The sequence below is a fragment of the Apus apus genome, chromosome 3 (assembly GCF_020740795.1).
Source record: "Apus apus isolate bApuApu2 chromosome 3, bApuApu2.pri.cur, whole genome shotgun sequence".
Taxonomy (NCBI): domain Eukaryota; kingdom Metazoa; phylum Chordata; class Aves; order Apodiformes; family Apodidae; genus Apus; species Apus apus.
The window spans coordinates 54,867,781-54,972,513 of record NC_067284.1 but is presented as its reverse complement, the minus strand read 5'-3'; the positions used below and the strand labels follow the sequence as shown (position 1 = coordinate 54,972,513).

The 104,733-nt window shown below is 42.8% G+C and overlaps 2 protein-coding genes and 1 long non-coding RNA gene across 3 annotated transcripts; all 3 read left to right on the top strand.

Moving 5' to 3' along the window:
* The first annotated feature begins 1,388 nt into the window (after window positions 1-1,388).
* CRLS1 (cardiolipin synthase 1) lies at window positions 1,389-6,370 on the top strand. Its single transcript, XM_051615754.1, has 7 exons — window positions 1,389-1,907; window positions 2,205-2,342; window positions 2,911-3,040; window positions 3,513-3,598; window positions 4,038-4,106; window positions 4,426-4,517; window positions 6,055-6,370. Exons 1-7 carry the CDS (start codon window positions 1,536-1,538, stop codon window positions 6,140-6,142), a joined length of 975 nt encoding a protein of 324 aa, XP_051471714.1. The 5' UTR covers window positions 1,389-1,535; the 3' UTR covers window positions 6,143-6,370.
* Window positions 6,371-7,898: 1,528 nt separating this feature from the next.
* Window positions 7,899-91,487, top strand: COMMD1 (copper metabolism domain containing 1). Its single transcript, XM_051615757.1, has 3 exons — window positions 7,899-8,100; window positions 34,332-34,613; window positions 91,352-91,487. Exons 1-3 carry the CDS (start codon window positions 7,909-7,911, stop codon window positions 91,457-91,459), a joined length of 582 nt encoding a protein of 193 aa, XP_051471717.1. The 5' UTR covers window positions 7,899-7,908; the 3' UTR covers window positions 91,460-91,487.
* Window positions 91,488-92,916: 1,429 nt separating this feature from the next.
* LOC127382813 (uncharacterized) lies at window positions 92,917-102,380 on the top strand. Its single transcript, XR_007889058.1, has 3 exons — window positions 92,917-93,362; window positions 100,201-100,329; window positions 102,231-102,380. It is a non-coding gene; the product is annotated as an uncharacterized LOC127382813 (long non-coding RNA).
* The last annotated feature ends 2,353 nt before the right edge of the window (window positions 102,381-104,733 follow it).

Here is a 104,733-nt window from a genome sequence, read left to right as displayed (position 1 = left end):
CATCTGTCCCCGAGTGTTAGTTAGCATTTAGGCAGCATAGGAGACACATCTTGCAAACTGGGAGTTAATCCTACATGACAAGGCAACCTGCTGTGTCAGCAAAGGGGAAGTAGGTGTTAGACATTTATATGAGGTTTGGGGTTTTTTTTTTTTTGTTTTCCACATGTAAGAAATCTGTGTGTTCTCATAGTTCCAACTTCCACAGTATAACTGGGGCATAAGAGTTAGAGGACAACACTGGAATTTCAGAAGAGGGGTTCCAGCTTTCCTCTGGAATTCTGGGGCCTGTGTTTAGAACCACAGCATGGCAGAAGTGGGAAGGGACATGTCCACCCTGCTCAAGGAGCACCACCTCTGGCCCTGGTACCCAGGTCCATGTCCACTTGGGTTTTGAGTATCTCTGCAGCTGGAGCATCTATTCTCTGCCTGCAGAGGCACTTCCCAGTCAGGAGTTATCCTCACCTGGCTGTAGGACTTTGCACTTTCCCCTGTTGAACATCCTGAGGTCCCCATCAGCCCAATTATCCTGCTTCGTGAGGTCCCGCTGAAAGGCAGCATGACCCTGGTCTTTCAACCTCCCACCCTGCTTTTATAGCACCTGGGAACTTGCTGCTGGTGCACCTTGTCCCAGACAGAAAACGCCAACTAGCTCTGATTTGTTGTGGTAAAGGAATGAATAAAGTATCAAGGGCCTACATATTTTAGCTAATCTTTCAAACATCCATGAAAGAGGTAGAGTTAGATATTCTATGCGTGATCAGTTATTTGGTTCTTGGCTTTGTTGTGGGGTTTTTTTTAAGCCTCCCTCTTTTTTGCCAGCTATTGATTGCTGTCACCAAAGCTGACTGAACACCTGGGGGGTCAAGCTTCAGCTGCGAGATAAACCGGTGTCGGAAATACCAAAAATAACAATGCTTTAGTGTTAGGTGGGTAGGAGCAAGCCTCAGAAGGAAATAAACGATTGCACTTGGAGAAGTCACCTCTCCTTTCCCCTCGAGCTGAAGTAAACGTGGACGAGGGACGGTGAAGAGTAAGCACCAAGAACAAGAGACTCCTTAGGTTCTTTGAGAAGTCACGGTAAAACAAACTCTCACGTCCCTCCGTCAAGGGAGGGAGCAAAAAGCGAAGCCGCTCCGCCGCGAGGAGGAGGGCGGCGAGGCCGGGCAGCCGCCCGCCATGGACGCGGCCGCCCGGGGTCTCCCGGGGCAGGGCGCCGGCAGGGAGGCCCGAAACGGGCGGAAACGCGGCGTTCTTTCCCCGCCTTTCTCCTCTCAGCGGGGACGTGTTTTTCCCTCGGCCGCCGCGCCCGGCAGCCTGCCGTAAAGCGCGCGGCTCGGGGGGCCGCCGTAAAGCGCCGCAAAAAGCCGCACGTCCCCCTTCCCCCTCGCCGCCCAGGCGCCGCCCGCGGCCCGTCCCCTGTCCTCCCGCCCCGCCAGGCTGCCGGGGCGCCGGATGGCGGCGGGAGGCCGCCCGCTCCCGCGGGCAGGGCCGCAGCGCGCGTAGGCCCCGCGGGCGGGCAGCCGCCACCCCGCACCATGCTGGCGGCCGCTTGGCTGAGCAGGGGCCTCTGGGGGCTCCTCCGCGGCGCGGGGCGGAGGCGGGCGGGCGGCGGCGCCAGGCCTCTGGCCGGCCGGGCCGGGCCGGCGGCGGCGGCGGTGTCTGCGGGGCGCGGCGGCGGGGCGGGCGGGCGCCGCCATGGCAACGGCGGCGGGTCCTGCCTGGCGGCGGCTCTGGCGGCTCCGGCGCCCGCCCTGCGGCAGCGCCAGCAACGGCTGCTGCGCGCGGCCGGCCCGGGCTGGCGGCTGCTGAGCGGCGGGGCCGGGCCGCGGCGGGCGGGGAGCGCCGGGGAGCGGCCGCCCCAGCAGCCCCCGCCGGAGCGGCGGGCGGCCGGGCGCTACGCCGAGCTGGTAGGTGACCCGCCGGGCGTGTTGTCCGGGAGCGCGGCAGCGGCGGCGGCGGAGCTGCTCGCCGGGGAGCGGGTGTCACGCCCGGGTTTCCCGGCGAACGGGGGCTTGTTGGGCCTGTCGGTGGCGGCGTGTTTTCCTTTGCGTGCCTTGCGCAAGCGGCAGGCTGCTCCCGAGACGTGGCAAGGCTGTCTGGCCAGCTCGACTTTTTAAGTGGGTGCTTTGCCTTGAATCCTCCTGCTACGTGCCGAGTAGGGGCTTGCCTTCCTGGCGTGACGTTTCTGCTTTCTTGCTTTACAGTATGAAAACCCCTGGACGATCCCCAACATACTGTCAATGGCAAGGATGGGTTTGGCGCCGGTTTTGGGCTATTTGATTGTTGAAGAAAACTTCGATGTTGCACTTGGTGTCTTTGTTTTGGCTGGCGTAACGGATTTGGTATGTTTACATCGGTTAGGAAATCCTTTGGGGGTAGTGTGGGTTATGGTGATCCCGTTAACGTGCTGGAATTTGGATGCCAACACAGAGTGGAAATGCCTGAACAGATGAGTTTTTGTGTTTTCCTAGAAACGGTATATACATGCTTGGCCACATTGAGAAGGGAGCTCGCAGGTAGCTGAAGGGGGGACTCGGTGTTGGTGGAGCAAATGGGATATCAGGATAATGCCATGGGTAGGCATTATCCAGGATCACAGAATCGTGGGAGTTGGAAAGGACCCCTAGAGGTCATCTGGCGGCTTGTTACCGTCTGCAGGTGCACCCATCATAACAATAATCCTGTGAAATTTAGAGCACCAATTGTGTTCCAAAATCTGGAATGTAATGTGGAAAAAAAAGGTATAATACAAATTATCGTATCATTGTAAGGTGGGAGGCTTCACACTTCATCTTAGTTAAACTAGGTGTATTATGTGAAGTCATTCATGGAATATCTCTAATAGTAACAGAAACCTAAGAACAAAAATAGCTCGTATAACAGAGAAACCTTGAACTTTGTTTTTCCTAGTTGGATGGATTTATTGCACGAAACTGGGCTAATCAGAAATCAGCTTTGGGAAGTGCTCTTGATCCTCTGGCTGATAAAATTCTCATCAGTGTGCTCTATGTGAGCCTAACTTGTGCAAATCTTATTCCAGGTGAGGACACGTTGTTACTTGCATGTACTGTATAACGTATATAAACTTAATTGTATGTATTCTAGTATTTCCTGTGTTTCTGGAAGGAAAACTATGTATAGCTGGGAACTCTTTCTTTGTCACTTGCGCTTTGCTATTTGTTCCTATTAAACACTTAAAAACCAGCAGACCCCATGAAAAACTGCCCCCAGCAGACCTCATGAAAAGCATCTGTTGCCGTGTACAAAAGCAACTAGCATATACTGCTATTTTCGAATTAACGAACGAGTTAGTAGCTGTATCAGAAACTTTCACATAAACTGGATTGTCCAGATTAAATTCTTTCAGAAGTCATGTTAAAAATCTTCAGTCATACATAAAACTTGTTCAGAGAGTGGTTGAGAGTGATTCGTATTTTGTGCTCTTCTGGTTTTGTTTTGGTTTTAATCATGGACATGATTTTTCACTAGATCCTGTTGGCTTGGTTTTTCAGTTCCACTTACTTCCATGATTATTCTGAGGGATGTAGCGCTCATTGCTGCTGTTTTTTATGTGCGGTACAAAACTCTTTCTCCACCGGTAAGTGCAGAACGTTAAACAAAATCATATAAACATGTAATCATCTTATTTTGGTTCTGTATTTTTACATGTACAAAAGATGAATAAGCCGTTAACAAAGTTGTTAAATTTGCTGTTAACAAAGTTGTAACCAAGAGATTTTAATCTTGAGACTTGGTGGTTGCTCAAAACTTGGGTGGGTAGGCTAAGATGTAATGTTGTGCTTGTTCTTTTGCCAGATAGATTTGCAAGCAGAACAGTATCACCTAAAATAGTTTTCATAGAGGTGTGTCAGAGCTACTGATAACTTTTTTATGTGCATGAAGTATCATAAATCGTGTAAGAGCAGTAACAGTGTAATTCTTCAGTGCTACAATTGACTTCTCTTCTTCAAACAGGTATATCAAGTTGAATATGCTATAATTGCCTTTTTTTTGTCTTCTCTTTTCTACCACAACAGAGAACCCTCAGTAGGTATTTTAACCCCTGTTACGCTACTGCCCAACTAAAACCAACATTCATTAGCAAGGTAAGAGAAGTAACTTTTTACGAAAGGTAACTTGGGGTGGTGTCTTGTTTGGAGGGAGGGGGCTGTTTACTACTACTGCTGAGTGCAGTTTCACAGTAGTGCCAACTACTTCAGAGGCAACTTAAATACTGAGAGACCTTTCCACTCTGTGTTCTGTCAGAGCACATGCGAATTTCAAGTGTGTAAGATACTTCATTAAAAGAGGTCTTTCAATATTTTTTTCTGCATATAGACTTGAACCAGTAATAAAAGTGTATATTGGAATTCCTTGCATAGCACGTCTTCATTTTTGTGACATTTCCTGTTTTGCCTTTATCAGATGAATACAGCGGTTCAACTGATTTTGGTGGCAGCTTCTTTAGCAGCACCTGTCTTCAATTATGTGGACAGCATATATCTGCAGACATTATGGTAACTTATCTCTAAACTTTTTTTCAGATACTTGAATGTACCCCTAAAGAGAGATTAATGTGGTTGTGTGGAACAAAAATCTGTGCCCAGACTATGTAATAAACCCATACAGCTGAATTTTTACACATTTATTCTTCACTGGCACAGTAACTAGGTATTTGTTGGTACTTCATTTACTATACAAGCAAAAAGTAGTAAAATGAAAGTAGTTAAGATCCAGGAATGATAGCTAATAAACAAGTCTTCAGAATAGACATGGTGCACACAGGTGAAGAGTAAATCCAGGTTAATAGAGTGTGAAGAAAGGCTGTAGGTTCATTACTTATTCATACTGTAAGTGTCCTTGAAAAATGAATCCTGATACCAGTAAAAATAAATGGGAAGTGTTTTCTTATTTTTGCTTTATATTGTACCTGCTATCTTGAAATCTAGGTTTCTGAAGCCTCTTTGAAAAGCACCTGAAGAAATCCAGTGATTCCTGCTAGACTATAGGAAGGAAGGGAGGGATTGAATGAAAACAGGCATACAGGAGTGTACCTTCTTAAATAATGGCTGTTCCTTTCACTGCTATCGTTGGAGATCTGAACTGTGTCTGGATCTGAACTGTAGCTGAGGGCAGGTGTTACAAGTGCAGTTATTTCTCCTGAACAGTTAGGTAAGCATTTAGAACAAAGAGGCTGAATAGCAGATAGCAGAGTTACTTAGTAACTTAGTTTAAAATAGTGGAAAATCCACTATTACTTGTCTTTTAGAAAAAAAAAAAACCACAAAACTTTTCAGGAACTAGGAATGTTGATCTTAATAGTCAGTGTGGTTTTTCATCCTGTTGGAAAGCCAAATTTGTAACTGTGTCTGTGAAAGATGCTTCCCTTGATGCTTGTCTGGGACTCTATGAGAGGGGTTACCATGTTGTGAGGAATTGGTAAGTGCTGGGTATTGCTTACCAGGGTCCTCTGTAAACAGTCTTCAGAATTACCCAGATGAGTCTGGCAGTGCGTCCAGGGAGAGCAGCTGCAGTAGAGGGGCAGGACTGTTGCAGCAATGCACGCCTGCACAGTGTCAGCCTTTGACACAGAGGAGCACTGCTCATTTGGAAATATATATGGTTGTTACCCAACTTCTGGGAAAGGAACAGAAGAGGCTGAAGCCAAAACATGGGCTTTAGCTTTGGAACTTGGTGAAATGCACTTTCATGCTACCAAGGCACAGTATCTCTAATCAGTCAGTTCTCATGCTGGTGAGTTGTATTGGCTACAAATACTGAATCTTTTGTCTTCCCTTCTCTGAAACAAGTGATAACATGGTTAAAAGTTCAGCCTAGTATGCAGTTAAACAGAAGTATGCAACTGAGCACTGGATGTCAGTTTCTTTGTTATCTCACTTAGCACTGAACTTCAGCTTATAAAGCGTAAACTGCATTTCTGTAGGACGTAGTCTGTGACTGTGCGTGGAAAAAAGCAGGGAAAACTCTTAAAAAACCCACTTCTAACGATTGTACTTAGACTCAAAGGACTTACAGGAACTGTTTTCCCCCAAGGTGCATCACAGCTTTCACAACGGTCACATCTGCGTACAGCTATTACCACTATGGCCGAAAGACGGTTCAGGTGATAAATAACAAATGAAGTATTCCTGCCAGGTCTCAGCAGTGGGATGTGCTGTGCTGCCAAAGATGGTTGTAAAGCAACTCACTTTTGGATCAAGAACTCTTGTTTTTCCGCTGAAAACATAGCGTCACAATGAAATGAAGTTTGAACATGTACTGTGTATATATAGAGACTTCTCAATGTATTTTTAATTTGTTTAAAAATGAGGTTGTTTACAATAACAAATAAATAATATTCTTAAAGACACAGGTTACTGGTTGCTGCCATGTGCATTCTGAATAGCTGTATACTGTTTTTTGAAGCCAGAATATGCACTTTTCACCAGCTTTTTGTGCCATCTTCATGCAAAGCACTAAGGTAGACTGAAATCTGAGAAGAAGCAATTATGAGAACAAATTTGTACCTCAACCTAGGTCAGTAAACCAGCATTGCTCCTTAGGACTTAATGACATACGTCAGATGGCAGCAGAAGAAATCAAGTCATCAAGGAACAGTATCTTCAGAAATTTCAACTGGAGCAGTAGAATTTTACTTTATATTCTGTGGTGATACGGATAAGCCATGAAGAGTTACTACCCGACTCCCTTTTCTTCTAAAATGCAGGCTGCCATGAACCTCACTCATCAGAGAAGAGTTTTGAGTCTCAGAAGGGTCAGCTGTGCAGTGACGAGTCTGTACCCACATGGAGATCTTCATACTATATATTCATGTTTAGTGATTGAAAGAAACTCTCCTGTATCTCCAGATTCTTTAAAGCTTCTAAATATGCTGTTTACCGTGGAAGAAGAAGGACATTTTAAATGTTGTCCAAATGAATGGAGAGACTTAATTCTTCCTGTGCCTCTAGTTTCAAGAGGTGTATGCTCTGATCTCCCTCAGGCAAGGACAACTTGCAGGTGGTCTTTGCCTGTTCTCTACTTAGAATAAAATGCAGAATGAAGCACCAGGTAGAACAGATCATATTGATCATAAATTTATGTTTTATATTTCCAAGCAACAGGTGACTTCTTGTATGTAATAAAAAGGTGCAACTGTGAAGGGCTTAAATAATTGAAATGGGGGTGCTATGTGGTACCGCTACATTATTATAAAAAGAACATTTACTGTAGACGTCTCTTGAGAGCACACAGTCTCTTTTGTGACTGCTTATATACACAAAGCATTTTAATATTTTTATATTAAAACTTACGTGGAATGGTGCACAGAAAAAACCCTTGATTTGTATTGGTACCCATTTCTTAACTGTCCTCGTGTTTTGTGGTCTACCCTGCATAGCCCAGTGAAGGCATAGAGAGCAAAGCCTATGGAATTTTCTTTAAAGTGTCTGATTATTTAGTAAAATAGAGTACTTTTTCTTGAAGAAACAGGTTAGAAGGCAGGAATTGTACCCAGTCAGGTCATTCCTGTTTGGTTTTGGTGAATGGGATGGGGTTTTGGTCGGGTTTTTTTTGTTTTATTTCAATCACGGCTACCTGTGAAGCATTGTATGAAAGGGCCGGGGCCCGGAGGAGCGCTGGGCAGCGAAGGCTCCGTCTCGGGGCGTGTCATTAGTCCTGCCTGTGCTGATAATAAGTTAAACGTGCGGTTCCCCGGTGGTGCCTGCTGAAATGTGTTAAATAAAACTGGCCGGGACGAGAGAGCCCCGGCTTTCCCCACGCGCGGCTTCGCTGCTCGGTAGCTCCGCTTCGGGCGCCGAGTGAGAGCTGTCCCTGCGCGGCCGCCGTACGGGCCGCCGCGGGTGGGCGGGGCCGGCGGCGTCTCCCCCCGCCCCCCCGCCCCGCACGATGGCGGCCCCGGAGCCGCCGCCGCCGCTGGAGGGCTCGAAGCCGCTGGGCGGGCTCCTCAGCGGCATCGCCCAGGCCGCCTACTACGGCAACGCGGGCATCACGGAGGAGCTGCTGCGCGGGCAGCTCTACCCGGAGGCGGCGCCGGAGGAGTTCCGCGCCCTGCGCGCCAAGATGAGCGGCCTCCTCCAGGTACCGGGGGCTTCCCTTGGCGGGAGCCGCTGATCTCACCGGCCTCGGAGCGTGTGGCGCGCCAGGACGAGCCTCTTCCTCCCCGGGGCTGTGGGTGCTGCCGCGGGGTGAAACCGGCCCCCTCGGCCCGGGGCGGAGGGGCAGCCGGGGCGGGGCTGGCAAGGCCCCGAGCACGGCCCGGCCCTGCCCGCGGGCGGGCAGAGCAGCCCCGGCCCCCTTTGCCTTCGTCCCGCTGCGCGGGGAAGGGCCGTGGCGGCGGGGAGCCGGGGCCCGGCGGGGGTCGGGCCTTCCTCCTTCGGCGGCTCCTGGGGAGCGGGAGCCCGTCGGGCCGGGAGGCCTCGGGGGGTGGAAGACGATCCTTGCGTTTCACGCTCGTGGACCGCTGCTTTAAGAGCTTTCTGCGGAAAGCTGCTGTGTAAAACACGGTTTTGTTACGGGCAGACTGCGTTTCGGGAAGAGCGTCACCCGCGCTGAAGCACGCTGTTTTAAACAGCAGTCAGGTTTTTTGCTCTGTGTGTAAGAGAGGAGAGGAGGCGTTTTTCTCCAGAACGGCTTCCTTCTGCCGTCCGCTTAGAGCGAAGAGCGCGGCGTGGTTCCCGGCAGCACGGGGAGCCTCCAGGCGGGAAATGCTTGGGCGGCCGCTGCCACCCGGGGGTTACATCTGCTGCTGTTTTGCGGGCTTCATACGCTTGATCGGAAGGTGCTTGGTACGCCCGTGTCAGGAAAAAAAAAAAAATCTACATAGTTTTGTCTGAATCATTTTTCATGCCCAAGCCGCCGTGTTTAGCAGTGAGCTTTACATGTTGTCTTTTCCCCTTTCTGTAGTGTCCTTTTTACGTTTAAGTAAAGCTCCGAATGTTTCCTTGCTGTCCTTTCCCTGTCACTGCGTGTTGTTTTTACTGCATGCTGTTTGTGTTGCTGTAGATAAGTTCTTCTCAAAGCGTTATCCTTTAAGTTGCTGTCCTCTAAACAATACTTAAAATTACTTTGTGTTAGTCTGTATGATGAGAAGGATGTCAGAAAGCTTAAAAGGAACTGGCTTTGCATCCTTTCATCTGTGTTCTTACTTGCTACAAGGTCAAAAGTAAGTGTGTATGTTCTTTTAAAAAGAAAAATTAATGTAAAACGTTTTGGTGTTGTTTTTTTTTTTAATCCTTATATCACTGCTTCTGTATCAGGAGTCAGGATGTTAGAGCAGACATGCATGTTAGCCCGGCAGATGAACAGTTAACTGCTGCTTTAAATGACCGAATTGTTAAGTGCAGTGTCACCAGACTTCGGCAGAGAACTGAGCTTGGTCTCTCTTAATTACCCTGTGCCCACATAAGGAACCGCACATGTGGAGCACAGCGCTTCAGTTTGATGTTTCTTCATCGTTGCTCGTGCCTGAGGACAGCTGCCTGGGTGGGCAGAACATCTGCCACATGTCCTGCAGGATGCAGTATGCCAGTTAGGAAGTACATTATTGCCAAAACTGGGGGGGGGAGGTGGGGGGAATGGGTCAGTCTTGCCCCATTCTTACCTTTTGACAATTGTGGTACTCTCTGGACTGCTCTGTGAGCTGACACTTCTCTCTTGAGTAACTCAAAGGGAGGAAGAAGAAGAGAATTACTGCAAAGTTCCTGAGTTTGAATTGTCTCATGGAAAGATCTGATGAAGGTCAGAGGTGGTTAAAGAAAACAGTTGGGACTGCATAGCTAGCAGTGAATGGGAGTGGGAAGCAAGATGTGCTCTTTCTTCTGTAGCCAGCTATTTTGCTTGCATACTGAAGTAAACTCAAATCAGTGGCTGTTGGTATACTGAGCTAGAGTTTCTCAGAACTGGACACACTGCATGTTCTCTGTTCCATCTCTTGAGGTGTCACTGTTTGACTCAGGACCAACAACAACACTCTTGATCCTCTCCCACCCAGGTAGGAAAGGAGAGAGAGAAAAAGAGAGAGGCTTGGCTGGATTGACAACTGGACTACACAGCTTTAATTAAACACTAATGATGTAAGAAAATACATATGATTATATACAAATGTGTTCAGGAAATGTACAAAGCCCCTGTTGCCTCTCCCCACCCCCAGCAACTCCCGCAGCATCTCCTTAGCTGCAAACAGTCCTGAAAAATTCCAGAGCTGCTGGAGAGAGAGCAGAGTGATGAGGGTCAGGAGGTGCACAGCCCAAGGGTTGACAGTGATGGATGGACGGAGTCCTCCCTGGATGCCAGCTATGGATGGAAGAGAAGGGAAGAAGAAGCAGGAAGGAAGTTGTCTTCTGTGATTTCTGACCTTCCTCTGAGCTTACGTAGCTACATGGAGTGGAATATCTCTGGCCAGTTTTGCTGTCTGTCTAACTCAGCCTCCTATGGGGGGGTCACAGATCTCCCCATAGTGTCTGAGCCGGCAGAGTGAAGGTGCGACCTTGGAGACCCAGCAGTTAGAAAAACATTCCACTGTTATTAGTCTTAGTTGGAACACTCTGCTACTAGTTAAAAGAAAGCCCGCTGAAGGAAAAAAAATCAGTAAAAAGGAAAATTGACTTCATCCTGGCTCAAACCAGGACATGAGGTAATGGTGACCTGTGTTACCAGGGCTCAGGAACCAAAGCCCATTGAGTATCAGTGTCTGAATCCATGGCTAAAATCCAGGATGTCTGGAGTTCTACCTGACAGTCTCAGCATCACTGAAAGAAAAACCCAACAACTTTCTGCTGTATTATATTGTTTTTGAAAAATATACTCCCTACATAACTTTTTTTTTCCCCCCCCTGCTGTGTATTCTGGCTGATATTCACTGCTGATTTTTCAGGTTGACAGTGATGAAATTATCACAAGAAATGTAAGGGCAATGAAGAGTGACTTCAGGGCCCTAGGACGGCTAGTTAGGGGGTCTGGTGCGCAAGTAGTGTTTGCCTCCGTCCCTCCTGCAAGATTGGGTGGGGAGGTATATAGGAAGAGTTTCCAGGTCAATGAATGGCTAAGAGATTGGTGTCAAAGACAGGGTTTTGGTTTTTTTGATCATGGGATGCTATATGAGATACCTGGCCTGATGGTGGCAGGTGGGATGCACCTGTCCCAGAGGGGGAAGAGGCTTTTGGGGAAGGACTTAGCAGGGCTCATTGAGAGAGCTTTAAACTAGATGTGAAGGGGGAAGGGGAGAAAACTGGGTTTGTTAGGGACAAGCACAAGAGGAACGTACCAGGGCCTGAAGGCAGATGGTCTAAGGAAGATTTAGTCCCACCAGTGGGCTCTGTTTGTTTCCTGAAATGCCTGTATGCTAATGCACGCAGCATGGGGAATAAGCAGGAAGAGTTAGAGGTCTGTGTACGGGCTAAGGGTTATGATCTGGTAGCAATAACAGAGACATGGTGGGACAGCTCACATGACTGGAATGTGGCCATGGATGGTTATGTACTTTTTAGGAAAGATAGGGCGGGGAAGCGAGGTGGTGGAGTTGCTCTTTATGTGAGAGAGCAACTAGAATGTATTGAGTTTTGTGCAGGGACTGATGAGGGGCAACTTGAAAGTCTGTGGGTAAGAATTAAGGGGCAGGCTGGTGTGGGTGATACAGTTGTGGCGGTCTACTACAGACCTCCTGACCAAGGCAAGGAGGTTGATGAGGCTTTCTACAGGCAGCTGACAGTAGCCTCACAACTGCAGTCCCTAGTCCTCATGGGAGATTTTAACTACCCCGATATCTGCTGGAAGACTCACACAGCCAGCCTTTCACAGTCTAGGAGGTTCCTCCAGTGCATTGATGATCCCTTCTTAATGCAAATGGTGGATAAGCCGACTAGAAGAGGAGCGCTGCTGGATCTTGTATTAACCAACAAGGAGGGCCTTGTTGAAGCAGTGGTGGTCAGTGGCAGCCTTGGCTGCAGTGATCACGAGATGGTGGAGTTCAGGATCCTGTGTGGAAGGAACAGAATACCCAGTAGGACCAGAACCCTGGACTTCCACAGGGCGAACTTTGGCCTCCTCAATCAACTGGGAAATCCCATGGGACAGGGTGCTGGAAGATAAAGGGGCTCATGATAGCTGGTCAACATTCAAGGACCACTTCTTGCAAGCACAGGATCAGAGCATCCCAAGGGTTAGGAAATCTAGTAAGGGAGCTAGGAGACCAGCATGGTTAAAAAAGGAACTACTGGGCAAACTTAAGTGGAAAAGGAAAATCTACAGATCGTGGAAGGAGGGGCTGGTCACTTGGGAGGAATATAGGACTGTTGTCAGAGAATGTAGGGAGGCAATTAGGAAAGCTAAGGCCTCCTTGGAACTTAACCTTGCAAGTCAGGTTAAGGATAATAGAAAGAGCTTTTTCAAATACATAGCTAACAAAACTAACACTAGAGGCAATATTGGCCCACTGAGGAATGAGGTGGGAGCCCTGGTGACAGAGGATATAAAGAAGGCAGAGGTGCTGAACACCTTCTTTGCCTCTGTCTTTACTCCTGCAGGATTTCCCCATGAGCCCCAGATTCATATAGCCCCAGAAGTAGTCAAGATAGGTGAGGACATAGTAGATGAGGATTGGGTTAGGGATCAGTTGAGTAATCTGGACATCCATAAATCGATGGGTCCAGATGGAATGCATCCAAGGGTGCTGAGGGAGCTGGCGGAGGTCATTGCTAGGCCACTCTCCATCATCTTCAGTAAGTCATGGGTAACAGGAGAGGTGCCTGAGGACTGGAGGATAGCAAATGTCACTCCAGTCTACAAGAAGGGCAAGAAGGAGGACCCGGGTAACTATAGACCGGTCAGCCTCACCTCCATCCCTGGAAAGGTGATGGAACAACTTATTCTTGTCTCTATCTCTAGGCATATCAAGGACATGGGGCTCATCAAGAGCAGTCAGCATGGTTTTATCAAGGGTAAATCATGTTTGACTAACCTCATAGCCTTCTATGAGGAAATTACTAGGTGGATAGATGATGGTAGAGCGGTAGATGTGGTTTATCTTGATTTCAGTAAGGCATTTGACACCGTCTCCCACAGCATCCTTGTAGATAAGTTGATCAGGTATGGGTTTGGTGATCAGGTAGTGAGATGGATTAGGAACTGGTTGATGGGAAGAAGTCAGAGAGTTGTAGTCAATGGGGCAGAATCTGGTTGGAGGTGTGTGACTAGTGGAGTCCCTCAGGGGTCAGTACTGGGACCGGTGTTGTTCAACATCTTCATCAACGACCTGGATGAGGGTATAGAATGTACCCTCAGCAAGTTTGCTGATGACACCAAGCTGGGAGGAGTGGCTGACACACCAGAAGGCTGTGCTGCCATTCAGAGAGACTTAGACAGGCTGGAGAGTTGGGCGGGGAGAAACATGATGAAATTCAACAAGGGGAAGTGTAGAGTTTTGCATTTGGGGAAGAACAACACGATGTCCCAGTATAGGTTGGGGGCTGACCTGCTGGAGAGTAGTGTAGGTGAAAGAGACCTGGGGGTCCTGGTAGACAGGAGGATGACCATGAGCCAGCAATGTGCCCTTGTGGCTAAGAAGGCCAATGGCATCCTGGGGTGCATTAGAAAGGGTGTGGTTAGTCGGTCAAGAGAGGTTCTCCTCCCCCTCTATTCTGCCTTGGTGAGGCCGCATCTGGAGTATTGTGTCCAGTTCTGGGCCCCTCAGTTCAAGAAGGACAGGGAACTGCTTGAAAGAGTCCAGCGCAGAGCCACAAGGATGATTAAGGGAGTGGAACATCTCCCTTATGAGGAAAGGTTGAGGGAGCTGGGTCTCTTTAGCTTGGAGAAGAGGAGGCTGAGGGGTGACCTCATCAATGTTTACAAATATTTAAGGGGTGAGTGTCAGGGAGATGGAGTTAGGCTCTTCTCAGTGATTGCCAGTGATAGGACAAGGGGTAATGGGTGTAAATTGGAGCATAGGAGGTTCAAGGTGAATATCCGAAAAAATTTTTTTACTGTAAGAGTGACAGAGCACTGGAACAGGCTGCCCAGGGAGGTTGTGGGGTCTCCTTCACTGGACACATTCAAAACCCGCCTGGATGCGTTCCTATGTGATGTACTCTAGGTGACCCTGCTCTGGCAGGGGGGGTTGGACTAGATGATCTTTCGAGGTCCCTTCCAACCCCTATGATTCTATGATTCTATGATATTTCAACACTTTTTTTGTAGATTCCTGTTCAATTCTTGATTTGCTTTTCAGTTTTATTTTTGAAATTAGTTTCCTTTATAAATCTGTGTAAGCCAAATTTTATTGTGCTACCTATTCTCCCCCATTCTGGTAGTCATTTTTCAGACCTCATGATTATACCCTCTTTCTTTTTTTAAAAATCTGTTTTTCTTGTTGCTTCTTGTTACCTCTGAGAGATGTGTCAGATAATTGACAAACACAAGTAGTATTTTTCTACTTATTTCAGTGCAGTACTGGAGTAGAGTAACTTCAGATAAATGATAACCTTATATAAATAATCAGTTTGCAGAAACAGGTAGCTCTTTAGCCATCACTGAAATGTGACAGCTGTTCAGCCAATAAAGTGTATTTGATTGCAGAAGACAAATCAGTGCCGCATCTAGAGGAGGTAGCTAGAGGAACTTAGGTAGACAGATGTAGTTCATAGATTTGGAATTTGGTGAGGATGCTGGCACTTACTTTCTGCTTTTATGGAGTCCATTGTTTCTTTAATGATAAAATTCAGATGATGACCTGAAAACCCTGAAATTGATACTGTCAGTTCAGTCATAAAGACTGATTCCTGCAGGACTTGAGACTCTGGTTTTGTCTGTGTTCTTTTTGTTTGGTTTGGGTTTTGAGTTTTTGTTACTTTCTTCAAAAAAACATCTCTTATTCTAGGACTATTGAGATGTCACATTCTGGACATAATGTTAATTCAGGCTCCAGAGAGCACAGTTGATTAAAAATATTGGATACTTATAAATTGTTTTAACATATGCATGTAGCTTAGAAGGATGGAAATATGTTGGGGAGAGGATATCACATTCCTCATGTGCTGCTTTAAGAACCAAAACTGGTAAGAACTCTGGTCTTCAAGGTCACACCTTCCAATGTAAATTAGAATCTCGCTGTTATTAGGTATGTCTCATGGTCTTCATGGCCACCACTCTTCTCCTCTTACAATGCAATTTCTGGGAAATAACTGAAGTTTATACAGTTCAACACTTCAAAGTTGAAGTTTTGAGCTAAGCAATGATCAGACTGCTTTGTAGATACACTACTTCATGTCAAGTATGCATGAATGTTGGGGTGCCTTAAAGGAAGCAACACTGAAGCCCTCTGTTTACTTTCAGGATTTCTGTTCCAGAGCATCCTAAAAAATCCCTTGGCTTTCTGGTAATTTTGAGGCCCTTCTCTTTCACACCTCCCAATGTGGGGAGGAAAGGTTATTAGAATTGTGCTTTGGAAGTAGGGGGGCTTAAACTTAACTTTCCTTCCATTTAAAAATCCATTGTCCTAGCTGTTGTTTATGGTACTGCCTTTTCCATTCTCACAGCTAGCCTACAAATCTCTGCCTCTTGCCTAATCTGACTTGTCTGAAGCCGTCACATAGAGATATGATGTGAGCTGCTTCCTTTTGTTTGAACAGTGGGGCAGGGGGAGGGTGGGGGGAAAGTAGTCTTGTCCCTACAGGTTTCTTAACTAAATCTTTTAGCAGCTGAGAACTCTTAAGACACACTATGTACGTACTTCATAGAGTTGCCTGAAATATTTTTAATATCTCTGAATTTAAAATGGGGTTTTTTTGTGTTACATCATATTTGCTGATAACTGCAAACTTCAGAAGTGTTGCTCTGTGCTTATAACCTCTTGGTCTTTGGCCACATATCTTCATAGAATCATAGAATGGTTTAAGTTGCAAGGGACTTTAAGATCATCTAGTTCCAACACCCTGGTTGGTCAGGTACACCTCCCACTGGACCAGGTTGCTCAAAACCCCATCCAACCTGGCCTGGAACACTTCCAGGGATGGGGCTTCCACAACTTCCCTGGGCAACCTGTGCCAGTGTCTCACTACCCTCACACTAAAGAATTTCCTCCTAATGTCTAACCTAAATCTCTCCTCCTCTGGTTTTAATCCATTAGCCCCTCGTCCTATCACTGCACACCCTTGTAAAAAGCCCCTCCCCAGCTTTCCTGTAGTCCCTTCTGGCACTGGAAGGCCACTGTGAGGTCTCTCCTGAGCCTTCTCTTCTTCAGGCTCAACAGCTCCAACTCTCTCATCCTGTCATCATAGGAGAAGTTCTCCAGCCATCTGGTCATCTTCATGTCTTTCTTCTGGACTTTCTCCCAGAGCTCAGTGACCCTCTTATGTTGGGAGCTCCAGAGCTGGACACGGTACTCCAGGTGGAGTCTCACGAGAGCAGAGTAGAGGGGGAGAATCACCTCCCTTGACCTGCTGGCCATCCTTCATTTGATGCAACCCAGGACACTGTTGACTTTCTGGGCTGCAAGGGCACCTTGTTGGCTCATGTTGAGCTTCTCATCCACCACCACCCCAAGTCCTTCTCCTCTGGACTGTTTTCGATCCATTCACCTCCCAGCCTGTATTTGTGCATGGGATTGCCCAGACCCAGTTGCAGAATCTTGGATGCTGGTGTTTCCTTAGTACTTGAAGGAGGAAGTTCCACTTGAAGATCTGTGTTGTCCCTTCCTTGTCAATTGTCATGTGAATTTCTAAAACAGATTTGTTCCAGTCTTGATATTTAATTAATTGAGAAAAATCTGCATTATTAAAATGGTAACAGGAATGTTTGTGTTATCTTTTTGTTGTTTGATTTTTATTATTGTTCCCTTCCTCCTGCTGGAGGAAGAAGGGGAGCAAACACAGTAGCAACAGAAAGTGAGAGTACTTATTGATGCAGCCATTACCCTTGTGTGCAGTGATCTGCATCTGAAGTTCAGAAGAAGATGGGTAACTTTTATATCTCCATTGATATAATACCTAGTCACACCAAATACATTCTTTTGGGAGGTGACCGTACTGTACTGTTTACTTTCAAATACCTCATATAGAAGCTCAGGTCCTTTGTAGGGTCAGTGTGGAAAAGATTAGATGTCTTACAGTATCTTCTTCCCTATACTTTATAGGGAATGCAAGCACCTAAATCGGATGGGGTGAGTAATGCCTCATTTCTGTCTCTTGAGGATTTTTTTTCTTTGACACCCATATTGATGGTTAGAAACAGAGAGGTGCATTGCCCATGTGACTTTCAATTGCTGTAGTACTTCATGTCCTTTAAGTAGTAATCAGATCTGTACCATAAATCAACCGCTTGCTTGTATTAGAGTGGAATATTAATAAGGTGAAGGAATTTCCTGTACCCTCCTGCATTCCACCTGTGGAAAGTGTGGAGATGAATAAGGGCCATAAAAGAGTATCTTTGCTGTATTTACTGCAGCAATAAACATGTAACTGTTTCTTTTTCCCTGGTTTATTATGTATAGAGTAGTCCTGGGTTTGTGTTTATTTAAGATACCCTGATGCTGTACTTCTTAGAGCTGTTTATTTTCCTGCCCATAGATCTGCTTAATGTGTGTTAATCGTCAGCCCTCTTTCTAAAATGCTGAACTTATTTCATAGAGAAATCATTTTACCTTACTATGTTTGCCTCTAGTGAAATTTACTTCTTTAAAAAAAAAAAAAAATCTTATTTCATGTGTGGAATATCTGGGAAGGTAGAACAGAGCCCTAGGAAGGCTAGTCTTGGAGTACTGTACCCTTTTAGTGTTCTGTTGTCAGTTTTTTTTAACTCCTCCTTTCATACTTCTCAGCTTCCTAACCCATAAGACTTCAGAACATTGAGAAACTGGGATGATCAGCTTTTGCAATTTCTCACCCCCAGCTTTTTTTTTTTCTTTATTTGTTTTCAAGGACTTCTTAATCCTGATTAAAATACTATATTTGTCTCCTCCTTACGTAAGTTTAATTTACTGTATTAATTCCTCTGGTAATACAAGTTACATTATAGCTTGAGTAATTCCATCCTTTTCCTTTTGGTGGCAGTAGGCTATTGGAGTTACTGAACATGAAGATTTGTTGATGTGTTGGAAGTGTCCTGGTTCACTCCTCTGCTGCAGAACAAACTGTATGTTGGCTAAATAAAAATCTTGTCTTGAGGAATCTAAATATTTTATTACATTTGATTTATAAGTATTTATTTTCACAAGCACTGAGGGTGTTACCATCTGTAGTAAATATGTTGGTATGTCATTGGTAAAATACTCAACATACTCTACGTAAGTAATTTGTGAGAACCAAGAGCTTGATATCCAACATATAAGATACACCCAAACTGTATTCAGTAGCCCTCTCTCATTGGTTGTTTTCTGCCAGATTTTTTACTGACTGTCGTATTTCATTTCAGTCGTTCAGCCAGGAGGCTGATGATACTGTTGTTATTTGGCTCTGCTGTGCCACTGGCATGGACAGTGCATCTAAATCCCATCTTGCAGCTGTTTCTGTACTGTGAAACATCCAGCTGTTTTTAGTGATTACTTTTCTTCATGCCTTTGGAGAGTATCTCTTGAATAAGAAACCTTTTGATCAAAATCTGATCTTATGCGGGGCAAAACGCGGTGCAACTAGTGGATAAAATGACTTGGTGCATAAAATGCTCTGGAGAAGCACCAGCAAACTGTGGGTGATTTGGAGGGTGATAAGTGCCATTACCATGTGTTATCCTTAAAGACTGACACTCTCACTAGGGACCACAGTCCTTTCCCTGTGAAGTTACTATTGTTACCTAGACAGGAGATCTTAAAGCATTACTGCCCCTGCTTGAGAAGGAAGTGACTTGCTCTTAATAAATCAGATCTGCCCTTAGATGAAAAGTAAGAGCAGAAAAAGTAGGGTCCCCTCTGTTGTGGAGTATAAAGGCCTTTGCATCTTCTTCAGCAGGATTTCTGCTGGCAGCCACTGGTGGGAAATAAATGACTTGCATTTTCTAATAAGGGAAGAGAATTGTCATTCTTTGATCTCCCCTGGATACTTCATGATTCCTCAAGTATGTGGGCGAGTCATAAACTCTTGAGCAGTTTGCAGCTGTCCAAGCTTCTGCAAGGCTGAGAGGCAGAACAGCCTCAGTCTGATACCAAGGTAAAAGAATTTTGCAAGAGCTAATAGGAGAGATGCTTGCTTTCTGCCATTTAGACTTGCAGTTTTGCCTGCGTCTACTTACTAAAAAGGTCACTCAGAGAGCACGCTGATTCTTCCCAATTCAGGTAAAATGAAGCAAGTTGCTGGTAAAGCAGTATCAATGAGTACCGTGTCTATGTGGGGCGCATTCTACCCAAATATGTGTCCTACCTTTTAGCCCAGTGACTGTGCTTGTTATGAATACTTCTATTTGTTATTTTGCTGGGCAAAAACATACTAACAATAACTTTGCACAGAATTTTGGGAGGGAGGGAATGTCTACAGTGTTATAATTGGACATAGATGAGAAAATTATTATTATCTAAACTGATGTTTGCCTGGAACAACTAAATAACAATCCTAGCCTTTTTTTAATTTAGCAAAACATTCCTATTATATGGCTCGTTAGTCTTAACAGAGCTCAGTTGCCACCTCTGCAGTGTCTAGTGTTGCAGCATACATTTTCTCTTCTCAGAATACAAACCTACAGTTACTGCTTCTTTTTTTTGCCCTATTTCAGCATCATTTTAGAAAATTGAATGCTTACTTGAATTGCCACCTGTTGTATTGCGGTGCTGAAAATGCTCATGAATACTGCCCCAAAGCATTCATAACAGTGCTTCCAATAGGAGTTATTTTAGATTTTAGGTATGTGTATGCACAGTCAGCTTAAATAAGCACTGGTGCAGCTGGCAGTTGTAGAAATAACATAAAGCAGAGGGGAAGAATTCTTCAAAGGAATCAACTGGAGAGGAAGGTTGGCTGCAGGATGTTACCTGGTTGAAGAACATTGACAGGAGCAGTAAGATCAGTGCTTCACTGCCTGGAGCAGCAATTTATTTCTTGTGTGTGTCAGCTAGAAGGAACAATGTACCTGCTTCATTCTGGGTTTTTTAATACTCTTTTTTTTTTTTTCTTTTTCAATCCAGTCGCAAAACTTCGCATTTGTGTTGTTAAAGCCTTTCATATCTGCAATACTGTTTTGATTGCTCTTGTAATTATTGAAGAGGTGTGTGGAAGTGGTGTTATTGCTGGTAGCTGTGGGATGTAGAGGTGATGGTATTCTGCGCTGTGAGCAGTTCCTGTACTAATTGGGCTGCTGTTTAAACAATGGGGTACAAGCAGGGAATTCTCAAGTCCACATTACAAACCTCATAGTCTTCCTACTGCTGTGCAACTACAAGTTAAAATCCTGAAGGCAAGCAGAAACAGGAAGGATCCCACCATTATAATGTCATTCATTTAATTAGTAGCATTTTTTATAACTCAAGCGTGAGACAGAGGTGAAAGGTCATTACGTAACGAGGCAAATCCAAAACTCATTCATTTGAGATTATCAACATGCAGTGAAAATGGTTTACCTTACGTTTAATGGTTTATTTGACCTTTTCCTTTTGTGTCATATTAGTTTTTATATTCTTATCTATGGAAAAATGGTAAATTAAAATAAATTGGCAGACCTGCGTCATTGATCTCTAATAGGTGTGGTAAGCACTGTATTGCCCAAATGAGAAGCAAGTCTCTCTCTCTTTCTCTGTTTTTCCTCAATTACAGTGTTGATTATATCTCTGCAGGTAGAGATCTTGTTGTATTGTCCCAGCTGTGGAGGTGGGGGCTGCCCTGTCTGTCATGTTTAGAGCAGGCAGGTCAGTGCCAGCTCTTCATGTTTATAATGACTCTGCGTTAAGTATTAGTTTTATAATGCCCTACTGAAAATCTGCTAATTGTGAGTTAATAGACTTCCAGAACAGCATGCTGCTGAGAAAGTTGAATTCTTTGGCAGATGTGATGCTTTGTATCCTGTTGACTTTCCTTTTCCCATCCAATTGTATGGTTCAGTTTGTTGCATTTGTGGAACTTTTGCCAGTAAGTAGTATTTTCATCATTAATAACACCAGCAAGCTTTGAATGCACTCTTTCTTTTTTTTATTTCTCAGAAGAACAACTCCACAACAGATATGATTAACATAAGTGACATATATATGTGCGTGATTAACATATTTTGTGTGTACATACATATGCCGGTGTATGCACGCACACATGCACAGAAAGGCAAGTATTTTGATTATTCTGAAATTCATTGGTCCAGTCTGATCCCAGCAGTGTTTCTCTTGACCCTAACAAGAGGCTGTTCTGATTGAAGACTGGAGAGTTGGATCTTGCCTTGGAAGTTCATTACCACAAATTAAATGCTTCTACTATACTTAATTAGTATTCATCAAACACATACTGCATGGAGTATATTTGAAAAGGGAAGAAGACTCCCTTAGGCTTCACTTGTAGTTTCATGCCTTTATTTCAGTAACACTGCTGCTCCATTGACTATTCCCTGAAGTGTGGGGGAGAAGCTGAAGACAGTAATGAAGTTCACTGCCATCATCTCAACACTGGTGATTTTCTAGACTAGTATGAGTTGTCTTTCCTCTTTAAATGTGGCTTATGAAAAAGGGAGAACTTGAGTTGTCTCTTCTTCAATTTAATGCATAAAGAAGGACTAAAAGGAAAGGCAAGGCTGTACACTGAAATTATATATTCTTTATTGTGTGGTACTTTTAAAATTGCATCTGTTCAACTGGCTGGGGGACTGCTTGAAAGAGTCCAGCGCAGAGCCACAAAGATGATGAAGGGAGTGGAACATCTCCCTGATGAGGAAAGGCTGAGGGAGCTGGGTCTCCTTAGCTTGGAGAAGAGGAGACTGAGGGGTGACCTCATCCATGTTTACAAATATGTAAAGGGTGAGTGTCAGGACGATGGAGCCAGGCTTTTTTTAGTGATGTCCAGTGATAGGACAAGGGCCAATGGGTGCAAACCGGAGCATAGGAGGTTCCACGTAAAGATCAGAAAAATCTTTCCTGTGAGAGTGACAGAGCACTGGAACAGGCTGCCCAGAGAGGTTGTGGAGTCTCCTTCACTGGAGACATTCAAAACCTGCCTGGACACGTTCCTGTGTGATGTGCTCTGGGTGATCCTGCTCTGGCAGGGGGGTTGGACTGGATGATCTTTCGAGGTCCCTCCCAACCCCTAGGATTCTGTGATTCTGTGGTGTGAAGGAAGATCAGTGATTGCTTGCTTCAAGGAAATACTGATGCTGGCAACAGAGTACAGTCTTATTCCGGCCTTGCCCGTCTCATATGAGGCTGCCACACAGCTGAGCAGATAATAGACTTATTTCTTTCTTCAAATATACATATATTTATTTAATTGCAAACAAAGATTAATCCTATTAGGAAAAAAAGACTGGTTAATGGATCCTTTACACTGGGGTGAGCATCACCTCCTCTACTAATAGATACATCCTCATTTCACAGAAAGTTCAGAGCAAGAGGAGAGCAACAGAAGGAGCTCTTGATGCACTGAATAACCACCACCCTATCAAAGATGCAGAGCTGTGATATTCACTTGAGCCACTGAAGTTCACAGCTAGTATATGAAATGTGGATAACACAAGTCAACCTTTTTACAAGGTGAACATCTGAAATTTTCCATTCCTGGTAACTTAGCAGCTACAGTCTTGGTATGATGTACGTTAGTTTTTCTATGGTACTAATTTGTAGTAACTGGATGGACTATATCCAACAACTTGTTAAAAAAAAAAAAAGGTGGATAATATAAAAAACTTAAAATGGTCAAAGTGCTGTGTGGCTATAAGTATTTCATTTTGCAGCTTCTACTCTCTGGATTCCTTTCAGTCTGGTGACCAAGTATGATGGAATCTTAAACTCTTCAAGATGTTTGGATGACATTTGACATTGGTTCTTGCAACAGTTTATTTAATAAACAGGTGCTACAATTGCTACATGAAATCTTCTGTTCATTGCTGGTTTAGTCATTGAGGCCAGTGGGACAGAAGTTGTTAGGTAAGAACTTCTGGCAACTTGCTTTGCAGTCAGAATGGCAGGTCTGGTTCCCTGTGAGTCCCTCTGGGTAGGAAGGGTTGGCAGCAACTTACTAAGAGGCCTCCAAGTTCTTCCCTAGAGTATCACTGGATGAACTGAGTGACTTTCTTTAAAGGCAGAGCCTAAAATAGCCCCTTTTTAAAATTTGCTCATCATTATGAATATATGTTTGTACACAGTAATGTAAATTTTTTTTAAAGGGATTTAGTATATGGAATAAGTCAGAACTGACTGGTAAATGGGAAGCCTCCACTGTGAAGGATCAGGAGTTCATTATTGGGAAAACCAAACTGGTTTCTTATTTTGAGGCATTTTTGTTATGTATTCTGAACATCTGAAGCTAAAGTACAGTATGTTTTCTGTTGTACCCAGTAGTCTTACAAATGATACAAGGAAACCAAATAATTCTGTACTTGTTTTAGCCACCCGGTGATTTAAAATTGGAATGTTTGAACAAAGCAAGCAGGATTTACCTTTCACATTGTTTACAATGCGCTAGCACCTGTTTATAGCTGATAGTCCAAGATCTAATTCAGAGTACTCGGTCTCTTACAAAGTTGGTAGGTGTATATTTTTATAGCAAGCCTGTAACTCCCTCCTTCTCAGCTTCCCATGGAGTTTGATACCTGTTCTCCTTGAGGACTGTGTGTTTCACTTCTAAAGGTAACATTGATCTTGGTACATGTTTTTTTTTCTCCCTCTAGTTCTCTAGCATCTTCTACATTTACCTCTTATATGATTCCACATACATAAAAATAGACTACAACAGAATCTCACTGAAAGAGACATAAAATATACAGTCAAGAGCGAGTGTGAAATAATATTCAACTTGTCTAAACAGTTTTTAGACTGAAATTAATTATTTTTAAAATATTTCCTGTAATTATCTCATTTTGCATAAGCAAATATTTATGAAATAATAATGGTTTTTGTATCTCTCTCCTCTAACAATAAAAAGTGGCAATACAAATATAGTTGAATTAAATTCTGTGTTTTTTCCAAATAAGGTTAGATTTTTTTTCTGGGTGAGATGTTTCAGGATCTCTGCCAGAAGATTCCTACGTCAGCTTAGTGGGTAGTTTTTTCTTTCTTTTTGGTCTCTACAAACCCTGATGCCAGGATCATGAAACATGTTTTGAAGATATATGCAGACACTGAAGTGGTATCTGTGTAAAAGGCAAGTGATCAACAGACATTTTTACTCCTTGTCTAACATTTACACATGGCTTTGTTGTCTCTTTTCAGGTTGTTGCATCAGATGTGCTGTTCTACTCCTTCTGCCATTTCTGGTTCAATAATAGTTTATATTCTAACAAACTGTTTGTCTTAAGTATCCTTTATTTTTACAGGGTCAAATATGGTACAAATATTCTATACATTTGAATTAGTTGTGATTTCCATTTCCCATTACACTCAGTTTTTGAGAACAAAAGACACATAACTCCCTTTTTCTGCAGAAGCAATGGCGTGTTTAGGCAGTGTGCTGTTTTAGTAGTTGTTCAAGTATTCGTATGGTGCTCACGTGTATGTTTACAAAATACATATGTAGAGATAAGAGGAGAGGTCAAAAATAAGTGTCCTTCTAACACCATTCAGTGACACAGTTTTTATACATCACCTAGGATGAAGATGATAAGCTGTGGTTCTGAGGCTGGCTGGGGTCTTGTAGTATGGCCCACAGTTTGTTTTCCATTGTTCTGGGAGAGATGCATGGGTTACTTGGGCTGCACTTTACTGATGTGTCCTCAGGAGTCTAGAGGCTGTTATCCTGCTTCAGACCTCTTGAGACCTCTTAGATGGTCCTCTCATGAGGACTCTAAGGAGACCAGAGGCACATGATGCCTCTTTGTATGTGACAAGTACCTGTGTGTGTGCCTCTATTATGTGTCCATTGTGTAATCTCCTGCATGACCAAAATAAAGGGATTTGGCTCTGGCTTGTTGCTTGGCAGGGAGAGTGCTTTTGTTCAAGGGATTCTTTTTATGACATGTCAGTTTATGACAAGTGAGGAAATCTATGACTGTAAGAGAAGTGTAAGAGAAATTTTCCATTTGTGTGGACAAATGGTAGGGAGTTTATTAAATAGCAATAGCCCCCAGTTTGCCCCCCAAAATTAATTGAATTATTTTTGATGGCATGGGCTGCAGAGTCTTGGAGTGTTTGAGTGCTGAATTTTGTAGCTGTTAAGGTCTCTGATGGTGAAATCTAAAGCTCGATTTTGTTTGGCAGCAAGCAGGTCTCACTGGTGGTGTGTGTCTGCAAGCTCTGCAAACTACTGTTGTGCATGTGCAGCTCTCGAGAGTAATGCACGTTGTATGTGGAGGCACAGTGGTGAGGAGTTGTTCCTATAAGCTCACTGGAAATCCTGATTACTTGGCCAGCTCTCCCAATAGATGACATTGTCAGGAGCCTAGTCTGATAGAAATAAAGAACCCCCTCTGGGGTAATTAAGGCTGTCATTAGTACTTAATGTGATTCTATTGGAGAATACTTTCAGGTTGATGTTTTGGCTGTTGTATTAAGTCTTTAGCGTTTTTGGTTTTTTCCTAAGAATATTTATTACATTTAGCTCTAAGAGCATTTTTTATAGAGCGTATGGTACTTAAATCTGGTAAAGTAAGGGGTGGTTTCTTCTGAGCTCCCTGGCTTGGGCTTTGCTCCCCATTGAGTGTTGTTTCTCAGCACCAGGGTGAGTGTGAGGACCTTCACAGAGCAGTTGTGATTCCTACAGTGAAGTGTTTGACCTGTTTGTTCCTTTCTCCTGGTAAAGACTCAGCTATTGACAGCCACCATGGCTGCTAATAGTTTGGGGAACGTCTTTCTTATTGCACTGAGCTGACAGGAGGTAAAACCATTTTGTCTGTACTGAAAGGAAGACCTGCTGGCTGGTATCCTGCAACTGGAAGTCTACCTTTTGCCTGTCAAACCTGTCAGTGTGTAATGTGAGATGTCAAAATAGGTGATGAATGACCAGATGGTAAAGTACTCTCGCTTGCTTCCCTTGAAACTATGTAGTCTGTGGACTTGTCTCCTTCACTTACTGATCTCTGCTGCTGTGAAAGGTGTCTGCAAGCTTATGCGCTAAGGCAGTGATGCACTGTGGTGTGAGCCTGATTTAGGAGAGCAGAAACCCTTCTGCTTCCAGGTAGGAAAATGTAACTCCAGCTAATGCCCAGAATAGTACAGGTAATATACAGTAGTGCTGTGAAAGGAAGGAAAGCAGAGCCTGGAGTCAGAATTTGGCTCCAAATCAGAGTATATGCCAAGATGTCGTGCAGGTGAGGGGTGTATTGCTATAAAGGAAGCTTATGTCCAAATGTAAATGAAGGCAGAAGTTAGCCGAGTTAATTATTAACTTTTAATATGCAAACAATCAAGATACACTGAGTAAAAGTGAAGATTAATTTATGATGCTATTTCCATTTTCTGTGCTTGGTTCATAATAAAGCAAGTTTGGATTTGCCTGACAGGACACTGCCTGCAGAGTGCTACAATAAGCTCTGATAATGTCTGCACTTAAGGAAGGGCTACAATTTTTTTTTTTTTTCCATGGACCTTCAAAATATGAGCTGCTCCAACTGCTATTTTTAACTCTTCTGAGTGAAACGAGATTAAACATGAAGCGGCAGTCTGTGGCAGCAAATAATTTTCCCAGAATGATTGTAGAAGCATGATAAACACAGTTCTCTTATTTTATTGTAAGAGAACAGAAGAGCAGAAAAAAAGGCTGACCACGTGGTCTCTTAAGGGAACAACAGGTCATGTCACCAGTTCCAGGACGGTCACTGTGTTTGTCCGTCTCTTCCTGCTTTTACTCCCTGCCTTGAGTTCTTTTGTTATTTACCATCTGGTATTTATTCTATCCTATCTGGATTTCTCTCTGCCTTTTATTTTCCTCTCTGTCTTTAGCAATACTGCATTAAATGGCTTCCATCTGTTGAGAGTTCTTATTTTTGAACCCAGCTCCTTCAGAGGGACTGAGGAAGAAACCATTTTAGACTGAGTAACATAGCCTGCAAAGGTTTATACATTCTCCAAGGAAGCAACTTGCTTATTCTGAAGCATAGTTCAGGGAGCACATGTATGTATGTTTGTTTTGAAAAAAGGCTGAACCTGTCAAACTTGTCTATAATATGGCTGCAAGTTTAAAAACTACTGGAAATGTGACATTTCTTTGCTTCCATCCCAAGTGCTTTCTAAACTGTAGCAAACAATTTGTCTCAAGCAGGGAGAAAACTTGATAGCAAAGCCTGGGAGTTTTTTTTTGCTGTAATTCAGTGGAGTACAGGCCAGAATGGACAATTTATATTTTTAATATATTTATATTTGTAATTCTCCTGTTTGACCCCTGTAGTTGCAAATGCATCTGCTATTAATAGAACATTTCCTGGTTTTTTTGGTTCCCTGTTTCATCTCTCTCTAGCCTGTCCAATTCCTATCTGTGCTCTCTGAGAAGTGCTCTCCATTGCCTTTTTTCTCGCACATCTCTTCCTCTTTCTATTTTAAATAGTTGAAGTAGTTTGGAAACTGTTATTCAGGAAGGGGGTGGCACTTCCTTTTTTATGTTTACTGCTTAAAATCCAAGCTTCTAGTATCTGTTTGTAGGCTGAGTATGCAGGCATCATTTGGAGATCTAGCTATGGCTAACATTATTAGTGGGTTGTCTTTATTTATTCTTGTTCTGTAAGTGGTATAAAGCCTAGACAGGGTCTTTAAGTAGGTCCAGACAGAGTAATCCCAATGATTCTCAGTTTTCCTTTAGCTAAAGATGTTTTTTAGGATGAGGCTGGAGTGGGGGAGCTCAGCACAAGCAGGTTTGCAGGTAGTAAGATCTGACCACAGGAGTGTGGCTCAGGTTGTGGTTCATCTGGTGACTGCCTATTTTATTTAAACTTTCATCCTCCTTGTCATCCTCATTTGTCATCAAATCAGTCTTCATACCACAGAAAAATGACACCTGCAAATAAATTTAGGAAGTGGTGTTTTATGGAATTATGTGTTCAGACTGGTCATTTGTAGCTGACACATAACACTAATGGCAGAGGCAGGCTGGAGAAAAAAATATTATGGTCACTTCAGATGCTTTAAAAAACTAATGCCAAGATCTCTTTTGCATTAAATTGTAACCTAGGCCAAAAATAGCTGTATATCTACTCCCCTGTTATTATTGAACTTCATGTTCAGATGAAAAAGTAATTTTAGCAGAGAACATTGCGTTTAGTGAGCTTGTATGCAGAAAAATAAGATGGGGGTTTTGGGGTGTTTCTGCTTGGTGGGAGCCTTGGGGGAGAAAACGCAGGAGTCTATCAAGAAGTATGGAAGAGACCCATTGAGAAGCGTTTTGTCTTCCATGTGTGCATCTGGAATCAACCTTAATGAAATTAGAAATGTAGGAAGGATGTAATTTTGTCTGAAACTTCATAATGCACACGCATTTTCCCTATCTGCAGTAGCAGTTACGTAATTTTTTTTGTGGCTGTGTGTTGCAAGTCCTCCTGTTCAGAACAACTCAATTCTGAATTGGAATTCAGAATTGATGGAATGGAATTCAGAATTCAGAATAACTCAAAAATATTTGCAAGTCTGCTGAATGTCCACTGACCTGAATAAAATAAATTTGTGTAATCTCCCATGGATTAGGTGAAAACTTAAAGATTGAAGTCTTTCTGCTTTGATGTAGAAATACTAAATGTATTGTTAAGATCACTTGTGATTTCTGACTTGGAAATTTAGGGGAGGGTGTAGAGGACTTTAGCTTTGGGGATTTTCCGAAAGATCGATCACCGTTTGCAAGTGCAAACAAGCAGGCTGTTAGATCTAATTTTATCTTAATTCAAATTCTCAGGAGAGCTCTTGGACTCTAATAAACAGTGTTTGTGGAGCACAACCTACAAACTAGATGAAAACCTCCACTATGTCCAGAAACGTGGGAAAGTCTACTGGACGCATATCCAGGGGACATCTATGGAAACAGCTCATTTATTACAGAACTGGATATCTCAGCAACCCTTGGGAGAGAGTCTGGTTAGTACATACTTACAAAGGAGGACCCAGAAACCACAGGGTTGCAGAGATGTTCTCATATTCCTCCTGTCTGAAGCTACTATTTGCAGAGGAACACGCTGAGCTAACTTTGACAAATAGCTTACTGTCACTAGGACTCGTGTGTGCCCAAAGATGATGAGAGCTGCTTCTGCTCCCCTTCTGCTTTCCCAGAGTTGGCTTTCTTTTTAGATGAGGAGAAAGAAGCTACACACTCCAAAGCTGCATGCAGCAGGAATTCCCTATTTGCCCCAAATCCCTAAGTGAAAGAAACACATAGTATCCTGATGCTAACAGGAATTGGCTTTGTGTGATCTAAGTGTTTTGGCTGAGCAGGGTTCCTTGGCACATTCCTCCTGTCTGCAGCTGTCCCCCCTCTCTGTGCATGTGCTCCAAGGGTCTTAAATACAAGGGTAGCCTCTTACCCCCACCTACCAAAAACCTGAGGAGGTGAGTTCATTAATATGGTACATGACACTGAATTATTTGCTTCTCTGAGCTTGTGTTTTCTTTGTGCTTCAGGCTGGCAGCAGCCTGCAATTTCGAGGGTCAGCTGGAGAAAATGCCTACACATGCTGGCATGGCCAGCTCCTGGAGCTCTTCCATAATGGTTGACAAGTAATGCTTTATTTCTGGAAATGCAGTGTGTTCTGTTTTCCCAGTGGGTTTTACCAATTGTTGTTTCTTACTAGTATTGCATGCTTCTTCGGCTTTATTTCTCAGAAGAGATAATGAATTTAAGTCTGTTTTCCTGTTCTGTGTACCAAGGCACATGTCTAATGGATCTAATTAAGCCCATGCAAAACTCTCCAGATTATCAAATATTGTTCCATTAAGGAAATAGTATTTCAAGTCATATTTTTATTGGCTGAATTATATTTTAAGACATAGTGAACGGTTGTTGAAGGTGCATACAAGAAGTCAGTATGACCAAATCTGTTTCTTGTCATTTAAAAGCAGCTGCCCAGCCTCTGGAAAGAAAGGTGTAGACTGTTGCTGAGGATGGGATTTCTGTTTGTATTATGGTGTGCTTTCTATAAGCTGTACTTCCTAGAGGAAAAAAGGAAAAAAGCATGTTTTAACAAATCTCAAAATACAACCCTTTTCTCGGCTTGATTTTATAACCTCTAAATATTTAGAATCTGTAAGTATTTTCAGTGATTCAGCTGTAGGAACTGATGGACAAAATAGGTTTCAACACCTCTAAGTCCTGAGTAGTTTCCAGCAATGATGCTAAAATGTGCCTGTGTTGTTTATTCTGGTAGTGAAACCATCTGCATCACTGCTGTGGGAACTGGACAACAGCTGGTCATTGTCCTGGTGTTGGTAAATGCTCATGCAAAGCTCCTAAGGTTTAAAAGCATGAGAGGGAGACCTATAATCAGATATATTTCATTTGTCCTTAGTTACGACCACAGAAGAACCCCATATCTTTTAACTTTAAGTTAATCTTTAGGAATATCAATAAGGTGTGTTCATTGTAATTTGATATTCTGTGTAATGAATGAGCATTGTTGAAAGTAACTGGAAGAATTATTTGTAATGCTGTGCAGAATATTACTGGAAATAATTGGGTTTTTTAAATTAAAACATTTCCTCGAGATTAAAAAAGTCCCAACATTTTCACTGTGGTCATTCATACTAGCAATGGCATAGAGCTACACTTGTTTAAAGAATGAGTTAAGTAATTGTTTGTACAATAAAGGAGGAAGATCAGCAAAGACCTAAATTGTTCTTTTGTTCTTTGTAACTTACATCAGGTTTCCTGTCCACAATAAAATGCTTCCAACTTAAGATGAAGAAGAATATGAAAATTATTTGCATTTCTTCTGTGATCTGAAAACCTTCAAAGCTGGCTTGTTTTTTGTTGAGGAATTTCAAAGAAAACTCTGTTGGGGTGCTTATAGTTCATAAACGTACAGAGGTTTTAAATATAGCTTGTGCTGGATCTTAACTAATCATAAGTCTGCTGGTGATCTTTGTCAAAAAGGCAAGTTTAGCTGTGCTGTAAAAGCCCTAGTAATATTGTTTTGTCATCTTTATGCTTAAAACTGCAAGCTTAGCATAAGCTTCCTCTTTCAGATACACTTAGAAGTCAGATTTGTATCATGTCAAGCACAGTAGGGAACTTGTGTGTCTGTTTTTTGTCAGCTTAGCAAAGCACAGCCAGAAATCTTGCTGCATCTTGCAAAAAGAGTTGTGAGGTTAAAAGAAACCCTTAAAATAATTATAAATTAAGTATTTGAAGGTTATAAAATCAAGACAAGAAAAGGGTTACCTGGTTATTTGATCCAGTGAATCTGCATTAGCTTCACATTTAATGAAGATTAGATGTCTCTCCTTGACACCTTTGCTTCATTCAGTGCAGAGGATGCAGTCTATGTTTTTGGTACCTGCACAGGAATAAAACAGAAGGCAATTTTCTGCGCAGCTGAACTGAGAAGGAAGTCGGCATCTCAACTTGATGGTGGTCTTTACAGGCCTTACATAAGATGCTGGAGTCTGGAGTTGTTGATTCACCTTTGTTCCACCCCCTGGTTCACATAAACCAACACAAGAGGTGTATGTAAGTGGAAGGTGGTGTCGTACAAGGGTGCAAATGGATCCACACACACTTGTAGTGATAAGAAAAATATTAAACCAGAAAATATTCCACACTGCTGTTAATAGACAGTCCTCTTCATGTAAGACATGCATGTAGGATAGGACTGTAAGTCTAAATAGCTTTTATTTTGAAAATGAAAAAAAAAAGCTTTTATTCAATTGCAGCATAATTAGGTATTACAGGATAATTTGGTGATTTGATGACCATGACGATTTTGTGATTCTGTAATTGCCTCTTACATTAAATATCTTCCTGATAAAAGCAAACAATTTATATGGATATGGTGAATGCCCTATAGAAAAGACAAAAGTGGTGCACTAAGCATCTCAAATTTTATAATAAATAGCCAGATGCTCTTATTAAGCTGGAAACCTGATAAAACCAAGCAGTTACTTTTGGTGTGGATTACCATTTCTTTTCTCAGTCACTTAACAGATGGCAGCTAATTCAGTGTGAGAGTGAGGGAGGGCAGCACGTCCCTCTTAAAAACAAAACAAAATCTATAAAAGCTTTAGGAGAGTATCTTATGCAGTGGATGATAAAAGGCAGCATAGCAATTGTGACTCGCAGTTGGTTTTCTTGGAGGGGGGCAGTGCTTCTGGTTTGCCACTTTCTTAAAAGAGTGGGGGTAAGGGGGATGTGGTGGTACATCTGCTGAAGGCTGAGCACGTTGCAGTGTGGGCTTCACTCACAGGGTGGTCAGGGTTGGAAGGGACCTCTGAAGGTCATCAAGTTCAACACCCTTGGCTAGAGCAGGATCACCTGCAGTAGATCACACGTGAACACATCTAGATGGTTTTGGAATGTCTTCAGAGGAGACTCCACAGCCTCTCTAGGCAGCCTGTTCCGGTGCTCTGGTACCCTCATATAAGGAAGTTTTTCCTTATGTTTAACTTGAAATTGCCTCTTGTCCTGTCATTGGACATTGCTGAAAAGGGACTGCACCCATCCTCTTGACACTCACCCTTTAGATATTTGCAAGTGTTTATGAGATCCCCCCTCAGTCTCCTCCAGGCTGAACAGCCCCAGCTCTCTCAGCCTTTGCTCACACTCCTTTCAAAGCAGCAAACCTGCTGCTGTTCTCTGTTATTTGTGTGATACATATGAGATCTTTGTTTTGGGCTAGTTCTTGTGGCTTTTGTTTTCACCTGCCATTTTATTTCACACCACTCCTGGTGTGACTAGGATTGTCTACTTTGACATCTGTCTGGTCTAAAGGAAGGTGGCAAAGCCTGCTGGTTGTTCACTGACAGTTTTAGTGAATCTCTGAGGAAATGGGTGGGAGCAGCAGATCCTCAGCAAGCTCGCAGAGCAGTAACCCATTGGTTTTTAGGTAAGTGACACTCTGCTTTGCAAGCAGGCAGTGTGGAGAACACTGTGTGTGTCCAGCCATAAGCCACATGGTGTCACCCCCTTGGCTTTAGGAGCAAGCTTATCACTTGCCTGAACAGAGTACAGCAGTAGGAATGCCATGTCAAGGAAATGTAAATTGAGGCAAATCCCAAGGATTGCAGCATTGGCCACACTTCACCTTGCTGTGCTCCACATAGGCACGTGCTTGGAGGTGGCATGTTCCTTTAGGGTAAGCTGCATCCTTTTTGGGTGAGAATGGAGCAAAAGCATTTGCTTGAAATTATGATGGGAAAACTTAGCCACAGTTTCCTCTCTCCACCTCTCATCTTCCTCTCCCTTCACAGCCATATTTAGCAACCATTTCCAGGCAATGCAAATTTGAGGCTGTAAGATTATCAGCTTTGGAAGAATGTGTAAAAATTTGGTATCTATTTAAAAAGGAGTTTGGGAGGAATAATTTCTGTTGTTGCTCAGGGAAGACCTGACCCTTTAAACTCCCTTGCAAAACAGAAATGTAGTATTTAGCCTGACAGAGTCCGCTGATGCTCTGGAAGAAGCTGCGGTTGCATTCTCAGGGACTGCTCTATGCACATGGACTCTCCCTTGGAAGACCCGTGCTCTGGCAGCTGCAACCAGCATGCTGCTGTGGCCTGTGCTGCAGACTCTGCTTTCTTTACTGGTGCAGCACTTAACAGTTCTGCTTCCTTGACTGTGATGCAGAAGTGTTAGATGAAGCTGTCAACATTGCAACGAGCTGGAACGTTTCCTCACTTGTTTCAAACTTGACTGAGGGCTTGTCAATACATGCCCCAGCTTTCTGACCACCAGAACAGCAAGTATCATGCCAGACTCCTGACCTGGCTCCCAACAGACTATCCCCAGCAGTAACCAGTTGGGTATGCACAGGGCATACTGGGGCCAGGCAGGTAGTGAGAATCCTCCTTATCCCTTCACCAGTACTGCATTCCCACAGGCACTTCCAATTTTGTCATCATTGTCACTGTTCCATTATCCTCCAGCTGTCCTGGGGTAGGAATCTCGGATAAGTAATAGGCACTAGCAAATGGAGTTTTAATGAAAGTTGTCAAGTTATTTCCAAAGCTCAGCTTTGCTTGTGCTTCCCCCTTAAAATTTGGTATTTGTAAAACCCTAAAGATGTGACCTTTTGGTAGACTGTTCAGCTTAGACTGTTAAAGCGCACTTTGAGCAAGCTTTTCCCTTTTTCTCCTCTTATTTTCCCTACAGTCAATTGCTTCCGCAGACATGGATTTGAATCAGCTGGAGGCTTTTCTCACTGCCCAAACCAAAAAACAAGGTGGCATCACATCTGATCAAGCTGCAGTCATTGCAAAATTTTGGAAGAATCACCGAATAAAGATCCATGAGAGCCTGATCAATCAAAGCCGCTGGGATAATGTCTTGAAAAACATGAACTGGCGAGTGGATCTGAAGTCACAGTCAAGACACATCAATCAGATAAACACTCCTGTTGCAATAGTTGAAATGGAATTGGGGAAGAATGGGCAGGTAAGCTTTCTTTTTCAAAATACATAAACCTGATTTAGCTGTATATGTGCTGAGACGTTTTACTCGTTGCTGAATTCATTGCGTTCAAATCAAGTCAGTCCGTGTATTTTTCACCACCAGGCCTTTGATGTTCTTGAACTTGTGGTCTATCTTGGGATACAAAGATGCATTCTGGGTGGTGAATGCAGTTTTTGCTTATTTTATATCTTCATATCGTCCTGATTTGAGCCAGGATGAAGCCAATTTTCCTCTGTACTAGCAAGTATTTTAAAAGTTTATTTGTATTCCATGCACTGTGAAGTCAATTAGGTTTCTTGGTGTTTTTTTTTCTAATCAAATATGAAAATTAGGTAATATCAGCAGAGTAGAAAAGTTCAGAAATGATGATGATCAAGCATTCCTTGTATTTTGGAACGAATGAGGGGAAAGACTCCCCCTTAGTTTACGTAACAGCTGTTTCATGTTGCAAATACATCTTTATTAGTAGTCACATCATGTAATCTGGTCATATCTGCCTGAAAGAGCAGATACATAGCTCTGTCTGCATTTCTTTTTGATCTTTATAATTCACATGAACATACAACCAAAGGCATGGCTTCCTATCTTCAATCTTCTGTCTTTTTGACAGGAACTACGCTTCAATTTCGTATCTTTTTCTTCTGCCATGTGTTAGCAAATCTTAAAACCTCATTTTCTTAGCAGTAGCTACTGCAAATCATACCATGAGCTAATCTGGGGATTTTGATGTCAATAGTTAATGTTTAGCAACTTTCCTTTTATTTCACAATATTTCGGTAGCTTATAGCAAAAGATTACCTGGATTAGGTATACCTAAATTGCACACACATGTGCACACACACACACCTGGAGTATACCTATGCACACTGAATGGTTTCATTGAAACTGTGTGGCTATACCAACACCAGAATAAAAGGACAAGTAAACTGGGATCCTACTGTGACAGTTTATAATGTTGAAGTTATTCTGTTAGTCCACTTTTCCTTTGAAAACTTACCCTTCCTAAGTGCTGACCCTCTGCCTTCCACTCACGTTTCTTTGCAGTGACCAGTACAATAATGCTGTGTGGTTTTAGGTTTTTTTCCTAGCCTAAAACACGGTGTTTTCTGCTCAGGATCTTGAGATTGGAAGTAATTCTATTCCATTAGTAACAAATGGAAAAAGCTGAAAAAAATATTACAGCGAGTACATTAGAAAGAGTACATTAGTGAGCAAATGGGAAAAACAGCCATGTTCATGAAAAAAAAATCTGCAACTCAGAGCCACTGTTTCACAAGGAAATTATGTAGTTAGTGACTCTTCTTTTGAAATTGTTTTTTCCCCAGTAATGTATTATTATGGTAACATCAATCAGCAAGTACATTCATATTTCTTCCACACTGTGCAGCAAGAGAGAGCCAATGTGAAAATGAAGGAAGAATACACATTTCTAAGAAACTGTAATTTCTCTTACTGAAGAGCAGCCCCACAACAGAACCAGAATTAGTTATTTTAGCAATGCAGCTTTGTATTTCAAGTGTAACAAGGGAAGGTGTTGTGTGGATGTATTTTTTGAGCTGCCACTTGGCAGAACTTTTCTCTCCTTTGCTGAGGACAGGGCAGTAGTGAGCAATTGGCAAATCAGAGCAACTAAGGGTGTTAAGACTGCTACTTACAGAAATAATCATGGAGAAATTAGGATTGTCACTACTTGAGTCGAAATTGGTGTTTATTTTAAGGAGCTGTGGTTTTGCATGGTCTCTAGCTTTGGATTAAATAGGTTATCTGCTGAAAAGCTTCTGGTGAAGGCAGTCACTGCATGCTCCTGTGATGGGCTGAGGCAAGGGTAGGGGGGGAACCTCAGGGCTGGAACAGCAGCAAGTGGCTTGTTGCCAGAAGAGTTCATTTAGCCATCAGCCTTTTCCCACCTGTGTTTGGGGACCTCCTGGAAAGATGGTCACAAAGGCTTTACTGTTGAAGGTTCTTGCACACTGGCTCCAGCCCACAAACTTAGAAGCATCATCATATTTTGGAGCCTTTATGGGTATTTCTGCTTCATCGTTAGCACATTCATATCTGTTCTAAATACCAAGTGTTGGTATTTGGTACGTGCTGGGTTGGTATTTGGTATGTGCTGGTACCTTTCTGACACTTTCTGACAGAGTGTATACGTTTTCTAAAACATTGTCAGTCATAGATGTGATTTGGTGAATACTGAATTTCTCCTGGATTTGTAGAAGAAAGCTGGCTTATGATTCAGGAGTAAATTATTCATAACAGACTGTTTTCATTTGGACACTTGATAACAGGGGACTATACAAATGCATTGATGTCTAATCAATTGACATTAATATTTCATATGTTTCAACAGAAGCAAAGAGATACCCTGTAGAGAATGTACATTTCCAGAATTTAAAGTTGCATTGATTCTTCTCAGTGTGTCTGGACTAGATTTAGATCTCAGCCAAAGGCCAGGCAGTTTAGTGAAGTGTCTGCTTCTTCTACTTCAATAAGTAACCTTGCTTTCTGCTTGTCATCTGAATTTTAATCAGTCAGTTCTTTCACGACAGAAAGGATATCTGTGTAAGAGCCAATATGGCTAGAAATTGATGTGACTAGTTCATAAATGTCAGTACACTGAGTTTAGATGAATTATGTCAAATTTCATGAATGTTTTCTAAGGGAAGGAAGATGTTTCTGTGTTTGAGAATCCATTATAACTTGCATGAATTATTCTTACTATCCTTGGCAATACCGGTAATAGAAAAAAATTAACCCTTTCCTCTAAGTGCTCTTAAAAACACTTATGATAAGCATTCAGAAATACTGCTTCTGCAGATGCTCTGGTTCAGCATCTGTAACTTGCAGTTTGAACTCTTCTTCAGTAAGTATTTTACAGCAACATTTAAAGTTTCCTTTATGCTGGTGATGTAGTCTTTATACATCCTGGTTAAAGGCAGATGAAGATGCTAGCCGTTAAGTACTCTGGTTTGAAAGCCCTTTTTCTTTAACAATATGACTAAAAATAAAATCCTGAAGCTGTTGCACGTTAGCCTGCATTTGCCTTCATCTGCTTGTGATACTCAGCACTCATCGCTGCCAGTCCATTCTTTCCTTTCAACAGCCCATCTTTTCTTTTGCACAATGGTTTTATCTCCCTGTATCTCTGCACCTTGCTGGCTTTCTCTTAAAATATCTCTAGCTCCCTGCACCCTTCTTTATGTCCTTTTTAATCTTATTCTCCCTCCTTGAGCATGGCTGTGAAGCTCTTTTGGCATGAAATTTCAACCGGACTCAAATCTGCCAGCAGGGACAGCGGGGTGAGCTGGAGAGTCGCCCTTCTCGTGCCCTTCCTGCCCTGCTGCATCAGCGCTGCTCCAGATGGCCAACAGTCACTGCCACACAATGTCAGGTTACCTGCAGATTTTAGTCACAGATTTATATCTGACCTTGTCATTAAACAGAATGCAAATGCATTGGTTTTGCGCTGTGGCTTGGTATTAAGATATATTTAAACCTGTTTTTTGGACATTGCCACGTTGTTTTGCTTATGAGATGTGCCTCTCCCTTGGGGCTGTGTTCTTCCCACTACTGTTCTGGGTTGATTTGCCAAGAAGTTTTACTTTCTTGCAGCATTATATATTTAGGAGTTTAATATCTGAGACTGGTCAAATATTATATATTAGCCTGAGTATTTGCTTTTTGCTTTTATGCTTGAACTTGTTTATTGTGAGTATTTTCACATGCATTTCAGTGTTTAGAATAATCCATATAGTGACACTTTCATTGGAGTTTTGCTAAGCGTGTTTTATGAGCAAAGAATATTTAACATGAAGTCTGGGATTCCACTGCAGGATTCTTCCTGGAAAGACCTTAGGAAATCACATCAGGATTATGGATTAGAGGGGTTTTTTTCCCAAAGCATGGTGTATTTCTTCTCTTTCCTTTTTAAAAGCATCTGCCTGACAGAGGTGTCCTAAAACTTAGTTAATGGTATATGGTAGGTAAATACTACTATATAGGAAATACTAAAAACAATGCAAGTTATGATATTAGGAAGATTTATTTCAAATTTAAGGGCAAAGAGCAGCCTCTCATTCCATGTAACTCTTCTGCAGTCTGAAATCTCCAGAGATGTATCTTTTCACATAAAACAAGCATCTTCCTTTAAAAAACAGGCAAGTATTTGTAACAGTATTTTGACAAATTTAAAAGTCTAATATTTCCTAATTGTGAATACATTTTGATAGCAGTTTTAAACTCACCAGTGAGATAAATACTTTATGATGGAAGGATTTAGTAGATTAAGTGATCATTTGCCAGTGCAAGAGTTTACCTGATACTGAAAAAGTAAGAATTGCCAGCTCAGGATTTGCCTTAGGTATATCACACATGCTGTCTGCTAATGACTGGGTCCAGACCATGATAATTCAGAGAAAATAGTTATAATTCAGAGAAAATAGTTATAATTCAGATGTGGAAAGAATTAATAATGAACACAGACAACTGTCATGTGCTCTATGTGGGAGGTAAAATGCTACTAGCATTTTGAAGGTCTGTTGTTTTGAAATTTAATCAACTTCATAATCATAAAAATTATTTTGATGTTCTGGGAAAGAGTGAAGTTGGTCTCAAAGTAAACTTTTGGGAGATCAGAATTGTTTCTGACTTGTTAATTGTGTGTATTTAGGTTGTAAATTTTGCCAACTGTGCTATAAACAAATTAAAAGTTCAATTCATACACATTTGCAAATGCTAAAATAGAACAGGCTTTCACAGTGTAGTAAAAAATCTTAAGATTTAGCTTCTATAAATCTCATCACCTTGCTAGAATTACAGAGTGAATGCCACTGAGAATCTGTTGGTGGTTTTGCACATTTTTGTAAGCAGGGGTCTCCTGGTTTCTTGAGGCAGTGGTTACCTCCAGCACTACCTTTCACTGCTGAGGAAAGGTTAGATTAAGAAAACATCATGAGTAAACTCATGCTATTGGGAGGAAGGATTATGACTGAGCTTGCTTTTGCCTCTGCTTGACGCCAGGTCAGGCTGTTTCAGAGCTGTCACTGAAAATAACTTCAGATAATGGACTTCCAGTCCTTTTTACGTAGAATGTGTTCTGAAAAGACAGACTGCCTTTTGTAGGATACTGGTATGGGCAAAGACATGCTAAGGGAGATGAAAAACAGTTATAGGTACCCGAACCAAATAAGGGTGGCCTGGCCTGCAAAGGGGAAGGAAAAACAGCTACCAAACCATTTTTCGTTTCTAGCGTTAATCCATTTCAGTCTTTGTAGTTGCTAACATTATTGGAACTATTGTTCCAGTCAAAAATGGGAACATGCAGGCATTTGGAAGCCCAGTTGATCAACTGAACCACAACGGGCTTAAATACTTTTATGTGATTAAAAATATAAAACCCAGTAAGTAGAAGTTAGTAGGAAAAAAATCACCTTTGTGTCCAAGCTGAATGTAATTGCTTCAGCTTTTGTTCACCTTGGAAATTTATGAGCTGGAGGGAACAGTTACATAAGACAGTACAGTGCAAAAGCAAATGAAAAACAGAGGGCAACAGGTCACTCAGTGCAGAGAAAACTGGAACACAGTTGACTGACTTGACTCAGTTATTTCCTTAATCCTCTGCATGACAGTCTCAGTAGTCTTCTGCTTTGACAGTTCAATTTTTGTCACCTCCTAAAAGCCAAGTGGAATTTGGGGAGCAAGAAGGGAACTTTGTGGACATTGGGATTTTTAAGTGTAATATGGTGCAGAGCTAAGAATGTTAAATTGAGGTATTAGTTCACTAACTGTCTGACTTTAGCTGTCATTTTTCCACTGTATATGTTTGACTATATTTTGATTAGTATCTCATCTGTTCATCCTATAAGAAGAAAGGATATTCTACAGTTAGTGGTATTAAGAGTCTTCATCCTTGGTTATTTGTGCCATGTACACACACATAAGGTTGTGCTTGAGCACACACACAAACACGCACATTCCTTGCCAACTGCTTTTACTATGGAAAAGGATATGCTGAAGTAGTTCAATAGAATAATTTAAGTGAGACATAAATATTTCTGATAGTAGTTGAGCACAGGATATTGCAGGGAGAATTCTGGATTAATTGAAGGTGAGCTGTGTGAAAACAGATGTTATCACTGGTTTACTGCCTTGTGTCTGCTTAAATTCAGATACAGTCCTGGACCCTTGAAATTTTTGCTTTCTCAGAAAATATACTGAGGTCTTGGACGTTAGGACAGGGAACTTGCCGTCTGTTATCTCATGCAATCAGCAAATATTTTGCAATCTAACAGCAATCTAGCATTTCCATGCAGTGATAAAATGTTGCGTTAGCTTTGATCTCTTGCAGCCTTGCGTTGCGGACTATGATGAGACTGGGTTGAGGACAGCTGGGTTCAATAGACTTGTCTGTTGAAAATTTCTCCAGCAAATGCATTTCATCAAGCTGTTACACCTTTTTCTGGAATCGGCGCTAAACATTTACGAGTTATTAAGAAGGATCTGGTTTTCCTTCTTCTTATAATCCCTGCATTATCCCTGTCAGCTCATGGCTTTTCTGGAAGTTCTCACCTTGTTTTTCTACCAGCTCCCTGCCCCCAGCAATGGCTGGTACTCTGTTCACACTGTACCATGAGCTAACAGCCCTTGGTCCTCACCCTGACTCCCCTACAGAAAGCTTTTCTGTAACTTTGCAACCTTTTCTTTAGATTCCTGCAGTGCTGCGAGAGGTTACCCTGAGAGTGTGTGAGATTGCATACTTTGAGATATACAGGACTCAAGCTGGATAAAGTCACTGCAGTCAGACTTTCAGTCAGGGTCACCACCACAACAGACGCGAGCATTTAGCCCGCAGACTTTCCGGTGAAACAGATGGTTTCATGTTCCTTATTTAATCCAGTTGCTGTATGCATTTCAGTTCCATCTCTATTTGCCAGAGCTCACGTGGAAGACTGAACTAAATGTGTTTCTGTTGCTTTTGTGCTTTCTTCTTTAGGTCATTTTCAATGCTTGAACTTCTGAGTCAGGAGATTGGGAGTTTCATTTCAGCAGACTGAGCGCAGTTGGTTGGGAACTCTGACATTGAATGTTGTGTTGAGGGGGGACACATGGAAAAACTCACCGTGTTTTAAGAGCACGTGTTGCAGGGATTGGAAGCACTTGGTGAACTTTGAAACCGCCACAGCTCTGGTTCTGTACTCGAACAAAAAGGCTCAAGTGTCACTAGTGAGCTTAGAATAAGAATGGTTATGAGTTTCTTGTGCTTCCTCATCATTAACTGAGTAATTCAGAGATCCTAAATTATATACCCTCCATCACCAAAGGAATTGTTTGGTTTGAGGCAGGTTGGCACAGCAGTTTCAGGGTAACACTTGCAGTACTGCAGTCATGTAAATAATCACAGGTGACTCTACTGTCCACGCAGTGGCCCACCACTATGCACTTGGAGCTATGTAGAGATTGTCTGCAAATATGCAAATTAAAGTGTGGCATTTGCAGAAAATGCCAAATGCAGACAGGTACCTTTTGGTAGCTGCATAACCCTGCCCTTAAACAAGCCTAGGCAGAGCCTCTGCCTGTTTCAGAGCACATCCTGGCCTGGGTTGCTGCCGGAAGGCAGAGGAGCAGCTCTTCATTTCCCATATCTACCAACCAGCTAGAGATGCAACCTTGCTACAGCAAAACCAGGCTTCAGTGGAGGCAAAATGTAGTGTAAGGCTTGAAAAGATGGAGCTTGAAAGGATAAAGTGGAAGGTCTTCGGAGATTTTCAGAAGGTGAGATAAAACTGAAGTGGAAAGGGTAGATTAAAAAATGCTGCCATTTTTCATTGTATTTGTACCAAGTGTGAGGCAGGAGGCAAAGGGGACCATGTCTAGCCAGTGTGATTGCTTCCTGGCTCATTAAAAAGCATCTTTGCAATGCAAAAATTGGATCTGTTGGCTGCCATGTTGCTAGCTGTTGAGGACCCAGAGAGTGCATTTGCTGGTGTAAGGGGTAAATAGATAGGAGTTAGTGATTTCTTTTGACTCTACCCACCTTTTGTAAAACCAGCAGCGTGTCATTTGGGTGTGACAGTGGATGTGTTCTGTTTTGTGAAATAATTAATCTCAATTTATAAATCCCAGAATAAATATATTATATGAAATATATTTACCCCAGGAGGCCTTCAAGGAAGGGGGACATGCTTGAAGGACCCAAAATTGTAATCTGCACTGTCTTCTTTTTAAGAATTAGTTGGAGTGTCTGTATATAGCAAATCAAAGCAACTGGCCTCTTTGACTTTTAGGGTCTCCTGTTGCTGGCCATCTGCATTCTTCTGAGGACTTGGATTTCAACATTAGCAAGTAATTTGTTCTTGGAACACTGAGGGGGAAAAAAAAGGAGTTGTTACGAACTTCAGTGCCCACTGCATTGGCTGACACAGCATCTTGTTTTTACAGCCCTAGCCTGGCCAAGTGCATTTAAAATAGTTGTTTTGCCTGTGTTGGCCAACCTTCCCACTCCTGACAATATGCCACCTTGCATCTGAAAAGCACTTTGGAGATCCTTCAGATTTGTCATGGTCTCTCTTGAGATCCCCGAATCTTAGCATTCAGGGGTGTGAATAAGAACAGGTTCTTATTTTATTTTATGTTAATTAGGAGAAGAAGAAAGTATCAGAAGATACAGAATCAGAAAGCTGGCACATAATTTTGGAGAAATGCTTGTAATTTACACCCATCTTTGCTGCTTAATAATTTGGATTATCTTTATTCTGTCTTAAATAATATATATATTTATATATTCTTTATAAAACCTGGACTCCAGCTCTGGCAGTACCAGAGTTGATCCAACAAAAATCCAACACAGTCCACAATACTGAAACAAAATCACTGCAAGCTGTACCATTAAACTTGCCATATTTCTCTGCGTCTATTAATTTTTTGAGGGAGGAGTGAACATGTGTAATTTCTTTTGAGCAGCTTATATGTTATCAGCCAGCAGCTTTCTTTTTTCACCTTTCTTCACAAATTGAATTCCCACATGGTGAGCAGTTCTATTAATACATTAGGCAGCTGAAGGCATGGGCAACAGGAGAATGCAATTCACAGGCAGTCCTCAGTATAATCTTTTTAGTGAGGAGATAGTTATCTTCTGATTTCTAACAAGCTGTGGCTTTCTGTCCTAGTGCTTCTTCTCATGTACCTTGTCCTAGTTAAAAATGTAAAACATACAGATATATCTTTTTTTCCCCTTCCTTTTCTTCTTATACCATTTACAAAATCTTTTCACTGAGGGATTTCGCTGGTAGCTGCTGGAATTTGCTGGTGTACAAAACTGTCCTTGGCAACTGGTAACTGAGTGTTAATGCTGAGGTATTCTGAGCTCCCTGTACAGAAATGTAGTTAATCAACATGTGAAATGCTTGGACTACTAGTGCTATGTTTGTATAAAAGCAAACTCTCATTCCTGCTGCAGCTGCTGCTGTCAATTTATAGTACTAGCAGTGGTACCCAGGGACTTCTAGATGATAGCAAAAAAAATTTAGGAGATGGTCATGCCTCTTCCCAAGGGAGTGAATGAATACTGTAGGAAACAAGGCTCTTTTTCCAGATGCCGACTTCTGTGTTGTATTGGTCAGGTTTTCAGGAGATGACTGGTGGGAGTTTGCACTGAAGAAACCCAAACGTGTCATCTGCATTCACAAGTTCACTTACGTTCATATTAAACTGATTCATCTTACAGGTGCATGTTAGGACACTGGCCTTTGCTTCATCTTGTTAAAAACACAGACTGAAAGGAAGGCAGGAAATAGAAAAGCATAAGTGGGTCTTCGGTGGTAGTTTCAGGTTACATACAGGTCTTTGTCTTGCAGTGATGTGAACTTAGACTTCCTGAACTTTGGTACTTGTTCTCACCATTGTGCTACTCCTGTAGTTACGCATTTACAGAGTTGAAAGTTGAAAGTGGTTGAGTGAGTCCAAATTAAATTTTCTTTTGTTCCCTCCTCACCCTTTTTCATTTTTTTCCCCAATTATTTTCGTCTGGATCAGTTTGTTGAAAGGACAAGGTGAGGGCAAAATTCATAGACTCATAGAATGGTTTAGGTTGGAAGGGACTTTAAAGATCATCAGGTTCCAACCTCCCTGCTATGAGCAGGGACACCTCACACTAGAACAAAGCCCCATCCAACCTGGCCTTGAACACCTCCAGGGAGGGGGTGTCAGCAACCTCCCTAAATGAACGAAAGAGTTTGTGAACAATGCCTTGCCATGAAAAAATGCTTATTTAAACATATGTGTTCCAAGGATCACCCATTTTAAAACTAGCTAATGGTCTCTTGAACAACTAAAGCAGCTTTCCTTGAGTGCTCAGGAAACCTGGGTGCCAGCTTTTCTTCAAAGAGTGGAGGAGGAATAGCAAATGAGAGGCATGGCTGTTGAACAAGTTCAGGATTTTAGACTTTATCTGGAGAAGTGTGAAAAAGGTATCTGATGTGAAAATGATCATAAATGGTATCTGGAGGTGGAAATCTGCAAAGACTGCCAGAACAGAGAAATCCTGGTATTCTAGGAGAATTTGGTATTCTTTGTGTCTAGAATATTTCCTAGCTACAGTCATTAATGAGAAATATGATTGAAATACTTGTCCTGTTACTTGTCCAATTACTTTCTCCACTGTTAGGTGAGAAATAACAGCAAACTGAACCACAGAGTTGGCCGAGCTGCTGGAATTATGGGAACAGCGAGGTGTAGAGCTGAACAGCAAGCACATTCTGATTTAGTCACAGCTTTAACAAATCAACTGGTTTGTTTGTTTTTTTTCATAGAGTAGAAGTCAATCACTGTCAACAATTTTGTCATTAAAATAGCTTTCCCTTTTCCCTTTTGTACTTTTCCATTTTTTTTTTCCTTTTTGCTTATTTTGAGAGTACTGACTGAGGCAGTGTGTTGAAGCCTAAGTTTCCCTACTTTTCTCTGAAAGGAGGTGGTTGGGAGGAGATCATTGGCAGTGCTGGGTGAGACATCATTGTCCTATCCACTGCTTTAGAAGTTGAGGAAATGACTACTTTGCACGTAATTCCAAGAGTAGGCTCTCTTCATTTAGAAAGAGATTCTCATTTTAGCTTATAAAAGATACAAAACAACCCTTTGATTAAGAAACCTCTCTAAGCTGTAATTTTGCATAGACCTTGACACAAGCTGGTTTTTTTCTGTCTTCCTTTCAGATTGTCAGTAGCAAAACTCCACAAAGATAATCAGACATGCAAATATGTGATATATTTTTAGTTCAATTTGCTGATGTATATTCATTAATATGTTAATAAGACAAGGAAGGCTTAATTTAAATTGCATATGCTTAATTTGGTTAATAAATACTTGAGATATAAACCTGCTTTTAAAAATAACCATACAAATTATGCCACTTTTTCAGGACTTTTTCTCTTAAGTCACAAGGGGGGTATAAAGCCTCTTAGTTTAGTGACAAAAGTAAATTTCTAGTGCTTTTTACCCTGATCCTGCACAACCAAAGGACCTTTGTGCTGAATTTTGGTCCTCCTTGTATGCTTTGTCAGATTCCCAATGATGCCATTGTAATAAGTTGTGACAATAGAGACATGGTGAAGATTATTGCATTGCAATTTGAGTTCTCAAACTATATTAAGTGGGGTTTGACAGGCAGATACAAGATGGAAAGATGAGAGTTTCCTTGTATTCAAATACAGCTAAGCTCCACCACTGCAAATCTGGGATGTGCCTGCCCTATATTTAGTTTGCAGTGGCCTAACCAAAAGAGATAGTCACAAATTACTTCTGGAATTAGAATAAATTCTCTGACAGCTTCTGAATCTTGGTTGCATATGCTGAGCTGCTATAGTATCTATTTCTTTAAACCTCTGAAATGATATTTGAATGCTTACAGGCGATAAACTTTTAAGTCAATTGATTCAATTTCTTTTGAATTACTCTCAAAAGTGGAGCTGTGCTTTAAGAGCTCTTAAAAAATTCATTCAATTTAACTTGTAAATATGCCATAGAACTTGAGATAATGGCTTTTCTTTTTTTTTTAAGACTTCAGCCTGGAAGGCAACATCTTAAAAAAACTCAGCATTGAGGAGAGTCTAACATATCCAGTTACACTGGCCCGACTTACTTGGTCTGAAGTAATGAGGCATGACAGATCATGAGTGCAGTGCATCATGTTCAGAACCAATAACCCCTTTCAGAAAATTACAGTTCTGCTCTCAGCAGTCACTTTGAGTTATCTGAAGCTAATTTTAAATAGCCTGCTTTTATGGAAATGGAACACTTTAGTTTCTCAGTAAATACCACTGTGATGCTCAAAGACGGCTATAAAGTGCGACTGTCTGGGAAAAAGCTCAAGTCTGATCAAACTTAATTTTACTGGAACCCGTTCCTGCCTACAAATATCTGGATTATGCAATGAGAACAAGCACAACACTTGACAGAAAATTGGCTTTTGTGATACCTGCTGCTGTAAGGATGTGAAGAAAAGCTGTTGATTCACATGCTCTCTCTCTCTGAAGGTGCAGGCATTGGCAACAGCATCTTCATGTGTTGTTTCTCTTCTTTCTGGCCCTTTCCACTAGAAGAGAAAAGATACTGATTGAATCCAATCAACTTCTGTGTGTAGTATAACATGTTTTGTTTTGTTTTGTTTTCCTCATTGCCATTGCTGCCCTGTGGTGTTTAGGTTGCCACCGTTGGAGTTTGAGCAGTAAGCCATGTCTGCATTCTGTTGGTCACCCAGAACTCACCAGGGAGCATGCAGAGAAACCCAGGCTCTTTGAGGGAGTGGTAAATTTTGTTCAGTTTAGGTATCTGCCTTGGACTATTCCCTTGAACCTGCTTCCATGGACTCCAAAGGCATAAAAGCATTACTAGTTCAGCTCTTGGAGCCTGAAGTTTGGTGAGATAGATCTCACCCTTCGTCTGAACCACATACCGACCAGTGGTGGCATAACAACCACTCTTCTCAGATGAAAGGTATGGGTAAAACCTCATTGCTTAGTTCAGCTCACGGCACGTGAGGCAAACTGTCTCAGCCTTTGTTTTCTAGGAAGCAAAAAGAAGAGAAAGGCAGCTCCTCCATTTATACTGGGGGAACAGTAGTCAAGTGAATGTCATTAGACTCTGTCAGCCAAAAAGTGCAGGCTGCTAGGTGACAGAGACCTGCATTTGCATTAAATCGAAACTCTTGGGGTAAAATTTATGAGAGATAAATGAAAGGATAAAGAAACCCTCTTTAAATGTGTGTTTCTTTTTTAAAAGTCGTCTTAAACAAGCATTAAGTTTGCAGAGCGCAAGTACTTGCGAGTTTAAAAAGGCCAAATAACTATGCGTGACGTTAATGGTGCTGAAAAGCCTTGATCCAAACACACTGAAATATCATGGTCTGGGTACGATATGTGACTGAGCCACTTTGGGTCATAACACTTTCCTCTGCAAACACACTGAGTCAAGCTTAGTGGATGCTAGGGCAGAATAAACAGAAGAAAGACAATATCCCCAGCTGAGAGCCAGGATTTGAAAGACGATAGATAAATAGATCAGTTTCAAGGACTTGAGGCTTCTCTCTTGGGGCTGGGAGGGGAGAGCAAAAAGGAGAGGCTTGTTTTTCCAGGCACAGAGCTTGGAGATCAAAAAGACTCACTCACCTCTGAAGGAGACTGTTCCCCTGGGCTGTTGGAGGAGAGATTGGCTGAGGGACTTGTGGGGTTGGTCGGTGCTGACATGTCCTGGTGGCTTTGGAGTTGTCTGGGGGATGCTCGCTTGACATGTTCTTGTGCAGGAGCAACCTGGTAAGAAAACTATGTTTAGCCAATCTTTGTATTTTATACTAAACCACAGAGTTTTGCTCTGCACGGGTAGTACTTTATTTCAAAGAGCTTTGGACCTTGTATTTCTCAGTCATTGCTTTTCGGAAAAGGATTTCTGGAAGGGGTAGTCCAATGTGTGATGCTGTGGTCCAAGCCTACGACACAACCCTGTTCCTTCTGCCCCTTCTTGCACCCCCTGTTTGCATGACAACATGCAGAGCTCTCTACAAGCTCTTCTGGCTCCCAGTAAAGATTTAACTCATACATTTCTCTCAGGGCAGCAAGCAGAGCGCTGGGCCAGAGAGCTGAGTGTTGCAAACACTTTAATATACAGATGGGGTGTGAGAAATTTGCTGTCAGCCAGGAACGTGCACATGACTTCAGTTGCTTGTGGTGCTCTGGGTAAGCCTGGCTTGTCATCTCACATCCTAAAAAGTGAGAGCCATGTCCAACAACCCTCCCTCCACTTGGAGCACAGGGCTTTTTCCTTCGGGCAGGGAGTTGCCACCAAGGCTCTCCTTCTGCATTCCAACTGCCTTCCCTGCTTGGCACCATTCCCTGCCTGACTGCAGCTCCTCTACACCCTCCTTTCTTTTATGCCCCTTGCTTGGCTCTGGTTGTGTGTTTGTTTTCTCTCCCACACGGTCTCTTTTTCATTCACTTCCTAGAATAATAAGGGGCTTGTTGAAAGGGTACAGTGAAGTAGTTTGTCTTCTTCATTCATTCTCTCAGTTTTTTTTTCCTATCCTTTTTATTCAACGTTTGTTTTCAGCATGCTTTGAGTATGAAATGTTTACTTCTTCATGGCTTATTTTCACAGTATTTATTATTTTGGAGGCTCCTATCCAAAGTATCTTACTGCCATGAAAATCTCATAAATAGTTCTAATCAGTTATGATGGTATTAAAATTCCCATTTCAAGGGTGAAGTCTGAAGAGAGAGAACATAAAAGTATGGCTTTCCACTAATTTTGGTGTCCAGTTTGAAAACTCAACCTGAGTTCTGGGGGTGCTGAGCCTTGGTCATATAGTCAGTGTACGTTTTTGATCACACACCCAAAGCTGTGAAGGACAGCAGTCCTGCAAACCAGGCTCCAGGTGCCTCAGACTGAGCCTGGTCTTTTAAGGCTGCCTGACAGCTGAAATTGTAATTTTCTTTATTTTGATATTTTTATGTTGTAGTGCTCCTGTTCTTTTATACAGTTTTTAAGAATGGGATTGGAAAGACTTTTGTAAGATTATGCACTCAGAAAATCCTGTCTTGGACTTCCTGTATGCACACAAGAATATTTACCTGTGGGCAAATAAATTTACTTAATGGCTGTGTGCAAATAAAGGCAGAACACTCACAGTATTCATAAGGCACTGGAGAAGATATTAGTGGGATTCCTCCAGCAAAAGAAAGTCTGAAGTGGAGGTGTATTGGAACAGAATATTAATGCCTCCCTGTTTGAAATCTGGGAAATGGCCTTTAGTGCTTCTCTCCTCTTTTCTCATTCTTAAAAAGTAAGCCAAACGCTGCCTTTTATTTGAAGTGGTTTGCATAGGGACTTGTGCTCCATGTGAGCACATGTATCACACAGTCATCATGGTTGGAAAGGACCTCTAAGATCACAGAGTCCAACTGTCAACACAAAAAAACCCACAAAACCTTGGCCACTAGAGCATGTTGTGAAGTACCAAATCTACATGGCTTTTGAGTACTTCCAGGGATGGTAACTCCACCACTTCCCTGGGCAGGCTGTTGCAGTGCCTGACCACTCCTTCAGTATAGAAATTCTTCCTCATATCTAGTCTAATCCTCCCCTGCTGCAACTTGAGGCCATTTCCTCTGGTCCTATCATTATTTACTTGGGAGAAGAGGCCAGCACCTGCCTCACTACAACCTCCTTTCAGATAGTTGTAGAGGGTGATGAGGTCTCCCCTCAGTCTCCTTTTCTTCAAACTAAACAACCCCAGTTCCTTCAGCCGCTCCTCATATGACTTGTTCTCTAGATCCCTCACCAGCTTGGTAGCTCTCCTCTGGACACACTCCAGCATCTCAATGCCCTCCTTATAGTGAGGGGCCCAGAACTGCACGCAGTACTCGAGGTGCAGCCTCACCAGCGCTGAGCACAGGTGCATGTTCACTTCCTTACTCTGGCTGGCCATGTTATTCCTGATGCAGGCCAGGATGCCATTGGCCTTCTTGGCCACCTGGGCACACTGCTGGCTCATGTTCAGCCAGCTGTCAATCAGCACCCCTAGATCCTTTTCTGCTGCGCAGCTCTCCAGCCATTCATCTCCAAGCCTGTAGTGTTGCATGCGGTTGTTGTGACCAAAATGCAGGACCCAACACTTGGCCTTATCGAACCTCATAGAATTGTCCTTGGCCCATTGATCCAGCCTGTCCAGGTCTGTCTGCAGAACCTTCCGATCCTCGAGCAGATCGATACTCCTGCCCAATTTGGTGTCCTCTGCAAATTTACCGAGGAAGCACTTCTCCTCATTCTTTTCTTAACATCCTCCCTTTTCCAAATTCGGAAGTGGTAAGCAATAGCATTTTATTCATAGTGAAATGTCATAATGATTATATCGTAAGCACTCCAGTCAGTAAGGTGAGTCTCAGGCTTAAGTAAAGGAATAGGCACTCATGAAGAAAAATTTAGGTTCTACTGGTGTAGTAGGATAGATGTCATGCACTGATGTTTTTGGAAACTAGAGCCTGCTCAGCTGCAACTGAAATATGTTCAGGGCAGATGCTGCCTTTTTTCTCTTGGCTGAAGTGTGTATTTTGCAAGGCTGGGAAGCTAGGCAAAAAGCATGTTATAAAACAACTTGTGTTGGGCTGTGTTTGTCCAAGGAAGGATCTGTCATCTTGGACAGCGAAGAAAGGTCATTTTCTTTGAAACATCTGTAGAAGGTCGTTCTGCATGTCATGTTGATGTGCAGGATGTACTTTTGAGATACTCTGCTGCTTTTCTAGATTATAAGCTATTGCTTGAAGATTGTCCAGGCATCAGTTATGATAGGTTTGTTGGTAGACATGGCACTATTTTCAGGGTTATCTGTTGAATAGGGAACTGCTCAAGAAGGGTTAGTTGGGAGTGGGAGGCTTTAGCAGAGTTGCTTTCTAAGAGCCCAAGCCAGAGTCCCAGAGGGGGCTTGGACTCCAGCAGGTCCTGAGATTCAGCCCACCTCTCAGCAGCAGCAGCATTACTCCTTGTTGTTTGAATCTTCATATTTCTCCCTTGCCTTTCTCTGACAGTTCTGCTTTTGTTTCTTCTGCTTCTTCCCTTTTCTGTTCAGCCCCCACACCCTCAGGGGGCTGCTTCCTCTCTCATTTCATTCCCTTGGCTTCCTCCTTGCTCCCAAACTTGGTGCCTTGTTTCGTTTCAGCACAGCTGCCTAGGTTTTTTTTCTTCATCACAGTTGTGCAGCTGTTGCCAGCTCGATGCCGAGTCTGTCAGGATGTTTCCATGACTCCCCCCTACAGTGTGGAGGGCTTTTGAATGAGACCAAGGGTCACACGTGGCAGTCGCCTCTCACAGAGGAGCGGCCGCTGCGGGTCCCACGCAGGAAGCGTCCGAGCAGGCCACCCCTTTTCACCTGCTGAACTCGCCGCCTTTTATACCCCCGTGACTCCCCTGTCCAGCCAGTGTCACTGCCCAGAGCCAACTGGCATCCATGAGTCCCAAGTCAGGGTGGTACCTAGCAGGGGTAATGCATAACTTGTTGCCCATCCTTCCTGCCTTGTATCACACCCGTTGTTTTGCTTTTGTTTGTCCTTGAGCAGCAGGCCTGGTTTTGGTCTGTTAGCTGGGTATAATCAGCAGAAGGCCTTGGATGACTTAAAAGGTGTTTTGTTTAGGCTTATATGGGGAAGAAGAAGAACCGTTTCCCACAGCAGCACAGCAGAGGGCCATGAACCATCCCAGGTCAAAGCTGCCCGTGACCATGTGAAAGTACGGGTGCTCTCCAGAGGAAGGTTTGGATTTGCATGATGTCTCCACTTGCTGTCTCTCTACAATACTGTACTGAGACCAGTGCTGTGTTAAGGAAACAGCGTATTCTTTGTGCTCTGTGACAAAGCTTATTTTTCTAGGAAGCTGTAATAGGTGATGTTGTGTTCTTGGAGTTGTGTGTGGTTTTGGGGGTTTTTAAGCAATGTATGAAATCTTCATTTGAAACTGTGTGTGAAACTTCTTTTCTATAATTTTTCCATGGATTAGTGAACTGCAGTATCAGGGAGAGCTTTAAAAATGAGTATGGAGAATATAGGAATGACTTGGCACCTGCATGTTCTAATGTATTCTAAATAATGAGCTTTATGTGGTAAGTTTATGTAGCTGAGCTGTATTGTTTTCTTCATGGTGATAGTTATACTGCGAATCAGCTTTCCTGGTTGAGATACACATGAACACAACCCAGGCTTATTACCTTGGAGACTTGAGCAATAGTGCTGGGACTGGGTAAAGGACAGCTTAAAAGTAAACATATTTGCATGTGAAGCGAGCTGTAGTTGCTATGAAGGTATGCAAATAGCTCTCAATCAGAACTGTACATCAGACTGTACAAATGGTACTGCAGGCTGATGCTTCAACATGTGGCTCTAAGGCACGTGAGGATTCTGGTTTTTCTTTCTGATGTTTTTTTCCCTTTGGACTAGTGGATCACATGGCAATCTCAGCTTCAAACAGGATGCCATCAAGGTTTTTAATAGAATTACCTAGAGAATTGATTGTGCACGCACTGGATGAAGCCTTCAGATGTCTCATAAAAGGCCATCATCTCTTCCCCTCTGTCTTCCTACTTCATCTGCCATCTGTTTGTAGTCTGCACAAAGATTTTCCTCTTTAGACCTTTTGAGTTGGACTTAATTGAAAATAAATTCTGAGGACTGAAGCTCAACACACGTTAACAGATGGGTCCATTTATTTAGACTAGCTCTGTATGGGAAATAGATTTGCATAGGGAAATAGATATTTCTTTTTTCCCTTTCCCCAGCAGTTAGGATACTTCACACTCCAAGCATTGTTAGTGCAAAGCCCATCATAATGTTGACTGACACTTAATGGTATTTTTGATGGAGGCAAGGTTTGGGTCACCTGAGTGGGTGGAACCTGATTTTTTTGTGCTGAAAACAAACATTCATATCTCTTACACTTGATATTATGAAGATGCATTTTGTCTGTAGTTTCTCTCTCCTCTGTACAAATACATCTTTATCTGTCAGGCAGGTGTTTAGACTTCAGACTTGGCTGGTACTCATTAGAGACAAACCAGGTAGAAAGCAGAGTCAGATGTTGAGGAAAAGGTTTGGCCATTTTGAATCAAAGCGAAGTGCTTTATCTATACAATCTAGACTTCTGGACAAACAAGAGAAGTTTTTCATGTGCTTCCAGGGGTTTTGTGGGTATTAAAGTGGTAGTGTAAGAACCTAAATAGAAAAGTACATCTTACAGTTAGAGGTGTATTGCATCACCAGTGAAGTTGCTTTCATGCACACTAAGTACTGTGCTGTATTGTTAACAGACTTTTGTGCTCATGGGCAGAAAAAGTCATGTTTTACAAAGCTAGTGGCATATCTCAGAGCCTCTGATAAATTCTGAGGGTATTTTTTTTTTCATATGCTGTTGGCCATTTGCATAAACACCTGGACATAGCAAGCTCTTCTGACCTTTCCTGCCTTTCACTTTGTCTCCCTTTCCTTCTTACCTCTGATATTTTCACTCTGATTTGAGTAATTGCAATGTTTTGGATACTCTTGTAACTCACCTTCTCCCAAACATACATGCCTCTGGACTTTCATCTTTTTTGTTTTTTCTTTTTTCTTTTTAATTTGTGTTCAAGCTCTCAAGGCTTCACCCTGTACGTAGGTGTGCCAGGAGCAAAATATCAATTACTGACACCAAAGGAAATTTCCAAGGTGGAGGAGGCCCTGTAGATACCCAGGGAGTGTTTCTTCTGAGTTTCCTGCAAGGCTAGAAATCTGTTTATTTCAGTGGAAATCAAATAGTCACTAGAAATAAATGTAGAAGTCTGCTTTACTCATGTGAGTACCAATGCTATGTTCCCTTTGATCTATTTTTTATTTCTATTGTATTTAAAATGTCACACATGGGTAATAATTCTTACCTATCCCAGTAACAGGAGTGGGATACAGACAGTTGTATCTGTGTTAGGGATAGAGATGGGGGAAGCACAGAGCTTATAATTTGCTAGTTCGTTATCAGAATCAGTGTTTGCATTAAATATTTACCCTAGGAGCTCTTCCCTGTCCATATCTCTTAGTGTTTGTCCTGTTCCTCCCAGGAGAGCAGGGAAACACAAGTTCTTCACTTCTTTCTGGATGTGGAATAGAGCTGGGTTAGTCCCATATATCATGTTTATGAAAGATCAATCACAGTCCTAATCTTTCAAAGATGCTGTTGTGTACTATATTTATGAATTTTCAGAGATTTTACTTCTCATATAGCATTTAATTTCTAGTAATTTCTAGGTTAAGGGAATGTTTCAAGGGGAGGGAAGAGGAGTACATATTGGTTTAGAGTACCAAACTGCTTATTAGTGTAAGCTGCATCGCCCTGTAGTTTTTTCATCCCCAGGGACTCTGAGCACAATCACCATCACTAGGTTTTCTGAGTGCTAAAGGAAAGAACAATGTCTCACCCCAAGTTGCAAGGTCTCTTCTCTTGCAGAAAGTTAATACCAAGAATATATGTTCTTTGTGCACTGGCCTCCCCTTTCTTTCTCCACTCAAGGAAATCTGAATCCAAAGGGACTTCTGGAAGCCTGTCTCATTTGAAACACCTCCAGATTCCTGGCTTGCTGTCAACTGTCAGCATTGTGACAGTGCTGCAGTCAGGTACCATGGTGATCTTAAACACTGTCACACTGCCTGCATGTACCTGTCAAATAATTTTTATAAGGTTTTTTTACTGCTTTGATTCCAAGATCATTGAACAACAGGCATATCTAATTCCCACTGCAGTGTCAATGCTATTTACCTTAGAAGAAATGAATTTTGAATTATTTGCTTAGTGCTTATCAGTGCCTTATTCCTTTGTACTGCTGTAGCTTCAGGAGAACAGCTGACACAGGAATCTGCCTGTGTAAAAGTGCTGTTCACTGAAATACAAATGGATCCTTATTTCTAAGAATGTGTTTCAGGTGAACACTGGTAAGGAATTGCTTTGTACTTCTACTTTGAAAGTAGAAATACAAAATTACACAATAATGTTGTAACTTCCCTGGACTTCAATTTATTCGGGAAGCAGTTCTTAATGGTCTTGTTCTGAAACCTGAAACAGTATTTTCTAAAATTTGGGAAAATACATTACATAAGACCTCAAAGCCGTGGCTGCAGGCACGAGACCAGAACCAGCTCGGAAGTATGTTTAGACATTCACAGAATCACAGAATCCTAGGGGTTGGAAGGGACCTTGAAAGATCATCTAGTCCGACCACCCTGCCAGAGCAGGATCACCCAGAGCACATCACACAGGAACGTGTTCAGGTGGGTTTTGAATGTCTCCAGCAAAGGAGACTTGGCAGCCTGTTCCAGTGCTCTGTCACTCTCACAGGAAAGAAGTTCTTCCTGATATTCACATGGAACCTCCTATGTTCCAGTTTGCATCCATTGCCCCTTGTCCTATCACTGGACATCACTGAAAAAAGCCTGGCTCCATCGTCCTGACACTTACCCTTTACATATTTGTAAACATGGGTGAGGTCACCCCTCAGTCTCCTTTTCTCCAAACTAAAGAGACCCAGCTCCCTCAGCCTTTCCTCATCAGGGAGATGTTCCACTCCCTTCATCATCTTTGTGGTTCTGCACTGGACTCTTTCAAGCAGTTCCCTGTCCTTCCTGAACTGAGGGGCCCAGAACTGGACACAATACTCCAGATGCGGCCTCACCAAGGCAGAATAGAGGGGGAGGAGAACCTCTCTTGACCTACTAACCACACCCTATCTCATGCACCCCAGGATGCCATTGGCCTTCTTGGCCAGAAGGGCACATTGCTGGCTCATGGTCATCCTCCTGTCTACTAGGACCCCCAGGTCCCTTTCACCTACACTGCTCTCCAGCAGGTCAGCCCCCAACCTGTACTGGTACATGGGGTTGTTCTTCCCCAAATGCAAAAGTCTACACTTCCCCTTGTTGAATTTCATTAAATTTCTCCCCGCCCAACTCTCCAGCCTGTCCAGGTCTCGCTGAATGGCAGCACAGCCTTCTGGTGTGTCAGCCACTCCTCCCAGCTTGGTGTCATCAGCAAACTTGCTGAGGGCACACTCTGTCCCCTCATCCAGGTCGTTGATGAAAATATTGAACAACACCGGTCCCAGTACCGACCCCTGAGGGATTCCACTAGTCACAGACCTCCAACCAGATTTTGTCCCATTGACTACAACTCTCTGACTTCTTCCCTTCAACCAGTTCATGATCCACCTCACTACCTGACCATCAAGAGCACACTTCCTCAGTTTATCTGCGAGGATGCTGTGGGAGACAGTGTCAAATGCTTTACTGAAATCGAGATAAACCACATCTACCGCTCTACCATCATCTATCCACCTAGTAATTTCCTCATAAAAAGCTTTAAGCTTGGTCAAACATGACTTACCCTTGGTAAAACCATGTTGACTGCTCTTGATGACCCCCGTCTCCTTGATATGCCTGGAGATAGTGCCAAGAACAAGTTGTTCCATTACCTTTCCAGGGATGGAGGTGAGGCTGACCGGTCTATAGTTACCCGGGTCCTCCTTCTTGCCCTTCTTGTAGACTGGAGTGACATTTGCTGTCCTCCAGTCCTCAGGCACCTCTCCTGTTGCCCACAATTTACCAAAGATGATGTAGAGCAGCCTAGCAGTGACCTCCGCCAGCTCCCTCAGCACCCTTGCTGATAGCACTAGGGGGTGATAATTTTCCTTCCCTGTTTGGCAGTCTTTCCTGTGATTCCAGAATCTGGCATAGGGGAATTTTCTGGGAAAGGGGGGAGGACCTCTCTTTGGCTGTCCTGTGTCACTTGAGGCCCTGCTAGAAACTTGCTCCTAAGTGACGGTGTTTGCAAGCTGGCTGTGATGGTCAGCATTCTGAAGGGTTCATCCTGTCTCTGAACCAGTGGTGCTGTAATTACTAGTTCTTCCTAACCTGAAGCATGCTTTCTTTTCAACAATAAAAATAAGCTAAAGATATATTTTGAGGGGCTGTTAAGTTTGGTAAAGGCAACAAACAAGTTAATGAGAACTTAAACTAAAAACATATAATAATTTTCTTCTTCTTTGTTTTTTTTTTTCCCCTCCCCTCCTATTCCATGGGTCACATAAGTAGCAAGAGGCCAGAAGCACTAAAAATTAGCTTGCTGTATACCAGGAAGCTGAGGAGGGGAGGCCGAAAATAAATCTGTTGAGTGGGATAGCTTTCTCCTGGGAGAACTCTAAGAATACAAACATTGAAGCACAGAAAATCCGGTTCTGTTGTATCTGAATAACTTGTCATGTGGGCTTGACAAAGGCTAATTTTCAGTAGCTAAAGTGAAAGAGGCCTTTTACTGATTTTTGGGAGGGTTATTTGTTTCTAATCTCAGGATATAAGGTTCAAAACAGTTTATTTTCTCCTCCTTCAAAAAGAGAGCCACAGGCTTGTTGCCATGGGCTTGATGAAAATAATTCTGTTGGATTTCACGGAAAGGACCTTGCTTTGCTGTGGATTTGTGAGGATCTTCGAAGAGTGAAACAAGTCATATTAGCAATAATCAGATTCAGAAATTGAGAATTATACATTAAAAATCAGCCACCCAGAATATATGGAGCTGAGTGACTATATAGATACAAGTAAAAGATACCGTGGACTATCTGCTAAAATACTTTTCCAGCAGAGAAAATCTAAGAATTAGTGTTGCTCTATCCCTGGTGTGTGCCAGAGTCACAGGTTTGGAGGCTTTTCCCAGGGTTGACACCACGCATTTGACAGCTATTATAGAGAAAGGCACATAGAGCTTGGCCTCTGTTCTGTTGGATTGGGTGAAGATACAGGGTGCTGAACGTGAAGAACAGAGCATTTAATATTTAAAATTATGAGATAGGTGTTGAGTTCCTTGCAAAGTAGCCTCCCATAAAGGGGTTTCTAAGATGCTGGCAGCCCCGCTGAGTTATTTCTCCTGCAAAGCTCTGACAGAGCATGCAACACCTGCCTGGGGTCAAGCTTCCTAGGGCAAAGCCCTGGGAGTTTTAGTTTGTTCACCTAAAGTAATGTTATAGATGAATCATAAAATTAATTTGCTGATCAAATGTGAATGTATGTAATTGAGTGTTAAGCTGCAATGTTTGTTAAACATTTGTAGTTATGTTCTGTTATATAATGGTTAATGTTGGAAGTTATACCTTGTTATGTAATGCTAAATGCTGACAGCCATATCAGGTATATAGAACTATGGGTTGTATAACCTTGGTGTATAGAACCATAGGTTGTGTGACATTTTGATTGGCTGCGCGGGTCCCGGAGAGGAGCGGCAACAACGCAGAGGATGGAATTTTCCGAGAGAGGGGTGGACCCCTCCCAAAACGGCGGGGAAAGGATGAAGGGGTGGACCCCCCGAACGGCGGGAAAAAGAACTGTATGAAAAGGACCCCGCGCAGAGCCGCTTGCGCGCCGTTGGCAGAGCACAGACTCTCCGGCCGCCCAGCGCTGTTTGCTCATTTATCTCAAATAAATTATTTAATTTCTAAATTCTTTTTTCTGGCTGATTATTGCCGATTACAGTAAGGATGTCCTTGCTTTCTGTAAAAGAGTACAGAAAGAGAGAAGAGGCTCTAGGTGATAAATTACAGGTCAGTTTTACTAGTGGCTTGGATTTCACGGAGGGCATAACTGAAATGTGGCAATAGCACTTGCTCAAAGAGATGTTGTCACAGCAGGAATTTTGAGAATATTGCATTAGTTTATTTACTTTTGTGAGGACTTCACTTCCAACTTTTCTGTGTGATGCTCCTCTTCCTTAGTGTAGCCTCGTTACACCAGCTTGCCATTTTCCTTCCACCCAGGGGCTTGGGATAGTGTCTGAAAATGTGAATTATAGTGAAATGAATGGAATTACTTGGGTTTTAGTTTGTTCTCTCTCCTGCCAGCAGCTGAAGGAGAGGATTTTTTTTCAAAGTACAGTGCCAGAAAGTCAGTGAAATTTCTGATGAAAGCTGTTCTCTTTTCTTCAGCTTGGCTGGACCTGCAACAAGCTTCATCTGCAATTAATGTGGGTTTTTTTCCTCTGTATTAGGGATCCTGATACACTTACAGACCTTTAGGTTTTTGCTTAAAGTTTGTTGATAGTGGGAAGAGGTTCATGGAGCTTGTATCCAGGGTGCCAGAAATAACCTTGGACCGTCTGAATAAAAACAGTGAACAAACCAACAGCTAAATGAAAAATTCAAGCAGCTGTGTCCAAGAAGTGAAGGGTGACAGCTGGGAGGATTCATTCCCTACCTAATCTTTGGTGACCAAAATTGCTTCTGAACTGTGTGTGTTGAGTCTTGTCTCTGTAGGTTCCTTGTTAGTCAGGGGAGGGAGAGGCTTCTCCAGGGAGTGTCTCAAGGGTTGATTCAGAGGGTAAATTTAGCCTGAAGACTATCTTAAGCACCGCAGCTGTCTGAACCTGATGTGAATACTCCTCAGTGTGGTTTATTGTGCAAATATTTGTAACAGACTGTTGTTGTTCAGCCAGCATCTCAAAAAAACCATCTTGCAAGTTCAACTGATGCAGTAAAGAGAATTTTCTTTGTGATACTAGTTATGCGTGTTTACTGTTCATCCTTGGTGAAGACAAGCGTTTGTCAGCTTTTCCTATCCTGTCCCTTCTTGATCTTGTCTTCCTCCAAAATCACCCACACTCATGCTCTGGGTGGCAGCGTTTTCCTGCGTCTTTTTGGTAGCTCAGGCTATTTAATCTTTTTGTCGCTGGTGGTAAAAAGGGGGTCAAAAGGAAGGGTGTGCAAGGAAATTCTATTGAGGTATTTGTCTCCTGTTGGTTGTGTCATTGACATTGTAATAGCTGGGCCTGTAACCTCATTCTTAAATAAAAGCTGAGAGCTTGCTGATTGTTACCCTCCAGTGTTGGAAGGGTGCCCTGTTTCATTCTGTGCAAAGGGATATTACTTTGCCTCTTACACTTTTGACTTCTCAGTTTTTAAAACAAGATGGAAATTCAGGAGCAATTTTGTGAGAAAGTTTACACATTTTTAGAGCTTGTAGTACAAATAATGGAGAAATGGAGAATTTGTTCCTCTAATGCTCTAAATGAAACAAAATCTTAATCCATAAATTGATCAGCTTTTGGCAATGGAAATTTTTCTGTGTGGCTCTGTGTAGTTTTCCAAACTTGCAACCAAAGATGTGAACACTTCCACAAAAACAACTAAGCCTCTTTAATCTGTTTTCCTTTCTTCTTTTGCATGAGACTGTTCTGCTTTTATTAAGCTTTAGCAAATCTATATTGCCATCATAAAAATATGGAATAATTAAAATTTAATACTTGATCAATATTTTCACAATGAATGCCAGTTATAGTAAGAAATATTTATTATAGAGTTAATGAAATGACTTAAACATTCTGTATTGTAAAACTGTAGGAAAATGTGGTGTGTCACAGTGCTCACTGTAGTGTTTAGGGCAGGAGGGACTTGATTTTTTGACATCATAGCTATGAAGACAGAATTAAACCCTTTTCATTGAAAGATGTCAGTGGATCCTAAAAACAAACCATTTCTTCAGCTTTCAAACATGATCTACAGTAGTAAAATTAACTTGTTTCTGTCTGACCGGGAAGTGGCCAACACTATCTACAGAGTTTTCCCATTAGGGAATAAATCTATAGGAATGCCTGCTGGCTTCTCTGCGTCTTTGAACTTACAGCTTGACTTGGTCTAGTTTGTCTGTTGTCCTGTGGTCTCCTTGAGTAAGGGAATTTCATGACAGAGAACAGCCCTGCTCATACTTAGGACTTAGAAACCTCCTTACAACAAAAATAAAACAAGTAATTGCATAGGTCAAAAAGAGGGTAGTTTTAGTCAAGGTTTTATTGGTAGTTTTTTTGTTATTATCAATTGCCAGAAAAATATTTTGCATTAATAGTAAGCCAAACAAAAGGTGTTGTGTACTTTTGCTTCTTAGGAGATATATACATACAATTTATACATAAATATACTTATTCATCTTTGAAACCAAGTATCAGCTTATTCATTGCTAAGGGAAAAACTTGCTGGATTTTATTGTGGGGTTTTCTGTGGAAGGAGCTGTCTAGTCAAATCATGTAGTGCAAATGATACCAACTTGAAAAGACTTTTCAAATTCTCACATTTCAGTATTCTCAACCGAGGCAGAAGGAGTGCTGGCTCAAGATCTGCAGTGTAGGTCAGGCTGAGGAGTTTCTCAGCACTGAGCTCTGAGTTTCCCTCTCGTCTAGGTTTAGGGGCAGCAGCGACCAGAGGCCTCTCTGAGGGACTTGCTCAACAGTCTGTGGTTTAGGGCTTCCGGTGGCAGGAAAGTCCGTCCTCACCCCTGCTCACACTGACGCAGCCTTGCTGTTCAGCCCTCTCCCCATGTGTTGACGGAGGAGCTGTACCCATCAGTTTCATGCTGCCTTCCAAAAATCCATGCATCTGTTGTCATACTCGGCGTGTATTTGCATGGCTGAAAGAACACAGAACCCCAAAACTAGAAAAAGGTGTTGAGGTGATGGCTGGTAGCTGAGCAGTGCAGCCTGGCAGGGAGAAGTGATGTGTTTGGCTTTGGGACCTGGAGGGCTGCATTTCACAGCAACCAGTTTTTAAACCTTCAGGTTTGTTTCTGTTCTTCCCAGCATGTGGAAAGCTTTGTTTTTGTAATGTTTCTGGAGAAGGACTAAGAAGTAAGGTTAAATTCTTTCAAGACAAGTTCATTGTATCTGACCTGGGGGGGGGGGAAGCCTTTTGTGCTTATCTCTACAGTGCATTTTAAATTAAAATGAAGGACAAAAAATAAACAATTAAGAAGATGGGGCTATTTCTGCCGCTTGATATTCTGTCTTCTGTCCCATGCACACATGCTGCAATTCATCATAGTTTGTGCATTCATAAGGTTAGTTTAACACCAGGCTGTAAAACGTTTATAAATTAACTCTGCAAAAGGTGTGTAACGGTATGCACACGTGCACAAAGCTTGGCAGGGAAGCCGAGGTCTTTTTCCTTGTGTCATGGCAGCTGTGCAGTTGGGTGTCGGAGGAGTTTCTCCTCTTTCTAGCAGGGAAAGAGATGTTTGCTCTTATGTTGGCTTGCTCGGTGCCTGGTGAAAGAAGAGCAGCAGGGGAAGCATCTCTGGAGGAAGAACTGGAACATCATCTCCTTTATTTTCAGTGTTAGTGCCTTTTGGCTTTGCTACATGAAAAACATGGGCCTGATGGATAAAACTTAGCTTACCTTACACTTGATTTATTCAGATTGCAGTTCAGCTCATTCACATGGGAAGGTTCGGGTCTTCTATTGTGTTCTGGGCACTGAATTGCAGCCCTTGTTAGAGTCCCTGCCTGCGAGGTCACATCTCCCAAGAAAGACGTTTTTGTCTGGTAAAGTGCAGAAGGCTGAACCCTCGCCAGCAGCAGGGACTGGCCAGCTGGGCAGCAGCTGCAGACACTTGGGTTTTCAACCAAAGTTGACTTTTCCTGCCAGCCTACGATGGGGGCTGTTTCCAGCCACTTCTTTCTGACTTGTCTATCAATGTGCTGATGCTTGTTATATTTTACAAATGAATCACTGAAAAAGATTTTGGGGCAGGGTATGTTTTCCCAGGCATTTTTTTTCCAAGGTGTTGTCTGCCGTGCTGTTGCACCAGAGCTTTATGCAGATGTTGTGGTAGCCACCCATGATGTTCCCATGTCAGGATGCCAGGTGGCTCCTCAAGCATGGTATATCCAGGTCACTGGAAAAATTTTAGGAACATTTTGTGACCTGGAGTCATGCTCAGAGTGCGAACCAGCCCCTCATCCTGGTGTCAGGGCCTCAGGCATGTTCCTGGCTTGCACTGCTAAGAGAGGAAAGCCCATAAGTCTTGCTGTTCAGATAAACATAATTAGTTTGGAGTTTGGATTTTTTAACAACACGCATTAATTATGTGGCAAGGCTTTTATTGGCAATTACGTGTTTGCTTTTCCCTCATGAAGTTACGCACACGCCAGTACAGCCCTTTGGTTTAAGAGACAAATTTACTGGGGAGAGAGAGTATATTGCCATTTTCTGAAGCTGCTTTAGACTCACTTTGGTGGCAGAGCCTGCCTCTTTGTTTGGAAAATGTCTTTGGCAAGATGGCAACCTGTGTCACTCGGTAATGCTTCTTCCTCTTTTTGTGCTGGGCTGAAGTCTTCCACATGCATTTTGGTGCACTGCTTATTAATAGTATTCAAAGACTCTTTGACATCCTAAAGGAGTTTCCATCAGTGTCCTGGGGTTTTGTTGTTGTTTTACTAACAACAGAAAAGCTGAGGTGAGCTACACTTTCTCATACCATTTCCCGGTTTTTGTGTGTGTTTAGGTTTCCACACTGCTGTTGAGAAAGAAAAATGAAAGTATCTGAAATTTCATTATCTGGCTACTCCAGAAATGAATTCAGTAACCCTTTTCTGTCACAAACCTGATAGGAAGTTAGTGGTGAGCATTGAAGATTACAAATTCTTTTTAGCTCATGGTGTGTTTTTCTCAAATGTTGGCTGTACTGCACAGGGACTGCTCCATTTCAGAACAGTGGTTTGGAGCAGCAAGCACAACACTGCCCCTCAGCACCAGCACGTATCTGGTTTGAGAAGACACAAGAGATGTCCATCATCTGTCTCTGAGGTTATAACCTTCATTTTCTAGGAGAGGTTTTTAATACATTTAGAGACCCTTTATAGTCATGTGTTAAATACATTTTTTTGTTTCCTGTGGCTTGCTTGACACAATCCTGGAATCAAGCTCTTACATGTCATCTTTGCCACTTGTGTTATTCTGTTTAAAAATATGCTATTGGTAAGACGGGCTTCCTTTTTATTTACTCTCAGTGAACAGTTTGAAAAGAGAATCTTTCTTCTTGAAGAAGTAAAAAATGTTCAGGAGAGAAGTCAAGGTGCTAAATTACATGGAGGTGCTGGCAGTGGACTTGCTCACTTTATGGCATACTCCAGCACATGTGTTAAAATGCACATTTTGCTGCTGAAACTTGTTAACTGTTAGAGCATGGCTCCTTGTGAGCTCAGTAGGATGCAACACAAACCATTAATGCAGTCTAAGTGTAATACTTTTAATAAAATGTATTAACAACACTTAGGAGAAAAGCAGATAATTTAAACATGGATATTTTAATGAAAAGCCTCCTTGAAAGTCGCTGTCTTTTCTTGCCTTCGTTCTGTATTTTTCACAGTTACTTCAAATATTTTCAATCTTGGGTTTGCTCTCGAACTTATTTGGGATGCTCAATGACAAGCTTCAGGGGAAATATTTGTAGTCCTGTGCTTTGATGAGAGCATCAACAATCAGATAATCAGAACCAGGAGTTCAGGTTTAATCTGTGGAATTGTTGACTGTAATATATCCTACCCTTTCAGATACTTGAAGAGCTAATTAACCATTTTCTGGCTTTCATTTTTGATACCATATCGCTCAGGCTGCTGCTCTTTTCTGAGCTGAAACTTCTGTTACGTGCTTGTAGGTTTGTAGCTTTGAGGAACATAAAACTGCTATTTTTGTTTCTAATTCCTTTGGTAGGCATAACATTTGGAGGATAAGGAGGAAACGATGCTTATTAAAGGGGATCATTTGTTTTGGTCAAAACTCTCAAAAGGGCAAGCTATATTTAGAGCTTTATCTGCAGCATGAGTTCACTGAGGTGTTTTGAAGCTCACTGTGACAGGAACAGGGATTGTTTTAGCAGCAAATGTGAACAACTTTGTTTTGTAACTTGAAATCTGTGTTTAGTTGCTCTGCCAGTGTTTTTGTGGATCACAGTTGTGAGAAGATTCAGGATGTAGATAGCAAGGAAAGCTGCTAAAACAAATGTGCCCAGGGAGCAAAATTGAAAGGGTTGTGGAGATGTGCTGTGCCTTTTTTTACATTGATTGTTCAAAATAACTTTGTTTTTCGTGTTGCAGAATATTAGTTGTTTTCCATAATTTGCTAATGATACAATAGCTCAACTCAGTTTCACAGCGTGTATGAATAAACTGAACCCAGATGCAACATCAGCCTCAATTAAATATAATAAGCCTTTCATTAGCAGATTGCATAGACCTCCCTTTCCTAAGTTTTTTAGAACAAACATCTTCACAGGCATCAAGAAACAGAAGTTATGAAAAAGAAATGCTGAAGCTTTTTGATGATGCTAAGCTAATTTCTTATGTGCAGAAGGATGAGCTACTTGGCTGGGGTCATGACAGGGTCTCATGAAATGAAACCAGGGGGTTTCTCTTCCCTCTCACTGTGCACTTCTTAACCCATACACTGAGATTTCCAGGTAATATTTCATGGTTGAGTTTACTACAACCCCTTGAAAGTTTGCACATCCAGTGGTAAGTGGATTAGGATATTGAGTGCCTTGTTCTGTCAGTCTTTAACCAGTTAGATTTTGCAAGTAATAGTGTACGGTTTCTTCCTAACTGACATGTACTTCAAGGCTTAAGAAAAACAAGCTTTTGTAGCTTAGAAAAAGTAATAGTAACTAATTAAACCTTCAAGTGAGAGTAAAATGCATCAGAATAAGGCATTTCCATGCTGGCATTACTTACTGTATTGAGAAGATTCAAGCCTTGAATTAAATCAGGATTGCCAGATGTAATAGCAGAAGTTTGTAGTCTCGGTTTTGGATTGTATTTTGGTTTTCTGCCTTTCAATGGATGTGGAAAGAGCATTAGAGATCTAATTATAAAACCATGCACTGTAAAAACTGAAAAACAGGAGAAGTCCCTTTGTCAGAATAGATGCTTTCCTCATAAGTACTTCACTGGTGCTCACATGCACCTATAAGCATCCCTTAAAAAAAGAATAAAAGTAAAATATAGGTGGAAAGGACTTAAAATTCCTTCAGGCTCCTGGAGGCTCCTGGAACAATGTCTGGAGCTACACAAAGGAGCTGGTCTCATTGTTTTTAGTTTTGCCTGTTATTTCTCCTGCTCATTAGAGGTCAGCCCTCCCCAGTGCAGAGAGCTTCAAAGAGCTGCCACTTGTTTTGTCCTTCATTTGGATAGTGGGAAGGATAGGATTGCTTGCTGCTGTAGACTTTAATTTTTAAGGTGGCAAGTCTTAAATGTAATTTTTTTTCTGTAGATTTGAGGAGCTGAAAGGTTCCCTGGCCTTCATCTTGAGTCTTTCAGATCCCTTCACTTCAGGTTTAAAGATGCAAAGCCTATCCTTGCAGTTCTGAAAATTCACCTGCACTTGAATTTGGCAGTTGGCTGCCATTGCCGGCTTGCATTGATCCCTTGCTAAACCATGACCATGAGGGGAGACCTCATAGCAGCCTTCTAGTATCTGAAGGGACTACAGAAAAGCTGGGGAGGGGCTTTTTACAAGGGCTTGGAGTAAAAGGATGAGGGGTAATGGCTTTAAACTGGAAGAGGGTGGATTTATGTTAGACATTAGAAGGAATTATTTTAATGCGAGGGTGGTGAGACACTGGCACAGGTTGCCCATGGAAGTTGTGGAAGCCCCATCCCTGGAAGTGTTCAGGCCAGGTTGGATGGGGCTCTGAGCAACCTGGTCTAGTGGGAGGTGTCCCTGCCCATGGCAGGGAGGTTGGAACTGGATGATCTTTAAGGTCCCTTCCAACCCAAACTATTCTGTGATTCTTCATAGCAAGCATCATCTCATCTCAAACATTTTCAGGTGCTTTTACTTACAAAGAGGGAACTACAGTGACATTTTTTTGAAACTAGATTATAGGCTAGACATATTCATCAAGATGAAATCCGTGTACAATCTGGTTTCCTTTAAAGCTTATGCAACAGATTGGCCATCTTATACAAACTGTTCTCATGCTGAGTGTGTTATGTTTTTATAAAATATGAGTCTGATGCTGTGTCTACAATTTTTAACACAGAGCTGGATAATCCCTGAGCAAAACAGTAAGGGCATCGGAAAAATGGAAGACTAATGTCTACCAATGGATTACTGATTTTCTCATTTTGAAACTCTAAAAGTAGTCACTTGCCCTGTGAACTAGCATCTCTGTTTCAGATAACCAGACTGGCTCAGGCATTAAATCAAGAGTTTTGGGTGAACTTCCTTGCTGTGGTAGTTCCTAAAGGATTCATATTATTCAATTAGGAATACTTATTTCCTGTGCAGTCCATGCAAATAGAGCAGAATATAAGATTCTGTGAATAAAACCAGTTTTATTTGGTAATAAAATTCTAGTACTAAATATTCTTGGTAATACAAAGTTCTGATAGTAAAACTGGTCCTTGATTAGGTATTTAAAATATATCCATGCCTTACTGTTTTCTTCTGTGAGCAGGGTGCTTTGTACTTGCCTTTCTGCCTGTCCATTTCCTAAGCACTCCAGGCACATTGCAAGGCAATTATAAGAACTTGTGTTAAGCAAGAGGAAACTTCTAAGAAGCAGATGAGGAAGATCTCCAGCAGAGCAATTCAGTGTTGTAGCATCCTGCAGTGGGAGGTGGCAGATTCCTGATAGTCCTTTCTCAGAAGGAGCCCTCCCCTCCCAGCCTGGAATGGTGTTTTATCATGAGGAGCAAAATTCCTGAAAGGTCTGATCATGTTTTTCTGATGCATACCAGGTAATAATGAATACTTTAACACATGAACAAACCTTCACAATCATGCTAAGGTATTGAAAAGCATATCTGAGATAGGAGTATTTGTTTAAAGGCTGCTTCATATTTTGTGTTTCAGTCCTAAGTTGTATTGTGCTTCATGGAAACCAAGTTTCAAGTGGCTCATTTAGATGTCCTGTCACATCTGCTTGTTCACTAAAAGAAAGAAGAAGAAAATACTTGCTAATTTTTATTTCTTCAGACAGAAGTCTTTTGTGTGTGCTAGGCAGCTACATCTGTAGGGCCTGATGTTAGTGATGTAAAAGGAGCAATAAAAGTTTTGCAGGGGCTTTCTTTCCTCCCAACAAGAAACACTTCTGTATTTATTTCAAATAATGCTGCCTGGTTGTGTCACCTTTGAAAACATAAGATGAAAGGCAGGAAAAATCCCTGAAAAATTTTTTTTCTTCTGTGGACCGATTTAATAAGTTGGAAAATTGTAGTGGAGTTTTGTACTGACTGACAAATTATCTTCTCCCCAAAAGGAAACCATATCATCCTTCACTTACTGTGAGCTGCTACAGTTATCAGCTTTAAGGGTGGGCAAGTTCTCCATTTTTTTAACTCTATCCTTTTCCCTAACAACCTTTTTATCTACTATTGTTACCTTTTTGCTGCACCTGTTCCTCTTCCGCTCTTCATGAAAAAGCACATTAATCATTAACATACATAAATGTGCCTGAAAAAGTATCTTATAAAAACTGCTTTTAGCTGAGGTATAAATATTAACCAGCAGATCCACCATTAGCTGTAGAACTGCTTTTTAAATCCTGCTGTTATTAAATGCCCCATATTTGTATCTGAGTGTTCCTAGTCTGGTGTAATACACTTGGAGATGCTCAATCCATGGATAATGGACCCAAAAAATGAATGGCAGTGTTAGGGACAGAAGTGGCATGATCTCAAAATTAGTATAGCACATGCCAGTATTAAGCCCCCTGCCATTTAATGTAGTCTTGAAATTATTCCTGTAGCATGGGATCACCGTTTTTGACATGTGGAACCCAAAACATTTTGTGGAGGTACAGGATCCTTTGGATGTGTCACATGTGGGTGACTCCAAAGCAAAGCTATGAAATTGTTTTTCTTCATTAATTCTCCCTCGTCTCTTGGAAGTGGTTCAAGGATCCCAGGATCAAACCTGCTGCATTAGGCATGTTGAAAACAGGTTGTAAGAAATTACCTCTAGCTACCAAACTGCTAATGGAAAACAGCAAGGGAAGATTAAGAGAAAGGAACACCGTTGTTTTTGGTTGGTTGGTTTTTCCTTTTAAATAACAAATGCAGATGTTATGCATTATTTTTTCTTTCTGCTGTCTTTGCTGTGATCACATAGGCACCCTGGTAGAAGTAAACGTTGCATTGTGATTTGAAAGTAAAGATGGCTTCAACGGATACCAAAGGCTGTGCCAAGGAAGGGGTGTTGTGGTCAAAGCAGCAACTGGTGGTTTTCTCTGTTTCTGCAGAGACAGAGAGATGAGATGTGAATCAGGAAAGCTAAAATAGAGAAGCTTGCAATATTGATGATGTGAGTTGGAGACCAGAGAAGGTATGCCACTGGCATGAAAAAAGAGGTCGATGCATTAGATTTAGTGTTAGATTTAATCCTCAGCCAGCTGCTTACTTACACTCTCATTATGGGATGTTCTGGACTGCAAACTGAAGTGTGATGGTCGAACCAACAGAAAGAACAGCAAGCAACTCTTCTCAGGCCTCATCATACATTTATAATGTTTCAGTGCTTTTAATGCTGGCATTAGAGCTGTTGCTCACTGCTAGAAAATGCAGTCACAGCTGTGGTGCCAAGAAGTTACCATGGGGGACGTTTCAGATATAAATTGAATGTAACACATTCAAATGACTTATTATTTTGGGGGTGCTGATGTCATCTTTTCTGAAGAAGAGTGGTGAAACTCAGTTTTGTAGAGGATTTTTTTTTATTTTTTTTTTCTCCACTTATAAAATTGTGTTACCTGCTGTCAGTGAAGAGTCCCAAAATGCCTGCTCTGGATCGCACTGAGACAAGCCATGTCAGAGAGAGTCTAGGACAGGAGGAAAAAGTAGATCACAGACTTAAGCACAAAAAGTTACAAACTGAAAGGTATCTTTAGGGGAAAATATCCCCTGGGCTACATGGTCCAGATTCCCCAAACCTTCCTTTGAGGAATCAAGCCACTTTTTTTTTGTTTTCTTTATGTGTGTAAATTCAGCCCCAAGTGTGCAGCTGCATGGGCTGCTTACCCTGTGGAGGAGCTGTCAGCTGATGGCACATGTCTGTGCCCGCAGATCTCACTGCGGCAGCGTCTCTCGCGTCACTGAGGGCACCGGGGAGGGATGATGGAACCGAAACGCCAGATGTATGGTGGGTTTCGGGTTTTTTTGGGGGGTTTCCTACAAAAAGCTTAACTCGGTTTTGCCCTTTGTAGCTAAAAATGAAGAGGAGGACAGTGATTAGAGGTTTTATTCAAGACAAAAAATTAGTAAAGCTGCTTTTCTGACCATTTTACCTAATAGCAATAAATCTCATCACACAGAGTGCATCTGTGCTTGCGGATGCTGCTGTTCTGAGACTGGAGTACTTCAGATGGTGCTGCCAGTGCTTTTAGACCCAGGTACCAGGGTCTATTTGCTTCTGCAGTGGGTTCATTTTAGTGTGTGAATGCGTAGAGCTTAGAACAACAAATGTTGGCTCCTCTTTGTAGTCAGATAAATGGATTATACCTGGGGAAAAGTATGGTGATTCATTTTTTAATGAAAAGAAATGGCTTCAGTTCTGTTCTGTTTCTGGCAATACACTAAGTGTGTTGCCTTGAAAAAGTCTAATCCTAGTTTTTAACAATACTTTTTTAAAATTTGAACTTACTGCCTTCGTTTTTCAATATGAGTATTTCTCCCAGGTATTATTTTTAGATGCTTCAGACTTATTTAAAAAAATAAATAGTATGTAGCTTGGAGTTTAATGCAGCCAGGTCACTAAATAAGAATAATTTGTCAGTGATTCCTTCCCTCCCATCCTCCCCATCTGGAGCTCCTGAAGGGGATCTGTATTTTTATTGTCCCTTACTGATGAAATTGTCTCTAGTTATTATACCCATTACAAAGGGGTGAAGGGGTGGTCCAGGCAGCCTTTATTGTCTCCATTCTGTTCATGAATGATTCAAACAACAGTATCCAGTTCCTGGAAGCTCTAGGGCTTCATTTTTAATTTTGACTAATTGTTTTCTTGAAATAATGAGCAGAGATGACTCCAGAAAGCACAGTCTTCTGGCGCCCAGATCATTAATGACTCACCATATCTTTAGTAACTGTTAAAATATGCTCCACCACAATTTTTAAAAGTCCTGGTTGTTTTGCTCACAAGGATGTACAGCATACAGCTGAGATGTTGTATTTGCTTATTTTTTCCTACTCATGGCAATTTTGAGACACAGAATCTGAGGCAACCAAAAACTAGGAGGAAAAAGGGAGTTGCGCTGGAAGACTGGTCCAGATGGAAAATACTGTCTGCAGTATTTATTTAACTTGGCCCATGACAAAGTCACGGGCAGTTGCCCTCTTGCCTCCTCCTTAACTCCTCTAAAGTGATGCAGTGCAAGTACCGCTCTGTGTTTTTGAGGTTCATCTGTAATGGGAGCACTAAAATTAGTCCTCTGTTCAGGAAAACTTTGAATTTCTTGGAGATTTCATGGTGGAGATTTCATCGCGTGCGTTCCTCAAGAGCCCCACTGGAGGACAGTGGAGGGAGGAGAATGTGTTATTCACCTACGTTTGGCAGAGGTTTTCAGCAAGGGAAATCCCTCAGCCCTTCTCTCAAGCACTGAGTGGGCGGGTCAGTTGTCATCCCAGCTTGGTTTTATCCTTGAGGAAAAGTCTCATAGGGCCTTATGCTGTCTGAGCTTCAAATGCATCCGTGAAGTTGCTGCTCAGGATTGGCAATCGAGCCTTTCCTGCTCAGGGTGTGACCACTCTTTCCTAGGCCCAGGTTCCCATGCAACGGGCCAATGGCTGCCCTAAATGAACACTTTCAAGCTCTTAGTCTCTCATCCAGAGTGTGCTTTCCCAGGTGCCGATTAAACTTTTGGTCAAGTTCTTCCCACAGTGCTGGCCACCATGTGTACTTCCAGTACTGTGATGCCCTGAGGGACAGTTGGATGTGGGTTTGGAATCAGATGATCTTTTAAGGTTGCTTCTAATCCAAACCATTCTGTGATTCTAAAGCCACCCGACACAGCACACATGAAAGCTAGTCAGGGATCATACAGACACCAGAGCTTGATGCAGAGAGGTTATCATGTCAAAAGCACAGCCTTTGGCATGGTTTTCACAAAGCTTGGTGGTGGTTATGTGATGGGAACAGAGAATAGCTTTTTATTTTCACAGGGAGTGTTGACTGGAAGGAAGCTTGGAAGTGGAGGCAAAGGAATGTCATTCTGGGATTTGATTCCCTCTTGTATCTCGCTGAGCAAAAGTTGGTGCCTGTGGGTATACGTTTGTGAGTGCATATATTCAAAGTCTGTATATGCACAGGCACCTATTTCTTGGTCTATGTCAGCTTTTGCTCTTACGAGATCCTGAAACACAGACTGTCTGAGTCAAAAAGAGGTGATAAACCGAGACAGGGGAGGAGACATTCAAGGTGTAATACAGGACAATGTCAGAGCAGATGTGAGTGCATGAGGAGTCTGGTATCCAGTGTGCTCAGGTGAAGTATATATATTTCTGTGTATCAAGGCAGCCAAGCCAGTATACTCACCTTTAAAGACAACCATTGAACAATTTATCCAGCCTCTCTTCCCTCCAACATTTGCAGTGTGTTGTGAAATTGCATTGAGAAGAATAATGGGATAAGATAAACCCAATGAGGTTAAAAAAGAAAAAGCAGTCTGATGTTGTCTGTAACTCTTTTATTGTTTAAAATGCAACAGTGTCCTGAAATCTGTGTCATCCCCTTTACAGTAGCACAGGATGCAGCAGCAGCACATTAGAAATTTCTTCTGTAAAGCATCTCTGGGATGCTTTTTGGTGAGGGTGCATGGTTCTATTTTTGTAACACACCAAAGATTTAGTTGATTTCTTCTTGTGACTGTTTGTCTTCATTAAAAGTTATAGTGGAAGTTACTTTTTTGGAAGTTGCTCTTTAATGCAGAGGGTGCTCGTGGTGCCCAGTGTCTTCCTCTGCTCTGCTGCCACAACAACAAAAAACCCAAACAAAAATCTGTTGCTGCCACCACATTGGTTTGAAAGGAGAAGCTGAGGTCTGTAATTTCAAGATAAGGTATTTTATCAGCATTTAATTACAGCCCTTTGTTAAATGAAGTAGCACAAACCCATTTAATGGTAATGCTGATTTCTCATCAAGAACTTGTTTATTAGAGGATCGGTCAAAGGAGGGCAAAAATGCCATCTTCACTCCCTGTTTATTTTGGCAGCTCATTTTGGCACATGCACCTTTTTCATAACCTGGGCTGATGTTTTAGAAAATAAAACTGTAGTAAATTTTTTGTTATGTGTCTTCAATTAGTTTCTAAAGCTGTTAATTGAGCCTGTGGGGGAAAAGGCTGTTCCAAATACAAAGCTGCTTTCCATCATACTCTGTCTGAGGATAATCCTTTTATCCAAGGAAATTAAGGCACATTTAATGAAGTCCAGTAGTACATCACTGAGCCTATAGTGGAGCAGAATGAATGCAATAAACCCAGCATGCCTCTGTGTCAATTTTTCTTAGAATTTCTTTGCTATTTATCAAACTTGGTTTTCAATTTATGAGCTAATTTAGTCCTCCTGGAAATGAAGCACCACTTTTGGTTTTGCATCAAGCATAGCAAGGCCAAGTGCAAGGTTCTGCACCTGTGCTGGGGGAATCCCAAGCACAAACACAGCCTGGGTGGAGAACGGATCAAAAACAGCTCTGAGTAAAAGGACTTGGGGGTGTTGGTGGATGAGAAGCTCAGCATGAGCCGCCCATGTGTGCTTGCAGCCCAGAAAGTCAGCAGTGTCCTGGCCTGCGTCAAAAGAAGCATGGCCAGCAGGTCAAGGGAGGTGATTCTCCCCCTCTGTTCTGCTCTTGTGAGACCACAGCTGGAGTAGTGTGTCCAGCTCTGGAGCCCCCAGCATAAAAAGGACATGGAGCTCCTGGAGCAAGTCCAGGGGAGGGCCACAGAGATGATCAGAGAGCTGGAGCACCTCTCCTATGAAGACAGGCTGAGAGAGTTGGGGTTGTTCAGCCTGGAGAAGAGAAGGCTCTGGGGAGACCTCATAGCAGCCTTCCAGTACCTACAGGAAAGCTGGGGAGGGGCTTTTTACAAGGGCTTGTAGTGAGAGGACAAGGGGTAATGGTTTGAAGCTGAAAGAGGGGAGACTTAGGTTAGACATTAGGAAGAAATGCTTTTGTGTGTGGGTGGTGAGACACTGGAACAGGTTGCCCAGGGAAGCTGTGGATGCCCCATCCCTGGAAGTGTTCAGGCCAGGTTGGATGCTCTGAGCCACCTGGTCTTGTGGGAGGTGTCCCTGCCCATGCAAGGGGGTTGGAACTAGATGATCTTTAAGGTCCCTTCCAACTCAAACCATTCTATGATGCTGTGATAATGCAGGCAAGATCATTCAGGCATCCACCACACAGCCCTGCCAATTCACCTCTCTCTTCATCTGCAGCTCCGCTGATGCATTGTCCTGTGCTCTTCCTGCCAACTTTGGCAGGCCCCAAGAAATTAATCACTACAGTTTTGTGGTAGATACAACCAGCTGACATGGGTTGAACCCAGCTTTTCTCAGTACTATAGCCAATATGAGGGGTTTTTTTAAATCTCCCAAGAGGAGGCAGAATGATGCTTTGGAGAAGGAGTCGTTTGGATTTTGTAAATCTCTCTGAGCTCTGAGTGAGCTGTAAAGGCTTCTGAAGGAAAGGAAAGCTGGGAGTGCAAGTGTTGGATGGTCAGTGAACATCCCTGTTTGGCATTCAGCAATGGTGCAGATAAAAGCAAGCTTAAAAATGGAAGAAAATCATAGATCGTAGAACGGTTTGGGTTGGAAGGGACCTTAAAGATCATCGAGTTCCAACCCCCTGCATGGGCAGGGACACCTCCCGCTAGACCAGGTTGCTCAGAGCCCTGTCCAACCTGGCCTTGAGCACTTCCAGGGATGGGGCAGCTACAAAAATACATGAAAGCTGTTTACTTTTCATACAGCCTCACACTCAGAGCTGCTGTTGGCAGGTTACTTTGAGAAGATGATGTTCAGCCTTGACAGAGGAGCTCCATCTTCCTACAAGTAACTTTATAAAACAATATAAAACAAAATATAAAACTTCATAAAACTGAATACAGGGATGCTGAAACTCTTCTGCAAGGAAGGTAAGCTAACATAAAGCCAGAAAGGAAATTTTAAAAAGTGACAAAGGGTTAATACCATCATTTCAAGTACCCACAAGTATAAACATGAAGATTTAATTCTTTGCTGCTGCTGCAAAATCTGGGCTAGCTCTTGTCTTCTAACCTTGAAGAAAAATGTAATAGACATAAAAAGATATAATAGGTAGTAGTCAGATAAGGAAAGATGTGAAAATTCTGCAGGCAGAATGGGGAGGTAGATGTTACCTGTTCTCATTGCCATTTTTTTATTTTATATGCAGGCCTCTTTTTGCTCACCCTGCCCCCCAAACAGTCCAAGCCTTTCCTTACAATCATCCCAGCCCTTTAGTAGGACAATAAGCAAGGAAACTGAAAAGCATGGTATTTAAACCAGAAACAAGTGTTTTTATTACTACAGTTAGTCCTGGGTTTGTTAGTGTCTGTTGGTCATGAGTGCAGCAGAAAGATCAGCCATTGGTACAAACCACTAGGCTGACAAGATTTAAAAGATGTTGTGCTTTGATGTTTGAAAGGAGAAGAGACAGGTACATTTAAGGACACAGGCCCATTAATGAATTTTATTATACTTGCACTTTAGGACAGCTGTCTAAAACCAGGAAACAGCATTGCATGTCCACCTCCTCTTCCCTGCTTCCTTAAGTAAGGGGGAGATTTGGATTTTATAATATTGCTCTTCTCACTACCCTAAATGACAGGCAATAAATTTCTCTTTTATTTGAGAGCTGCTGCACATTGTGACTTGATTCTTGTCCCTCCACTCAAGAGCTGAAGTGAGAAGACATGAGGTGGTGTCACTGCATCCTCATGTCCATGATGTGCCAGGCCAGCATGAGGTCCATGAGACAAGGTCCTCAGTGTTGAAGTTAGTCTCCCAGAAGGACACGTTTAGCCTGATTACAGGAGCTGGGAGAAGGTGAAATGCATGCTGTTTCTCACAGTGCTACAGCAAGAGCGATGACCTTATGTCTGCCAAGGGGAACCAGTCACCAATCTTATGTTTTGTTGATGCAGGGAAACTGCAGCATTACAGATTTACTATCCATGAGAAATGTGTCTGTTCTGCTAAATGCTGATGTCCAAACTGTGGATGCAGACTGAAAAAGAAAGGTTGCCATTGTGCAGGGAAAAAAACAAGATAGACTTCTCCTCTGCTTCAAAGACATGGAAAGCAGAATGAGCTGTTCACATCATCTCCATTTTCCTCTGGAGAGGTGGTTAAGTTCTTTGATATTTCATTGCCTTCTTCTCCCCTTGTTCATGGGCAGAAAATGAAAGAACTAACCAATTAAGTATCTGACACGGAGGAGCTGCAGCCTTTCTTTGTGCAGAGGTATTTCCAATTCTCACGTGCTTATTTTCATCTTCAGCTTTCATATGCTGAGCAGATCACTTATTAATTGTTAAATGACTACTTTGTAATTTAGTTATGGAAATGACTTCTACTTTAGTACCACTTGCCCTTGAATTGAGAATGAGAGGTTAACCAAAATTAGATAACTTTTCTTTGAATCTTCTCTCTTTCTAAAAAAAGTGTGGTTCAACATGGTGTCTGTGAAGAAGACAGTGAAGTGCTGTGCATTAAAACAATCTTCATGTCAAGGCTGGTTTTGGGATCATGTTGGGAACTGAACTCCTGACCTGTCCTGATTGGACTTCCAAACAGCTGCATCTGGGTGAGGTGCACTGACTGTAATGCAGAGTAGTTATTATATTGCCTGTATTTGTTTCTAGGATGAATTTTGAAACTGCAGCTTGAATAAAACAAAGTTGTAATATTAGCTGAGGCAGAGAGCTGTGTGGGCAGAAGTTATGGGCCCCTTGACTTCAGTGGGATTCTGCACAGGCATAAATGTCCTCCCACACTAATCCCTTTGCAGGATTGCACCTCCAGCTTCAGCTTTCATTGTGAGCTTTTACTTTTCCTCTTACACAAGGCAGGAGGCTGAGGAAGAAGAAAGGAGTTATGTATCATGCAGCAAATGTTAGCAAGGACATATTCTGTATTAAAAAAAAAAAAAAAAAAAAAAGTCAAAGAAAAATGCAAATCTGTAGCTTTTCTATTTTTTTCAGCAGAGAGCTCTTTTTCTCCAGTGTGTGTATATTCCTCCTGCTGATATGTAATGCTGATATTTTAGTGCATTTGATCCAAAGGTCACTGAATTCTCTGCAGAGATTCCCACTATCTTTAGTGGGCTTTGCACCATGCACAGCAAGAGCTGCTGGTTTTGCCTATAAATCTGAGTGCAATGCCTGTCCTGGGGCTTCTGGACAGTAACAGCAGCAGTGGTGGAGGGGCTGTAAAACAGGGTGGACTGAATATGTGGGTGCCCTTCGTTCAATGAGAGGTTTTTCATGGCAAATTGAAAGACAGGAGTTTGTATTCTAAAAGAAATGGGGGGAAAAAAATACAAAACAAAAAAAACCCCAAAAAACACCAAAACAGCACAACAGCTTTTTTCCCCACTTAGACTTTTTTCCTCTTTTAACTTCATACATTTGATTTACTAAAGAGTGTAGTTATTTTGGTCCCACTGAGAATGTGTGTTTGAAGTAGCAACATAATAGCAACATAAGTAGTCCCTTTTGTCCCCATAATTTCTATTTTCAGATCATTGGAAAGGGTGTAGATAAATGCCCTAAAAATAGCATTAAAAAAAAAAAAAGAAAAATCCTGTTTGGCCTCACCACTTTGTCTTCCAGTTTCATATTTTAAGAAGGAAAACCCAGCTGAATGCATGCTGAACTGCAGGCATATTTTCAAGGTTTTGGTACACTGTTTTAATATTTTTAGATAAACCCTTCTGCTCAAATGAGATTATTCACTCTCCATTTAGAGGCATATTCGTCTGTAATTCAGGATTTGTGTGGTGTGGCAGGGACAGAGGGTTCATGTTTTGGGGATGCTGCTGGTGGGGTGTGTGTCTGCAAGGATCTGATTTGCCAGGCTTTGTACTGTTCCCCTCTAGGTGGTAAAATACCCTGGAGCAAATGGATGCCTGGCAGGGCTGTGATGCTGTAAACACAGCCAGGATAGATGTGCATGAACCAATGCCCTTGAAAAATTATTTTATGAAAAATGCCATTTTGTGGGCACAAATGTATTTGCTCTAGCTGGGTCATGCTCATCTAAGAGCTTGGGTGAACAAATACAGGAAGTTTTTGAATATGAGACTTTTTAAGATAATTGCCAGTCGTTGTTCGGAGACACAAACCAGCAGAGCATTTGCGTGGCCTTTACAAACCACTTGTGAAACTTGCAGCAATGAAAATCAAAACTCTTGTAATTTTTGTTCTGTGTGTTGAAGTTTTTCAGCAACATACCTTGCAACCCCCTCTTCTGCTCTGCTGTTTTGGGCAATCCAGGTGCCTTTTAGACTGCATGGTACAGAAAGGAGCAGAAAAGAGGGTTTTAAACAAGTCTTATTCCATAATGCTGATTCAAAGTAATTTTAATTTTTGATCTCTTCTTTGATCAAACCAGGTATGGTCTTGGCTGAAGACAGACTGGTAAAAAAGCCAAGATCTTCTAGCCATTGCCATGAACAGGAGCCAGGATTGCCTGCTGTGATGGGAAATAATGCCACTTGAACTGTCTGAGGATATTCATTTTCACTCAGCTTTTATATTTGGTCTAATACTTTCAGGCAGGACATTAATGGGCACTTGAATTCTTTCTGTAACAGATAAATGAAAACATTTAAGGAGCTGCAAGGGAGTGGGAGAGATCTGTTTTGGGGATGCTAACCAAGTTATTAGCCTGCAAGCTGATAGTGCTCTCAGCCTGAACATGCCAGGATGCCAAGTCACGCGGCCTCCTAAAGGTCAGGTATTCTCTGCTCAGGTTTTGAATGTATTATTTGACTGTGAGATTATTTTTAAATGCAGGTTACTTAAGCTGTGTGTATCTAGTTGGTATAAAAGTAATTCTTAACCCCTTAACTCATTCCTGTTTTCCTGCCAGTATATTTTGCAGTAATAGAGAAGAATGTGGTTGACTCTGATTTGGTTAAATAAACATTTAAGTTAAAAGTGCAGAAATTTCCTTGTGTAATTAAGAGTTAGTTAAATGCATAGTCTGCAAACTGCAGTCTTGGCGATATCCTATAACAAAAATATGCCCCAGTGGCACAAAGTTTTGATGTTATACAACACGGTGCCTTCTGATACATTTAAAAAAATGGTAAATAATATCACAAAGTAGTTGAAGCTTGATTCTGAAAAGGAGTGGGTCTTTGTTTGTTGTTTTTTGCTGAATGACTCCCATGTTAGATAATAGGGAGGTTAAAATGTGATTAATATGAATTCCAGGTCTGATTAATGTTCTCACTGGAGAGGCTGAATATAGGGTAAAAGAAAAGATCCATTAAGGGCTCTCTTTCTGAGACTAATTTCCTACTGCAACTAAGTGCTACAAGACTGAAAAACAGACACTAGCCTAGATATTTTGAAATTAAACATGTAGAGAGGAACCTCTAGACTGATATTTCAGCTCTGTGAGCAGGCTTTAAAAAACCCAACCAAACAAAATATAGCACAAGGAAATAAGCACATTTGTCAAACCATATAGAATAGAAACATGCAGACCCACACAGGAAGGCAACAATCATAACAGAGTAAGGACATTTACCCTTTAAAGTCCCCTTCAGGGGACTTTTGGAGTAAAGTACCTCATCTTGATGTGGTTCCACTGAGAGACTCTTTATTGGTTAAGAGCTGACCCAGCAGAGCTCAAATAAATGATGATGGAGCTTCTAGTCTGTGGTACCCTTGTGAGCACCAGCAGTGGAAGGACTACCAGTGGTGGGGATGCTGAGAGGAGATGGAGAAAAATGTGGTTAAGAAGTAAGATGAGAACCTGCCAGAAATATTGTGTCTGTTTCCTTTAGACATCAATTGCATGTCTAGATTTAAGTCACACAGTGATACAAAGGTGGTGGGGGTTTTTTTGGTTTATTTGTTTGGTTTTGTGGGGTTTTTTAATGCTGTCTTTATATGCTTCTCCGTACAGTTTGGTAACATTTTTCTTTTCAAACCTCATAAGCCCTGCCAGATTTCTGCCAGTATGCACAGTTCACATAAAGATAAATACAGATGTTAAACATAGTATTTCAGTCTCTGTTCCCTAAGATTGCATCCTATGACAGATACTGGAATTGCATAGGATCCTCAAAAGCTTTCTTCTAAAGGAGGAAAAATAATGTGAAACTTTCAGTCTAATTTATATTTTCAGGATGACTGGGAACTGGCAACTGTGTTTGATACAGAATTAACACGATTCAATATAAAGCTTTTATGTAGCACCTCTCAAATGGGTGGTTAGACCAGTGATCACCAGTCTATGAGGGTAGATTCAGTCTAGACATAAGGAAAACATTTTTTACAGTGAGGGTTGGGAAACACTGGCACAGGTTGCCCAAAGAGGCAGTAGGTGCCCTATTGCTGGAAAGATTCAAGGTCAGGCAGGACAGGGCTCTGAGCAACCTGATCTAGTTAAAGATGTCCCTGTTCTCTGCAGAGGGTTGGACTAGATGACCTTTAAAGATACCTTCCAACTGAAACTAGTCTATGATTCTGTGATTTCCAAAAATTGACCACAAGCACCAAAATAAAATTCTCCCTTCATAAGCCTCGACCTTGAAGAGTCCCAGCTCTGCAGACTTGTATTACCTCTTTCTTCTTGTTTTAAGGAGGAAAGGGCAGTGCCTGTAGGACAGGGGAAAAGCAGGGCTTTCTCCCTAATATGTGCATGAAGTGATAGAAATCTCTCCAGCCCTTCTGCACTGAGGTCTTCTAAGCTTGCCTAATGGAAACAGTTTGTGCAAGGAAGGCAAATGCATTTCTTAATTGGTGAATTTACCTCCCTGCTTGTTTACACCTTCTTCTACATAACAACTAGACCCAGCCAGAGTAGGATACCAGCATCACCAAGAAAGTGTCAGCAGACTAAGCAGGTGAGGTGATTTATTTTGCATGCTGTTACACCTATTTGCTTAAAGCCAGTGAAGCATCATGAGAAAAATGCCTCTGTTAAATATTAAACATCCAACGCCTGTTGTTTTAAGGTTTGAAAGAACTCTTGACCTTAGCTGTGCTTTCAGAGATGCTGGGGTTCAACTGAAAACAGTCTTGATATGTTTTCTGTGTCAAAATAGTGTCCATAGGGGCACAGAAGAGTTGGGGGAGATTAATTTTTCATTAATTCTTAAAAATCAGTTTGGATACGGAGCTATCTGACTTCGTTTCTGCACCAGGAGCTAGATCATAACACTTTTTGTTCTCTTGCCACAACTCCACTCCCATTTAAAGATGGCAACAGTGATGGCAGTGCCTTTAGTTGGGTTTACCCAACCCTGTAGTTGGTGGCCTTCAGCTTTGACTAGCTTACATGGTTAGCATTTCCCTTGCCACGCTGAATCCTTCCCCAGACTGGTTTGTCCATCTCCAAGATCAAGACTAGGAGGGAAAAACATTCTGGGAGCTTCTCCGTAAGTACCTTTTCATATAGGAAATGCCATAATGCTTCTGGGGCAAACTCTTGGTGCCCTTATGAGAAAAAATTGCTTTAAAAATTTAGGAGCCTCTGAAAATCTTTATTTGTGCATCCTCGATAGAGATCCAGCAGCTCAATTTCTAGAGGATTTTGCCTGAATTGAGCTCATTCCAGAGTGGAAATGCAGCCTCTGGAAGCTCTGAGTGCTGCTGCAGATACCCAGCTCTGGGTTCAGGCTGAGGAACAGGCTATCCAAGGGTAGGACACAGGGCATCACCAGAAGGCACAAGACAGTCTCATGTGTAAGACAGTGAAATGCAACCTCCTGGCTTATTTCAGGCCACAAAGCCCTGGCATGAGGCTTGGTGAAACTGGGAGTAATTTCCCAGTGAGATGTTCCCCATTTTCTAGGTGCCCAAGGCAGGTGCAGGTAAATCTGCAAACAGCCATATGCTTATAACTACAGGTGGTCAGAGCCATGTTGAAAAGACATTAAAAACACTGCAGGTTTCTGAAGAAGGAGGTAGAGATTGTAAACTGGCTACACTGGAGGGAATTTGGGTTCTGCATCTCTGCCTGTTTGCCAAGTGCTAGAATTCAGTTGATGCAGCTTCATGGGGATGATTGACTTTGCAACCTTAGCAGTGGTGCTCAGTGTTAGGATGTGGGACTCAGGAGGACAAACCAGGCTACTTGTAAACAATGCTTGTTAACGCATTTCAGTCACTCCTCGTTTATGAGACTAGTTGACTGTGGGGAGAAATCACTGGGAATTCCCTAGCAAATGCACAGTTTTAAAACTAGGGACTTGAACTGTGAACAGACAGGAAGCAGGAATACTGTATACGTTATATACATTTCAACATATGCTGCTCTTCAGCAAAGGAGAGCCATGAAGGGTTTTCTGTTCTGTTAACCTCTCGTGATGGCCGATGACCGTGACAGATTTGAAAAGGCATGTTACAGGATAATTTGAATCTCAGCTACTTGAAGACACTGTAAAAGGGTGTTGGAGAAACTGGGTAAGCAAGCTTAGCAAGTGGCAATCAGTCAGATAAGTCCACACAAAAAGTTACAGGTATAATTTGCAAAGAGTGATGGGTAAGTGAGAAATTTGTCTTTTGTGAGCATAACCGGGTCTTTTTTTCTGAATTGTGTGGGTACCAGCAGAACTGTGGCTTTAATAACTGTTCCTTTCTGGCCACAGCAAATTGCCAGATGAGTGACTCAGCATTGGGGTATTTGAATGTGTTTTGCCCTCACAGGAAAGACATTTGCGGTGTTTTCTCTGAAACAACTGAGGGCTTGGGCCAGTCATCAATAATGAATGAGCAGTGTCCTAGCAGCATCTGGAACACAGCAGTTATGACTGAGCACTCTTTCAATAATGAAAAGAAATAGGAGATTGCTAATCACAAACACAGGGTGATTACCTGTGTTAGACATCCACCGTTTGTTCATTGTCGACCTCTATCTTTATGCATTCTGGTATAACATTTGATAATGGAAGTGTGGAGAAGTAACCCCTGAAATCCAGAGTTCGTGCAGTGGGAACACCCAGGACAGGATGCTGTTCTCTGTGTGGGATTTGGGGAATACATAAGGCTAAAACAGCTCAAAAAAGGAAACACATACAAATCAAAGTGATTTTTTAAAAAATAAAAGAGAGAGGATGGTGGAAGGCTTACAGGAACCAATGCAGGTTAATATCACCAGTTTGAAAACAGCATAGCCATATAGAAAGCATATAAAGTTTGCCTTATACAAGTATTAAGTTGTCTTTTTTCTTATTAATTCTTAAAATAAGATTTAAAATATTCTTTGGGTGGGTTTTTTTTTGCCTTTAACACTTTTTCTTTTTTGAAAAGAAGCTGTGCTTCAAGTCCAGCTGGTTAAAGCATGTGCATCTCTGTAGCCTTAAATAGTCATTGTTCATGCAAGATATAAAGTACTAGATGGACTATTTTCAGTAGCTTCATATCATAAAAGCTTGATATGCAATATCAGAGACCTAGTCATATGCTCCTGGAATTGCTCCAGTTTCTACAATCCTCTATCTATTTAATCTGTGATATTACAGGCTTGGTGATACATTAAAATATTAAAAAACCTGCAAGCGGGTTAACTTTTTTTTTTTTCCTGTGTGGATGTAATAATAATTTGCTTAAGAGATTCTTGTTTCATGTAATACCAAAATAACATAGAAGAATTAGAAGGCACTTTCAGTTAAAAATATTTGTGCTTTATTTAATCCAGTATTATGGAAATGAATTGCACTTTATCTTAGAGTTTTTGAAAGCCATTATTATAGGTTTGTTGCAAAAATAGCTCTGAATTGAATTATAAATAATGAATTTACTATTGTCAGAAATGTGGTCACATGAAATCAGTGGGTTGCCATCCATTCCAATGTTTCTGGAATTATCTAGGCTACGCTGTCATTATCTTATGCACAACTGTATCTTGCAGAATATTAATGAATCTAAAAATAACTTCTGAAGTGTCCACTGGGATCACAATTGATGCAATGTGATAGGAGATTCAGTGTGGCCTCTTGTAGTTTTATCACCCTGCATTGGTTTGTGGCAGTCCAGGCTGTGTTGTTGGTTTTTTTCCTTTTTACCACTTATCAGGTGTCCCTAATCTGAGAGCCTGAACAGCAAAAATAAATTGCTCTCATAAACATCTGACGCAAAGTGTTTCCACTTAGAGTGAATCATGCTGCTTAATGTGGTATTGTCCTGATTCTTGAAGAAGTACAAATAAGCTCAAATCCAATCGTTTACTTGTTTTCCTATTTTTTAGAACATTGTCATGGTAATTAATGCATTATCTTTTATTACTGAGGGTTTTTTTGCATTAATTACGCAGGTAATTTCTGTCTCACTCTCCTCCTAGGCCTGCTAGGATGACATGAGCAAGAAGCAAACCTGGAGCACTAAGAAAGTTCTCCGTGCTGGGAGGATCTTCCACCCTGCTGGTCTGTGATAAGACCAAGTGTAGCTTGCTTTTTATTTTGACATGTAGCAGAACAAAACCCAGTACTTCTTATCAAGGCAGCTTGGTTCACTTGTAATGTGTGTGGCTTTATATATCCTTGCATTTCTTCTGACTATAAGGCACATATTACTCAGAAGTGTAACTGTGCCTGAAATCCTCCAAAGGCAGTTGTTCTGTTGTCATTCTGTGTATTTCAGTATTTTTTCCTGCTACAAAGAACAAGCCTGTTCCAGCAAGATGCCGGGCACCTACCTTTGCAGCAGGAGGGTGCCTGCAGCTAGATTAATTTGCTGGGAAGTTGGCAGCATCCATGGAGGTGTGGTGAAACCCTGCTGGGCTGGCAGGGGCTACCTTATCTCTTCCCAGGTTCCTGCCGAGCTGCCACACACATCCTGCCGCAGGTCAGCACATGAGCCAGATGCAATCTGCAGATAACTCCTGGCCCCTTCTGCAGAGGAGACCAGGGCAGCTGTTCAGGTGCACAGCTGTATATGGTTGTCTCCCAGCACATTACAGTAGAGTATTATATCATTTTGGAGCTACTCTCTGCTGGTTTTACTATCCAAACTCACATAAAATGCGGAGAGGTTTGACATTCATGACTCCAGAGTCTTTGTTCACCAGCAATCCACTTAATTACTTAGGTGATATATACTTGGTGTTTTTCCTGGTTAACAGAGGAGGTAGGACATTTGCTTGGCTGCACAGTACTCAGTGATCTGGAAGAAAAAGTAACACGGAGTAGTAAAAAATTGGTATTTATTGCTTAGTCATGAGGAGCTCAGAAGTTGCTAAAAAGCAACAAAATCAATTTCTATAGGAAATGTTATGCCAGAAATGTCTTTGATTCACTCTTGCACACATCTGGCTAAGAAGTGAATAAATAAGTTCTGCTTTATTTTAATCACATCACTGAATAGTTGGGCTTCAGCCCCCCCCAAGAGGCAACACTTCTGAGCTCTACTACTTTTGTTAATAATTTTATTGACATTCTGGCTTCTGCAGTTCTTTTAATTAAGACAAATACTCTCCATAATTAAAGCACTTTACTTACTGCAGTATCAAAAACCGTTAATGAAGATAATGGGGTTTCCTTCCTAGCAAGCTGTAATGTAAACTGCGGATGTAAAACTGTTTTATCAGTTAATCCTTTCCAAAACCACTTAATGTCTTTGTTGACCAAAAAAAAAAATAAATAGGGAAGGCTGCAAATGAATGTGGGTTCTTAATCACAGTGAAAGTTACCAGGATGTTTGAAGGCAAGTTGGGTTTCTTGTAACATTACATATTTGGTTTTTACTTATGCAGAGGGCAGCTAAATCTAATGTCCTAATCTTAATGCAAAATGTAAGCCAGGAGGAAAAAAAAAAAAGCTTCCAGAGCAATGAAATTACATTGAATCTTGGCCTCTGTGGAGCAAATGACTGTGTTGCCTGTATCTAAGACCCAAGAAGCCACAATACTCCCATTGTTAGGGGGAACAACTGCCTGAGTACAGAAGTCCATGTGTGTACCTGTTCATCTGTCTGCCTGTGTTTGCACACAGGCATCAGAACTAGTGCTTTTTCACTAGGTAAAGAGTTCATTTTCCTGATACTTCCTTCCAAAGTACGTCCACAGTGAGGGGAAGGAGGGAAGACTGGATAATTCCTTTGCAAAGAGCCATTAATGCTCTTAGGAGCACTGTGTCAAGTTGAGAAGGCTTTTATGCATGGGACTAGCACATTGGCTGGTGGTTGCCCATCATGGGTTGTCACTGAGGTTTCTTCTCCACCCCTGGTCACTCAGCACAGTCTCCATGGGTGAGGATTTGCTTTCTAAAAATACATTTATTTAAGTGTAGTTACTGAGATACAGAAAGTTGTGCTTCTCTTAGTGTCTCATATAAATATTTTTGCAGCTCTCTCTTATTCTTGCAAAATAAAAAACCCCTAGAAGACCTAACCCATGGCTGGGGGGGAGTTTGTGTTTCTTAAATGTTGTTTTGCAGCTCCTTTTTATAGCCCAGGCTCAGGAGGGAAATGGGAGGAGGGGTGGAAAAGCATGTGGGGAAAAAAACCAAGACAGTTGCAGGACAGAGACGTCCATTCCCACACCTTTCTGAGAGCACTGAGCTTGACTTCCCAACCTGAAGGTGGGGATGCATGTGCTGTTTCCATTGCACACATGTGGGCTCGACACACGCGCCTTTTTCGCGAATCTGCGTCCATCTCCATGAAGGGCTCAGCCCAGAGCTGAGCCCAGATTTTGGTCTGGTTGGCAAGTGTGTTATTCTTCAGGGCAATGAATGACTCGTTCCGTGGCAGTTTCACTTAACTACAAGGGATCCAAGTGGGCTGAAATTTTTTTTAACAATAGGAAGTGTCCCAAGGGATGCCATGTTTCTTGCTGAGAAGGAGCAGAGAAACCAAATTTGTCCTGCTCCTGGAGAACACCTTAGGGGAGTGATAGGAAGTTTTAATTTCACAGCTCTGTCTTCTCTTTTCTTCCTTTTTTTCTTTTTCTTTGGAACTTTGTGGAGGATATAAACAAATGAAGCATTAAATAAAAGTAAAGCCCAATTCTGAGCAGCCTGATTTACAGCCCTCAGTCGTGTTTTAGATTGGTCCATGCAAGAGTGTGATAACTGCTTAGATACCGTCCAGTCCACATTGGAGAGTTTTAGCTGCTTTACAGATAAAAGTATGCTTTATGAGCACTTCTGTAAAGTGGCTTGAAGAGACTCAGTCTAATCCAGGAGTGTCCTTTTGCTCCATTTGCATTCCTTTTAACTGACAAAACCTGATTAGGAAAAAAAAAGCAAACCACACCTCCTTATGCCTTAGGCTTGTGCAAAAACATCTCCACCGAGCTGGGAACGTGGGTCTTCTCATGTCCTCTCACACTGTGTGATTAAGCCGTTAAATCAGCTTATGCAGATCTCACAGGCTGCACGGGCAAACCCAGGGCTGAGGAAGTCTTGATGGGCTCACGTGACTTGGGGTGCACCGTCATGGCTGGAAAGCCATGGAAGTCAGCAGGAGTTTGGCCTGTGAATGTGTCCTGTCGAGGACTATGACCCAGGGCTGCAGAGCACGGTGCTGCCAGTCGTTCCCTGAAAGGTCAAGTTAGAGATTAGTTGGTGGCTGTGGTGCACATGTTGAGGAAAGAGAGGTCAGGTTACAGACAGAAGAGCTGTTTTCAAATGTTGTCTGTGAAACAGGACTTGTAATATGTTACAAATGCTGGGATTATTTTAGATTGGCAAGAAAAGCTTTGGCTTCTACAATAGCTCTTCTGTAAAAGTGAACTCAGAACTTTTTTTTTCTGGTCAGGCCTGGGAAAACAAGGATGCTAAAACCTGGGGCATTTAGCCAGAGGAGGTGAAGAGGCATTGGCTTTGCAGTCCTGGTTTGCAGCAGTTGCACCAGTTGGGCTCATGCTGCCCATTTCTGCTGATTTCAGTGAAGAATGGTTTACTCCAGCAATGGTCTGTGATCTGGTTTCAGCACAATGCTTCACAAAGCCTCAGGGGTTAACTGATGGATTGCTTGAGATTTTACTTTTCCAGTGCTTCCTAATCAAGGAATGTAGAGAGATGTTTCAGGGCTTTGTTCAGGCTTTGTTATGCAATCTCCTGCAAACATCTTCTTCAGGCAGATCTGACCTAGGTTTTTTTCAGTGCACTCCTAATCAGACAGACAACTACAAGAAAGCCTACTGCCCAATAGAGTTTAGCTGTCAAATTCCTCACCAAACATTTTCTTTCTGCATAGTGACCAGCTGTAATTATGCTTTGATGTAATTAAGCTTGAAGAGCTATTTTATACAAATTATATTCCATAAGATGTGTTTGTTGATAATCGTTCCCAAGGACAAGAAAAACAGTTTGAGAAAGCCCTTGCTTCCAAGTCCTACACTTCCTATTTATGGTATTGATCTTGAATGTTTCATGCTTCTTTTGTGATGTTTTGGAATGTACTAAGTAATATGATTGAGATGAACAATTAATTTAAAAAAACCCCTCACAGCCTACAGTAATAGTTTCCAATAGGATGCTGTTTATAAGTATAGCTGCTTGCTCAGATGAAGGCCTGTCCTAATAATAATCTGTATATTCTAATTGGTGTATATTTAGTTGCATGACTGTAACTGAACTTCACTGAAACTTCATTCAGTTGAAGTTCTCCATTTCTTATCAGAAGCACCCGTTTACTAAACACATATCTTGATATCTGCACGTTGGTTTCTTGGCTAATTTGGTCACTAGTGGGTAAGATAATAAACATTTCAGGAAGACAGACTCATCCAGTGTAGCTGTGGTAAGTGACTGACCAGGACAGTAAGTACCAGCATTAAGGGAAAGAAAATGATACTTGAAGGCAGAAGAAAGTTTAACATGCACACCACTCTCATTTGACCAGGTCTTGTTTCTTAGAAAGTGTCAAGTTTTAAGGTTTAAGTCACTGTGTTTCTGCCATGAGCTGTGGTAGTTCCCCGTGTGACTCATGTCCAGCGCGACCTTTCCATGCACTTCACATGCTCAGTTTCCTAATTACTTGGCTTCTGGCACCTTGTTTCTTCCCCATTAGCGTTTTGCTGGCAGTGCCTTTTGTGGTGACTGCACACAAAATTATCCCCTTGCTGCCTCTGTCAGCGTTTTGGTTTGTATCTCTTGCTGGCTTGGTCCTTACGAGAAACAAAACAATGCAGGAATCTGTGGGAGAAGGAGAAGGTAAAACTATTCCTGATGCCTGGGGGAAAATGCTTGTCGTGGTTCTAAAAATGTACTTAGTAAAACTTGATGAGTTTAATTTGTCCAATGATGTTATCCTTGTGTGTTAAATATTAATTCCATAAATGTAAAGGATGAAGTTGTGGTGGTTTGGGTAGATACTAATTACATGGAAAAAACCTAGTTTGAAATAGTGATAGAAATTTTAGTCTGGTAGAAAATGGGTAAGATCTGGAGATTCCTTCTGCTTTTGTAAGCACTACAGGTTCTGTATTACCTATAAAAATTCAGGGGATATACACTGATTCTGATTGCTAAAACTATTCCAGTGTCTCCCTCCATACTAGCTGCACTTTCATGTTGAAATATTTTGAGTTTGTTCCTCTATCAATGGTGTTGCTTCACTTGGAATGACCTTTAGTATGCAGTCATGCTCCTGACACTATCAAAGGTTTCGTCGGGCAGACTCACCATAGGAAATACTTTGTAACTACAGACATACCAATAGGTAAGGCTAACAGACTGCAGATCTCAGGAGGCGTTTTCACATTGGTGTTTATTTATGAGTTCCATATTGTCCTGGTTTGACCCAGGATGAAGCCATTTTTCCTTTTACTGTTTTGGTTTTTTTTTCTTCCTTTTCTTTTATCATTACTGTAGTTTAGCTTTCAATCCAGTAAAGTCTCTCTCTTTTTCTCTCTCTCACCTTCCCTACCTGGGTGGGAAGGAGAGGGGATTGAGAGCATTGTTGTCGATTCTGAGTCAAATGGTGACACATATAATTTGAACTTTATATACATTTATACACAGACACACACGCACACATAGTTATGTATGTATTTATTTATTTATTTATTATATTCTTTATTTTCTGGTCCTCTGACAAGTTCCTTTTATTAAATCCCAATCTTCATCTTGTCAGAGAATAACTACTTTTTAAGATGTGACAGAACTTTTCAGAGCAAATCAGTGCTGCTTCTCAACTTGCTTCTAAGTTTATATTGACACTAGAGCCCGTGTTTAAGAGAATATAAAACGCTCCTGAATTTTCAAACTGGAGTGTCCTGTGCAAGACTGTGTTTTGGATTCTTGTTTTCCCCTGTATAAAATCTGGTTTTTCCTACATGACAAGCTTTGCAGTTCCCAGCATTCCCAGCAACAGCTTTGGGGATCACAAGATGTGAAAGGCTAGTCGAAGTCTCAGATGTAATTACATTTCTACAAGTTTTGCAAAAGCAGCTAAGAAGAGACCCAAACCTATGCCTACATTGAAGGGAAAGGCAGGCAGAGCTTATCCTTCATGTGCCCTCTTCAGCAGCCGCTGGCTGCCCTGCTGGCACAACCTGTTCTTGCTCAGTAGGTGTATGGCCAACCTCTGGGTCCAGTGAGGTTTTTTAAGTGGTATCATGAAAAAAGGAAACATGGAACACAAATAATCCAAAAACCAGAGCTCACTATCCTGCATCCATTGTGTGCCTGAAAAGCCATTGTCTTTCTCAACTGTTGTTCTTGCAATTTTGTTTTGTAGGAATCGGAGTTTCTCTGTCTGGAGTTTGATGAGGCCAAGGTGAGCCAGATGCTGAAGAAACTCTCGGAAATAGAGGAGAGCATGACTTTGTTGACTCAGACCACTTAACCAAATAAAGACATTGCAACTCAGAAAATGAATGACCCTCAGTACTTCTTTGTAATTCCTGTTTCTGCCCGTAAAATCGGTGATGATTGTCAGATGCCAATTATAACTGCACAACGCGTTCACAGCCAAGTATGGGCTAAGTCACACTGTGAAGCTTTCTCCATCCCCTCCTCCAGGCCTGTTCTCCAAGGTGGTGCCAGTATTGTTTGCATAAAGCTTTGAATAATCAGGCCTTCAAGTGTAATGTAGATTTTATCTTTTTCCCCTTGATCAATTTTTGAGTCTCCCAGATGCTATAAATACTGGGCTGGATGGACAGCAACGGTAAATTTGCCAGTTGTGGCAGAGGAGAAATGAGCAGAAGAAGCAGGCAGACTAGAGGGGACTCATATTTATCCTTCCAAAGCATGGGATATATAGGACAAATTCTCCTGTGTGAACTCTGCCTGCTTAGAGCTTAAAGCCTGGGAGAGTACAGGAAGTGCAGCAAGTTTAGGAAGCAGAGACACAACCATACATTTCAATAATTGTGAGCCGCAGTGCTGCTGAGGATTAAATGGTTCTCAAGGGTGTGAGGTGGCCAAAACCTTGCTGGCCCATTCACTCACACCTACCTGATGCCATGGGGAAGCAGGGAACAAACAGGGGAACATCTCTTGGGCTGTGGGAGGTTATACTGGTTTCCTAAATGGCGAAGCTTTTCTGCATGTGCTAAGCACCTGATTCAGCACCCTGCCGGTGAGCCTTCAAAGCCACTTCTGACCTGCTTCCCCAAAGGCCTTCCATCTTCCAGCTCTCAGGCTGTAGTGGTGCAGCCCTGGCACTGAGCTGCACAGTGTATTCAAGAGGACAGTGCTTTGTCAGGGCACAGTTGGCTGCTCTTAGTCATGTTTGTCACGCTGTTTGTCTTGAACTCAAAAAAAGCCCCAGGTTAAGCCCAGGATTTCTAGTGTGTGCCCTTGACAATCTGGCAGGTTAAAGCCCTATCAATAAAACAGTTGTGTGAAGAAAGCTGCCAGAGGCAGATAAGGTACATACAGGTCTGCATGATCTGAACTCTGCAGTTTGCTGCAGCTCTGGGTTGTGGTGGGCACCCACATCTCTCTGCCATGACGCCAGACTGCAGAGCAACCACTGCCCTTCTGCCTGAAGGGGACTGAGCGGAAATGTTTTCAGTTTCAGATGTTTCCTTTCAAGGGTGCAACCTTGTTGGCTTTTCCACAGCAGGGTGTGTAAGCACGTCTACTGGCTTGTCAGTGCAGCAGGACCTGGAGGGGCTGTTCTGAGCAGGCTAATGCTCGTAAGGAGCATGATGATAGTACCTACTGGAAAACTGCCCAATAGTCCATTAAATGGTGATGGACCATCTGGAGGTGACATGGACTTGCTGTTTTGCTTTGTAGCTTAATGAGAAGGTGGACACACATATTGGGTTGGAGGCTGCATTGATTCTTTCAGTTTTATTTTAGCTTCATAAGCAACCTCCTCCTGAGCTAAAATTATCTTGAGGACTTGTACCAAGATAGAGATGACAACATAAAATGTTCCTGTGCCATAACTGAAGTACTCCTCATTGCTTCTCCTTGTGAATTTATTGCTTGTGGAGTTGCCAGATTTTACTTGGGCACAAACGCTCTTCAAACCAAGGGAAAGGCACTTTTTCCCATCTGGTCAGAAGGGAAAGCATCACTCAAGCCAATTTGTATAACTGCATTGGGAATTAACGTTTCCTTTCCTCTGCCTGTCCCACTGCCACCTCGTCTCTGATGGCCACCTGGTTCTCCCCTCCCTCTCATGGAGGGGCTGCACACCCTCTGTCTTCTTGCTTTCCTCATCTGCCTCCAGCTGATACTTGTCAGAGTGGAACTGGACTTCGCAAACTAATCCTCATGTTGGTCTCCAGGTAACTGTTTGCCAGCACTGGTGTGAAATGCTGAGGGGTTGCTGGTTATCTGAGCTTTCCACTTGCCTCTTCATCGAAGTTTATTAGAATGTTCTGCATTTTAGAGCAGGTTTAAAAAAAAAACAAACAACAAAAAAACAAGGTCAGGGAAGGATCGTGATCTTAAGTAACTTGCACTGTGTCAAACATACTTATTGTTTTATTTTAACATGGTCAGAGGATAGGAAAATATGCTATAAATGGAAATTAAAAAGAAACAAACTGGGAACAGATGTCAGGAAGTATTATTTCATGCAAAGAATAAGAAATATGTGAAATGGCTCACCAGGCAAGGAGGCTGAGGCAAAAAATACTGCGGTCTTTTAAGAAATAGTTAGATAGTTTCCTAGTAGAGGTGAGAAGTTAAAAAGGGGCATGTTTTTATGGGTGGCTGCCTCTCTTCCTAATCTGAGTATCTAATGATCTTTATTTTCTTCTTGGTGCATCTTTGTAAAGTACTGTGCAAAATGATGAAAAAAACAAAAGCCTGAGTGTTTTGAGAATCACACCGTGCCCAGCCCTTGGTAAGGGCACAGAAGTGTCACTGGGCAGCAAAATCGTTTCTGCCTCATGAGGTTTGACATGGGCAGGGGAAGGGGATGCTGAGCTTCCCCAGGCTGATGTAATAATGCCCCATTGCTGCTGGGTCACAGGGAACAGATTGTCCCCGCTGAGTGGGACTTGGCCTTCCTACTGGGATGGTTTGTGTGTGTGTGTCCATCTGTCTGTCCCTCACTGTGGAGTTTTCAACTCACTGGCCACTCTTGGCTGAACTTGGTGAAGAGGCCTCCTGTGCTGCTCTGTTTTGCTTCCTTGAGTGAAGAACTAAAGCACCTGTGATTTTTTTGTTGGGATTCATAGGGATGTCTTGGGATCCGTTACTAGCTGTCAGTGGTCCCGCTAAATATCTCCGTGTTGTTAAATGAAAGCTGCAGCTTACACGCTTCAGAAGAGATTTCAGATTCCTTCCTCAAAGCCAAGATGTAAATCAAACTTGGCCAGGCAGCTTCTGCTGTGCCTGAGGCCATGAGTGGGTGCTGGCTTCCTGCGTGGGTCTGTCTGAGCAGACATCCCAGCACAACCCTGTTGGCCACAGAGGCCAAGGCAATCACCTCCACCTCCTCTTCCTCCTTCCCTCAGGGGAGCAGCCAAGTGGCACCATGCCCTGAGCCACCAGTCAACCTGCCAAGCAGTTCATAGAAGTATGGGAGGGACACAAGCAGTTCAGCACAGCCAGAGGAGGAAAGTGAGTGAGAGAGGGAAGCAGTAGGAGGAAGGGCTGAAGGAGGGCCCCTACCTGAGTCCTACCTGGGAGAAGTTTCCCTACTTGGTCCTCAAAAGCAGCCATGGAAAAAGCTGGGACAAACTCAAGCCACGTTCCAATGTCCTTCACCTCAGAAAGGTCCCCTTCACACCCACCCCTTGCTTGCAGTCTGCCCAAGCTCCGTCTTTCCTGGTTTATTAACAACTAAAAAACACTTGTGAGTGGGACCACCATGTGCCATTAGGCTGGGGCAGGCTTGGTTTCAGTCAAGGCCTAGAGACAGTGAGCAAGGGCTGCTGTTGCTGCAGCTCTGGCACTGTGTACGTGATGACTGCAGATGTGCGACTCCAAATGTGCCACCCATCCCAGGTTCTGCTGCTCCTTACCGAAGACTCAGAAGCAGCAGCCACGTGTTGTTACAGCCTTCAGCTGGTTCTTCCTCAGATGTCAATTTTTGTGCTGCTTAAAACGCCCTGCAATTTATTCATACAGTTGCTCCTTGTTTTCTGGGAATTCCTCCAAGTTGCCTCTCGTTCATGATCTGGTCCTCCCTAAAATATCTGCAAGTTCTGTTGCCTTCAATCATGCATTACAATTGCCAAGCCCTGCACTCACTCTCTGCTTGGCAAGGCAATGCCTCTTAGCACAATTTTCTTTTTTTCTTGGTCCATATATTCCCAGAACTGCAGAACTTTTGGAGTATTTTCTAGGCATATCTGTATTTGAAAAAAACAGTAGTTTAGGCACACCATGTTTTTCCAAATCCAAGCCGAGCAAGCTCTGTGTTTCATAAAGCCTTGGGCCATGAGAAGTGGCAGATGACAAGGCATACTTTTTTTTTTTGGTGTTGATTTGATTTCTCACTGTTCAGGTTACTTAGTCTTAATTTTATTTTACATTTCTTGATTTATTTTTTCTTTCTTTCTTTCTTACAGGTCTTATTTGCAAGTGTAAATATCAGAATTAACATTGGTGCTTTTATTGTCTTTCACAGGAGGGCTTTTGCTGGAGTCCGTGACTTCCAGATTTTATTGTGCTTCAACTTTTTGATAAAACATTTGATATTCTGAGAGGGTTTGTTTGTTTTTTTCTGTACATCAGTTATTTGCTGTCTATTGATAAAATAATTGCTCACTGTTTTTCTGAGGAGATTTCCTGATTTAGGTATGAACTGACAATTTGTAGATTCTCAAGTCTCTGAGAAGTTTTACCTGATGACTCAACGCTTTGCCCTATTATTGCTTATGGAAATGTTTCCTTCCCCTTCTGAGGAATTTCAACAGTTTATTCCTTTATTCCAAATATTTATATAGAGGCACTCAGTTGGTGCCAGGGACAGAGGAAGCCTTTTTAAGAAGAAAGTCCTGCACAGCAGTGGCTGGGCAGGGGTAGCACAGCACCCACTGACAGCTTTTTCATGCATTACGTTTCCTGTGGCTTGCGACTGGAAAAACAGGCAATGACTCCTCACCTCGGAGCCCAGCCTGATGAAATCCACCTCTTAAATTATTCCCAAATCCTAGGGAAGGGGGACTCAGGGTACTGTTTAATCCAACATGTAGGCCAGATTGTGCTCCTGGGCCTCCCTTGCAATGTTGGGAGGTAAAGGTGACGGCACAGGGAGATAGGCAGCCATCACCATCAATGCTTTCTCTCCTCAGTACAGCAAAATAAAGTTGTTTCTACCCAGAAAGGTCACCCTGGTTTATGCAAGCCTCACCAAAGCTGTGGGTGAATCCCCCCTTTCCTCAAAAGGGATGCATGTACACCAACAGAAATGCCTTTTCCCAGTAGCATGAATCCCATGGGTGATCCCCAGGGCCACTGGAGTCCCCAGAGGTCCTCCTGTGTGCCACCTCCCATAAAAGGGCAACAAGGGTGATGAAGCTATAGCCTCACCATGTGCAAATCCACCTCTGAACTGCCAGTACCACTTGGGTAGGATTATTTCGGGATATCACCTGAGCTTGTCATCCCAGCACAAAATCTGTAGGTGGTAGAGGCTGGTTGGTGCTATGAAACTTTCCTCCCAGGCATAATGAGGTTGGTCCTCCCCATAGTCAAAGACCCAAATGCCTTGCCCTTCCTCCTTCCTTGTGGTGGTAGAATGGCAGATTTGGAATGCAAGAAATTGCAGGAAAACAGGTTTTAAAGCATGTTGGGGGGAGGGGGTTGGAGCAGCCACTGAGAACCTGCCTGAGGTGTTTGGCCTCAAGGGCATTTTGCAGTTGGCCCTTAGTGTTATCGAAGCAAGCAGGACCCAAGGGGAAGTCTCTGAAATGCAGCACTGTCAGAGGACATCAGCCAGCAGGGAGGTATGAAATACTTCTCTGAACACCTTTTTTTGCTTCTTACCTCCCCTGAGTGCAGGTGACCTGGAGTTTGCATTTTAATTCACTTAGCAGCTGGCCATGCTGGAACTCCGGCACTGACCCATTAGCTTTCATAATGAGATGGTACTGGAGAATATGTAAAAGCAGGTAACTGAATAAATGGTGTTTTGGGATGTGGGCGAGTGTCTCAGACCCTGGAGGAGTGGTGTTTACAGGGGTGGATAGGAGAAAAAAAGCGATCGCAGCACAAAACACAAAGCCACAGTGCTGCTGAGTGGAGCCTGGGGGGAAACACTGATCATTTGGGTTTGATGATATGTAATTTCTCTGCCATATTTCCTGAGCTTTCTGGCCAGTTGGCAGCCCTGGCTGAATACAGCCTTACCAGGAAACGATACGATATAGCACGTTTTAGTGGTAAGTGGCACTCTCTCCCTGCCTTGCAAGTCAAACCATGGAGAGCATTAGAGTCTCCACAGCATCTCTGTTCTTAGCAGTGAAAGAAGAAAATGAGCAAAGCCATGTCAGGAGAAGATGGTAGGCTCAAGAGGAGAGAGGTGTCCGTTTGATGCCAGCCACTAGCTCATGGCTCTCCCTATGCTCCCAAAACATGGCAGCCAGCCCACCACACCCAGCAAAATACCTGGTGGCTTGGTGAGCCCTGGCCTCCTCCAGGCATCCCCTAAAATAAATTTGCTACGGGACAACCTCAGGATAAACCTGCATTTTTCTACACTCGAGGAGCACGATGCATAAAGCTAATCCCGTGCTCCCAGCTGCTGCAAGGCAATGGCATGCACAAGGACACTGAAAAACGCCATCAAGAAGCAGCAGCCAGGAACCATAAATACCTTTCAAGTAGTCCTTAGGCACATGAGGAGACTAGCAAACAAAGCACTGGAATTTATAAACTTACATAATTAATTTTTCTTTGTGGGGAAAACAAAGATTCACATGTTCCAGCTCTCTCAGGGCCTTTGACAATCAGGCTCCTTCCTATAATGTTATGTAAGTTTCTATCTTTCAATTAGTGCTTGTTCTGGCCTCTCACAGCCCAAGGATGTTTTCTCTCCAGCTTATTATTTAGGCTGGGGATAGATAATTTTGCCTTGGTGCATCTATAATGTGATTTAAATTAAGATGCTTGCAAGCAGCATAATAGTAATGAAACGGTCTCTGGAAAACATTGGCATGTCCCCAGTGAGAATGAAAGAGAGAAATGAACTTTACATTGCAGTGCCCAACAAAATGTCTGCACCCTCCTCTGCAGGGTTGGAGCAGGATTTCTCTGTCCAAGGACACTGACTGGGAAGGGAGAGTGCTCATACCTGGGTTGTGCCACGGGACCAGTGGTGACACATTGTAGTGGCCATGGATGTTTCTTTTCCAGAGGAGGAACATCTCCAAGTCATCCTACAGCCCTGTTAACTACAATGTGCTGCAATCAGAGCCAACAGAAATGCTTAACCCCCATGGCTTAATCCCCAGCCACTGCAAATTAGTACAGCTCCATTAACTTCAGAGGACTGTTTACATGGGGGAGGTTAAATATGTACAAGATCAGGCACAAAACCTGCAGCGATTTTGTACATGGAGCAGTGGCTTACTAATTTACAAGGCTAGATCTCATCTGTGCTGTGTGCTGGTTTCTGAGGTTTTATTTATTTATAGTGAGCACATCCATGTCAGAAGGATTTCTCCATCGAGTGGCATGAAGAAAACCCTTCATTTACTGTGATTATGTTGCTGAACTCAGTCCCTGTCGCAGGAGGTATCTTCCCTCCAGGTCATTTTTCAGTAACCTGTAGGTATGGGGCTGGATATTAAAACCAGATATGTGGATAATTTAATTTCCGTTTGCTTTGGTTTTTATTCCTGAGGTTTATCTGCAGATCCTACAACAACAAGATAAAAGCTTGCTGATCTCCTTCTTTGATATAGTGTAATTCTGATATGCTGAAGGCCACATCCTGCACCTCGGGTGGTACTCCTGGCTCTGGGTGGTAATGGGTGTGTGCAACTGAGCAATGCAGCACAGCAAATGGCCTGTGGCCGCTCAGGTGGCTTTTAGGAGCATAAATACATGTAAAAAGGCTACAAGGGATCCATGGGGCCTGGGGGAAATCAGGTGAGCCTTGAGTGCCTCTGAGAAGCCATCAGCAGCTGGATGGTGCAGGGCAGGAGCGTCACGACTGGGAGCAAGGCCCCTAGGTACATTGCAAACTGGATATCCAACATGCCAAATAGGTGCCTGCAAAGAGGATGTGGGGAGCAGTGGGGCCAAAACCAGGGCTTGTAACTGCTGTTCTGCCAGGGTCTCCAGAGAGCTGATGCAAAAACGAGGATGCCCCACATCTCCCTCTGGATAGGGCCTGATGCATGCCTCGGAGGGAGCTTGCAAACATCACAGCTGGGTCCCATTCCAACCTTGCAGACCTAGGAGCCAGCCACTGCTGCCCCTCTGAGACAGGGCCACTCTCCTCACCCTGGTCTTGGAGACCCTCCTGCTCATGTCACGCCAAGGAGGAGCCCTCAGTGAGGAGTGCCAGGCCCGAGCCCCAGTGGTGAAACACTCGCTGTGCTACCCCTGCTGGTCTGCAGCCCTGTGGGCTGAGCAGGGTTTCACTCCAGTGGTGGCTGCAAGCACTTTGCCAAACTGTTGGGAGTGTCTTGAAAAACCTCCCATGCACAGTGTTGGCTTAGTTTTCTTTGCCACCCAGAAACAGCCAGCTTGGATGTCAGCACCCTTCCAGATACCGGACTGCTTTTAGTTGGGGTCAGTCCCCTTACCCAAGCTTGCACTGCAAGAGTCCAAAGGAAATCATGCAGCAGAGCCTCATCCCAGAGATGCCTGAAGTAAAAATCTAAGTTACACAGGGACTGGTAGTTTTCCCGCAGCTGGTGTTTTGCTGGTGCTTTAAACTACATCTGCTAAAAAATCAAAGCAAAATAGAAGAGATTCACCTGAAGTGGGTCCAGCACATTTTTTTCCCTAAGTGCAAAGTTTTCTCACCTTCAAAGAGACACAGCTGCAACCTCTGCTGCCTGACAGTGTTCAGTTTCACAGCTCTTCAGGTCTTGCTGCAAAATGCTGTGGCAAGGAGAGGCTTGTGTTTCCAGGACAAAAAAAAAACAGTGTTTTGTACATAAAAGGTGCTTTTTGTTGTTTGCAAAATAATTATTGTCCATTCTCTGCTGATAGAGAATTTGAATTTCAAGTGGATTCTTCTCCATTGCCTTGTCTGCACTCCTGTGCCTTCTGTCTGCAAGGAAAAGGAGCCTCACTGGGAGGAAACTGCTGTTAGTTAACTGCAGCCTTTGTCTGAAAAAGGTAGGTATGTCCTTCTAGATCAGGGAAACACTGACTTTACTCCAAGCACCTCAGGGAATAATTGTTCTTGGCAAATGTGAATCAATATGAGTGCAGTGCAGCTCTGCCCACAGCTTGCAAATGACAGCACACGACGTGGCAGGGCTGAGTTTCTTGCCACCATCACTAACCTGCCCTGCTTTGCCTGCCAGTTGCAACACTCCAGGAAAAAAAAAAAAAGTGGTGCTCTGGGGGATGTGGATGGATGTGCCAGTCTCTTCAGCTTTAGTGGTTTTGCCAAAGCTGAACATACCTCTTGCATCTCCCCCTCACACCAAGGCATGAAAGCAAAGGGAAGTGGAGCAAAACAGCTCTGCAGGGGTTGCTTTTACTGTGCTGGTTTGCATGCATATGTCAGGGGGAGGAAAGGGAGGTAAACTACTGTGCGAGGAGACCACTGAAATGTTGTTTTCATGTCACTGACAAACCTCACCTACCCTGAAAGATGTTCTTCACTTGGCTGAATTACAGGCTCAAATGTTGGGGTGGGGAAAAAAAGGTTAATTCCTGGAGATGTTCCAGCTCCCATTGCATAACATCTTTGCATTTTTGGGTTTGTTGTTTTTTGTTTTTTTTTTTTCTTATCTTCAGTGTTTGAAAATCAGGGCTGCTGCTGAAGTGCTCACATGCCACAGGAGTAATCTTTAGGCTCTGTTATTATTTAGATTTTCACCCCTTATCTTGTTCTTATGCACCTTGGTCACAGAAGCACACTTAGGTTAGTCCCATGCTTTCCAGGCCACACCAGTCTGTCCACAAAAATCAGATAGACCTGTGTACTGGATAATGATAGGATTATAGAATGGTTTGGCTTGGAAGGGACCTTAAAGATCATCTAGATCAAACCCCCCCACCATGGGCAGGGACACCTTACACTGGACCATGTTGCTCAGAGCCTCATCCAACCTGGTCTTAAACACCTCCAGGAAGGGGGCATCCACAGCTTCCCTGGGCAACCTGTGCTGGTGCCTCACCACCCTCATACTAAAGAATTTCTTCCTAATGTCCATCACAGGAAATTAATTCCAGCTGCACTGGCCTTACGGGGAGTATTTGACCCAGGAGAACTAGATGAGTGTTTACAAGAGGGAGGCTGGGAAGAATTTCAGCACATGTGAGTCTGCAGCCAGCAGTGTTTTTGGCCAAGGTGGCAGGTGCACACTTTGGAGCAGGGACTGTAGTGCTAATAGGTGTCATTAATATTATGGGGTGCAGTGTGAGGGGTCTGGGTGAAGCACTTCCTTAATGTTAATGACTAACAACTGTGCTGGACTTACAGATGCTCCCTGTGGATAGGAGCTAGTGGGTGTTTCAATGTGACAGGTGCTGGTCGCTTGCAGTGAGCTCCTTGCCAGGGGGGAAGGCGCTGACCATGTTTCACAAGGGTGGCTGCAAGCAGGTACCTGGGAACCCTGGTACAAGAGAAAATCCAGTGTCTGCTGCTTTCCAGTAGCTGGGGGAGGATGTGCCTGCTGCTGCTCCAATAAGCCTGGGAGACGTGGAAGGATGGGACACGCCATGATGTGGCTTGCCTGGGCCAGCAGCCCACAGCCCCCAGGGGCCAGTGCCCCACAGCCGGGCCCTGTCTCGCTGCAGCCTGGCTGTGCCTGACTTCCCTTGCTCTTGCTTTGCTGCTGTGAAACAGGAAGAGCAAGATAACCTTGAAGATTTTATAACCTGGGACTTGTTCGTACTCCTTTGCTCCTGGCAATGTACCAATTATTTAATTAACAGGCCAGTGCTACAGAAGGTACATAGCTCGTCTCCATAGCTGTGAATGCAGTAGCCCCCCCACCAGTGAACCCAATTGCTATTAGACTACCTGTCTCAGCATCTGTATACAAAATCCTCTCTCCCCACAGGCCCTGTCAACGCAACAGCATCAACAACAACAGCAAAAGCCTGGGAACAGCGTGTCTAGGTGCTGTGAGGAACCAGTTCCCATTAATTAAAGCGTAAGACTGTATCAGGTCATGACACAGGATGATGGGGCACCAGGTGGATTTGTGGCCTCACTTGGCAGCATTGCTTTCTCCCATCTCGGCGGCTGTAAGCAACAGGGCCTGCTGAAAAGGGAGAAAGAGGTACAAATAAAATAAACTGCATATAAATCTTAACATGACTGATGTGCTTTTAAACAGGATATATCCCCCTTAAACCCTGGTGAGGGCAAGGACATATGGGAAGATGTCTCAGCCCGGAGCAAGAGTGTGTGGGGCAGCAGGGAAGGAAGCTTCTTTGGAGTGAAGCCTGAAGGGAGGATGTCACAGCAGGATGGGACTGGGGAGGGGGACACGGACGAGGGGAGCTGCTTTGTGGGATCGTTTTGTGTTAATGAGACTTTATTAAACCTGATGACTGACAGAGGAGATTTGAGTTTAGAGCCGGAGCCGTTTTCACGCCACTGGAGCAGTCTGAGGCACACCGAAGCCCTGCAGCCCCTTCCCCAGGATGGTGCCAAGTTCACTGTTATTAGTACCGGGACCTGATAATTGGCAGCATCAGGTAAGAAGCCTCCCTGGGCTTAGCACTTTGGCTGGCACGATGCATGGATTCGGAGAAGGTCGAGCTGCCTGCACTCAGGGGCGCCAGGCTGGGCAGTGAGCTCCTGCCTTACCCCTTGCTGAGGTTTCTAGGGTGCAGCTGCAGCAAGCGCAGCAGAGGCATCGCAGTTAGGCAACGGTATGAAAATAAATACGCGGTGCTTGGTGGTCATCTGGGCTCTGGGTATTTTCCCCCCTTTCAGCTGATCTTTGAGGCTCAGCTGCCAGTTGGATTAGGGAATCTATTTGGATTAGAACACCTCCCCCTGTCAAGGTTACCTGGTGCAGCCCTGTGACCAGTTGAGTTGGTGCGATTAGAGAGGAGCAGGCACGGCTGTGGGACAAGCAGACCATTTCACCATTGTCCACACTTTTCGACTGTCATGTGTTCTGTCAGGCTCCTTAGCACTCGGTGTTCTGTGACACGGTGCTCTAGTTTGTCTTTTTTGTTGTTGTTGTTTTGTTTTAAATTGTTCTCAGAAGATCCTGTTATGAAATCTCCTGTGCAGTGGATCCAAGCCCGTGGCTGCCAGGTGTTTAATTCTCCTTTTGAGCCTTGTGTTACTTGATGGACAAAAGATGCTTGCCGATTTAGGGTAACTCCTCTCTCTGTTGTCATCTTGCCACTTGGATGAAAAGGAGAGCTGTACTCAAACATGAAGTTCGTACATGAGTATCTTAAGAGGAATGAAAATATGCAGGGTCCCTCCCGGTGCATCATGGATGGGGATGTTCCCTCCAGACTCCTGAACAAGATCTTGGAGCAGCTCCAGGACCCTCACTGCGGGTATTCTATGGGCTCCAATATTTAATGGCAGAGAGTATGGGAGCTCAGTACATGCTGTGGATACTCTCACAGTGTTCACCAAACCAGTCATGTCTGTGGCTGTGCACATCAGCTACCGAGTCTTGGTGAAAATGAGCACTGTTCAGTGCAAAGATGTGCATTTTCATGGATCGTGGAGACACGCTCCTCTCTCCCTTTGGAGTGAAAACAGTTTTTAAATGACTGTGCCAAGTAACACTGAGATAATTGCTTTGCTTGGGCCTCTCCTTATACTGGACTGAGAACGCAGGTGCTAAAAATAGAGGCAAACTGAATCTGTTTATTTTCTTCCTGTATAGGACAAAAAAACCGGTGAGGTTCACAGTTCATAAGAACTGTCAATCTATCTGCCAGGTGCTATTGATCTGGCCATGATGAGACTGAAGACTGTACTCCTTGCTGTAACAGCACACACGTTATTTCAGTAAGCATCTTGGGTCTTGGGAGATTTCTTGTTTGTTTTAACAGGGGTGTTTGGCCAGGATTTGTAGCCTCATCAACTTAGCAAGTAAGCAAACAACAACAACAAGAACCCCACGAGGGTTAGTAATGAGTGAGTCGTGCATGATTAGTATCAGCTCTAGAGGGCAAATTTCCCAAATCTGATTTACCAACGGGAGGCACCATCAGCCTAAACCAGTCATTTTCTTTCCCCCCCTGGACTCAGTAGCAGAAGCTTTGAGGACCACTACATGAAACTGAGCTAGCTGCCACCACCTCGCTTAAAAAGGAGACAGCCTGGGGGGTGGGGGAGGAAGTGATGCAACCCGGCACGTTTCAGCGCGGCTGGGGGTCCTCCTCTTGGCTTGGTGCAACGTGGAAAAAAAAGAACAAGGCATGAACGTTGTGACAAAGAGGTTCTGTAGCTGCGCCCAGCTGCCCCTGCCGACTGTAGAGGCTGCAAGCCTGTAAAACTAGGAAGTCTTTTCCTCAGAAAACATGTTTCTGCTCTTGCAGGAGGGAGGGCAAGAGGGGTGCCCCCCTCGCCTCGTCCCA

Bases quoted from the DNA above. Each gene is read 5' to 3' on its own strand.
- CRLS1 (XM_051615754.1), top strand. From the start codon at position 1,536: ATGCTGGCGGCCGCTTGGCTGAGCAGGGGCCTCTGGGGGCTCCTCCGC. The intron at 1,908-2,204 runs GTAGGTGACCCG...CTTGCTTTACAG, and splicing joins CCGGGCGCTACGCCGAGCTG to TATGAAAACCCCTGGACGAT. The intron at 3,599-4,037 runs GTAAGTGCAGAA...CTACCACAACAG, and splicing joins ACAAAACTCTTTCTCCACCG to AGAACCCTCAGTAGGTATTT.
- COMMD1 (XM_051615757.1), top strand. From the start codon at position 7,909: ATGGCGGCCCCGGAGCCGCCGCCGCCGCTGGAGGGCTCGAAGCCGCTG. The intron at 8,101-34,331 runs GTACCGGGGGCT...TTTTCCCTACAG, and splicing joins AGATGAGCGGCCTCCTCCAG to TCAATTGCTTCCGCAGACAT. The intron at 34,614-91,351 runs GTAAGCTTTCTT...TTTGTTTTGTAG, and splicing joins AATTGGGGAAGAATGGGCAG to GAATCGGAGTTTCTCTGTCT.